Raw genomic sequence first — 144,179 nt, 5'->3', positions numbered from 1 at the left:
TCCATGCGGAACGGTCCTCTCAGCACATATAATTATTCAAAGGGAGGGTGGTGCTTGAACTAGCCTTTTCGCAACAGCGTGGTCCCAGAAATACGCTTAGCTTCTTCTCTTGAGCCCTTTTTTACCAACTCCCCTACCCCCGTTTTCCCTTTCCTTTGCCCAGGTGCTTGAGGTTGCCGTTTTTCATACGCTGTGAAAGGCCAGCGAACCACCTCCCAGCCGGATTTGTTCATGCAGCGCAGCTATAGATCCGTGGGCTGCATACGTTAGTCAAAATATCTTTAAATCTTAGTACATGCATTAAGCGTAGCGTCGGGCCCTACAAACGCTTCATTTAAAAATTTACTAAAAGAACGATGTTGGAAGAAAAGTCGAGTTTCATAACAGGTGACTTCAAATTCGTATCATTCCAGGTTTTTATTACATGATGGAGAGAATCCCCGTTTGTATAATGAACTATGCATTTGCACAGTATGTTTCTTTACATGCAACCGGTACCTGTAATGTGCGTACATTAAATTTTAAATAATTGTTTTTTTGGGGGGGCTGCTATTGCCACCGTGATTGCTTAGTTTGTTTGCGGGTGGAAAGTCTGCCTATTGATGAGTTGATTTGAGCGTGACCTCAATCTCCTCATTCATGGCAACGGCATTGTCACCACTACGTTACAATATGAATACGCGAGGCAAGAAAGCACTATGGTTCCCTCGTGCCTACTTTAAAAAAAGGGGCTCCGCTGGAAGATTTACTGAGGTGCCCTCAGTAAATGTTGGGGAAGCGCACATAAAAAATCAATGAAGTAAGGTAAAAGCCTCTAAGGCATTCTCACTGAGGTAAGAAGCCTTTCGAAATTTCGCCCCAAAGCGAGCGTGCGCACTCTCGCATGATATATTATCTAAGTTATGCACGTTATGGAAAGCAAATCTCAGCTGCTGATTACACGGTCTTGTTGTAAACCATATAAGTGAAAATCTCACAACTTTCACGTTCAGTTGTAGCGGACAAAGTGGCAAATGTGGGCGTGTTCTCACTGCGCATTGATGGCGGTAGCAGAAGCGGAACATCGACAAGTGAAGTTAGAAGGTAGTTAAATATAGGTATCCGAACCAAAGACATGTGTATTTCAATTGTATGCCTTTAAATTTACGTGTGTGACCGACAAGAATTGCGACAGATGCCCCGCGTTTCCTTTCACCGAAACCCAAACCAACTGAACACGTTTTACACTTTGTCGAATCGATGCCGTCCCTGAATGCGAATCCGCTAAGTCATTTTAAACCATAGCAAACCGTGAATTTGATTTCGTTTGTGGGGCTTAAGGTCCTAAAGCGACTCAGGCTATGAGCCACTCAGTGACGAATGACGCAGGAAACTTCGACCACCTAAAGTTCATTTAAGTACACTGACATCGCAAAGCCCACGGTCAAACATGACTTTGTATACTTAAATGAGTTTCAGCGTAGTTACAAACCTCAGACAATTATCTTTTTAAATGCCCAAACCTTACTAGCGCCATTCAAATAAAATCGGTCCGTCGTACGTTCTCAGTACTCCAAGATACCCACAAATACTATGCCGATTAGGGAGGCCAGAAAATAAAAGCGTTTTTTTTTAAACTCAAGTTTGCCATAAGGCATATTATAGAAACTCATAGAAATTATTTTCTGTAAAGAACCGGAGTAGGCTCCCACTCTTATTGTGGTCGGGTAGCCATTTAGAGAAAGCCTCTTCCCTTGTTGTGGTTAGTCCCACTTCGCGCAGAATCTGTGTCCTTGGTGCCCTTGTCCCTGTACAAGTCAACAGCAGGTGGCGAACATCCACTTCTGCAGCTGGTGTGGAACACTTCGGGCATATGGTTGGTCCGATGTCTGCTTGAGATTCCCATCGGCATATTATCGTCGGGGTAAGGGCCGCCCCAGCTCTTATCCTTCTAAGGGAAACCTCCTCCAATCTCGAGGTTAAATAAAATGCATTAGCTCACATTCGCATTTGAGCCCAGACATTTCGCGGCTTGGGTGTACAAGCAATGCCTAGGTCAGGTAGACCAGTTGGTTCATGCGTATTAAAGGAGCGCCTAGCGAACGCAGTGTGGTGAGTCGAAATTAAGGACGATCATTCTGCATGCGTACTGAATAATAATCGTCGAACCTAGAAGGGAAGCCTAGTGACTGTGCCTGCTCAGTGATTGATGAAGGCTTGTCTCGACACATTGAAGTATTGTTCGAAATAAACAAAGCAGAAGCCTGCTCTCTAGAGAAGTCCGCAAGTTTCGGAACCCATAGGCTGCACGTGTGGCCTCCTCCAGGACACTAAGTGAGGAGGACCAGGACAGCGTAGTATGATGTATATGAGTGGGCCAGCGTGCCTTTTCGCCCATGTGGTCGGCGGCGAGGGGAAGCAGCGTAGTGGCCGGGATTGTGCAATTGGATGCGCTTATTTCTGGTTGCTACTGGGCCTTTCTATCTGCGCCGCTTTCTCCGACGTGCGCGCCGTAACGTTTGAGAACATACCATTGTGGCCTTACACAGAAACCTCATACGCAGTTTGGCTACCTCTAGCTACAACACCATGCAAACTCGGAAACTGGCATCTATTTGTAGCAACAAGATGTAAAATCATAGAAGCGCTATTAGACGGCAAAACTGCTCGCACTGTCTATTAGTATATTTTTGGTTAAATTTTATTGCAGATGTAAAACGTTTTTGCCATCTAACCTGCCCTACTCTCCCCTTGTTTTTTTAGCGCATAGAGGAGTATGAATCGACATACATGTGTCTTCTTTATTTTACTGTAGAAATCTGTGTTAGATGACAGGCCTTGACAAGCATCCATACAGCGTGGAGACACTGGAGTGATTGTCCTTTGTGTGGAGCTGTGACTTATCCTCGGAGAACGGCTAGTTTATATGACTGGGCCAGAGACGCAGAGACTGTTTCCAAATCGAAAAAGAGAATAAAAACCGGCCATGTTCATACTTATAAATGAAATGCTCGTTAAAAACCAACGTTTACCATCGTTGAACGAACATTTCTTCAGACGTTCAATTTGATCACATGACCGGCCATTTTTTCTTTGAAGCGAAATTGGTTTCTGGCGTTATAGCTCTGTCAAGAAACCTCTACTCATATGAGGCTTCTTGCTTTTCAACGCAGCGTGTCGTCTAAATAAGCTGGGTAGAAACCATACTGAAATATACAATTTGTCAAAACTACTGCATTGAGTTTGCACATCGGCGATGAGAGAAACACATTGAACTCGATCTTGAAAAAGACAAATGTCAGGACTGAACAAGAGTGCCAGCTTAGAATATATAGAAGGTGCCGTATAGTCCCCTAAAAAATGTCGCCACTCTACCGCGCATCAGTGCTCTTTACGAGTGCTTCGTGCTTAGTGTCAGCTTCAACAACGCTTCGCCAAGACATAAAGTATTTAGCCACGTTTCTCATTGAAGCGTGTATATGTGTGAAATACATCATTCGGTTTAGCTAGCAGTTATTTAAAGGTGTGGTGTCTTGATATAGAATACTGGTCAGTTTTCAATAATGCAATACTTACTAATGTTGCAACCTTTATATACATGAGGGCCCTTAAATCTGTGGGCTGTATTATGGCTTCCTCTATTGATAACGTACTATTGATAACACACTAACATACTACCTACTATGCAATTGTATGGAATGTCATTTCGTTATAGTGGATGGTATACACGGTTCTTATGGTCGATATGGAATGGTATCGTATGGTACGGTATAGTATGGTATGATACGGTATGGTATGATATGGTAAGACGAGAGGCATGGTATGGTATTTTATGACATTATATGGCATAGTATATAACAATTATTATATTCGGCTATGATATTATTCATGGAGGAACGGCATTGTTTATCACCGTTTAATATCGCATATTATTGCACAGTAAAGTTATCATTTTAATGGCTCTGCTGTGTCATAAGATAAACTGTTTCGCACGCTGAGCTTCCATCTTTGATGCACAACTTTTACAGGTGACACCCATAAAATTTTCCGTCCTCACGATTTAACATTGCTTGTAATGCACCCCTTATTTTGCGTAGCCGGCGGAAGCTCGAAGCTACGCGATACAATAATAGATTTAGTCGAGAAAGTTGTTCTACTTGCGTCGTTTACCTTTTTAGTACAAAATACTTGTGTACATTGCCTAATCGCATGAACGACGTAAGAATAAGTATTACGTTTTCGATATTGCGGGCCTAATTAGGTAAATCGTAATAGGCTTCTTTTGGCTTCTACTCTTTTTTTCCTATTTCTTCATGGGTATTGATATTATTATTACTGTTATTAGTACGATTGGTATTATATGAAGCTTGCGTTTTAACGCAGTGGATTCATCGCGACATGGTTTTAATTATAATTGGGAGCAAATATCGGCAGATCATTGCTTATTTTCTGGTTTTGTTGTACACAGCAATGTTGTGTTACAAAATATTTGTGTACCTTGCCTAATCGCATGACCGACGTAAGAATAAGTATTACGTTTTCGATATTGCTAGGCCCAATTAGGTAAATCGTTATAGGCTTCTTTTGGCTTCTAGTCTTTTTTGTTTTCTTATTTCTTTATGGCTATTGGTAATAATATTACTGTTATTAGCATGATTGATATTCTACAAAGCTTGCGTTTTAAAACAGTGGATGCATCGCGACATAGATTTAATTATAATTTGGTGCGAATAATGGCAGATCATTGCTTACTTTCGGGTTCTGGTGTACACAGCAATGTTGTGTTATCTGGAAACACTTAGTCTTACGGGTGTTACTCAGTAGCAGGCGCGAAAATTCATCGGCACGAACACCCCGGAAATACGTAGCGTCTTCCTCGTTGTCATGTATACGCACGCAGAAAAACTTCTTCGTCATCCACAACAGTGAAGAATGCTTACAGAGATTCAGCTTCTCAAAAAAAAAAAAAAAAAAAACGCGTTAAAGCCCGGAAATTGACACCATTTAGGATAGACAGAGGTTGCATCTTCAATATCATTTTCTGCCTTTGTCATCACACTAAAGGTTTCAAAAATTTTAACATCTGAATTCAAACTTCTTAATGCGGCCTATTTTTGTATGCTGTGTTCGCCTTGAACATCCCTCATTATGTGCCTTATGAACAGTATCACCTCTCACAAAAACTCAACATATGTTTTATATGGCCGAATGTCGAAGGTATTAATATTTGGCTATAATTTAAACTGCTTTGTCAGGACTACGTCAGCTCTCATCGCGATTTCACCGGAATAATCGCATGTTTTGTTTTTCTTTTTCAAACCTTGGCAACAGCTTTATACGCCTTCCACGCACAACTGAGCGGATCAAAAAAAAAAAAAGAAAATAAGCGGTGCTTTAAGCAGAATATATTTCTCCGTAAGAGAGAGGATCTTTGGTTACTCCCACTGCTGTGGCTTTCTTTTGTTGTTCTTTTGAGTTAACCTAAACCGCCGTGTCTCAGTCCTTCAGGTTCATTCACGTAATTGTTTGGCAGTTTAATGAGGAGATTAAGGCTTCCATGTTTCCTATCTGTGCATTGATTCTAAAATAAACTAATAAAATTTCTGCCAATTAGCATTTACTATCTATATTTATTTATTTATTTATTTATTTATTTAGTTTAGTTGTTTGACAGCAGACATGCAATGCCTGAGGCAGGAACAGAAGATAACCGCGTTTTGTGCCTGACGGGGACTCTGTTCCTGTACAGTTCAGACTGATGCTACAGCATATATTTAAATAACAATATTTTCTTTAACAAAACCCCTTATATAACTGGATACTCTTCTACAATTAAAACATTTTAACAGGCACAATAGCAAAACCAACAAACCATACATTATATGGTAATAGCTTAATTTTGATCAATATTTAGGACAACTGTAGCTGCTCTGTAACAGCACAAACTGAGACGCATTGCATTTGTAGATTGTGAAAAAAATATGCAAATGAGGTAAAATGAACACAAAAACAAGATCACGAGACAAGATGCATAGTAAACTTACTGTGTTACACAAGAATCATTTTACAAAAGAAGGAAGGAAGTTCATGTCTGTGTATAATTTATACCAGAGGACAACATTGCATAAATAGTATAGAATATAAAGACACGTGCTGTACATTGAACATTTGACATTCCTTGAAGTTTATTTAGGGTGGCAGGTGTTTGATAGGTCATTGTTTTCTTCCCATAATTGGCTCTTACTTTTACTGTGCGGAATTTTCTATTCCTTAAAAGATATTAAACATTACCAAAGTCTTTATTTTCATGAAATTATTTCTGGTGTACTGTTTGCAATAGCTTTAAATAAGAGAATTGATCCGCCCTTAGCATACTGCATTCCTTGAACAGAAGAGCTGTTTTTCTATCCTGTACGCTTCTATGAAAAGAATCAAAGCATTGCAGTAGTGAGTTTAGTATATTTTTCTTGCATAGTTGTTCCCCAAAACAGTCAAGCCATATGTTAATTTGGAGTAGAAAAGGGCGTAATAAATATTCATTTTTCTAGCCAAAGATATCAAATGAGATATCGTGTGCAAACGTCGAACTGTACAGGCTAATTCTGTCCTTAAGCTTTTTATGTGAGTAGACCAGCTCAGATCCTCATGAAACCAATCGGCGAGAACCTTTTGCTTCGTTACTCGATTTAATAAAGATTTCTCAAATTTTACAGTCAATTTGTTAGGTAAATTGATATTGATAGGAAGAAATATTATATATTGTAGCAGTCCTGAAGAAGATGAAGCTTGTATCACAAGCCAAGGAGAAAAACGTTGGAAAAAGGCTGTCGCGCAGAACGCGCGGCAGTTGACCAGCTGAGCTCCCTGCCCTTTTGACGTGCTGTTCAGCGCTCCGACGTCAAACCCCCGTCGTAACAAATTCATGGTAAGTACTGGGTAGAACAACCCTCACGACGCATCCTCAACCACTGGAGCTTCGTCGAAGCCGTCGCCTCGCTGGTTTCCCGCCCATCTCAGAATGCAGCAGACTACCGAGCAGTCCCGAACATAAAAATGCGACCTTCTGCCCCAGTCTGACTATGTACCGCCGACCACCGCGAATGCGACGCTACCGTTTCGTGAGACTCGTTCCTTTGCCGGTCAAGCAAACTAAGATGATGATTGGCTCATTCATTGTGAGCGTGTGAGCCGCTATAGGCTCTGGGGTTCGGTAGCTAAACTAGCAATGTTGTCGCCTTCTTGACGCAAACCGGCTTGATGTGGTATGAGAACCACGAGGACTCCTTGACCCCTTGGGACAGTTTTGTCGAAGCAATCGGCCTTTTGCGTTTTCCTGTGCTGCCACCTAGTGCACAACGCCGCAAACTAACTGGCAGGATGCTGCGCCGCACGGACACACTCCTCCACACGCTAACCGCCGCTGCGGAGCACGTTTTCTTGCCGGACATAATTTTGGATCTGTCGACGACGGCGTGTCCTGGGATGCACCTGATACCTGGTGGGTATCTAGGGCTAAGCGATGGCTGGGTGTCATGCCCGAGGAATGCAGCGAAGCCCACTGACAAAGAAATTCAGCGGTACCTACAATCGTCCGGCATGCGATGCAATCGCCAGTTAAGCAAGGGCCGCCGTTTCAAAGATGAGGGCTACATACGAAACGTAATGTTTCATGAAATATCCCCAGTCAGTGAGGTCGGTGTTTACCGCTCGATATGCCTGCCATCAATGAAAGGTGGCTACTATTTGGTGCACGCAGTAGTGCAGAAAACGACTGGTCAAATCACCGAGGCACACTGCCATTGCCCGGCCGGGTAAGTGCACTTTCTTACTATTGTCGGATCAGTTCTGCGCCCGCGAATTAGCTTCTGCTTACCTGGCGTTTAGCAGTATATAGTCTTTCCTAACCTATTAGCGGTAGTGCTCGTCATGAAATCGTGCCGTGGTTTCGCGTGCTTTGCGTTATATGCCGATGTATCCGTCGTGATACACGTGAGAGCAGCGTCGTATGGGCTTGGTTCTGTGCAATGCTAGTTTGCTGTCTTGCTGTAGAAATGCATGAGACGGGTGCATTTTTGCCTCGCGTGTGCAGTAGTTTTTAGTCCAACTGCCCGCCCACCCGCACGTCTGGCCGCGCTACAAATTTTTTGAAGATGAGGTGAAATACGCTCGAATAAGTTTTTGTCCCACAGAAATCCGAGCCTAGGTCACTTGGGTGAGGAAATAACTGGAAGCGTGCGAGGCGTGCGAGACACATTGACTGTAGCGGATGCTGTAATGAAGAGCGTAGTAACATGTACAACTTTGAGTTATTTCACTTGCAGGTGACGTCGCACAGCACGCGAGCGTTTTTGTATTTTGCCTTTAGTATACGGTAGCCATGGGCGGCCACCAAGGCAGGCGAGCGTACGTTGGTCATGTGACGGAAAGAAAGCAGGATGCATCAACAGGGAATAGAGTCAGAGACTGATAATAGACAGGATGGATGGTGCATGAAAATCATGTATGCATGCCGACAGAATATTGTGAGCAGGCATAAATTCTTTCAGAGGGGTAGCCCGAGCATTGCACAGATTTAAGCATGATCAAAATATTTTCATTTCAACCAAGCAATATCAAGGCATTGAGAGTTGGAAGGCTATGCACTTGCCGTATGTTGTTACGTACATCTATAATTTTCATGCTTGTAATGAAATTTCTCGAACTCATACTGATTGATGCCTCCTGTTTCGCGGACACTTTCCATAGCATGTAAATGTCTCCTTTCTGCATCTGCACATTATAAAGCAAAATTATAAGCTGTTGTATTAGTGTATCCAGACAGTCAGAAATTGTGAGCATTACCAGTGGCTGATATTAGGTATAAATTATATATTAAAATGCTGCACAATTCTCCTCAAAACAGAGCAGCAAATAATGCAATCCCTTTTTTATTCGCAGGATAAGTGGCAACTGCCAACATGTGGTGGGGCTGCTGCTGGTCGTGGCCAGCACAGCTGCAGAGCCAGACCAGACGTGCACAGATTTGCCATGTGCTTGGACTGTGCCCTCTTCAGGTAATTCATAGTTTACCAGAATGTTATGAAAGTGTGCTTGCCATATGCTTTTATTTTAGCCAAAAAGGTGGAGGTGTCAAAACCATTGAAGGACAGCACTTTCAAGGTAGCTGACAACAACAGAAATGAAGCTTGCAAGCGCAAGCGGTCCTATGACCCTTGCCCCAATCGGCATCCATCTGACATAGGCACATTCAGGAGAGAGCTGCGAAATGCAACTCCCCGTGCACTGTGGCTTCGATATAACAAGGAAGATACAGAACAGGTTTGACTTTTCCAAGGTTTTTCTCAAAGACTTGTGCAAAGAATTATTAAAAGGTTTAACATGCAATATGGCCGATTATTTGTTGTTCTAATGCTAACATAGCTTAGAGCAGTTTGTTACTGAATCAACCATGAAGTTATATTTTCAGAGTTTGTGGAGTATGCCATTATATACATGACTGCTTGGTGTTTTTACTGCAACAAAATAAGAGTTTTTATTCACAGTTATATTAATGCGATACCGCTAAAGGGCCGATTGCTTGAAAATTTGCTGTTGGCGTCGGCGTTGTGAGCGAAAAATCACGAGCATGGCACTGGCAGGTGGCATAGCCGGACACACATTCTTCGATGGTTTGTGCGGCTTAAAGAGACCACATAATATTCGAAAGTTGGGAGGAGCTGCCAACACGGGTTGCTCCTTTGCAGTGGGAAGGTGTAATAAGGATCAGCCTTCCAGTGCTCTTGGATGCTGAGTCAGGTGCACTACACCTAGGCTATGTACGCACGCTGATACGACTTGGTTAAAGCAGGGTTTATATGTCGGGTGGTAGCCTACGCTATCGCGTCATACCCTTAAGTAACCAGCTTAAGTGTCCCTCTGTCTTTTTGTTTCAGCCGCCAGTTTCCTTCGAACCTGAAAATAGCAGCCGACTGGAGACGCCATATCAGGTGTGTTTATGTTTATATGTGTTGAGCCAGCAAACCAAGCATGTGAAAGGGACTGCAGGTAAACCATGGAAACAAAGTGTGGTGTCTAGACACTTGTTGTGACAGTTTTGTTTGCAGCCACATTCATCTACAATTATACCACTGCACTTTGATGATATCACTTTTTTATGCAGTACTACCTCGATCACCACCCCAAAACAATGAGGCCAATACATCCATCCAGATGCCTGAAGGTATGTTATAGATAGCTTGGCAGGAACCTATAATTATGGCCTCGTCTCTAATATCATCTTGTGATACATTAGCTATGTGTGAGTAACAGGTTCCAGTATATTTCTTTATGTGGCACTACCACAATCTCCACCTCCAAACAATAAAGCCAACAAGGTCAAGAGCCAAGCTATGCAGCTCGTATGTATTGCTAAGGTTCCGAATGGCTTGAAGCTGACAGAATTTTGTTGTCTCATTGCCAATAGTTTGGAGTTTCTGGGAAGCTTTGAGATTTTGATTGCATGATTAAAAAAACAATTTCCTTTCGGAAAAGGACTTATGCGTTTTATATGCATAAAATGTGCAGTTTTTGTTTTGCTGTTACAGCTTGCTCTTTGCCACAGCTTTTGTTTTTCCTACTTTTTCTGCAGCTCATCAGAGTGTCCCAGCCCTTATGGACCTTGTTAAAGCTCAGCACCACATGACAGGGACTGAATTTGTGACTTGGCGGAAGCAGGCTTACACTGATGAATACATTGCTGAAGTTCAGCAGAAAACGAAAGCGCAGTCACTCTCTTCACATTGGATGCACTACAGGCAAGGCATGGTCACTGCAAGTATTGCTCGTGCATGCCTGACTCGTACACATAACTTGGACAAGGAACCACGGCCACACAACCTGCGTGGAGTTGTGAACCTAGTCCTACATACAGCAACATTCAGAAGCTCTGCCATGAACGAGGGACTGCGCAAAGAAACGGAAGCCAAGGAGTTTCTACATTTCTTGCCTTCAAAAAAGTGGCCATGCTCCATTTTTAACAGAAGTGGGATGAACTATTTTCAGGGAAGTACCCATTGTTGGGGCTTCACCTGATGGCATTGTGACCTTCGAATTTGAATGCTGCAAAGGTACAGTTCGGGTGCTTGAAGTGAAGTGCCCCTTACAGCTGAAAAATTCATTCAAAGACTTGAGTAAAAAGTCACCAAAGCTATTGTACCAAACGCAGGTGAATGTCACAATGGGCGTCTTAAACATTCCAGAGTGTGACTTTGTTGTTTACTGCAGCCAAAATGAAGCAGTAACTGTCACCATAAAGTATGACTCTGCAGTATTCACTGAATTCTTGCAGGCCACAGAAAAACTGTTTACATTGTATTTGTATCCTGCATTGCAGAATGAATGCACGTAAAGAGTTTAAATGAATGTAAATGGTTTAGTTTTAGCTTTATGGTGTTTAACATCCCAAAGCGGCTCGGGCTATAAGAGACCCTATAGTAGGGGCCCCAGAAATTTCGACCGCCTTGGGTTCTTCAATGCGCACTGATATCGCACAGCACACGGGCGCATTGCTTTTTGCCTCCATTGAAAAGTGGCCGCTGCGGCCGAGATGGATGTAAATGAATGTAGATGGTTTATAGAGTTTAACGCTCAAAAGCAACTCAAGACTATGAGGTATGCCGTAGTAAAGGATTTGAAAATTTCGACCACCTGCTGGTCTTTAACGTGCACTGCTATCGGCACCTTGCTTGTCACCTCCATCGAAAAGCGACCGCAGCGGCCAGGATTCCATCCCGTGTTCTTGGGTTCAGCAATCGACCGGTATGGCTGTGTCGCTCAAGTCACACCCATAGTTGAGTAGTTCATAAACTTCATGTGTTTAATAGTCATACTGAAATTTGCATTGCAGTCATAGGTTCGTTTTCTTTCATTCACAGTATACCTGCTTCAACTCCTATTTCCCACCATAGGTGTTTCATCAGATGTTCTCAAGGGTCTGTTTAAGACTTCTTTCTGTACATTGACGACCTGCTCTTTAATGATTACTAAATTCGTTTAAATGCTGACAGCTGCATCCTCTACCTTACTACAAGCTGTATGTGTATATGTAGACTGAGTCAATGCATATGTATATATTTATATGAAATACCCCTAAAGGTCCTCACAACTCGGGGTATTGCATAGGAGAGGGATATAGTTAATAAAAGTAGAAAATAAACCCCAAAATCAATGAGGAAAGCAAACAAAAACACAGCATATAGTATTGGAAGAATATAACTAGTTATAATTCTTCAATGAAGTGTAAAGGAAAAACAAGAGAAACAGAAACTTCAACAGAGCAAGTGCAGGAATGCAGGTGAAACATTGGTACCTGCTATACAACTTCATGGAAACAGCAGCATTGAAATGAAACATGAATCAACGTTAATAAAAATGCAAGCCAAAAAGACAATGAATTGACAAGATAACAAACACAAGGAAGTTAAGCAGTAAATAGGCCAGACATCACGTAATATTTAGCAAGATCAGTGGCAGTAGCGACACGTAAAGACAGTGTTCCAGTTAGTTGTAGTGTTTGGTGTGAATAAATATGCATGGGTAAATGTACGACATGACAGGCATGTAACCTTAAAAGGATGGTCACGTCGGTCAGATATGAAAGGGCAAACTAATAAAGTCACTCTGAAGTGCTGAGTGATGAAGCAGTTTATGAAAAAGTGACAAATGTGCAAGTTTTCGGTCTGTACGGGACTGCAGAATGTACAAATAAATAAAAATGCCAAGTTGAAGTGACTGAACCATGCCATGCTTCTGTACATTATGTTACTGTATTAAACAATGACTTGACAACCCTTAGATGCACTGCTATGACTACTTCTTGATGCGTAAGCAGCAACAACATATGTGAGAAAAGAAAGTTCAGCAACTCTGCTGCAACCACATATCTGACAGTTTCTGAAACAGCCTCCTCGCTCTTCTCAGTCAGCATGTGACACTAAATGTCCATCAAATAATGCAACAACACCTGGAACCCATCAAGTTTCAAAGCATTACGAGCAAATGGTAATCAATCTCAATGTGGATAGTCCAATGGTACATGGAATTTTAATGAACACTCCCAAAGGCAACCAACTTGGTGATGCTAGGGAACAGCCATCACAGTCTCTACGGTCTGACTTTGAGAACAGTCTTGCAGCCACTCAAGTTTGTAAAAAAAAACAAGGAGACAACACTTGACGCCTAGAAACAAACTTCAAATAATGGCAGGATTACGAGCAAATGGTAATCAATCTCAATGTGGATAGTCCAATGTTACATGGAATTTTAATGAACACTCCCAAAGGCAACCAATTTGGTGATGCTAGGGAACAGCCATCACAATCTCTACGGTCTGACTTTGAGAACAGTCTTGCAGCCACTCAAGTTTGTAAAAAAAAAACAAGCAAGGAGACAACACTTGACGCCTAGAAACAAACTTCAAATAATGGCAGGTTGATGAGAGAAAAGTTTCTTCCATGTTTTTGTTTGAAGTGAAAGCTTTACTGCATTCTATAGATTTTCGCCGAGTGCACATTTGTCCCCACAAACATTGCTCTGGCAGGTGGTAGCTCGCCACTGGGATTCCAACTTCAGCTGCCAACTGGGGTTCATTTCAGGCGGGAAGGTAGAACGAGAATCAACCTTCCAGTGCACTTGGATGCCGAGACAGGCATAGGTCGTGCAGGTACGTTTATATGGCTTGGTTAAATCGAGGCTTTACAAGTCGGGTGGGCACCTACGCTCGGTACGTCTTGCTTGTGTGACTTTCAGGTCGCTTAGTCAAGTATAAGTATGCATAACCTTACGCTTTCACTTAGGTTTAGCCGGGGTAAACCTTTGCTTAATTTTGCCCCAAGCAAACAGTTAGTCATTACTGTATGCAGTAACCATGTTACGGTTGTCGAAGGGCCAGATGTGATAACAAATTGCTTACTGACGCACTTCCATAATGGGTGGCTGCAAGTTACACAAGAATGCACATACCCTGAACAGGCTGCTCGCTATGTCCAGCATGTTAATAGGGATGGGCTTATCAAAGAAATGAAATTCCTTAATGCGCCTTATCACCCTTTCCACATGGATGCGGGCACTTGCTACATTCTTTGTGGCCCTCACCTCTTCAGCTGAAAATTGTGGAGCTTTTTTGAAAGGTGGCATGTGGCAAGGTGGCTAATTGCCTTTCAGAGGGTAAGCATATCTCGTTTTCTAAACCATCTGCAACCAGGAGCCATCACGATCTTAATATCCAACCTTTTTTTGCCCGCACTAACGTTTTCAAATAAAGTTTTTTTCCGCGCACTGTGGAGTGTTGGAATTCTTTGGATGGCAACATTCGTGCACTATCAATCTCTGATTTTGCGTCGGCAATTGAGTCGTAGCATTGTATGTTGTTTTTCTAGCGTTTATATTTGTAATGCTTGTATGTACTTTTGTATGCGTGGAATTGTTCCACATTTTTGTACCCACTCCTGCTATAGCCCCTTGAGGGGCTGCAGTATTTTCAAATAAAAATAAAATAAAAATAAAGTTTGACTCCTTCAGGAAGATTGCTTTCTAAGCGAAAGCCTTTATCAGCCATTACCCCATCACCTGGCTGCAAGAGGTTAAGCAAACCACTTTTGACAACGCATTCCGTATCACTTATGTGGCCTCCCCAGAGGTCAGGCATGAATGAAACATAGCCATCTGGAGTAACTCCTATGAGAGTCTTAAATGTGTTGTAATGTTTGTACGGAGAAAACGTCTGCCTCTGAGCAGTGAGACGAGAAGGCTTCTGAATTCTCACTTCAGTGCAATCCAACACAACTCTGGTATCAGGAAACAGTCTGAACGCCTTTGGCATGTACTCTTTTATCTGTTGTAAAGGGGGAAAACTGTTCATCAAAGTGAGTTCTTTATCTAGAAAGTTCACCCATGTGCAGAAAGTCCTGCTCAACAAAGACTCCGAAACTCCAAAGTTCCTTGCGACCTCTTTTGCACATGTTCCTGTGCAGAGTCGGTATAGCACCATAAAAAGCTCTTCTCTTTTTGTGAGCTCCTTTTCTCCATTATCTCCAAGCTCACTTGCATCTCTGCTTTTTGCTGTGCAGTCCCAGTACTGCATTTTGCTTGCATTACCCACAACATGATTGTATAAGGCTTCAAACTGCTCTCTGCTTGCAAGCCCGGTATGAAACTTAAATGCGGGTGGCTCAATGTTATCAAGACAGAGTATCCGCCTTTTAAGTTTTTTACATTTCGCCTTCCACCTCTCTACTTCTTTTTTGAGAGCAACATTTTCTTGCAGCAGCTTTTCATTGTTTTCTCGGCACCATTCTTCTGAGGCCCTTCTGTCAGTCGTTTCACTTCTGTTTGCTGCTGTGCAACTCTGCAGAAGCAGTAAGCCATCCACAGCATCTTCATTGTGGTCTGCAAGCAACAATTCATCAGTATAGCTTAAAATATTTACACCTGCGACACCACTGCTCCTTTTGCCAATGAAAAACGACTAACCTGTGTTTGAAGTGCTGCCATGTACAGCATGATTAAAAGTCTGGTGGTGCCGAGTATCTATAAAAAAGGAAATCCTAATTCGTCAAAGCAGACAACCAAATGTTCATGCTTTTTATACGAAGTACCAACCATGCAAGTCTCCTGAACTGACACCATCGATGTCCATGTCATCTGCACAAATAAGAGGAAAAATACTGAACAGAGCCGCAAAACAACCTGGCAGAAATAAACTTACCTCCATTATCTTGCACCGCAGAAGCAAGGCTGCCAGACGATGTGTTACCTAAAGAACAAAATGAAGCTCTGGATCAACAATATGGCACTGCTGAGTGAGGGCACATAGTAAAAAAAATAAAAACGTCATGGAAGAAACATGCTGCTCTGGAGAAAGCATGCAGCAGATGCATCCCACCACTAAACTAGCGTTGTGATGACATATTCAATGCACGGATATAAACAACCATGTAGAAAACAATCTGCATACACATGTTCCTCCCCAAAACACCGCTTCATCGGGTAAACAAGCGCGTATCCTCTGTGCGTCCATATAAAGACAAGCGCTGGCGATGAACGCAGGAGGAGCCCATCTAGCCATGACGGCGATACAACACTCGCAGCTCTTGCATTTGATAGGAGTACACGTATAACGCACCTTCCTCTGGTTGCTTTTGTTTTGCTCTCCGGTTTGTCGCACGTTGAAAACGGCTCAGAGCATTCGCCCGCTTCGCCTCGTTGCCCGAAAAGGTGAACATCGTCGGGATGAAGTCAGGGTGCCGCGGTGACATGGAGGGATTTCCTGCTCATTAATAAACGGTTTCATTACAACTTGCACAAATATTTAACCTCATTACCTAGTTCTTACCTGTTACGAAGTGGTTCCCGCACAGCCTTGATGCGCTCGACGGCTCCCAAGGGCGCCCTTGATCGTCCTGCCGACGAACAGCTTTTATCCAAGCTTCGCGTCGAAGACGGTCTCGTGAAACGCTTGGAAAGCGAAAAAATCCGAGGCCGCTTCCCTTTAAACATTTTGTATTGCACCCAAACGCTACACAAGTAGTCGGCATCGTCAGGACCGTCGCACTATTCAACAACGACCACCAAAATAACCGCAGAAGTTCAGGCGCCGCGGGCAGCCGCCGATTTGTCCGTCCAACCAGTCAGCTTCACGACTATGCCGCTAGGGGTTGCGCGCATGCGCAATCGCATCCCGCAAAAGGCGGATTAAAGAATTTTTGGGGGACCTAGCTGCAGAGAAGAAATAGACCGAGCAGACACTTGCTCAGAAGGCCCAGGCAGCAGGGAAGACTTGAACTACTCACGTCGAGGCCATACTCAACTTGTGCAAGACCGTCCACTGCAGGAAGGCTGAGGAAGATAAAGTACACCACCTGCTCAAGGGCATTGAGAAAAACGTGTACCGCTTCCTTATTGCCAAGGACAGCCTAAGTTCTGTCTGTGACGTTATCTGACACTGCCGGGCATTTGAGACCATCAAGATACGCCGCACTACAACTAAGTTTGGACAGCTCGCAAATGTCACTACAGTGACTGGTATCGTTCAAATATTTAGGGGAATCCCCCAAGGTGGAGTAGATTTGTAATAAGGGAGTAATTACTCAGTAATTACTCCCTTATTAGTGACTGGTATCGAAGAATTGCCATCTCAAAGCCTCCTGTGCGCCATCCATGAGATGCTTCGCGATGAGATGTCACGACTTGAACAGCTTGTCTGGCCCAGTAACTTCTCAGATGACGTATGTGGTCTTCTACTCTATGATGGTGCGTGTCTACTGATGTCAGCGAATTTCACCAGTTTCGCCTGCCGCGGCGACACGTACACCCCACGAGCAACACCCGACTAGAGTTAAAACAATCCTCTTATCATCAGCGCAGAGATCCTTGCTCTTGCTCCAATAGCACATTGCGTCGACCGCCGGACAGGTACCCCATCCTGGAACCCCCATCTGGATATTCATCGCCTATCATGCAGGAAAAAGCTGGCACGCCCGTTTGATTGACCCATTCCGGTGTACTACCGGTGTGGTGTTGCAGGTCACATTTCCCACTACTGAAATTGGCGCACACCGCTCAGGAATCATCCGACGGCATCGAACCGACGCGCGGTCCAATCCTACACCTACACTTATCGGCCAAATCATCCTACCCGGAGGAGCCGTTTCCAAAGTGAAGGATTGCGAAGGCATTCTCCCGCGTGCGACAGTAGCGTCACACCACCTCCTTCGTTTCGTGGGCGCCGTTCCCCGTCACCATGGCGCCGATCTCCGCCACATTTCCAGGAAAACTAGCTAGCATGGCCGATGGAGGTGACAATGTGCTCTGCTACCTAGTATTCCTCCGTCTGTCTACATGCTAAAGAACACGGTAATGTGGCTGTTGACGGTTTGTGTACAATGCCGTTGGTAGACACTGGTGCTATTGTTTCAGTCATGAGTTTAGATTTTAAGAACCTTTTAGAGAACAAAGTTATGTTTATTTTAGACAACTCTCGTAATTTTTATGGAGTGGAGAGTTATTGCACACCGGTTGGGGTGTGCAGCTTTAAAGTTCTTTGAGGATCACAGTATTCCCAGCGGAGTTTGCAGAACTGCCTTGATCGACACACGACGTAATCTTGGGAATTGAGTTCCTGAATGTGCGGTGCTACAGGTTATTGCCGGACGGGAGACGGGAGTGGTTCTCTTCCTCGGGAACGCTTGAAAGAGTCGACAAATTATGAAGGCCTTTCTTATGCGTCTGACGAAGTCGTCATAGCACCGCCTTCTGCAGTTTTCGTCCAAGTGTCTTGCTCCCGTGTCATTATTGACTCATTTGAGCCTACTGCGGCGTCTATTCATTGACAGTGCATAACGAAAAACGTGTTAGTGCCGCATTATTTGCTTTGTGTGACAGAAGGCCGTACCGAACTGTGGCCTATAAGTTGCTCATTGTAATCGGTTGTTTTTCTAGTGGGCTTAAAACTAGCTTCATGCAGCGCAGCTATCCGGAATTATGTAGCTCTATAGTTACTCCTTCCTCGAAGACCTCGCTTTTCACTCGCCCACTGGCAAGAAGCTTGTTCCGATGAACAACAAATCTTTGAACTCCTCCCAACGCAAGATGTTGACAAACATATTGTCCCAGCACTTCTTTGATTTCGCGCAGTCCGATGACTTGCTACGTTTTCCTCTCTCTCGCGCACACCATAGGATTGACACGGGATCTGCCCATCCCATCCGTCAAAAGCCGTACCGTGTGTCGCCATCACAGCGTAAGATCGTCACCGAACAATTACAAAATATGTTAAACAAGGAAGTAATACAGGAATCATCCAGACCTTGGGCTGCTGCCGTAATAATGATAAAAAAGATGGAACATGGAGGTTCTGCATCGACTACCGTCGCCTCAACTCCATCACTAAAAAGGATGTGTATCCTCGCCCGCGCACAGAAGATGCCATCGATTGCCTTTTTTCCGCATCCTATCTCTCTTCTGTTAATTTGTGATCAGGGTATTGGCAGATTCCGATGGACCCTGCTGACAAAAAAAAATGCATTTGATACGCTGGATGGCCTATTTTAATTTAATGTGATGCCCTCCGGCCTACGTAATGCGCCGGGAACAAAGGAAGATTTATGGACACAATACTTCGTTGCCTCAAGTGGGAAATCTTCATGTTCTATTTAGACTACGTTGTTATTTTTGGTGGACTTTTGATGATGGCCTTCTCTACAAAACGGCTTACTCAAGCACCGACACAAATTTTCAACTTGTGGTTCCCGAGCTCCACCGATCGTGCATCCTGCGTGCCATGCACGACGACCCCACTTACGGTCCCCTGGGCTCTGCCCGCACGCTGCACACTGTGCCCGCGAACTGTTTTATTGGCCAAAGATGCGCCAGCCGACTGAGCGATATGTGGCGAGCTGCAATGAGTGCCAACGACACAAACGTCCTACGTCCATGTCACAGGGCCTGCTACATCCTGTGACTCCAACTCGATGCATTCTAAAAAGTCGGAATCGAACCTAGGGGTCCCTTCCTGAAATCTTCCAACGGAAATCGTTGAATCGTAGTTTGTGTCCACTATCTCACCCGCTACTGCGAAGCGGCCGCTCTTCCTTCAGCCACAGCTCACCACGTGTCGTGGTTCTTGCTCCGTTCTGTCATCCTCCGCCGCAGATCTCCGCGAGTGATTATCAATGATTGAGATCGCCAGTTTATTGCAGATGTTGTGGAAGAACCGCTCTGTTTGTGCACGTCGCACTTTCGACATTCTAAACCATATCATCCCCAAACCAACGTCTTGAATGAGCGCACAAGCCGCACACTCGTCAACATGCTGTCTGTGTACATCGCATCAGAAAACAAGCACTGGGATACCATACTGCCATTTATAACATTTGCATTGAACACTGCAACACTTGAGACGACAGGCTACAACTCGTTCTTTCTTTTATATGCTCCTCCTCCTCGGTATTTCTTAGACACCATTCTTTATTACTGAGTCCATGACGAACCATGCATCGCCGAAACTCTTTGAAAGCTCTCCCTTCTCGCCCGTTTGCGAATTCTCGCTTCGCAAGAGCATGCTAAGCTCGGTACGACCGCCGGCTTAACCATGTGTCTACGCCCCAGCAGACTTTTTGGCGTTGGCGATATCTCTGCAAGCGTGGTTTAGCCCAGAAAATGTTGGCTCATTACGGTGGTCTTACGTTGTGCTCGACCACGTCAGCGAATTGAACTGCCGAATAGCCTGTATGACAGCAAATTGTCGTCGCTCCGTCACAAGCGGTGTTGCCCATGTCGCCAGAATGAAGCTGTTTCACTACCATGGGAACAAATAACTACCTCGCCCGGGGGGCTTCGTCTGTCCTGGGGAAGAATGTAGCAGTCCTGAAGAAGGCGAAGCTTATAGATCAAGCGAAGAAGAAAGACGTTGGAAAAAGGCTATCATGCTGGGCGCGCGGCCGTTGACCAGCTCAGCTCCCTTCTCTTTCGACCTTTTGTTGAGCGCTCCGACGTCAAACCCCGTCGTAAAAATATGTTGTCTTAGAGGTATTTAGTCGCAGTCTACTGTTCCTTAACGACATTAATAGGTGCCCAAGGTAGGTGTTTAGAGAAGAATGTCAGAAAATATGAGAAGAAAATATTAGTGTCATCTGCATTCGTTACAACTTGAAAGGAACAACAATGTCGTTATTACAATTTAGAAACAATAATTTACCTAATATAGATCTTTGCGGTACTCATTGTTCTAGCTTCTCAAGCCTTGATACTGCGTCGCTTGTCTTGCCCACCTGATATTGATCGTTCACATATATAATTAGTAGAGCTAAGGCTGTATCTAGAACTCCATATCTGGGTAACTTCCCGAGTAATAAATTAGGAATCAAAAGGTTTTGGAATGTCTAATAACAAACCTAGTGCATATTTTGTACCTTCCACGTTTTCAGTTATTTTTTCTTTCATGCAAACTAGACCCTGTTCAATTGACCAGTGCTTATCTGTATCGATTTCGGAATTCCGAAATCCATACAGATATTTGTTTAATGACTTAATATTTTCAAAACATGAAGCTAATCGGCAATGAATAATACTTTCAAATATCTTACATATTGCAGAAAGTACTAAAATAGGTCTGTAGTTAAAGAGTTGCCATCTGCATCTTTGAATATTGCAGCAACTTCAGCGATTTTGCGCTGTTTACGAAGCACACCTGTTATAAAAGTGAGATGGATTATACAGCTAAGGACATCACTTATCAAAGGTAATATCAGCTTTAATTTATTTGAGCCCAGTTTGTCAATACCAGGAGCTGCGTTCTTTTCAAGTTTGCCAACTGTATTGGATATTTCATTTGGGTCAGTAGGTCGCAGAAAAAGAGACTGACTCAGCGATGCACCAAGAGTCATCGTGGCATCGCACATTTTGTACTAGGTGTTTGATATAGGAAGCAACAATCACGAAATGTGTGTTTATATTGCTACGCAGATGACGAAGCGGGCAGTGCCCGGGGCGGAGAACTCGCGCCAGGCCCGCTGGCCATTAAACCATATTTCATCGTCATGTCATCACGTCGTCCTGTTTCTGCTGTGTCGCCGTGTTTCAACGCTTGTCATGCCACCACGTAACATTTGATTGGGGGCGCGGTTCATCCCCACCCTCGCCTTGCCCCGTCGAAGCCAACCGTATGCCGGGTACATCGGCCGAGAGCCCGTGGAGATCGCCGCACAGCTTTACCCCAGCCCATTGTGCTCAGACCCGACCAGCCGCTCTCCCAGGCCCCATCCCCAGCTTTGACCACAACACATGACGACCAGGAAGAGCCCAAAGCCGACCCGACCGACCCTACGACGAAGCGACCTCACCAGCCCTCGAGCGAAGACAGCACCACCGCCCAAGCCGTTCGGCGTGTCCATGAGCCTTGGCCTTCGGCAAACGGTCAAGATTGGACCTGATGCTCCGGGGCAAGAATTCATCCCATCTTCGCATTCATTCTGATGTCCAGACTTTCATGTCCTAATCCTGTGTCTGTATTCATCGTCACTACATGCAATGGATTTCTAGCAATCGATAGGGACGATCGCTCGGTGGCCCCGGGTAGGGCTACGAAGATGACGAAGCGGGCAGTGGCGCGGGGCGGAGCACTCGCGCCAGGCTCGCTGGCCATTAAAGAATATGTCATCGTCATGTCATCATGTCGTTCTGTTTCTGTTGTGTCGCCGTGTTTCATCGCTTGTCATGCAACCACGTAACAATATATTAGCTAGCCTGTCCCCCGCAAGGGCTTCACCATTATCCACGAGTTGAGTAATTTTATTTTCTGCCTTCTCTCTTGAACTTAACGATTTTACAACGTCCCCAGTTTGACATTGATACGCCGCCATCATGATTCTAGGACTAACACCATTTTGCCTTCCTTAACTAGGTCGTTAAAGCATTTGTGCACTTCTTAAAATCTGTCAATATAGTTAGATCTAGAGAACGAATAAAGTCGTGGTATAACTGGATTTGTTTTGATACGCTGATAAAGGTGAGAATAGAATTAATCCATGGCTTCCTGTATTTATATCACGAGATCGCACGACGTAAAAGGTGTTGGTAAAGGAAATAAGGATCGGGTTGCTGAATTAATGGAAAATGGGGCGAATTAAATCGAGGAGAAAGGAATGATGTCGTCCCGACTTCAAGACACTGTTTCAGGGCGGGTTGTTAGGCAGAAGACCAGCTGCTGGCAGGTCGTGAATTAATGTTGGCTTAAGCACTAGGCAAATCTACAACAAACGGTGAACATCGGCTTCTGTGTATTGGTACTCGCGTCTTCAGTGTCATCTCCACTCGCGAAGTAGAGTAGCCATGCAAAGTAGATAAAGCATCTGAAGGATGGCCCGAAAAGCAAGAGGAAAACAGAGGCTTTATGTGAGAACGCATGGACATCACAGATCTAAAAAAATGTGTGTGACACTTTAGACCACTGAAGTGTGATGATCAGAATATCTTTGTTTGAAACTCCGCTGATTTCTCTCTTTCGCTCTTCGCTCTTTTTCGCTCTTGAATGCGTCATATTCTGCATGCTGTGTGGTGCTAAGATCGGACGCCCGGGAGTGTCAACATTGTATATGCGTGAATAATGTGGTTATCTCATTGGTCATGACCGGACGTGACATCACGACAGAATGTGCCGTTGTGATGAAGTCAATTCCGGTTATACGTGACCAGATGTGACGTCATGCTGACGTCATGGTCATGTCCGATAACATTACAATCTCGTGGTATCCCGCGGAGTCTCGCGAAAAAGCGCGACGGATGCATGAGCCTATTAAGCCGAAAACCTTAATAGTTTTGTCGGTGCCGAAATTGGACCATGAATTTTTTGAAGTCATTACGAGCAGTCAGATGAGAGAAAGTAACATTAATAACAAAGCAAATTATTTGCTTGCCAGATAAGCTGTTGACCTAGTGCATACTATAGTTCAATTAACCTTGTATGGTTTCCATTGTAGCGGCTGAGCCATTTAGGAAAAAATATGTACTGGTATATCGAAAGCCCCACGTACTGTTCCCCTTTTGGGACAAACTAGATCAAGGCAAGAAACTAGGAGAGTTATACACTTTTGTCCTTTTCCCAATCCATTGATTCACATCTGGAGAGTATTTTGTTACGATGAATGCTATTCATGAGCAAGAACATTTCTTTAATTCAAGTTCTATTCCTTCTACTTCATGGCAAGTCACCTCTTGAAAACGCCCCTATTCTTAATCTCGAAACAGTGAATTCAGTCCTTCAGAATTAGGTGCACTATGGCAAACCTCAAGCTTTGAATTTTGCGTAGTATGCGTCCATGCTGCAAATGTCTGCTGGACAATATCGAAGTGGTCGATTGAAGAATTTCACCTCGAATTCACTTGTGCCACTCACATTCATGTTGAAAAGGCCTTCAAGACAGAAAACTGGGCTAGTTGGTGTGTCAACATTAATTACAAAACTAGCGCTTGTAAAGCACACAGACAAAAAAGACAGGACGAGCGCTAAAATCAATTAAGGTTTTACTACGACAGAAAGGTACATAAAAAGAGCTCGGTGGCGCATGCGCCCACTGGGTTACCACAGTACAAACAGCAACTAATCAAAATTTGGCAAACTCTCCCCGAGGTTGGGAAAGGCAAGTGAAGGCCTGCTGACACAGTTATCACCTTCCCTGCTAATGAGGTAAGGCCTACATACCTCATGGCCTAGCCTTGTGCCTCCCCTACCAAGCGCACATTTGGCATCTAACGTCGGCAAGCACCCCCAACGCCGCCACCAATGAACCCACCAATGTACACTGCTCTAATAGCCGTTCGTTTAGGAAGTGTCCAGACTGCCCCACGTAGCATCTACCGCAGGAGAGGGTATGTGTATATGACGCCAGCAGTGCAAGGCACAAACTTGCGTTCCTGGTTTATGGTACATACCAGCTCGTTATGACGGCTTTGCATATGCGCACCGGCTTTTCGGGGGCAGTGAAGAAAACGTCCACACCGCACTTCTCCACAATTTTTGTCATCCGGTGGGATGGCTTGTGAACGTATGGTATGGCTGTACGCCTTAGCCTTTTGCAGCCTATATTGACTGCCATGACAGGGCGGCCCTCTTTTCTTTCATGAGGTTTTCCACCTGAGCTGTCACTGTATCATTAGAAAAACCGGCCTTCTGCAATCGGGGCATTGATGTATCCAGACTACCCTCAATTTTATGACCTCTGAAGGCCACCACGCAGGCAACGTTTTGCAATGTCCGGCTTAACTAATTTAGAATGAGCATAGAACGTATACGGCACGGGCCGATGGGGCACGGGGCACATCTTTTGGTCGTACCAGCCACGCAAAAAAGATACATTTTGGTATATAATTTGGGTCATTCCTAATTGATTATGCCGGGCATTGCAAAACGTTACCTGTGTGGTGTTCTTGAGAGGTCACGCCAGCCTAAAATTGAAGGGTAGTTTGCAGACGCAAGTGCACCGGTTGCAGAAAGCCAACATAACGTCATTACAAGCCGCGCTGTCATGACTAATCTTATAACTTTCATAATATGTCATGCGGAACAAGAATATTGGTGCCAATGGCTTATATCGCGAGCTAGAAATTCTATACAACCGCACACTAATTACCCGTTCTTAGGACTCACTCACAAAAAGGGCCATGTGATTCTAGACAGGATGTCTTGGAAAAACTGATAGCTCCACACCCGAGTGGCGAGACAACGAAGTGTGGCAGGGCTTGAATTCGTGTACACAAATTAGGATCACAATGAAATCACGGGGCAAACAAATGTCATTTCATGGCAAATGACTTGCGGAAGCGACAATGCACAGCGGAGTGACGTGACTCACGTGATTGAGGATGTCTTCGATGCCTCGACATCAGACTCACGTGGCGAAGTAATACCTGATTCGGAAAGGCTTGCCGAACAGTGATGGCATCAAACTAGAGTCACGAGACAAATAGTATCACGGGATTCATGATGATTTGAAATATGTGTTGATACAATATGAAATTTATAAGAGCGATTCGGTAGGATAGTTGGTTTTGCATGGTGATGGAACAGCGCAAGGAACGGGACGCAGAGAAACGAGGAAGCGCGTGTGTTAGTGCTTTCTCTTTTGCCTCTGTCCCGTCCCTTGCGCTGTTCCATCAGCGTCGTACGAAAGTGAAGTGGCAAAGTGTCGTTTGATATAGGGCGATTTGAAAAAGCAGTGACATCGCACGGGAGCCCCACGACAATGTCACATGATTCAGAGCGATTTGAAATATTGGTGACATAGCACGGGAGTCGCATGGAAAAATGTCACGTGAATCAGGATGATTTGAAAAAGTGGTGACATCATCTGCGTCGGCTGTGTCCGAATATAATAACATATTATGTAAATAATATTGTGTAAGCAAGCTATATGTTCTGATATAATGTTTATTTTTTATTTTTTATGGCTGCTCATACTCCAAACTGCAGTGTTCTTAGCTATCCCTTCGGCCAGCATACTAAATGAACACAATCATTGTAAAAGATAAACAGTAGGGCGTACTCAAATTATCGAGCGAAGCTTGCGAATGAAACATCTGTGTATATGCGCCTATGTACGAATGTTGAGTTAGGAATTGACAGTGTTCAAATTCTCACACACCTCGTTTTATGGTGAACAAGACACAGTAAAGCTTGGTAGTTGTCGTTAACAATCACAAAGTCCCCAAAACCTGTGCGGTTGCGGTAAGGCACTTTATAAAACAAGACATGCTCATATGATCAAAGTGTACTCTCCTATCATGGAAAACAATGAATCTCCTACCATAAAGTCTGAAGCCCATTAACAGAACTTCTATTTTTGAAGGCCATTCTGAACATTTACCATCCTTCCAGTATCCAGTAGTGATTAAGAATAATTTAAACATTAATCAGATTTTCCTGATTCATGTTTCAGTGAGCGCCAGGGTTCATTTTTTCTCGGCGGTCCAAAGTAATCATTATTAACATAACCACAATATAATTATTATAGCCAGAACTTAAACTGTTTGTATCCGGCAAGTTCTCATGATACTAACCCGCGCTCCAGAGTTTTGTCAACAATGGTCAGTGACCTCATACAAATATTTTGCTTCCTGGTGGTATCACGTCAAACGTTTGCATATCAGTTCCACTGGTACAGAATTTTCTCGTGACAGTTTGAGTAGTACAGTTTCGTAAAATATTTGAAGTGCTGATAATCCCAACGACGCATATGATTTATTCCTGACTTAGTAAGTAAATAGTATTCTGAGGCTGCCTACAAAAATCTTAACAAAATTCTAAATTTCAGAAAATCATTTGCTTCTGATAAAATATTACTGAGAATAAACATTCAAAAATAATTGTTCCATATGTTTATTAGGATCATAGATATCGGCCAGCATTTCCAATATTAAACAAAACTAAGACATAAGATAACTGGTGATTCAAAGAAATCCCACGGCTAGTATTATATGAAGTTTACTTTTGCATACTATTTAGTTTAAGATGCATCTGCCTTGTTAAACTCAGCTATCTACAGGAAAATTGACACCTTACAACATAAAACGAAAGGAAGAAGATGGTTTGCACAGTATAAAAAAGAACTGAACAAGGGTAAATAGGGTACGCCTCAGGTCGCAGATGAGCCAACCTTTCGACAAGTGGACTTGTCTTCGTCTGGGCATAGCGATCATCACTGGCAGGGGTTTAAATACGCGTTTGCTTCCGAAGAAGAAAAGCTGGGGAGGGGGAGTACCAGGAAAAAAAACTACAGTCACCACTAAAGACGGTTTATCTGCACCAAACCCGGTGTATCTGCACCAAACCCGCCTAAGTGGTGACTAATCATCTACCCGGTACTGCGATTTCTTCCTTTTTTTTTCCTGGTACTGCACCTTTTGCTTCTTTTGTAGGCCACAGGATCTCCGGTTCCAGGTTGAGATACATACTTAAGGTTATTATTTTCACTATGCGGTTATTAACTATGTACTCCCCGCCCCACCCCCTCCTTTTAAGAATTGTCCCCCTAGATATATGCCTTATCAGGGCCCTTTGCATAGCCTCCCTTTGTAAGGTGTATCTCCACCAAACCGTCTTTAATGGTGACTGATCACCTAACCGGCATTGTAGTTCTTTTTTTTTCCTGGTACTGCCGCTTTTACTTCTTTTGCAGGCTACATAATCCCTGGTTCCATGGCTGATAAGTACATACTCAAGATGTTTTTTTTTTCTTTTTCTTTTCTTTTCTTTCTTTTTTTTCTACTTCATGACCCACTTTCTTCTCACCCATCCTTTCCTCCCCAATCTTTCGCACCCACTGTCCCCTCCCCAGCTTTTCTTCTTCGGAAGCAAAAGCGTATTTTAACCCCTGCCAGTGATGATCGCTATGCCCAGACGAAGACAAGTCCACTTGTCGAAACGTTGGCTCATCTGCGACCTGAGGCGTACCCTATTTACCCTTGTTCAGTTCTTTTTTAGACCGTGCAAACCATCTTCTTCCTTTCGTTCTACCTGAATCCACAACAACGGAAGATGACGACGGAACAAGGTAAACAGCCTCTTCTTCTTGCACTGGCACATGTAGCGCTTATCGGTGACAGTCAGTACAAGTACATTCACACTCACTTCCCTCCGGGAGAACACGCACCTTACATTAGTTTTCAAAGCGGCGCCAAGACTGAACACATAAGAAAACTCAGAGCCGCAGCACCACGGTACATCACCCATTTCATCATTCACTGCGGTACTAACGACTTGAAACACAGCACCGGAGAACAGACGATTCAGGCCATGCAAACGCTCATACACGATGTTCATGCCAACAGACCAGACGCAAGACTCACACTGACGACCATCCTACCTAGGCTCACAAACAAGCACCAAATGTACATGTACCAGTCACGCATCCTAGCAGCACAAGCAGAGAACGCATCTAAAGTTAACCACTTCTTGCTTGACATGGAACTCAGTCATGAACACGTAGATGTCATCCACTACGCAGAAATCCACCATGAACCTGAGACACACCTGGCCAGAGATGGACTACACCCCAACTTTCTAGGCGTCCGACTAATGGCAAACATGATCAAATATAGAATCAGGAACTCATTTAAGTGGACGCAGCCATGTGAACCTATCACACGAACCCCTCTGGCCAGCACGGATCAACTGAACACACACAAAACTGACAACGAACCGGAACGCCCACGACCTCCCATTGTCAGTACCCGCGACATGTGCACTCAAACGGAGTTCGTGGAACCAACACCAGTGGAACAACATGCGCGCACAGACCCGAAGACATACCGCAGTTTCTTCACACAGACACCCACCCATTCTAGGAAAGACACCAGCTGCCAGGTGGGCACCGAAGTGGAGTTCACCACGAACACCAGCCCTAAGCCAGCTACCCCCAAACACGTAACGCCTGTCAGGAGGTCCACTCGGAACAACAACAAAAAGAAATGACTCGCTCCTAGAGCCGAAATCGTCCAGCACAAACGTCGCCCTTTTCTTGTTGCTAGGAAATTAGCCATCAAAACACAGTAACTACATATCGCATTTAAATACTTACAAACATTATTTAACGAAAGCAATGGTACTGAAAGGACTTAAGATAAATGTAAAGTGCGCTCTCGGCACACTTCGCCCTGAACTATTCATTCGCTGGAAAAATATTTTAGATGATGTGTCATTAGCTTTGACTGCCATTTTAAAACAACACTGTCAGGAAACAGTAGATCAACTTAACGATCAAATGGCCCAACTAGCACTAACCGCGGACGAGCATCAAGTACTAAAAGAATTCGTGAAAAGGAAAGAACAAAAGCTTCAGGTTAAAAAACAGCGTAAATTCAGAAGGGATCAGCAGTCGGTAGATAATGAACACATCTTGGCAGCGAAGAATACCTCCTGCAGTTTCACAACGACGGATATCACCTACGAGACAGGACACAGATGATAGCAATATCATTGACATTTCTGAATCTCTAAGCGATAATGATAAACAGATTCTAAGGCGAGGCCTGACCTTCTGTCCAACGAATAATAGCTTTAATGAATATGAACTTCACCGAGATATAACTGAATTCGCAAGAAGAATGCGTATTAAAGAATTCTTCGCTGAAAATTTAAACAATGTACCAGAAGCTTCCAACCTATTCAGAGCCCTCAGCACATGGTTTCCTGATGCAGAGCGCAGCAATTATTGAAAAAACAAAGCTAGCTCGAAAGCCCAAAAACCTCTCTATAACTGAAAGAGCAGCTCTTGACAACCTAGCTTCTAGAACTGACTTAGTTATCAAGCCTGCAGACAAAGGTGGTAGCATAGTGATTCTCCCTGTTGAAAATTACAAAAAAGAGGCATATAGACAGCTTAACAACTCTTTCCACTACGAAAAGTTGAATACCGACCCGACAGAACAGTTCAGTGAGGTCATCCTGAATAAAATAAGAGATCTATTAGCCAGAGAAATTATTACCGAGATGGACTATAAATTTCTTCAGCCATCAAACAAACAAGCAGGTCGATTTTACCTACTACCCAAGATCCATAAGGTTTCCGCAGAAGCATTGTTTACCACAGACATACCAGGAAGACCAATTGTTTCTAACAACAATACGCCCACAGAAAACCTCTCAATATTCCTAAATCACTACCTAGCAGACCTCCCGACTCAGCTTCCTTCGTTTGTACAGGACACACCTCACTTTCTCCGAATTATTGAGCGTAATAATAACACCACCAATCTTGCAGATGATTGTATACTTGTCACACTTGACGTCGCGGCACTCTACACTAATATTCCTATCAATGAAGGTATCGACGCCCTCTTCCAAGTACTAATCAACAACCACTATCCGCATGCCTCTGAAGTTTATCTCTCGCTCCTTAAACTAGTCCTAACTTTAAATTATTTCGAGTTCGATTCATTCTATTATTTGCAGATATTTGGAACCAGCATGGATACTCCTTTCGCGCCGACTTACGCGAATATATACATGGGAGTTCTAGAATCCAGTATACTAAATTCATTCCCGGATAAGCCACTTATATACCTTCGCTATATTGACGATATTTTAATGATATGGCAGCACGGATCAGAATCACTTCAGTCGTTCGTCTCGCATCTTAATAATCATCACACTAGCATTAAATTCACTTGCCAGTCGTCGCAATTAAAAGTGGACTTTCTCGACACCACGGTGTCAGTGGAAAATGGAAAACTTAAAACTTCTTTGTACAGAAAGCCAACGGATAAGCAACAATACCTATATTTTACGAGTCATCATCCGAGACATTGTAAACAAGGAATATTTGTAGGACAGGCGACACGGCTTAGAAGAATATGTAGCGATGATAGTGACTACCTAAACGAACTACATTCATTGAAAGCAACAGTAATCCAGAGGAACTATCCCGGTAACTCCCTTAATACGGCCCTCGAAAAAGCAAGCACTTTAAACCGCAACGATGTGCTCACGAAACGACCAAAGATCAACACCGAAAGACAGCCTTCTTTTGTAACTAAATACTCCAATGCCCTTCCAAACATAAACAATATTCTGCAGAAATACCATTCCATGCTAACGTGTAATGAACGCCTCAAGAAAATATTTCCGGAGGCACCAAGGGTGACATGCAAACGTAACGCGAACCTCAGAGATATTCTAGTACATTCTAAACTCGACAACAAGCATCCGACACAACCACACCCTTGCTCTCGACCTAGATGTAAGACATGCAGTCATATACAAAAAGACACCACGGTTAAAAGCAATGCAAGCGATTTCACTTTACACATAAAATCAGGCTTTAACCGCACATCTTTAAACGTTATCTACCTTCTAGAATATTCCTTTTGTCATAAACAGTACATCGGAGAGACAGGGCAACCAATGAACATGCGGCTTAATGGACATCGGGCAGACGTAGGCAAAAACCTCCCGAAAGCAGTTTCCCAGCATTTCAATCAGAAAGACCATAAGTTCGAGGAAATTAAATAATATATTCTCCAGTCAGGCTTTAAATCTGCAAGGGACAGAAAATATAGAGAGGCGTATCTAATTCATAAATTTAGAACTTTGGAACCAGCAGGAATAAATAAATCTAAGGGAACGTTAGAATCCCTCAGGTATATTCCCCCTCCATCATAACTATTCGGGAAAACAATCTAACATAGCCTTAATTGTACAGTTTATTCACAACTCATGTACACCCTTTTCCCTTCCGCAATAGCATAACCCTACACGTTCCTCTAAACACATTTCCTCCTTATCACTTGTTGCTTGAATTTGTCCTCAAACAATTCTTTATCATTTTTTTTTCTCATGTCAGTTGTGGTTCCCTGTGAGCTTATTATCCTGTGACTTTGTATTTCCCACCCCTTTGCAGAAAGTTTTAAGAATTGTCCCCCTTAGATATATGCCTTATCAGGGCCCTTCGCAAACCCTCCCTTTGTAAGGCGTATCTGCACCAAAACCGCCTAAGTGGTGACTAATCATCTACCGGGTACTGTGATTTCTTCCTTTTCTTTTTTTTCCTGGTACTGCCCCTTTTACTTCTTTTGTAGGCCACAGGATCTCCGGTACCAGGTTGAGATACATACTTAAGGTTATTATTTTCACTATGCGGATTAACTATGTACTCCCCGCCCTACCCCCACCTTTTAAGAATTGTCCCCCTAGATATATGCCTTATCAGGGCCCTTTGCATAGCCTCCCTTTGTAAGGTGTATCTCCACCAAACTACAGTGCTCTAGAATATTGGGCAGTGTGTCGTCCGCGCCGGGGAACAATAGAGGAGCGAGGTCGCCGCCGCGATGAAAGCGCGCGTGACACCCAGAGGGCGCTGCCAGTAACAGGTGTGCCAAGGGGTGCGGTGCACCGAGCCGAACTCCATTCGCTTGCATGCAAAGACGAGCACAGACCGTCTTCGCGCGTTGATTTGAGGAATTCGTGTTTCGTTGTTCTGCATGTTCTTCGCCGTTTGTCGCGCTTCCTTGGTGTGTTGTTGAAACCTCGTCTGTGCTCTCCACTTGGAACATGTAAGCAATGCGTGCACGACGACGGAAAGGTGACGCGGCACAAGGGACAGTGCCGGGCTGCAACAGCGGTTACAGCTTGTGCAAGGGAGTTCCTCTCTCTTCCGTGTATCCATCGACGCCGATCGCTGTGAGATTTGATCACAGAACATCAAGAAAGCAGACAGAGTGCTGAACGAAGCAAGCGTTGTGTGCGAGCGCTTTTTTGAACAAGTTTTCATTAAGCGCACGTATAAAACAGTCAACGGTGAACTAGAGTAGAGGCCGGTCACATACCGATGACGCCGTTCCGACCATCTTTCCGGACGCACCAACATATGTTTCAAACTCGCTGCCAAAGAAAATTAAAGTCGGGAACATCTGTGAACAGACAATTCATGCAGCGAAGAGGAGACGGTGTTTACAATCTAGCTTATAAAGATCAGCCGACAACTGACGGCGACAGTCCCGAGGAGCCCAACAGGCCAAGAAAAACGAATGTGCCGTCTTTGCTAAAAGTAACCAGGCTGCATGTTTTGCCTCTCACTTGTATTAAAAGCCAATGAGGATTTCCACTTTATCAACTAGTTAAGAAGTGGGGAAAGGTGCTCGCCTTTACATTTGAGATTTAGAGCTTCAGAAGTTTAGTACGAATCCACTACTACATGGCTGAAAAGCAGATCCTGCAGCCTGGTTACTAAAACACCCGAAATGTGGTCAAGGATCGCCTTGCCACGCTGAGAAAAAGCTTTCCACTACACCGAGTGCATGTGAGCTGGATGCTGCCGGAGACAGTAGCAAATTGGCCGTGAAAAAGCTGTCAAAATTGATACGTCGGCCTCAAAATCGGGTGAGCAGGCTCTTGTGGCGGAAGTTTCTATAAGAGAAAAAAAGCTGTTCGCAAGACATTTCAAACCCAGTATAGGCGGAGGCACTAATTGAACATGTTAGTGGGCTACAGTAGTGCCCTAGCTGGTGCAGGCATACAACCAGTTGCTGGTGAGTGCTCGTCGTTAAGCGAAAATTTCTTTTCCCAGAAGTGTATACGGTTGTGGTCAAGGACGGTACGGCCTACCAATTATTTGCATGTTGTGCCATGTTTGGAACCTGAATAAATGACTATCTGCAGGATGACGTTCTTTGTTTTTTTTTTTTGTTTCTTTTTTTTTTGTTTTTTTTCCACAACGCAAGAGCTCTAAAAACATTTTGCTCTTCAGTTTGCTTTCCGCGCGTTTCGAAACACCGCAGGCTTCGAATGAATTTCTTTCTGTGCACCATATTTATCCAAAAGTGTGCAAGAGACTCACATAGGTTCGGAAACAGGAGATGCACTCATAACACATGCGAAGTGCGACCTAAGCTGTATTTAGCTCGTGGCTTATAGCGCGCACCGCACCAACATTACAGTGAAATATTCTAGTTCTCTGTACCAATATCGTCGCTGGCATTACAGTGCTATACAGCCGCGCAGACCATGGAACAATGCATTATGGTTGAAATGTTAAAATTCTTAAGCAAATAGGTGATCACCAAGTATCGAATTGAGCGCACCACGCAGTGCAGATACGATGAGCCGACGCTCACGGCAGCGCAGCCAGCGGACGGCTCGCTGCTCACACCTGTTACACGAAACGCCCCCTGCCCGATGGCGCAGGAGTCATCGCAAAAAGAGTCCATGCTCCGCACTCGCACGAGACACTGCCCAATATTCTAGAGCACTGTAACCAATCCGTCTTTAGTGGTGACTAATCACCTAACCGGCATTGTAGTTTTTTTCCTGGTACTGCCGCTTTCACTTCTTTTGCAGGCTACATAATCCCTGGTTCCATGGCTGATAAGTACATACTCAAGATTTTTTTTTCTTCTTTTCCTTTTCTTTTCTTTTTTTTTCTACTTCATGACCCACTTTCTTCTCACCCATCCTCTCCTCCCCACTCTTTCGCACCCACTTTCCCCTCCCCAGCTTTTCTTCTTCGGAAGCAAAAGCGTATTTAAACCCCTGCCAGTGATGATCGCTATGCCCAGACGAAGACAAGTCCACTTGTCGAAACGTTGGCTCATCTGCGACCTGAGGCGTACCCTATTTACCCTTGTTCAGTTCTTTTTTTATACCTTACAACATAGTTAGTCATGGAAGGCGTAGTACAAGGCGGCGAATGATTACAGAAGCAGTTTATAGTCAGTTGCTTAGGCTTGGTGCATCTAGGTGTAGCTAGGCTATATGATATATAGACCTAAGTAATAGAAAAATCAGTTCTCTCTTTTGTCCGGAAGCACACCAGGAGAACGTGAAGCACGGATAACCCGCCGCGTTGTCTCTTTAGTTTGGCCGTTTGACTGTCGATCCTTAACACGCGGGTTTGATACCTGCCGCGGCTGCCGCGCTTCGATTATGTGAAATGCAAGCCAGCCGCGTATCGTAAAATCTCAGTGCACGTTCGAAGACTCCGCTGGTATAACGTACCCGAAACTTCCAGTACGGCGTACCTTATGTTAAACTCAGCAAACGAAACAGAACAGCGATAGGAAGCGCCAAATGTTTTTCTGTCCGTGGTTACAGTATTGCTGTCCATTGAAGGCTTCATAATTTGGGCACCTAATCCAAAGTTCTAAACGTCACCTGATCTTAGCGTACCGTGTTCTCTTCGAATACCGTACCCAGCGGTTCCTATACGAAACATAATATTCACGGAGAACCAAAACATCTTCTAAACAACTAAATTTCAAGCGTACAGACACTTGCCTAATCGTAGAGTTCTCTTTCAGACTCCGTCAACTTAAATCAAAATATCCCCCGAATAAATAGTACTCTTTTTTTCCGTGTCCGTTTCCATTCAAATGTTTTGTGCGTAGAGGTCGCACAATCGCCATGACACAAATAGTGAGAACATAAGCAGCCCGCCACTAAGAAATTACTTTTACATAGAGACGATTTGCAGGGCTTTCACAAAGCCGTAATCGTTTCTTGTCTTCTTCGGTTAGCCATCTTCACCAGAGAGTGCAGCGATCCTTCGGGTTCATCGTCGAATTTGATCGACAGCCGAAAATGGTGCTGAATGCTTCCATGTTTTCCATTGGTAAGTTGACTCTAAATTAAAGGAAAAAAATACGTTCTACCCTTAACATTTGATACATAGGGAGTTGTGCTCAGTATAGCGTTCCTGCTTTAATTTTTCATGGCGTTTTCCATTCCGAAATCATGTCGACAACAATGCAAATAAAAAAGAAGCTGTGCAAGACTGACAAAGCAGCAATAGCATTATCAAATTGTAAATCAAAACGAAAGCATTAGTTCTGGGATAGAAAGTACGGAGTTTACATTTTATATTTGCACCTGTACCAATATCGAACGAAGCATTCTTTCAAGTCACTTACGATGTTGGGTGATGAAGTAATAATGTTCACTTATTCAGACGGCATAACGGTGAATTAAATATTGCTTGATCCTTTACAGAAATATACCGGCAGGATCTCTTCCCCTGCCGCAATATATGTTCAGTATACCTTACTTTTGTGGATAGTATTGCCGTGAACGGAAAGGTTTAAGGAAACAGAATTTTCGCGCATGAATGCAGAACTGCAGCATTGATCATTGTCTACAGTGAAATGGGATCAATACACCGGAGCAGATGCAGTACTCGTTTCTGTTCATTTCTTAAACGAAATTAAGTGAGATAATTAAAAAGATATGTTTTCTTCTGCCTTATATAAAATAATGCGTGAGGAAATATGTATAGAAAAGGTCAGTATGGGGGCACATCGTGAAGAGCGTTAGACGAAGGGTGGACGGAAGGACGTACAGATAGAAAGAGTTGGAAAAACTGGGGTGGGATGACATGCTTTTTAACAACTAGTGACTACTTCTTTCTTTTTGGATTGCATAGCGTCTTGAATTTCGGCTGGGATCAGTAAACGAATCAGTACATGCTTTGTCAACAATTTTGGAGTTCACTGCGAAAAGCTTCTTAGCGGCTGCAGGGCCGACTGGTGACGCTGCCCTCACGCAACTGCGTCTGCTGCTAGGATATAGAGGGTGAGGGCAGCTGTTTCTTACCTTCGTGTGGTCGAGAGAGAGAGAGCCACGCTGGCTTCACATAAAATAGTGTTGCGTTCGTGCTGTCGCCATACAGTCGCTTTATTCGCAAGGGCTTCGCAGGACGGCGCTTGCACCTAGCCAAAGCGCAGTGTCATTCTCCGAGCACTCCGAAACCGGCCCGCGCTGCGCAAACATACCAAGCTGCTGCAGCCGCTGAAACGATAATCGTCAATTTTTTTCGCCTTTCAGTGGCTCAGCCATTAAGAACACAACAAGGTGCTCGCAACTCCGCAGACAAAAAATGCACAAGCCATAATATTCCCTCAATGCAACGCACGTTTTTATCCCGGATATTCATATGCGTTAGCTGGCTTCCAGATTTTAAGCGCTAGGAGCTTACCAGTTGTTTTTTCTTCGCTTCAAAGTTACGCGCCATAAATGTCGCTGCCTTTGCGACAGGTTTGGGCCCAACGGTGACTACAATGAAAGAAGCACTGTTGCATTGCAAGGTTGTGATAAATCATCACGCCTTTCTGCGGCTTTTCAAGTGAGAGCCTCTGAGCAGAAGCACTCCGCACAGCGAAAAGCGCGCAGTGATATCAGGCTGGGCATGTAATTTTTAAATATTTTAGCGATTGAAGTTTGAGCGGCAGCAGCAGCTTGGACTCTCTGCGCAGCACGCGTCGGTTTCGGGGTTCTCGGAGAATGGCGCTGCGCTTTGGCTAAATGCAAGCGCCCTCGTGCGAAGAACGTGCGAATGAAGCGACAGCGCGATTGCAGCACAATTGTTTCTGAATCCAGCGTCGCTCCCTTTTCCTCTCCCACCCGAAGGAAGGAGATACTATTGCTTTCACCCTCTATATCTCCCAGCAGGCGCAATTGTGTGAGGGAAGCGCCCCCACCCGTTCCCGCAGCCGCTGAGCAGCTCTTTGAAGTGGGCTCCAAAATTGCGGCAAAGGCTGTACATGAATAGATGAAGACCAAATTCTACCGTTTTTCTGTCTTGAATTCGGCCACCGCTGTAATGGTAAAAAGCAGTTTGATATGTCACTGAAATGGCTGCGTTTTGATGTCTAATGTCATTGCCTAGAGGAACAATTCGAAAAGATAGCCGGGAAACGCAAAATGGTGAGCCCAGCATGCCTCCCCGTGTATATTCGCCTTGAATATATTATTTCACTACCACTACAATTCCTGGAGAAACGAAACTATTGTGCAGCAATTGTGAACAAAAGTCATCTATGGAATTATTCGTGTCTAATTGCATCTGTTATAACTCTGAAATGAAGAGGAAAATGTCATATTTTAACTCTGGTATGTATCATCGACTGCTGCAGAAATATTTTTTTGCATCGGATAAGGGCGAGTAGCATGTGCTGTAAAAAGATTCTGTAGCAAAGTTTTAGATGTATCATCTCTAGGTCACCTTACTCACCTGTATTTTGAAATAGAATTGCCGAGCCTTACCTGTACTGGCTTGGGCTGTGAGTATCGTACTGGATCTGCTGTTTAACATACTCTGGGCGGCTGTTACTGCACCATACCTGCGCATACAGGGCAATTGATGTTATATGAGCCTCATTATTTCGGTAGAGAGATAATCAGTATACAGTCATTGTGTGAGAATAACGCTAGGAGAAATTGTGGCCAGAGAAACGATATGCACCATTGCGTTTCCAATGAAGAACAGCTGTTTCGCAGTTATGTTCTCCAGGCCCCATAGGCGGGTGTCGTTTTCATATTGCTCTTCCAGTAGCTTGTCTAAAGCCTGCAAAAACAAACAACCTCACATGACAAGTTTAGTGCTAGACTGTGACAATAATAATTCAAATCACGCATACTTGTGCATGCATATGCACGCTTACAGACACAACGCACTCCTCCACTAAGGCGTCTCTCATAGCCTGAGTTGCTTTGGGACGTTAAACCCACAAACCAACCAACCAACATACCTATACATACATACAATTCTCGACTCACGAGCGTTAGCTAAGAGAGCTCCAAGAAGCGCCATCTATTTCATAGATTTTCACTACAAATTACTGCAAATTACAGCCACCACGCCTAGATTTGTTATATTGATCTAAATATCAGTTATAAACATGTGCATAATAGCACGAGGGATTGTTTGACACTAACCGGAACCCCCCCCCCCCCCCCCCCCCCCCGACAAAGCTTTCTGTCGTAATGACCATCTGAATCACTTGCAAAGCACGGTGTGGGGGCGAGTCATCGGTGCGAATTCTGCCCATATCTTGGGCTCCATCTTAACTAATTATTTTACTCAACGGAGCATGCTGGGACATTTGACAAAAGCTTCGAACATTTTACATGCGAGGAGAACCCTTTCCAAAACACAAACAGCGCCGTCTATTGTGTGAATTGTTTAGTAATACTACGAATTGCGGACAGATTCGCTGTAATTGGGAAATTTATTCCTTATATAAGGTATTAAATGATATATATTTGTAAATCTCAACAAAACAAATTGTTTGACAATATCCACAACCTAAAGTGATAGTTTTGCCGTAGTAGCCGCCCAAAGGTCCGCGATATTCACGTTTTCGAGGCAGAAAGGCCGTCTTTGCGACTCACATCAACTTTAGACTTTCTTTCAATTAGTAGTTTTATCCTTTAAAAGGTAAAGACCGTTTGACAACTGGCGACCCTCAAATAGTATTGAAATGGTGGTTGGTGCAGGAACAAGTGAGAATTCGATAGAGCCAGCCTCTTCACGGGCCACTACTCAGCTATGGAGCCTCGCGCCTATACGGACTAGTCTGCTGGGCATTGTATCTGGGAGCCCCCATCCGAGAAAGCAGCCACGCCCTTAGGCAACCGGAATTGTCATATCAATCTCTGCCACAACGCAAGTCTTGTGTTCTGTTACACTGCGCGCCCTTTTTGCTTCTTGTTCTTACCCACGTGTTAACGGTAGCTTTTTCCGTTCCTATTCATGGCTGGCATTTATTCCATTTATTTCATCGTCTACATTGTGAAATGCTTTAGAGACGCGGCCAAGCAGCGAGAAGTGTTGCCCCTTACTTAATCAAGTTAGTGGGGACTCACGTTTTTCCTATGATGAAAATTCCGCGCTCCGGGAAGTGTTATTTTCGCAAGCGGTTAAAGTGGACGTTCTTTTCTTTCTTACCATCTCCGATCACGTTGCCTTGAGGTCGTGTTTATTACTAATGTGCGTACAACTAGTGTTCACTGTACGTTTAGCATCAATAGACGCGCTCTAATTATAAGTACTTTCCTAGAAAGTCGTAACACCTGTTTTATTAATGTCTATGCGCCTGTCAAACGCAGCCAAAGCAATAACGTCAATTTTACAGATGTTGGTGGTCACCTGTAACCAAATCGGCGGTGGGTACTTATTGGCGATTTCAACTTTTTACTTCATTCTTCGCGAGATGTTTGTGGTCCAGGACAAGCAGCTTCGGTCTGTCGCACCCGAGAACTCAGGTGCCCAGTAGAGCGGCTCAGGCTCACTGACGCGTAGGTCGATTTACATGATGACGCTTTTGTGGTAGGTGGAAGCAAGCAACATCTACCAGCCATTTTGAATGGGTTTATCTTCCCCCACCCTCACACCGTGCCTCCGTGTTTCCAATGTTCTTAGCCTATTTCCCGGGATTCAGCAAATCAGCGACCACGGGTCCATGTCGGTGCGCCAGAACGAATGCCTTGATTATAAACCGACCAGAGTAGGTGGAGAATAGATCATGTAATGCTGCTCGAAGATGTTGGCCTTGCCTCCACCTGCCAGGCACATTGCGACCACACTCCTGAAGGTCGAAGACCTGTGCCGGGCCGGATGCCAGGATTTGAAGGCGATACGCACTGGGATAACGGTTGGTTGGTTGGTTTGTGGGGTTTAACGTCCCAAAGCAACTCAGGCTATGAGAGACGCCGTAGTGGAGGACTCCGGAAATTTCGACCACCTGGGGTTCTTTAACGTGCACTGGGATAACGGTGTTACTCAGTACGTTATACCGTTATAACGAACCCGAAGCCCCAGGAAGTGTGACGCCTGGAGGACTACGAACAACAGATCACTATGCTTCCACTACGGTGAGGCGGGCCACAATGTACGCCACTGCCTGGAGAGACGCATCGGCCTGCGCGGCTTCGCCATCGACATCACATGGCCCCGTCCTGGTGAACGACCACAGCAAATCGACGAACGCCTACGCAGAGCAGAGCACACATCGTCAAGCCGCCTAATGTACTCTCCATCGCCGATGCTAACGCTAAGCGTCGCCAGAACGCAGTTCTCGCGAATAAAGGTCCCCTAGCCCCCATAAGGGGAAACTAAAACCCACCTTCCTCCCTTCCCTTACGGCGCGATTCAGGTGTCCACAAAGCAAGTGTGACATATACTGCGCCTTTCCCTTCCTGTGAACCAATTATTATTATTATTAAACATTTGGATGTGGTGTTTCTACATTGCGAATAAATCAAGATCATCCGCCACCGACAACGAGTGACAACGCTTTGATATTTACACCACCACCGCTATGCACGACGACAACTACTGTTCCCAAGGACGCGGGATCGAATCCCGGCCTCGGCGGCAGCTTTTCGGTGGAGGCGAGAAGCAAGGCGTCCGTGTGTTGTGCGATGTCAGCGCACGTTAAAGAACCCCAGGTGGTCGAAATTTCCGGAGTCCTCCACTACGGCGTCTCTCATAGCCTGAGTTGCTTTGGGACGTTAAACCTCACAAACCAAACCAAACCAAACCAAACCAAACATCGACGAACGCGAGCAGGCTTCACGCCGACACCGGAACGCAGCGAAATGACAACCGTGTTTCCTGGCCGCGACATCAGTATACATCAGTATACGACGGAGCCTTGTTCAGGCACCAGTACCCACGCACAATGCGAGGACGCGAACAAGAGACCTTGAAGTTGCTGCCCACGGTCCCACACTCACTGCCCTAGTAGACACTGGAGCTGACTATTCAGTTATCAGCGGACCGTTTGCTGCCCAGCTCAGGAAAGTGACGATCACTTCTGATGGCTGCTAACTCGCTCTGCTGAAGGTAACCTCACTCTTGGTAACCTCAATCTTCATAAAATTCATGTTCTGCAATAAAGGTTTTTGCGTGCTGATGCAAACGTTCCTGAGTGCTATCCCTTTAAATTCTATTTGCTGCGTATAGTCTATTACACGTTACAGAGAGATATAATTATCACCTGACCATACAATACAAAAAAGTAAATAATACCTGTTTCTTACGGCAACTAGCAAACCTAAAAACTCATTCCATAAATTAATAATAATAATAATAATAAATGCCTCACAGGAAGGGAAAGGCGCAGTATCTGTCACACTTGCAATGTAGACACCTGAACCGCGCCGTAAGGAAAGGGATTAAGGTGGGAGTGAAAGTGGAAAGAGAGAAAGGGGAGCCGTAGTGGAGGGCTACGGAGTAATTTCGACCACCTGGGGATCTTTAACGTGCGCTGACATAAAAAGGAAATTTGAGAAATGGCAAACAGACACATGCAAGACTATGTATGGTTTGCAAATTCTCAAAACCAGATTTCAAGATTGGTAAATGTGCACCTTAAGGAAAACACAGAACCTAAGAACATTGCATTCAAGCATCATCGTGATCACTTTAACAATTAAAAAAACACAAAATAACGATATCGCTAGTGCTCTTTTCTAATAGTTTCATTACATGCGGTGGGCAGGTGTCGGAATTTTATGCTCGCTTTTTCGATTGATGCATTTGTATAGGCCATCTCTCTAAATTTAACAACTTTTGTTGACTCTGATAAATATATACTCTTTCCCATGTATGGTGTGGGGGGGTGTCATCAATTTGTTTTTTCCTAGATGTGCTCAAATTAACGGGCGTGCTTTTCTATGTTCTATGTTTTGATGACTGCTGCGCGATGTTGCCAGTGCTGGAGCCTGCGGCCTTGTAAAGCTGCTTGAATTGCACTTGTAAAGATGCCATCTCCCACTTCGTCACCCATCAGATATCGAAAAGGTGAAACAGCTGATGAGCTGTGCTCACATTTCGCGAAGTAACGAAATCGTCGGCAACTTTTTTTTCTTTCTATCTTCTCTATTTCCTCCTCTGTTCGGACGAGGCACCGGATGTGGCTCAGCTACAGATCCATAGCAGAGCTGTGAATTTTCGTTTCCTTCTTAGAGTAGAAAAAAGAACGGCAACGGAAGACGGACCCATAGCTGTTCTGACTCTATCGAAGCGCAATCGCTGGCAGTCAGATTCAAAAACGGGTCCTCCGACACAGTAGTCGGGCATTATAAACAATACGCCATTGTGCCGTATTTATTCACCAAAATGCTAATATATATCAGTTCAGAGCAATTCTAAGTAATTATTGACTTAAAGTAAACAAATTAAATAATGCGTTTTCTATATGGGCAACCACAACAGTCGGAAATATTAGCAAACTCACTGTTTTGCAGAAAAGGGCTTTACGCCTCGCCTGTAAAGTTCCATATCGCTTCCACACAGCAGGCCTATTTAAGAAGTACCACATTATTCAAGTTACATCGATGAACGATCACAGACTATGATGCTTATGTAAACTCAGTTTAATAAAACATAATGATGCCATCTCTGCCCTAGCACTGCTAGAGAAAAACATCTCTGCTTATAATGTGCGCCATCCTGAGGTGTGGTATGCTCCAAATTGTATAACGAATTATAGAAATCAAATGCTAAAATTTAAATTGCCTGCACTTCTGAATCACATGATAAAGGATGCTAACATTGATATATCAGATATATCACCTAAAGAGCTGCGTTTATTGTTTGTATAACGTTGTCATATGATTCTTTCTTCTTCTTGCCTGTCTTATACTGACTTTTTTTTAACGATTTTGTCATATCCGATTGTGTTCTCTTGCCGCACGCTTCTGTCCTGCCCCGTGTGCTATGGGGTAGGGCTTTTCAAGCTGTTCACACAGCTTTTTCCTGTCCTCCTCGCAGCATCTTTTTGTTGTGGAATAAATATTTCAAATTTCAAAGGCGTAGTGTCTCTAATGCGTTTTTCTGTGGACGCCTCAACTGAGCCCCAAACCTTAATTAGGATACAAGCCAAAACTGAGATACTGTGGACACAGCCCGCTAAGGTGTCACAGTGGTTAAGATGCTCGACTGTTGTCCCGGAGTACCAGGCCTCAAACGATACTCTACGCCGGTTAGGCGGGGAGGCGTCCGTGTGCTATGAAATGTCAGGTGGTGGTAACAACTTTTATTGCCACAAAATGAAAGGAATTATTTCGGGCTGGGGCGAGTCTAGGGTGGCCTCCAGTCGGCAGCAACTTCTTGAGCTCGCGTGACGAGGGCCAGTTGCGTAGTTTTTCTTGGGCTGGCCAACAGCTTGTCCCATTCCTCCGCTGAGGGAGCTGGCAAGAGTGTCTTTGGAGGGGAATTGCTGGCGCATTACCACAGTATATGGTCTTGAGGGGCCTGTGTCCCGTCACCGCAGTGCCGGCATGCAGGGTTGAATTCTCCGTTCGTAATTAACGATAATCGGTAGGGGCTAAGAATGGCCTTTGTTTGTAGGCGTCTGAGTGTCGTGGCTTGCGCCCGGTCGAGGTCGGGGTGAGGGGCGGGGTACGTGCATCTTAGCTCGCGATAAAAGTTTGTTACCTCCGCGTATGTGCGCGGTGCCTCGACAGGCGCGTCCGTTCCCGATAGATATCCCGTCTCCCGGTTGGTTAAGCCTCGGGCTAGACGGTCGACCCCTTCGTTTCCGGAGTTACCCGCGTGAGCCGGAACCCATACGAGATTGATGTTGTGATTGAGAGATCGGTTGCGCAGAATTCGCGCCGCAAGGGCGCTTTCAGAATTTTTGGCAAAATTTTGAACGGCGCTTTTTGAGTCGCTTAGAATAGTTTTGGTGTGGGGATCCGCGATGGCCAGTGCGATAGCTACTTCCTCTGTCTCGCATATGGAGCTAGCATGAAACGTTATGGCGTTAATGAAGGTTGACTTTGGAGTGGCCACACATGCCACGTATGCTCCGTTTTTGATGTGTTTAATGCATCCACGTACACTGCTTGTGGATCGTCCTCGTAGTGTTTCTCAAGGGTCTGTGCCCTTGTCTTCCTGCAGGCATCATGTCTGCCTGGTAGCATGTTTTTGGCTATTGGTTTCACAACTAGTCTACTAATTATGTCAGCCGATAAATGGGATGTTGCGCACACCTCCTCAGTGGGGTGTATGTGGAGCTTGTCGAGAATTACGCGTCCCGCAAGGCTGCGTGACAAGCGGGTCACTTGTGCTGTCTTATGGGCTTCAATTAGTTCAGATAGCGTGTTAAAAATTCCCAACTGCAGTAGTCGATCTGAGTTAGCGTATACTGGCAAGCCAAGGGCCGCTTTGTATGCTGTTCTAATTATGCTATTAAGTGAATCTTCGTCCCTACGACGCAGATTATAGTACGGGCAAGCGTACATGATTCTGCTTATCATAAAGGCTTGGATGATCCTGCACAGGTCGGCTTCTCTCATACCCCTGCGACGTGTGGCAATGCGTCACACCAGCCCACCTATCTGGTGCGCCGTGACGCGTAGCCGGCGTATAGCTTCTGTGTTCTGCGTATTATTCTGAATCAACATTCCGAGAACTCTGATCGTGGCTACCGGGGGTATCGCATGGTTCTCAATGTGTAACTGGATAGGTTCTCGAGAATCTGGTTCTGCCTGTGAAGCTTGTTTTTTCCTTATAACTAATAGTTCTGGTTTAGCCGGTGAACAGGTAAGGCCGTTTTCCTGCACATAAGACTGTACCGTGTCGATAGCTCGTTGTAATGACTCAGTAATATCTCCATCGGAGCCAGAATTGGTCCATATGGTGATGTTGTCGGCGTATATGGAATGATGTATGTGTGGGATATCATCTAACAGACGCAGGAGGCCGCTCATAACGATGTTGAAGAGAAAAGGTGAAAGTACGGCGCCTTGCGGTGTTCCTCTCTTCCCTAGTGTAATTTTGTAGCTAGCTTTGTCAACGAAATGGAGCGTAGCCGTACGCGCATTCAGAAAGGCAGCGATGTAGTCGTATGTCCGTTTGGCTATGTCGTTTGAGTGAGGATGGAATCGTGTGACACATTGTCGAAGGCCTTACTCACATCGAGTCCCAGGATGGTTCGCGTGGCTCTTATGCGATTTGTATAGAATGTCATGTTGAATTTGCCACATAATGTCCTGAGTCAAAAGACCTGCTCGAAACCCAATCATGGACGGGGTAAACGTGCCTTCCGCATCGGTGTGCATAAGGAGCCTGTTTAAGACAACGTGTTCCATTACCTTCCCAAGACATGACGTTAGCAAGATTGGGCGGAGGTTCCCCATCTCGAGTTTTTTGCCCGGTTTAGGTATGAAAATAATTTTAGCATGCTTCCATTCCTCAGGGACGCTGCCCTCTGTCCAGTACCTGTTGAAGAGGTCTGTAAGAGCCTCTACTGACTGGTCTTCTAAATTGCGCAACATCTTATTGGTGATGCAATCTTCCGTTGGTGCCGAGGTGGTGTTATTTTGGTTAAGAGCAGCCCTAATCTCTGCTACGGTAAAGACGTAATCTATGCGAGGATTATCCAATCCTGAGTACCCATCTGGCGTGGGTATATCCTAGGAGGTGTTAATGTATTTATCTTTTAATGTGGTCATGAGCTCTTCGTCGGTACCTTGGAAAGATTGCGAGATCCTATGTAGGCTCTTGTGGGAATCGGCCTTAGTTCTCGTAGGATCCAGTAAATGTATAAGTAAAAACCCAAGTGTTCTTGTTGCCCAGTTGCCCATTAAGGCGGTCGCAAGTCTGATGCCTCTCGGCTAGGTTCCCACGAGTAAGCCTCGATTTCCTTTTCAAGCCAGGTTAGCCGAATTTTTAAACGTCGGTTGTCCTTATTTTCACGCCATCGAGCATGGATACTTCATTGTGCTTCAATCATGTGCACTAGCTTAGCGTCCGGGCTAGGACTGCTGTCCTCCAGGGTAAGTTTTTGAAGTGTTTGCGGCGTCTTGCAACAGACGCTCCATCCATTGTCCTAAATCTACTATACCTTCCGCTGGCCTTTGCGAGCGGACATATCTAAAGGCGTCCCAGTTCATGTGCTTCACTTCCTGGCGACGCATTTTGCAATGCGTGGCTCGGAAAGTGGTACATAGTACATAGTGGTCGCTTCCTATGTTTGTATTTAGGTTTTCCCATCTCGCATCGGGGATATTTCTGGCAAAGGTAAGGTCAGGGCACGTATCCCTGATTACACTATTACCAATGCGCGTAGGTTTATCAGGGTCGACGAGTAAGGTATGCCCTAGCGTCTGGGCTGTCTCCCATAATTTAGTTCCCTTTCTACTGTTAACTGAGTAGCCCCATTCTATGGGGTGCGTTAAAGTCTCCAACAGTCAGCAACATTCCATTATGAGCGGCTGCATGTGCCTTACGGAAGAGTGTGGCTATTTTCGTGCTTTTGTCTTTATGTGGACTATATACGTTTAGAATGTAAAGGGGAGATTGTGTTCATTTGTTAGGCAAGATTTTTATAAATGTATGAGAACCTCCGGTGTTTCCAAATCTAGTTGGTTTGCAGTTAGATTACGGTGTACAAGTGTAGCTGTGATCGGCCGGCACTCAGCCGACACTTTCTCATTGTATGCTGTATACCCTGCAAGCTTTACTTCTGTATTCGTCTCTTGAAGTGCTATGACTACCGGTCTGTTTGTTTGGGCCAAAAATGCATATTCCAGAGCCTTGCGCTTGGCTCGGAATCCCCTGCAGTTCCATTGCCACACTATAACAGGTGTACTAGCCATCGCGAAACGGGTAAGGTTACGCGTCAATGTCAGTGCACGCTAGAGTTCCCAGGCGGTCGAAATTATTCCGGTGCCACCCACTAGCGCATCTCGGTTTCGTTTTTCACTCCCAACTTCCTTGCTTTCATTACGGCGGGCTTAGGTGCCCAGGGAAACATCTGGCAGCTGTGCCTTTCCTTTCCTACAAACCAATTTGCTGATTTGGAGCCCCGCCGCGGTAGTGCAGTATTTAAGATGCCCGTTTACTATGCCAAAGCACACGGATTTGATCCCGTCCGCCATGCCGACGGACAGGAGAGGCATGGATGTGCTGTGAGATATCAGTGCATGTTAAAGACCCCCAGGTGGTCGAAATTACTCCGCAGCCCTCCACTATGGCGATCCGTTAGCTTTCCGTTTACACTCCCAACCTCCGCCCTTCTTACGGCGCGAATCTGGTGCCCGCAAAAAAAGTGTAGTGTGACAGATATTGCGCCTTTACTCTCCTGTAATGCGCCTCCGGGGTGCTGCAGTGATAAGCCCGACTACTGTGCCGGAGTACCGCGGCGGCTGCGTTGCGAAGAGGCGCCCGTGTGCTGTGCGATATTGTGTTGTTGTGGCTGTAGGAAGAAGGAAAAGAAAGTGCGCGGGCCTGCTACTGGCTCTGTGAGCCACTTCCGCTGCCTGATTGATTCATTTATAGGAAGGGAAAGGCGCGGTAACTGTCTCATTTGTTTTCAGTGGACGTGCGAACAGAAAAGAGAAACTAGACAAGGAAAAAGAAGAGGGAGAGAAAGACGCGCGCCGCAACAGCTATCGTCGACCACACAAGCGGTGCCGGGTGCAATGATGGCCTACAACAGATAAAAATCGGTGGGAGGCTAGCCACCGCCGCAAGCGGCGACGACCTAGCTGGCCCAGCGCGATCAGGACCAGGCCCAGTCACCCCCTGTGTGATGTCAGCACACGTTAAAGATGCCCAGATGGTCGAATTTACTCCGTAGCCCTCCACGATCTTTCTCCCTTTCCTAACTCCCACCTTCCTTCCTTCTCTTAAGGTGCGGTTCAGGTGTCCACACGAACAAGTGTGCCATATACTGCACCGTTCCCTTCCTGTGAACCAATTAATATTATTAATACTATTACTCTCCTGTAAACCAATTTTATCTGTTGTTAACTGCTTTTAAATCGAATGAGCTCCCTCCAGAAATACCTACTTGACTCCAGTGGGTTTCAAATGGACGACGTCTTTATTTCACCCACGTGAATTCCTCAGTCCATTGTGGTAGCGGCCGCACAACTATCTACACTTAGAGATATTTATTGCTTCATTTTACGTTTCCTTACCGTCGTGTGGGATCGCCGGCGCTGCTGCAGCGGACGCAGGATTATCACTTCGAAGAGTGCCTCGTGTGGATGATTTAGAAAGTGAAGTACGTTTGTTAAGGGCAGAAAATCAGAAACTGCTTGGACAGCTTCCTCAAATTGAAAAAAAAAAGGGGCCGACTTTATCCTTGTTGAGAGTTTGGCCAAAGTGGTGTAAATCGGCTGCCGACGCTTGCGGAGTTCAGCCTGCCCAGACCTCTCCGGACATATGTCATCACTGAGTGTCCTCGCGCACCGACGCGTGCAAGGTCACATAGTGATAACATACGCACACGCTCGTGGGTGCTCTGCTGCATTTTATGCCACATAAGCAACTACGACTATCATGCATCAGTGTGTGTGTGTGTGGGGGGGGGGGGGGGGGGGCTGCGCTCTGGGAACGTCGCCGCCTCCAGCTCATAGGTGGATGTTTACCATCGTTGGCTTGGCTGCACAATATAGCGTGGTGATAGACCGTTTGGTGGGACATTACAAGTAACAAACCCAAAAATTGACATTGTCGTCGCCTTTTATCTGTCCTCTCTTTTCTTCGGTTTTATTTCTTAATTTGGCATCTCAGGCAGCTACTAGCCACTATGGTTTGGTGGTGCGCGACATACGCTTTTCTAAGGCCTGCTTTCCCTCAGGGCTCTGACGATTTATTGGCGGTAGTCTGTTAGAGTTTGAAGAGATCTGCTTAAATACTGGCTCTGTGAACTTGTTTCTTTTCTCTCAAGGGGCTGCTTGTCTCGCTGTTCCTGGGAGAAACTCGATTAAAATGGTCAAATGACGCCTAATCCTTTGCCGGCACCTTCAGGCGGTTTTTGCTTTGCCCAGGGCCGCCAACGCAATGCTTTCCTTAGAAGTTGCAAGCCGCGCTACCTTTAGCCGTAGCAGCGGATATATAATCTCCTATATTACTACTAGTTGCAGATCCACCATGATCTGGTGGTGAGGGCAGCCCAGTACGAGAACCCTCTTATAGGCCTGTAATATCAAGGTTGTCTTAAGGTTTAGTGTTGTCGTGTCATAGAAATGAACTCTAATAAGAAAAATGTGAGCGCTGAAGACTGTACCACTTACCTTGAAGGCCAATCGAAGGCCGCCGTTATCGGCAATGTTCTCACCCACAGTGTTCAGGCCATTCAGCTGCACGGGTGACAATAGAAAAAAACTGAGCACTTACTTTAATTGACATTGGGCTAATATATGTCCCTATGAAATATATTTTATCCCTTAACAGATTATAATTTTAAGGCGAGAGCCGTTATTGCCTCATTGTTGTCGTCAGCAAAAGATCGAGACAGGATGACGTCATAGAGGTCTCGACCAATCACAAAGCACCACGACAGTATGCGCGAATGCATGCCTTATATGGCCATATGCTAATAAATAATCAATTAGTAATATAAGACAAATTAGTTATTAAATGACAGTCACCATCTAATTGATTACTACTCACTAATCAATTATTACTTATTAATATTTATAGAGTACTAATCGTTAGATACATACTCACAAATTACTAATTAATAATTACTAATTACTAATTTATTACTAACCACTAACTACTAATCTTGGTCAATTATCAATTGTTAATTAGTGACCGTTGCATAAATAAATAATTCATCACTAATTATTACCGCGCACCAGGTAAAATCAACCACACAACAGTAAACGTAGAACAACTGCGAAGATACAAGGAGGGCGATCTCGTCGCTGTCAAGCAGAATTCACTAAATAAAAGCAATCGCAGAATGGGAAAGAGTAGTCGCTCGCTTTACTCGTGCAGCATTCATCATCTACATGCGCAGCAGTCGCGTAGCAGGATGCAGCACTCAGGCTTTCGTCTTTCATCACTTTAGTCGCCAAAGGGTCCACGAACTTTTGCGGAATTATTTCACACAAGTTGTTTCGTTGCACCTATTTCCGCTCCATGCTCTGATACGAAATCTGACCCTTTATTAAAAATCCGTCTCCAGTTTCATATCGGGTTCCGTATACCGGTTTATTCTACAGTCTGAAGCAGTGTTAAACCGTGTGGAGCCGACTCCAGAATTTCCACTATGGTCACTGACCCTCGCTTCTCTTGAAAAATGGCGCTGGGCTTGAAAATCTTTGAGGAGCTATTACTATGAAAAGCTATGACTCGACTACATTTGAGAAATGAAAAAAGAATGAAAACCTGAAGAAAAAGCACTTTTGAGCACATGCGGTGTTTCCAACATTGGTCACCACGCACCGCAGCGCGGCACATTGATGCATTCCTTTAGCATGGTATACAACGCCCACGTTTATGTGCAAAAAAGAGCGATATTTGTGCAGGAAAGACTATATACACTATTTACAAATTCATCAGCTTGCAGCCGAACAAGTCCAATTTACATTTACAACTCAAACTAAACTAAAACACAACTAAAACAAGTCTTGAGCCGATCCCACATTGCCTAATGGCCAGCCAACATGACCATGAACCATTTGACATGGTATCCTTGGACTGCACAGCTTGTATAAAACGTGTATTTTAACCGGAACGCTAAGCCTCTCGCTTCTCCCGGTACTCATTTTGGCCAGATGATGCATCAGCTTAGAGGCACGAAAACTGTTACTGTTACTGCAAACTGTTACTGCATTAATGATGTGTTTTCTTTTGTTGCCGCCGATTTAGTGGCAATTTAACGCTATGGGCTGCGTAATATATGGAGAAGTAAACTCTAGGTGTGTTACGCCGATCTTGATGCAGGGCCAGTAGGAAATAAGAAAGCCATTATCAGGTATTGTGAAATTATCAAACTTTTGGATCCAACAACCTGACTGGCTACAGCACGTAGAAACATTCAAGAGATTGCAAGAATGTTCATAACGGTATTTATGTCAAAAATGGCTGAAGTTGGTTGTAAAAATATTGCATATTTCAGTGCACTACTCCACTTCCGCCTGTTAATACATTGGTTATATTTGTCCTTATGTAGCATAGTTTACTGTCTAGCACTATGCATATTTTTCTCAATGGCAGAAGTTGTACTCATGAACCACCGATCGCCCTTTAAACACGCTGAATCTTTTTCGCGGCTATCACGAGGGGTCCCCTATAATCCCGCGCCTTTAAATTCATCTTCTTTCTTGCAGAAAATCTCGCAATATTCTTTTGTACATAGAGATATCTCCGGCGCAAAATATCTTGTCCCAGGGCATGTTTAGGCTTCACATGCTGCCAGCGGAGCAACATCGCCATTGAATACAGTTCCTACTAATTGCTTTGCACGTGCAAACATTTAGGGAACCGTCGCCGGATGATCGGCTATCTGTGCATATTTTGATGGTCAGCGATGTGGTTTAGATATACTCTAACATATTGTTACTAGAAATATTCACAGTACTGCAGTTGTCTACACCACTGAGGATGATCCCAGCACAGCGCTCGCACAGTACAGCACTCGTCTGCGTCTTCTTCTTCTGGGAGTCTGTCGCACTTCTTTTTCGTCAGCACGGCCAGCGAATACCGCTCAGTAACACTACCCCCCTCGGGAAAAGCACAGTCCCGGTGCGTTCTACGTTTGTGAAACAGCACGTGCATAATAGGGCTTCAGGCGGGACACATGCACTATTTCAGAGGATGGCGCTTTGGACGAAGATTTTGGAGGCACAGATTCAACTTCGTCTGTGACGTCTGTCACGGGGCGCATAACTCGGTAAGGGCCTGTGTAACGGGGCAAAAGTTTTTCACATAAGCCTACGCGACGGCACGGGAGCCACAGCAAGACGAGTGACCCAGGAGTGAACCACTCAGTAACAATATATTTGTCGTCACAAGCAAAACGCTGCGTTCATCCTTGCATTCCCACTTTGAATTCTTTCCTTCAGTTGCACATATGAAGAGACTTCGCAAGAACAGATGAGCTGCCGCTGCCACTGCACGCGCAAAAGGAAATGCGATAGACGTATGTACTGGTTAGTGTACGCTTCTATGGTTTTCTATCTTCTTACTGTGTGTGAAAAAACGCATACATCATAAATACAACACTTTTATTGCTTCTTAGTGCGCTGGCATGCTCCAGCATGGTCATTTTGGTTAAGCGTCATTGGTCTGTCCGGCTTGATTTGAGAAGCGGAATTACCGTGTTCCGGTATCAGCTAGTCCTCTAAAAAACGGGTTCGTCCGGTTTGAGTTAGCCCGGACATGGTCTGTTCGGTATATGAGCTCAATACCACACTGGCTCATCCGGTTTGAGATGAAAACCGGGAATAGTCTGTCTATAATAGCTCCATAACGAATTGCCCGTCCAGATTACGATCCATACCGGACTGGTCTATCCAAATCCAGCGTTACACCGGTCCGGTGAAAAGCTATTCAAACTGCGTACAGGAGCAGAAACACCGCATTGGGATTTATACCGGATACTACAACGTCGGTAATAATCGGTTAGGGACGATAGGGATATTTTACTAGGAAAGGCAGCCAATGTTCTGATATGATTTATGCCCTTGTTAACCAGGCCGTACTTGAACAGCTCGCCTACGCGCATTCCAGGCAGGTAGAGTCAACCAAAGCAATATTTGTAATATTCTGTCTGGATGTTCGATAATATAAGTGGTAATGCAATGAACAATCCGAAACAGCCCTAGCTTGAATACAAACGTTGTTATTGTAGACGTCAAATGCAGCATTTACTCGTTCAGAATGTTGATATTGAACAAAGTTAGAACAGTTTATGTAGCTTGCTGTGCTATTTCTGAGCATATGTTCGCTTTAGTTGAGGCATCTACCGTCAATCAAAGCGCAGATCAGCTGATGTATTATTACTCATTGCTGAATAACTGCACTCACACACATTCACAAGCCTTAAGTGTGACACACAATACTGCAATGAAAAAAATATATATTCGCGAATGCTCACCGACATGTTGGCCACTGGGTCGGTTATGTTTCCATACTGGTCAATAAAACACTGAGCCTTCTTCTCAAAATGAACGCGTGTTTCGTTGGTCCACCATTGTTTCAGTGCCCCGTAGGCATCGAACTGGCTTCCTACAGGGGCAGAATAAAAACACCAGCCACAACTCATTACATTAAAGTTAATCAGTCACATTGATTCAAACATGTGCACTACGAAAGCACCAGATATATTTTTCTGCTTGCGTCTCTGAAGGACACGTAACAGCTGCATCTGACTACTCATTCGCCTTGCTGAAGCCGCTTATGGACATGCAAGGTGCAGCTTAAGTCGCCACAGGAAAGTATTTTCGGATTTGATATGGTTGGATGGGTAAAACGTTTATTCGGGGCCTGCAGTAGAACGCGCGCTCGCGCGCGCGCGCTCCGGACGGGGCCTACGTCGTCCTCTGGGCACCGGCCGCGCGGCCTGGGCCCCCGCTCGCCGTGGCCGGCTCGCTGGTTCCCTGCCGGGCCAGCGCCTTGATGACCTGCTGGACGGCCCAGAGTTGCTCCTCTTGATTGTCGCTCCCTGCGGCTGCTTCCAGTCGCGGCGGGATCCTGCCAGACCTAGCTTCTTCCTCGTACTTGGTACAATTCCACAGCATGTGTGCGAATTGCCGGCCGTCTCCGTTCGGCAGACTCTGCATTTGTCTGTCGGGTGCGTCTCGGGATACATTCTATGCATCAGCGACGGACTGGGGAGTGAGCCCGTCTGTAGCTGTCTGAATAAAACGGCTTGCTCTCGACTGAGTCCCGAGCAAGGGGGTGGAAGAATTCTGCGAGCTAGGCGGAACACCTTGGTTATTTCGTTGTAGTCGGTCATTCGGTCTTTGGTGCTGAACCACAGCGGCCAGTCGACCGAGGCGCGGTCCGTTAGCGTGCGTGCCTCGGCGTGTGCCGTCTCGTTGTGGTTGGCGTTGCGGTCTGACGCCTCGCCCGCGTGCGCCGGGAAGCACTTGATTCTCACTTGTCTGCTGCCATCGTCGTTTTTGGTTGCCTGTAGTATGCGCACAGCTTCTTTCGCTATCCTTCCTTTGGCGTAATTTCTCACCGCCTGCCTCGAGTCGCATAGCACTGTGTGGCAGTCGCGGTCGGCGATTGCCAGGGCGATGGCCACCTCATCCGCTTGCTCTGCCTTGGTGCATCTCGTGCTGGCGGTCGCGCGAACGGTGCCGGTCGCGTCGACGACGACCGTCGTGAACCCGTGTATCTTGGCATACTCAGCCGCGTCAACGTAGCGTGCGTGTGTGTCGGCCGCGTGCTGGTCTATCAGCGCCTTGGCTCTCGCTGCTCTCCTCCCTTTGTTATACTCCGGGTGCATGTTCTTCGGTACCGAGTCCACTCTGATGTGGCGCCTGATCTCATCGGGGACGGAGAGCTGCGTCTGCTCCCTGCCTTGATATCTAATTCCCAGGTTTTCCAGGATTTTCCGGCCGTCCTTGGTCGTAGACAGTCTTTAGAGCTGTGCGGCACGTTGGGCCTCCGCTATCTCCTCCAGCGTGTTGTGCACCCCTAGCTGCAGGAGGCGTTTGGTGCTCGTTGTTTCGAACAGTCCCAGTGCCGTCTTGTAGGCTCTGCGAATGAGTATATCTATCTTGTTTCTCTCGCTCTTGTTCCACTTGTGGTAGGCCGCCACGTACGCTACGTGACATATGACGAACGAGTGGATCAGTCTGATCAGGTTCTCTTTCTTCATTCCACTTTTCTTGTTCGTGACTCGTTTGAGTAGTCTCGTGGCGTTCGCCGCTTTCGCAATGAGCCGGGTGACGGTCTCGCCGTTTCTGCCGTGCGTCTCGATCGTCATCCCCAACACTCTGATCTTGTTGACTCTTGCGATCGCGTTTCCCTCTCTGGTCTTGACTTCGATTGCCTCGTACTCTCTCGGGCTGCTCTTAGGTTTGCGGTGCTTGACGGGCGGGTAGACGAGAAGCTCCGAATTGCTCGGCGAGCATCTGAGCCCCGTTCCGTAGAGTTGGTCTTCCATCGCAACAACGACCGCCTGTAGGGTGGATTCGATGTGGGCATCGCTGCCCCCTTCCACCCACAGCGTTATGTCGTCCGTGTATATCGTATGTCGGACTTCCTAATGTTCCTGAGCCTTTCGGATTTGGTATGAAACGCCTGAGCCTTTTCCTGCTAAGTAGACGCAAAGGAAAAAAGCAACTAGAATAGCAAACCTTATCTCTACGCAATGATCCACAAATCACTAAGAGATTCATAGCAGCCGTTTATATCCTTTTTACTACGAAATAAGACGTTATATGTTAAATGCCATTTTTGCCTACTCTGTCATTGCGCATTTCATCACGTAATAAAATGAAATTGAATTGCAACTGGAAAAACAGTAGCGAGCCCTTACTATCTATATATAAGCCGTTTTGAACTTTAAGCTGGCATCACATCTGTAGCGAGGTAAGATGCGGAGCAGTTTTTGAGAAAACTAGTGAAGCGCATGAGATACTTTTTAGCGGGCTTATCTGAAGGCCACTTACCCATATCGTCGAATCCGTGCGTCATTTCATGCCCGACAACCATGCCAATGGCTCCATAGTTCAGTGACCTGCCGATGAAATTGTTTTTCGTTTCTCATATGCGCTAGCACTCGCTTATATGCACCTCCTGATCGCCCAGTCTGATATTTAAGCAGCTTTGTTTCACCGAGTCTGGTTACGTACCAGACGTTTTCTAGAGCATCCGAGTTTCGTGCATCACAACACAGACGATGGCACATGTATGCAGTTTTACTATGCACCTTCCGATTTTATTACCTTAATGTTAACTACAGCAAAAGATGCCCAATGGCAGGTGGCGTTGCCGTTAATGCTGGCTTGTAAAGCCGCTACTTTTCGTGCACCCTTCTGGTACAGCAGGTGCATCTCCTTCCTAAAAGTGTTTCTCCCTCACTTCTGCTCTTCCCAAACTTTACTGTGCAAAGGCTGCCCCACCCCTATCCAACCTCCAGTAGGCTGCGCGCAGCTCAGGAAACACCCCTGCACCAAAACATATATGGCGAAAGCAAATTCAAGAAATGCGAATTGCTCCTCTATCAGATGTAGCTAGCTCACTACCAGAGGCGCAAATAGTTTGTGTGTGCGTTGACCGTCTGGAATGCCAACGTTGCTACGAAATACGAATCGCAGATAGCCCGCCGTATTTGCTTTTCAAAGCCAGTATAACAAGCCATTCGCAAATGTGGCAAAGGTGCTTGTCTGGTAACATTGCACACCAAAAAATGAGATAGCTCTCCAATACAGGTTCGCGGCGACACATTCACTTCGTGTTGCAGTGTGCTTCTATTTCTAAACTGTGGTGTGAAAGGCACCCCTCTTTATTAAATGCGACGAGATTGAACCGCCACAAACGTCCGCCTTATCAGCCTGTGTAACCACAACTCCGAAAACATCCCGCTGTGGATCTCTGTGCGAAGGGACGTCGGCATCGTAGCGGGAGTCGTGTTAGATAGCCTTCAAAATAAAATGCCTCTTCAGACAGACCAAAGTGTTGCGCAGCCAGTGTACAGGCATCACCGGATTTTCTGAAAGGTGCGAAACCAGGTGTGCTGCATTTATTTCACTGCCGCAGGCAAGCCGCTTCGGAATTTTCGTGGAACACCCTACGCACGTTTCCAATCGCGTCTTCTTAGCCGCCTATGCTGTGAAGGAAAGCAGTTCTCTACAGCCGGTGCTAGTTGCCTTTTTGAGCAGCATCAAGGTTTGAGGCCACTCTCAAAAGTCATTTTTTCCAAAAGTTCATTCTTGTTCTTTTGTAATATTTGAAGTATCGGCAAACATTCTAGTTGGTATGCGTTGAATAAACATTATTATCCTATCATGATTAGTTTATGAGTTATAGAAAGTTTTTGAATGCTTATTCTGGTAGTCTGACACCAAAAATAAATTACACCGGTTTCTGAAACCACTAATGTTTCCTATGTAAGATTAGTATTAGCTATATCCGCAACATTAACTGAGATTCTTAAATCTAGTTATGAATTTATTATACTTTTACAATCTTTGAAAGCTGCAAAAAGGGGGATGACAGACGTTCGAATAACGTTTATTGTTTACTTTTGTCTGCGCTATGTTTAGACACTGTTTAAGTGGCAACACCGTGCTTTGCAGCTTTAAGAGGAGCTGAGATGCAGCATTCAGAGAAATCAGACAGTACTTCGGCCAAATTCCGAGCGCAGAAAAAGCGGAAGCGCAAGTTTGCTGCGAATTGACAGACTACGCAGCATTCGTTTTAGACACCGGACGCGGGTGTTTCTGCGAGTGCGCAGAAGCTTGGAAGCATCGCAAAAACCTATGAAGCTCTGCTGTCGGATTCTACACTTAAATGCAGTAGGATCGCTGAAATTGATATTTGTTCTGTGTTTTGCTTTCTGGCATGCCCTAAATGTATGAACGGCCTTTTTATTTTATTTTTTATCTGTGAATATTTAAACGTTTTGTAATGGCAATCCTGCACACACCAAAATATTTTGTCCTGCAGTATATTTGAACTATGTTCTACCACTGTAGTGATGTGTGAAGTATGGCTTCGAGCATTCACTTGGCACAACGAAAAAGGTGGTGCGTGCGTATGAGAACAATGTTCGGCTGATATACGCAATGAACCAGTTAGGGAGAGGCAATGTAAGTATGTCAACATTCTGCAATGTGGTGAGTATATCTTCCCCTTCGCGACATTCCGCCTGCCACAGGATATCGTTTCGCCTGTCAGCAGTGGCTGAAAAGTAGTGTCGAAATCGATTATTAATGCTATTGGAGGTCTTGTCGTGTGGGGAACGAGGAGTGCGGTGTTTCACGCGATGAACATGGCAGCAGCGTGGACATTCTTCTTTGAATGGACCTGTGTCAGAGATATCTGTTGAAACAAGAAAGGTTAATGGCGTCGAGGCTCTTTTGAGCCCATGCAAGGCTTGCAAAACAAAAACCATGTTAAGCCCAAGAAGTGTTTTATTACAGGAGTGGAAGGCAAGTCACACTTCCTACCATGGAAACCATAAGCGTAGGGACTACAGTATACGGAAACGGTTGGTGTGTAGAGGATATTTGAAAGGTCCCAAGAAATAAAAGGCTTGAAGTAAATGGACTACTACAGTGTTGTCGATTCCAGAAGCTAGGCCCATGTAAAGGATATACATGTAAGAAAATGGCAGTCAATAAGCTTGAATGCATTGGACATGCCCAAGGCATGTTGACTGCAGCCTGAAAAAATTGAAGAAACCACTCTGTGAACTTTGTGACAAAGGGAAGTTAACCGATGCCCTTATTTACTGCCTGTAAGACTACCATAGAATGTCATAAGAGCTAATGTAGAAAACGTTTCGGCAATAAAACAAGCCGCCCTGGCCTGCCTCTTTATCTGCAATTCTACTGACAAGCAGCCAAGCTGTGGCCGCCTGGACCGAATAGGTGCTGCGGGTACAAACGGAGTGAAGCACTTGGACAAGGGAAGCATGTGGACAAAAGAGGGCTTCTAAAATATGTGCTGAACAGGGTGAAAGCTGTGTACAGTGATCTGTGTTGAGACGAGCTCCCAGTAAAGCGTCTACATGGGGAAATACAAAATGCAAACCAGTGTTTCAATTGACTGATATGGCAGCAGGATCCCAAAGGGATGTATTTTAGATTTTGTGCCATTTTGTTTGCCTTGTATCGTGGTGTAGCGCACTCCACTGATGGCTGTGGGATGCCCACCCTGAGCATACTGAGCAAGGGTGGTAGTGAACCAGGGCCGCAGTCGTGGCCGAGTTGTTTGGGTGCCCGTCTCGGCTGCGGGAGGTGGTCAGCTTGAAACCCGTCGCCGGACACCCACCGGTAAAAATGGGTACAACCGTCCCCCGGCCCGGCTCTAGAACGTATTCAGTTGTCAGTGCCAGCGAGCCTACAAATCAAAACCGTATGATCATAACAATATTATGGTGGTTTTAAAAACTTTACAGCGCTATTAGAACCTTAATGAGCCGTCAAGATGAAATTCTAACGCAAGAAAACCGTAGAGGTGACCTTCGTGAGTATTCGAGTTAACTTTATGAACTCCGTGCACATACTGTACTTTAAAAATAATTTTCGAAAAGCGGATCCGCTGGCAAATCACAGCTGATTAGGGCGATACCTCTTCGCACAATCTTTTCAAGGCAAGGGCACTCGTTGGACGCTCCCACCTGACACTGACGGGACAGTGCGCAGTGGGACGCCCTCGCGATAATTTTCTGAATTTCATCTTGCGTGCCGGTGAGCGCTGAGTTGAGGGGAATAGTTGGAGCATCATTTTCGATTGCAGATATGTTCAGTACTAATGGAGCTATCTTTAAAATTTTCAAGTTGCAGAGAGGATTGTTGGGATACTTATTGCTCGTTCTCGAATGCAAGTTTCATTAAACAGCTTTTCAGGGTTCCTCTAACGTGTAAACCTATGAAAGGATAAGAGCTCCTTGCTCCGTGTATAGCGCCCGACATCTGTTGCCTCTCAACGACAGCGGAAGTCCGGCCCATCAGCATTCGTTGTACTGTCGGATCTGAGCGGTACACCGCGAGCTGTCATTGCTCGAGGTCGGTGAGTTGTCAATCGGAAGAAGGGCTGGAACTTAGCAGGTGTTTGAAATATTGCGGAAACGCGCACGAGGTGCGTCGCAAAAGAAGCATCCCAGCGAGTCCAGTTATGGGTTGATTAGGCCAAGGTAGGTGTGATGGAGAGAAAACCGACGGAAGGCAGTATATACAAAGTCAGCTGCTGTAGCTTATTGAGAAGCTTGTGAGGGGGGGGGGGGGGAGAGGTGGGTTGTGGTGCCTTCGTTGACGGCAATGTCTAATCATTTCATCGTAAGAAACCAGGCGATCCCGGGCATCCTCCAAACATTCGGCTCGCCCTGCTTGGTAGATGAAACCTTGAGCTTTGTGTTCTGAGATTCCATTGCCAGGGTCGCCTTTACCATATGGTAGAGGCTTAGCAAGAAGACCTTGCTATACTTCGTAAATAAACCGTAGCATGGTCTGATTTGGAGGAGGGCTATCCAGCTGCGGTCACTTGGATCAAAGATCTTAATATGAGCGCTCGTACACTAAAAAAAGCGGCCTCAGACAATGGAGTCCCGGAATGAGGACATGACGAACCCGGCCGTTAACCCATAACCCATTTTCCCAAATACCTGTGTTATACTACTGCTACTAAAACGGCCCCGCCTCGTTGGCGTGAGCTTTTGGACGAGAGCTTTCGCAGCAGGCAAATAAGAATACGTATGTCAGATATCTATGATCGATCTAAAGTGCACATCTTTGCTCCGCGTGCACTGTCATGCCTTCCCCGGTATCGACTACAACTCTAGCATACCAAGGATTTAGGGATCTTCAGCTCGCTCTTCAGTTGTCCCTCTTCTACGCCTACACATTTTACCCAGCCGCGACCTCCTGAACAAACCTTTGATCTAATATTGCACGCCTAATGGACTTCGATCTGAACATGAACTTCATCTATATATATATATATATATATATATATATATATATATATATATATATATATATATATATATATATATATATATATATATATATATATATATATATATGCTTCTGTAGCTTCTTGCGCACATACATCGCAAAGAGTCCGTGTGCTCTGCGATGTAATGCACGTTAAAGAACCCCAGGTGATCGAAATTTCCGCAGCCCTCCGCTAATGCGTCTCTCATAGCCTGAGTCAATTTGGGACACTAAACCCCACAAGCCAACCAACCATCTTATTTATAGTGTCGTAGCTTCTTTTCTTTTTGCTTTGGCAGTGTATCTGGACTTCAATAACAGCGGAGGTAGAAAGAAGGGACGGGAGGACACAAGAGAATATAGCGCTCTATTCTCTTGTGTATTCTCGTCCCTTCTTTCTACCTGCGCTGTTATTGAAGTCATGATTAACCAGCTAGTCCAACGAGCATCAATCTTGGATTAGTGTATCTTTCCTTTGTTTTTTTTACCTTTTGTCTGGATGCTGGGCTCTGTAGCGCCACCCCATATGCTGGCGCGTGAAAAGCCGACGAGGTGCCAGGCACGCGCAAAAAAGAATGTACCGGACTTTTGCCTCAGGTGACGATGCGGCCCCCGCTCCTCAGCCTATTTAATATATGTGTACCTCGTCACCCCTACTAGGCCACCTTCACAACGGGATAGCTCATTGTGAAACGATATGTGTCAATGCTTCAAGGCACTCTGCGTGAATGGGAGAGTACTCTAGAACGATGTAAACAATATAAAGTGGGGATCAAACGCGCACTCTTTGCGAAACATTTCAGCGCAATATATATCCCAGTCGAAAAAAAACTACAAAACTGTGTCAAAAATACGACAAAATACCCTGTAGTTCTGTCGTAACCATCAGATTTTTTTGTAGTTCTGTAGTACTTTTCTGTCGTTCTGTAGTTTTTCTGTATATTTCTGTTGTTTGTAGTTCTGTAGCACTTTTCTTTTGTGACTACAGAACTTTCTGATGTTACTACAGAATGTTCCGTTGTCACAACAGGTTTCCCGTCAAAATTGCACAGAAATCCTGTCGTAACAACAGAAAATTTTCTGTAGTTTTTCCGGCTGGGATACGGCCGCCTTTTTGAAAATTTTCATTTCAGAATTATTCGTTCGGCGAACAGCGTTACCAAGGTTTGTTGTTTAAAAGTGAGTAATAAAAGCACTTTCGTGAAAGTATGTCTCCACTGCCGTATATCATTCGTTTGGCACCGAGAGGAGAGGGTTTAAGCAAGAGCACATTCGCATTAAGATAGAATGGGGAGAGCAGACAAGAAGTGAGGAGGATGTAAAAGAAAGAATTAACGAAGAAAATATTTATTGCTCAAATTATTTCAACCAATGGAGTTCGAGTAAAACATGTAATTAGCTTGAAACACTGTGGCAACTACTTTTATGAAATACATGCCTCCAGATTTCGCACACTGAGCGGACTATTATCGAATCTGCTTGAGATATAAGAGAATTGCTAGTTGAAACTTGTATTAGCCCTCGAATTGAAGTCAAACCATTGCACGCATCTGAAAAAGCAGGTCGACCAGTGCCCACATATGACAAGACGGCCATACTAAATTAAATGTGTGGATTGTGTTCGTCCACGTATTAGCGCGCGTAACGAGGTTCACTCCTTTCATGCGGTCCTACGTAATCAGAGATACGGAATAAAGCAGTTAAAAAATTATGTATAACGACCTAGGTAATTGCAATGAGCCACGGTAAAGAATTATTTGAATCGAGAGAGCACCTCCTGCGCTCCTCCTCGGCGGTTCAGTCGTGCCACAGTTAATGCCGTTGTCTGTTTACCGACATAAATTGTGTCATGAGCCAAAGAGATTTCGTCTTCTTCCGAGAAATTATTTTTAGCTGTTGAGAATAATAAAGTGCTTTGTAACTGCACATACATACGTACAAGAAACTTACTGATTCACTGCTTCAAAATGCCGCAAAACAGCTCTAAAAGCGGCTCTTAAATATAGAATTAGGCAAGATCTTAGTGGCCCACGGAATTTCTTCTTCCGTACCTGTCAGTGCGTCTTCAACATTCGAGATATCTACCGTACTTCTTTGTGCCAGAGGATGTGAACGAGAGAGCAGGTTGTTAAGGCAATTCATGTTCGGGGGCTGGCGCAGAAAGGACGAATATGTCGACATTCTACGAGGACTGCATGAAGACGCTCAATATTTTTGCCGGATAGAATTTCACAGGGGAATTCAAACCACGGCTTAAAGTGCGCTCTGCATTTTTACCATTTGTGAGTGAAATGTGCGTCACAATTTCAGATTTTCTATGAGAAACAAGTAAAATAATTTTGAGAATAGATATTAACCGACAACAAAGACAACTCGGTTTTGTACTTGTTTCGGGGAACAGCGGAAGCTATGGATATCTGGTGATTATAACCAAGTTTCACTAATATGCTTTGTTGCTTGCGTTTGGTGGGGACATGTTCTTACAACACTAATCAGTGCTGTAGTTCGCCACTGCGCTGCTATCGGCTATAAAACTTTTTACTCTGGGGCTATATATGTAAACACGAGTTGTTGTCATAAAGCATAGATAATAACCGACAACAAAGACAACTCGGTTTTGTACTTGTTTCGGGGAACAGCGGAAGCTATGGATATCTGGTGATTATAACCAAGTTTCACTAATATGCTTTGTTGCTTGCGTTTGGTGGGGACATGTTCTTACAACACTAATCAGTGGTGTAGTTCGCCACTGCGCTGCTATCGGCTATAAAACTTTTTACTCTGGGGCTATATATGTAAACACGAGTTGTTGTCATAAAGCATAGGCAACTGCAGAAGCCTACCACCACATCAAAGAAAGAGGTTCCTTACCGAGGAAGTCCATGTTCATAGAAGACCCCGTGAAGAATTCCAGAAGGGTACACTGCAAGGAAACAAACGTCACCATCTTATCTTCGGAGTGGTTTGTGTCCCCATGTGTATATTTCTATTCAGAACATATCGTACTGTTATCATTTATTATATGGAGCAACACAGAGCAGCAGACCATCAGTATGGTGAATAGTAGCAATCAAAGGAAGAGCACACGTCAGAGCGCACTAGCAATGCACATGACATAAATACCTTTTTTTGCTTACGTATAAAAAGTTGCCTCAGACAAATATGTCACAATTTGCTAGAAAGGTGACAGTGAAGTGACGATGCGCTAGTTAGTTAGCTTTTCGGTTTCAGTTTCTTCAAAATCATCTGAGCCGTCTGATTCGATATTTATGGAAGAATATATATTCCTTTAAATTGGCCCCAGCATCCACAGTTTTGAAAGTGTGCCATTAACTAAGCAGGCTTGAGACTCTTCTTTTATTATCTCCAATTCATGACCAGTCTAATAAACACAGAAAGGCATTTCATGTTTGGTAAATCATACAGTTAGAATCATAGCTATTTTGGAAAAACTGTGGTTTGAATACTTTGAAATTATAGATGGCAAATATTATTAAGCATACAAAAATGCAAGCGCTTAAAAGCAACCAAACGAAAAAGTTTACAGCCATTTGCTGCTTTTTTTACTAGCTTAAGTAATTACTGATGCTATTTAGCATTCTTGAAGAGAGTGTCCCATGTTTCATATGACAGCGTGAAGCAAATTCTCATTGACCAGCTGGAAGCCACGGCATTGCTTCATCGTGACTTGTTGGAAGGACGTGGCGAGGAGAAAGGTCGATGACGCCCTTCCGCTTCATTTTTCAGACGGCATAATCCCAAGACCAGTACTACTATAATGCCGCAGAATCTTCGAAATAGTTTAGGGTTAAAACCTGTTTACGTATACAGAGATAAGAAAAGTCGAAGGAATGTTTGGCATTTACCAAATAAAAAAAAAACGTTTTAGGAATATGCAACAATGCTGCAACACCCTACGGTGTACATGCAACTGCTCACCCATTTCATTGCTGCTTGGGTTATAAAAGGCGTTCACAACGGCAGGGCCGACGAACCAACTGGATTGAATGAGAAACGTAGAGTAGACAAATTAATCACAAAAAGAACCGAGCAGCTGAAGCATCGACAGCCTCGCTTGCCTCCGCCTCCTGAGTGAGTCAAGCTGTGTGGGTTTAGGCGAACATTGTTACCTTCAAAACACTCGAATTTCCAAAGAAATTTATGAATGTATCATTGGTGAAATACGTTTAACAGAGGTTTATAGAGAATTAAAAGCTCACATGACATTCGCTTCAGGAAACTAGTCCTCGATTGAGAAGGTTACTACGATCTCTTTCAACAATCACTTTCTGATTGACCTTCGCGCTTTCTGTGTGTAAGTGCGTGCGTTTTTTTAAATGTAAGAGAGAGAAAAATATCTACGGCTTACTCTTTGTCCTGGTCATACGGTTGTCGCAGCTTAAGCATTTCTTGCATCCACTTGTTCTTAGCTATCCAGTAAAGCACTTGCGCGAATGAGCAATTGCTACATATCTCTGGAACCTGTAGAAAAAGATTTTCTGCTATTAAACGCAAAATGAAAATGTAACGGCAGCTGCAAAATTGGCTACTTTTTTAAAGTCTAGATCTAGACCACTGGCAGCCTTTTTCTATGTAGTTTAGTAAATCGCGAATCATGTCTATCATTTTGTCCCCATTTGCGCCCACAAAAAAACACGGCAGGTGTCAGGCCATTTTTGTAACGACGTTTCTCTACGCAATGACTCACCGCAGAGTTTAATCTCTTGAAAAATAAGAGCTAACGAGAGAGAGAAAAAGACCGCGCTTCCTACCCATGAGACGACATCATGTTGTTTTCCATGACACGCAGTTTTCCCCTCTCATCCCGTGGGCAGCTTTTTTCATGGAAACCCCAACGTTTGATGATACATCGAAGGATATTGGCAGCATATTCTGCGGCTGTGTTTCTAAGGCTCCGTACACAGTGACTGCGAGCGAGCGACTCGGTGCCATCCGAAGCGCGTAGCTTTTCGCCTTCTTATAAACAGCCAAACGGCTCGTCTCGCTGTTTTCCTACTTGGACGGTGCTTCTTGGAACGGGCGTGGCATATAAAGAAAATTTGCGGTCTAATACTTGCTATGCCTAGCTAATTCTTGTACAGAAATGCATGTATATTGACCCATGTTCTGTTGCCACAAAGTACAAAATCTCAGGATATGTAGTGTTACTGATTCGTTCCCTCGTTGCTGTCGTGGGCAGGACAGCAAGTAACGGCATGTGGTAACTGAAGTAATGCACATACCTCTTGCTGGCTACATCGGCGTGTCCCGCAACGATGCAATCAATTCCAGATGCCTTTCTGGTTGTGGCTCGAATTGGGCTATTCCCAATTGTGACACAAACTAGTTCGTACACGAATATTGACAACCATCGTGATTTTTCGCGTCCACGTTATCTAAGGACGTCCACAATGATGTTGGGCGCGTTAGATGCCTTGCCAAGTGCTTTTGTGCAGACTCGCTTAGCTGCCTGTCGAGGGCTCTCGCCCGCACCATGCGAAGGCGTTCTCAATCTCGCTGACCATCGATATCAAAAGCGGTTAAGCTCTCAGTGCTCTTTAACGTTTAAAGATCTCACTTGACATTTTGATGGCGTTGTTGTCCTTTCTGCTCTTGTCCACAATGATTGCTTTGTCGCTAATGGAGGCAATCACGCCCCCCACAATCGACAGCAGCACTCATGAAAGGTTCCGCAGGAGAATAGCGGGTGGCAGATGAGTGCGATATCCAAAAGAGGACAATGGTCGTTCAAGCACGAGCTTAGTCTTCGGCCACATTTGGAGACATTGTGGCACATGGAGCCATTACCACTACCCAAACAAAAATTCGATGTGCTCTGCGTGCGCGAGATGACATCACTTGTCCACTAAGTTTACGACTCTGACGTTAGGCGTAGGCATAAGAATCTGTCCCAGACTAACAATATATGTGCCTTTAGAACGTGTTTGTTGCCTTTAGTAAACAAAAACAATAACATTCATCTAAAGAGTTCCTTCATCTGGTTTTATTTTGAAACCTCTTATTATGATATCAGACGAGCAATTCAAGAAAGTTTTGTGATACTCTCTATGAACTTCTTTATGCCGTTTTGCCTTGGTGGACAGAACCATGATGAAATATAGCAGGGGGGAAATGTAGCCGTTAAAGTAACTCTTACATTAAAGGGCGCTGTTTAACACAATGAACATTTTTTTTTTTTTGCCAGTGGCAGTGTCAGGCTACTGCATGCTTTCGGGCTTCAAAACACATCACCCATTATGTTTGTGAGGAAACCCCCCCCCCCCTTTAATCCATACACTTAAAAAGGGTCGTGCTAGTTGCTAAGGCAAACCTAGAAACTGCTCGTCATGTGTTGCTAGGTTCTTGGTAACTGCAGGTAGTAAGCTGAATGGTAGTAGCCGTTATTAGGTCTAAGAGCTAGCCCCTGCAACTAACCAATCCAGGGGACCATGGTAATAAGAACTAGCCTTTGACCTGTAACCACACAAGCAACGCAGAATGTAACCGAGAACATTGTCTCACTCGGTTTGTAATGTTGCAGATGTTTTGACAGAGCACGTATTTAGCACATTCAGACCGTGGATCAGGTCATATATATGTTTTGCAAGGAGCACTACTGGGAGGCACACCACCGCTCTGCGCGTGCACAGAAAAGGAACTTTCAGCGAGCTTATATCCCCTATATGATTTCACTCTATTTTTGGGCCACTATTTTGGGTCAGCTACTTTGGTTATCTGATGAGAAGAGAGGAGTCGCTTGAGAAAGATTTGATGATGGGAAAGGTTAAGGGTTACCGGAAAAGGGGTAGGCAGCGAACGCGATGGTTAGATGGCATCCTCGAGGCGCTGCAGATGAAGTTATGGGATGTTAGGAAGATAGTGAGAGACCGGAAAGCGTGGCGTGATATGGTCCATAGTGTCACGAAGAGTCGGACACGACTGAACGACTGGACTGAACTGAACTGAATTTCTCGCAAGCTCGCAGAAGATATTTCAATTATTTTTGCCTGTTTAAATGGCAAAAATGAAAAATACAAGAGTGCATGATAACGTCGCTAATAGTTTTTATTTCAAAAGTACGCTCAGTCGTCTTGATGCGAGCCTTGTCCACATTATTTTACAACTTTCTGTTCATCTTTTTAGTCCTAGTAACCGCTGCTAGTTAAGCTCTAGTAACTAGTAACCATTGTTGAATTAACTACATTGCTTAACAAAGACAGCAGTTACTACCTGCTCTGCGTTTTGGGGTAGTAAACAATTAGTAGCATGCCAGTAACAGCCGCAGAAAAGTGGTAACGACTGTGTTTTCCAAAATCCTTAGTAACCTGCACTATTTTGGTTTGAAGAGTGCAGGAAATCACCGTGTCCCTTCGCGTACATTCTTTACAGCTCGGGGCTGAATCTTGTTTGGGAACGAAAAGCACCTGCGGCAACAATTGAGGCAGCCGCTCTTTTGCTGCTTGCGGAACGCTCCACCTGTTGCTTGTGTGGGGAGGGGCACCCCGTGATTAGGAATTAACCTTGTCAATTTGAGGAGATTGTTCACGTGTCCCCTGCGTGGGAGACTGGGCTGACTATCTCTTTTTTAATGGCAAGAACAACTCAGTCGTGTTTAAGCCGTCTTGCGTTTCTAACTAGACGACGGTGGCGCCCCCTGAGCCGTTAGAGATCAACAAACTCCCGCCCTCCATACACACACATACGCCTTTAACAAATGATATACACGAAAACGACTTCAGTCGTGTTTAAGCCGTCTTGCGTTTCTAACTAGATGACGGTGGCGCCCCCTGAGCCGTTAGAGATCAACAAACTCCCGCCCTCCATACACACACATACGCCTTTAACAAATGATATACACGAAAACGGCTTCGGAAGGCCACTTTTTGTCAACGCATAACCGGTTTCCCTTCAGTTGTTGTGGGCCGGCGAGAACGACCGAGCAAATTTCAGGAATGTCCCGAATCACAGAACTGTAGAGCGGGTGACGGCCTGGTGGATGCAAGTGGAAAGGACGCCCCAGACGGTAGGGGCGCGGACACTCTCCCTGGAATGAGGGACATCCCATTTAATTTTGTGCCTTTCTTTTCTCAGCGAGGCCCTGGGTCGGAGATTGACCTTAACCAATGGGGCAGTGCCCGCCTTTGCATGGAATTCTTATTCGTTTACTGAGCCAGGTCCAGGCCACTGAAAATAACCGGCCTTATCTCTTGGCCAGCGAAACAATTAGAGGTGAAATTCAACGAAGAGAATTCAACCTAGATTGACGTATGTTTACAAGTGCTTGGCTATAACGAAACGCTCAGTCGATAAGTGCTGTAGAGTTTCTCTGTGCCAGATTGTTTTCTTTTTGTTGCAGTTATTGAATGTTGTGTGACTTCGCTTCTGTAACTTGAACTTTATAAACGTTTTTAAAAACGTCGAATATATCTCTTCATCTGCATCATCGCCTCCTGCTTCAAAATCACCGAATAACAACGTCTGCATAGCTCTCAACTCCTCCGAAGAAAAATTCCCGCCTAGAACATTATTAGCTCAGTGTGGCAGAAAGGCGCAGAATATAAGGATAATGAATTGCAACAAATAAAGGGAAATGCGATGTTTTTATTTAGCATACATGGTTCAAGACGATGCTGACATGCTTCTAGAAGACCGTATGTTACGACAGAGAAAAGATAAAGCACGAGCATAGATCCTGGAGTACGTACTTGTCTATTGGTGAGCGATTTGGCCGGAATTGAAAGTCTATCTTGTCTTTGTAATAAAAAGTTGTTTTCGATGCGGTAGATAGCGCTAGGGAATAACAGGCGCTTGGTGCTGAAGTTCGCGGGCAAGGTGATGCCCTGCCTCAATGACTGGTAAACCAGAGTGAACGGCAATCCACTTCAGCGTGACAGTGTGTAAACGTAATTTGGGGAGAGCTTCATGTACGTCATCACGTAGATCTGCAGGAATACGATCCGTGTGTATGACGCGTACAGCCTCTATTCATTCAGTGCAAGTGGTATATCTTGAATGATTAGAGGGTCCTAGAGAAATGCCTTGTAGACTGAAAGTTATTGGTGTCTAGGATGGCTGTACGAGGAGAATCAGAATAAGGGAGAAAGGTGTACATCACTACCTTGCCTCCGCTCTCCACTGAGCTAGCAACTTTTCCAACCTGAGTTCTTGGTGCGTCTGTATAAACGATCGTCGGATAAGTATTGTATGGACACAACTGCGGACGCAAGCAGAAAGTCTGCCCAGGTTACATCATCTGTAACTTTTTTAATTGGCGTTATCTATCAGAGGGAAATGAGTATTAATAAGCAGGTCGATAAGTTTCAATGTTCATTGCTGAAGCATCCAGGGCCCTTGTTTTATGCAACACGCGCCGTTCGCTTGCCTCGCTGTTGCCGTATGAGGTTCGCCAGGGCAAGAACAGCCCTGCAGTGTTTAGGCGCGCAGTGGGCCTCGTCTAGTCCTGCGTGCTTATGGACAATGTGATGCACTAGATGCGTAGGCTAATTACAAACTTCAACAGTTGTGGAAATATAGGCCTTATTAGTCTATCTATGGATTTGAACTCCGAGGATTCGGCAGGACGATAAGCGAAGTTTGATGCGACCCACCAAGATGAGAATAATTACATTGTTGTGTTGGCATTGATAGCGAGTTTTTGCAGTGGGTCTCAATTCGGATTTTTTTAGTTAAGGCAGATGGGTATACAGTGCCTTGTTAACTAGCGTCTACATCCATACCTTGCTCTAAAGTGTCTTCTACTATCTCTCGAAATCAAGAGATGCACCAAGGGTAAAGTCGCATAGAATGGCTATTTTAGGTTAGAAGTCGATGTTATAATACCAAATATTGGGGCCATTCTAAGGATGGAAAAGGTTGGTGATAGAATAGTATCGTGTGGAGTACAGTGCATGAAGGAAAAAGAACCGGAGACGGAATCGAATGAACATGACAGCGCGTTCGTGTAGTAATGCAGTGAAGTAACTATGCATCTTTGGACCAAGGACTCATTCATATCAACGGTAAAAATGGCTTAGATCTGGGAAGAGGGAGGAAGGCGAAACTCGTGCATTAGAAGGACAAAAAGTATAACGGAAATTTGCGTGAGTTGGTATGGAATTATTTGCTTACAGCGAACGCCGGCGGGACGAAATACGAAGGATGCACACAAATAATAGCTTATTTGTGTGCAACCTTAGTTTTTCGTCCCGTCCGGGTTCGTTATGAGCGAAATTAGATGCAAACTGAGGTCCTGAGTATGCACATTATAGGAAAGCAATTTGTTACGGAACAATATCCATGGACTCAGCATGGGTCTCCAGTGGGCTGACCGCCATCCGGTTCATGATCATTCTCGGGCATAAGGTTAGAATACTGGGCGGAGGCTTCGAAGGACAATTTTAAGGCGTAAGTTTTTATAGGCTCATGAGTCTCTTTGCGGAGAGGCTTCACACTCGGCGAGATTCCGTGAAATGCCCCGAGATTGTGACGTCCTCACCTAGAGACGTCAACGGCCATGACCGCACATGACATCATGACCGCATGTGACGTCGTCATGACGTCACGTCTAGTTAGGACCAAATACTTCACCAGGTGGCTCACGCAATATGATGCTGAACCCACCCGGCGTCTAATCGAGGCGTACGTGCTTAATTTTTCATTTCGCACTTCCTCGAACGGCGCAACACGACATGCAAAAACAGACGCAGTAAAAAATTCAGCGGCGTTTCAAACAAACACATTTCGCCTCATTGCACTTTAGCGGTCGAAAGTGCCCCCTAGAAGTATTTTTTACTGCCTTTCGTAGCAGGGCTACAAGGGATTGCTTTCAAGATTTCGGGAGGATGCACGTTACATCGTGGGAGTTAATAATACACATAAAAGAATTTGTCTTAGATGTTTAGAAAGGTGGATTAAGTAAGCTGGCCCTCGTCAGTGGCTACCTTTGGATATATAGCTATTCTAGCGCGCACTCGCGATCCCAGATACCAAAGGAAAACTGGCAAATTTAGTTCTGCACTGGAAGCGGCAGTGTAGGGATTATGAAGACTGTATATCATCATCATCATCATCATCAGCCTGATTATACCCACTGCAGGGCGAAGGCCTCTCCCATATTTCTCCACTTAACCCGGTTCTGTGCTAGCTGCATCCACTTGACCCCTGCGAACTTCTTAATCTCATCCGCCCACCTAACTTTCTGCCGCCCCCTGCTACGCTTTCCTTCCCTTGGAATCCAGTTTGTTACCCTCAGCGACCATCGGTTATCCTCTCTTCGCACTACATGTATGAAGACTGTATATAGAGAAGAAATACAGAGTTTCGGTAACCTGAGGCATTTGGGATTCTTGCGCTAAAATATTTCATTCCTAGCAGTAAATATAGTCCACCTTAAATTAGGTTCAGCGTACTTGTCGGCGGAATGAAGTCACGTGAGCCAATTAATCATAACAAATGTTTTTGCGGTATAGCTTCAGGGATGCGTTGTTCATCATACGATATTGCGATTTGTATTCCCGTTGGGACCTTTCCACCATCAGGGTGAACCAGCCATAAGGCGACAGGCCGTTGGAACAAAACAGACCAAAGACATGTCTTTGTGTTGATCCCGGTGTTTAAAATATGGCTGCACCAACCAGCTGAAAGCGAAGTTCTCTTTCGTGTCATTGTTTTGAATACCAGGTATTTCCTAACTGCAGCACTATCAAAAATAATGTTTGTTGAAACTTTTGCTTATTTAAAAGCTGCTGTAGTTCGCAGGAGGTCCAGGATTCAAGACGCAGTAGTGCAAGCACTAGCGTGAGTAGTGAGAAAGTAATTCTGGCATGATAGGCAGCCGGATTATAGGCCACCGAGGTTGTTGTTGTTTACCAATTTACAGAAATTATATATTGCGCATACCTACACAAGGGGATTGAACAAGATTTTGGCAGCAGAGAACGTTTTTGGTGTCATCTTACATGTCTAAAAAAAAAATCTCTGGAGAGGAACAAGCAAAGAAACGAAAAGTGAAGTAAACGAAATAAAGAAAAAAAACGTAAGGCACACTGGAGACTGACATTTCTAGAAGAAGTAATATTAGAAATATTTTGCAAGCCAAGCGATTTAGTTTCATTAAGAAATGTGCGTAGCGGTAAAAACAGGTTTGAGACTGCGGCCAGCGTTGGAGGCGCCAAATGATAATAATATCGATCTACGTAAACTGAGGCCGAGCTGTTGCAATGGGTTTTCAAACAACTGTCAGCTTAACATGGTCAAGCGGGCGCAAAACAAAACAAACTGACCTAATAATCCCTGTTCCCAGCAAAATACGCACGTGGGAGGAAGTGCCTAACCCTTGCTGTAGAGATAGAAATTAAGGGGGGGGAGGGGGGGAGATACGGCAACGCAGCCTTGTCAGAGGGACCTCAGGTTGCCTTGAATGGCCTAATTTCCTACTCCAAGAGTATTTTAAATGCGATGATCATCAGATATTTTAATGTTTACAGTATGCATGTTTAAGAAAATGCTTCTCATAAACCTTGCTGCTGAGATGTAGGCTGTAGGCGGGAGAGTAGGTAACATAGCGCCATTGAGAGAAGCTTTTGCCAAGCTATCCGCAAATTCATTTGAAGTCACATTTCTCAGACCTGGTACAGATATCATGTGTACAAGTCTCAAATGTTGAAGTAGCACTGAGAGGACGGTTTTTACACTTGCAGAATCTACGGATGAAGGGAGGAACAAGCGCAAGGATAGAGTGTCGGTAATGACAGCCACTGTACAAAAAGAAGAGTCTAGCTTTCGTAGAGCACGTACCACTACCAGAACCTCTGCTTAAAATATGAGGCTTTATCCGAAAGACGCGCAGAAAAAGAACAGTCTAGAGGCAGACAATATAGTATACCCGCGCCTGAGTTTACATTTTACTGAGCTGTGTCGTTTGCATTATTAAAGTACAAGGAAGGCTTCTTAAATGGTCTTATAATAATTCGTTTAGAATAACGGATGATGAATATTTACCATCATTACGGAGAATGTCGTCATACAGAAAATCAGCAGAATACATGCTGCCTTTCACCGGAAGAATGCTAGGAAGCCTAATAATTAAATGATCAAGCAAACGTTCGGGCTAGAATTACTAGCGGCGTGTGAAACCTAAGCCAATGGAGGCCAGCTGGCAGCAAAAAAACAAACCTAGATCGTTGAAAATCTGATATATATATATATATCTTGGATGTGTCTGAACATTAGAAATTTATAATCACAAAGGGGGAATTAGAGCTTCAAGGTAATGCACGTTGTTGGCCACAAATTTGGGAAGCCCACGGCACAAAGGAAACGCCTGCCGCTGCAAGAAAACAAGCAGGTGAACATTGCTTGCTGGCGAACCAGAAAACGACACTGACCCTAACACTAAAATTGGACGGACGTACATAACTTAAACCAATCAAAGTGCATCACTCTGCATTCTAGAATGATGAAGACAATCTGCGCAACATTCTCATTATTCGAGCCCCTTTCATGCTAATTGGACAATGTGCGACTTCAATGTAACATTATCGTCATAAATGACGCTTAGACGTTTTCAAGAGGTAACTCGAGTAATCATTTGTTGCTGATACAATAAATACATAATCACGTGATATTTTATATTGAAGACAAGGACGGCGCTTTGTTTACATTTACCGCGAGTCACAAGCCATGCTGCCAATTTCAAGATTTCAAGAGAGTTCAGGCATCATTGGAGGCGGAAATACAGAAATTCGATATTTGATGCATCTTTCAAAATGTGATATCATCGCATGTATGTAAGTGCGGACTTAATAATTAATTGCAGTTGAGCTCAGTAGTATGTTTAAAGGTGAAGGTAGAGGACTGCCTCTTGAAAAATGTCCCTGGCTTGCTTGTATCTGCCACAATATACGCCATTTAACGTACAAAAAGCTATCGGTTTTGAAGGAATGTAGATATCCACGCTACTAAATAATGGGTAAACAAGCATATGAAAGATTTTCAATAAAATGTTGTTTTCTACAATACCATAAGACTCCGCTAAAAAATGTCACTAAAGTTGTCGCTGTGCAAGGAGATCTTGACTCTCGAGGTCGACATGCTCATTCCAGATGGAAGAACACTTTAGACCGAGTCCAACTTGACAGGGGCTAAATATGTTTTCTTGGTTCACAAAGTCAGAAATCAGTATCAAGATGACCCTTCTTATTATATGAAAATGTTGAATATTAATGAAAAGGATGTAATATTGTCCAAAGAATAGGTACCGCCATAGTTTTAGGTAAATGAATCACTTTGGCAAGTTTCTATTCAGGAAGTATCCAAGAATGCTTGAGCGAATAATTTACTATCTCTAATAAAGATTTAAAAGATTCGTCGAAGCGGATTAATATTCTTTTTGAAGTAGACCCCATGAGGGCCAGGAGCAGCACGTGGCAATCTCATCACTATAGGAGAAAGCTCTGTAGGGATAATTTGAGGGTCATATTTAACTGGATCCATTGGCACTACTGACACCAAGCGTTGAGAAAGTACAGGCGAGAACCTATTCTCGTGTCCTTTAGCTATTGTTTCAGTTGTGTCTATTGCTACATGAGGAGCCAGATGAAGAGAAGGTAGGTTTTATGAGTCCGGAGTTTTTTCGCGACTGTAAATACCTGAAAACAGCACTTCGGTTGACGGATTTAGAACGCAAATCAAAATGTTTGGCTTGATACTCATATTTCGCTTCAGCAATCGTACGTTTAAAAGTAGTTACAATGAACTTATAATCATGCCAGGCGTTCGGGCACTGATTAGAGAGTACCTTCTTTCATGCAGCATGTCTAAATCGGTAATCCCGGTAACAATCAGTATTCCACCAAATAGCTGAAAAATTCTTCTTGAAGACTTCTTACGGCAGTCTTCAATCACCCAGCATAAGCGTTTCGATTTTTGTTCCTCATCCGTATTAATTACTGACCCAAGAGTATAGCGCAGTGTTACCTGGAAATTGTTATATTTTACAAATGACTTGAATTGAAAAGTCGCAAGAGTTAAGTGCCAAATAACATAAAAAACGATTGGTATGTCGTTACTAGAGGGGCCACAGTCAGCGACCGACCTAGCTATTGACAGAAAAGTAGGAATGGTAAATTTAAATTTTGCAGAGTTTAAATGTGTGTTCACTTGAACATCGACGAGCCCGAATTTTCGGAGGAAAAGTTATTATATGTAACTCAATCGCGAACACGCTTGTCGCAGATATCTGTCTAGAATCTCACGACACATGATACAATTTAAGTTCCCCTGCAAGCTGGCCTCACATCCGACAATTTTTAATAGAAGATTTAGAGGTCTAATATCTTGTAATTTAGAGGTCTAGTATCTTGTACCGCCGCAAGAAAAAAAAACATTCACTGAAGCAAACGGACAGCATCCTGGAATTTGAAAGGGTAGAAAAAATAACAAACAATCTGGAGAAGGTAACTGGAAAGAAATCTTAGCCGCGTGATAAAATTTTGCAGCAACGAATATAATTAACCATTCTCCTTTTGAGTGACGTTCAATTCAGAATGAGCGAAAATTTTGTAAATGGAAATGCTTATCAGCTTTTAACCAAGTTTATTGTAAAATAATAATGTCTGGATTATGTTGTGAAGTAATGTAAACTAAATTAGTTGAAGCTGATAAAATAGACCGACAGTTCCACTGCATAACTTTTTGCACTACTATGGTTGCAAAATCCGGGATGCCACAACAACCTGCCTCAAAATATTTTCCTTTTGCTTAGAGCCAATCCTGATTCGGTAATAGCTTGTTTCATTGTCATCGAGTGCTAATTCAGACACGGATGTACTTACTGTGTAAAAATGGGAGAAAGTACAAAAGCAAAGTAAATGTGAGTAAATGCGCCAAGCAATAACGTGACCGCTGATCAATGTTTGCTAGAGAACCTGTTTTCCCACATTAAGTTGTTTTCAATACGCTCTATTTCAGCTACGTTGTGAATAGGGGTAATACTTACAAATCGATAAAGGTCTTCTAGGTAAGTCGTGTTGTACAGCCAGTCCGGATATGCTATTTTTGTTCCCATTTTTAGCAGCTGAAAAATGACAGATATGATGCGTTCACACTCTATAACACGTATACGGTACTTCATCTGTTTTTCCTTACAAAACAATTAATTTAAAATAACAGCAATCGTCTCCTGAAATGTATTCAAAAGCTTGGTTTACCAAAATTGAACATTTTGCATGCACCACCAGGCATAGCGTTTTTCACATGTGCCGGTATGTACTACCACAAACCTTATAGAAAGGAGTGCATAGCGCCCCATAGTGCAATGCATAAAGAGGACAAGAAAAATGAAATAAACTGTATATTTGAAATTCCATGAAATGAAGCGGAAATGAGTGCCTCACCTTCTCTTCTGCAGTTGCTCTGGTTTTGTTGTCCATCCACTTTTCTTTCCGAAGCGATTCGTTGAAGGCCTCCATAAGCCTTTTGGCAAGGTCTTCGACCTGAAACAGATGAGTTGAAATGCCTGGAGTTCCTTATATCTTTATAATTGAGGGGTACAAGGACGACTTCGTAAGGCGTACGAGATTCTACGGGTATCTTAGGCGTGCTATGGGTTGTGATAATCAGAAAACTGAATTTGCAGACGAATGTATACGTGCTGTAGAAGTAGAAGAAAGTTAAGTATGTTTTGCATTTTATATTAGACAGTCAGGGGATACTCTTACGAGAATGATTACCACCTTCTCCGGTAAATAAGTCATAAACGTGGTCTACTACTAGGAACGTTCATTAGCTCTCTCCCCCCGTCTCAGCTCCCTGATCGTAAGACGAGGTTTTAAAAAAAGGGTAAGATTGCATCTAGTCCATTCTCTCGTTCTAGGGCCCAAATCACTTAACCCTCCATCTTGAGAAATTCGGGTAAGCCATATAATTGCTTTTTCTTCTTTACTGTAAATGACGAAAGGAACACGCGCTTCCTGAAGCTTTGTAATTACCTCTTTCTTGGCTTCTTCGCTAAACTTCTGCTGTACATAGAGAAGGCCAACAATTTCGGGCATCAAGTTGTTCACGGCGCCAACACACTTTTGCCACATTGGGCTGTCTGTGATGACTCCAGTCTTTGCTTTCGTGAGCTCTAATGAAGCATTTCGGAAACTTTCAGACACTTGATTTCCGATAGCAAGCATGACTTTCAAGCCAACGTAATTATACAGCGTGGCTCTGCAAAAAGAAAATGTTACAATAGTGTCACGTTATTAGGAAGGATTGAATAGCTCTTCCCTGAGGTCCAGAGATACAGTAAAGCGACATAGTGCAAGTTCGAAATGTTCCCTCGTGTGAAAGCATACAGCCGCGTAGTCGTAGAAGCATGGTAGGCAGGTGTTGAAACCTTTGACTGGTTTGGCATTTTCTCTAGCACGCTCTGGTTGTGGAGTGCTGCAGAACATCGTCTCATACGAGTGGTATGGAAACACTTTGCGGGACCGAAAAACTAATGCGTTTTAAAGAGCTTCTCGTCTCAGTCATTCGATTCTGTCAGAAAGAAACGCCGCTATACGATGTGCCTTAGAGAGACAAGAAATACCTGCAGCCTGAGCACCTTAGCATTGAATATTTCAGAATATGTACATGGTGTCCCAGTTTAGCCTCACCACAAACGTTTAAAAGGACGATCATCCTTAGCCCCTTAAAACCAACTAAGAGCTCTTGACAGCCACCCATCCTATATTTCAGTGAATGTTAACTCCAGCAATAATATTAATTAGTCATGAATGATTACTTAACGTTTAATTTATTTACTTAAAGAAAAAACAGCAGATGTAAGAGTTGTAGATCACCTCTTAAGACATCTAGTTACTCTTCTTTCAAAAAGCTACATTATATTTGCCATTATTTGTTAGCCTCTAAGGAAAGCAGTAATTAGACCAACTCGTACCTTAATCCGCTTTCCCTGAGTGCGCACAATGTTTGATCGGAGAGACTAGTATAGAGAAAAACAGATTTTGTTATGTGGGATGTGTCTCGGGGCGTTGAAGTGCAGCCGGTCTCACTAAGAAGCTTTTTTTTTTATTGCTCAAGTTAATGTTTTCGGCCACTAAACTTACAAGTTATTGGAAACGTTACCTTGATGGGAACAGCGCATCTTGCAGATTTTTGAGGTCTGAAGTTTTCACATTCGCACTCTAGTCTTAAGCAAATAATCTATCTCATTACAGTTTACTAATTATTAACTTTCGCAAATAAAAATGAGAATAGGATAAGCAACCCTGCACACCTCTTAATTGGTTTCACTGGGCTAGCGCTGGCTGTATTTTTCATAACCTTGGTTACATTGAGCAGGGACACCCCATATATACTGCTCTATTACGACTTTGATATGGGCCAATAAGTCATATGTATAAAGTACCAAATTATAGCAACCTATAAAGTGGTCATTGATAAACAATTTGTTTGAGATGGGAATTTTTACAGAGTAGCAAAGTAATCAACTATCGCTGTTATGTTTGTCAAATATACAAACCTTCAACTGTTGCTAAACGCTTTCTCCTTTGAGCTCCGAATACATTCCGCTGTTGCAAGTGAATGCAACCCATTAAAACGTTTGTATAATTGCTGATCACTTTTATGCTTCCCTGGGAAACCTAATGGACGCAAGGGCAGCATTTGTTTATGTAATGACCCTTGTCATGGCAGTCCTAAACTCACAGCTTATCGGTTGGAAAACGTCCCCGCGAACTTCACTTGCATATATTATGTTCTGCTCCTGTTTCATAGTTCGCGAGCAGAAACGTACGGTACACAAGCGCTAGGACAATATGCGAACAATGGCCGCCCGTCAGTGGTGTTGAGGTGCTCAGGAAACATGCTATAGCGGGAGGTTAGATTACTACACTGTACAGATCTGTACACAGCCCTGACCCAATCACGTCTCGATATTGTTTCGATCTGCGCTTTCGATCGTTTCGATTGGCACCCTTCCGGTCCTTTTCTCTCTGGTGCGCAAGATTCAAACAGAAACAGCCGCCGCCTGCAGCTTCATGTTCTCATTTTGTTAATAAACCACTACCATTCCCATCGAACATACCCGGAAACAACATACTTTGTATAGAGCCTAAATCTGCTGGCTAAAAGTTATTTTAAAGACTTACGGGTTGCAAGTACATAGAAGAAAATAGTCTAGTTTCTTGTAGTAATCCAAGGCGTACAATTCTACTGTCTCATTGTCACTTAGCGTAATATTTGCCTTAGCGAATTCTTTCTGTAGTAAATCGAGAAGTTGAACCTGCCGGAAAAGGAACAACAGAGAAATTATCAGATTTGACACATAAGAAACACTCCGCACCGCAGAGGACAGTGTCTTTTACGCTGCAAAATGTTCACCTCCAAATTCCCTAAATAACAAATACCTGAATTTAAATAAATACAGCCACTGCTTTTTCTGTACTTATGTCGGCAAAGCTTCTACCTCTCGTAGACCTGAATGACAGCATCGCACAATTTCCGAGGCGCCGCAAAAATTAAGTAAGAGCGCCTTCGAGACCTCCGGCTTCCGCTGTTGCTGGATGTCTGCCTAAGTGGGAATGCACGCGTCACGACTGGAGAACATCCCACAACCAGGAATAGTTGAAGCGCTGCGTTGGTCGCCTAATGGACAGGTCGCGGATTTTGAATTTCAAAGCAACTCGGCAGGCGCTGATTCCGAATGATACTGCGAATAAAAGCACACCGATGCATGGTCATAGTCACCTCCTTGGAGCAAGAGCCAGTGGGCGCAGGTGACAACAGAGAAAATACCGCGCGCACGCTATCGTAGTTAATTTCCGAAACCATGCACGAAAACAGTAAATAACCAGCGTTGGAGACCAACAGCTGCGGACAGCTGCGTTGCAGCAGGGCGTAGGTTTTCCCTTCTCTTTTCTCTCTCGTGCGCATTGACAGTTACGAACTTTAGGCCATTCCATTGCTTTTGTTTCCTTTTGATCTTTCATTAATGCATTTGTTTAATTTTTCGGCAAAGTACAAAAAAACTGAAGACCAGTAGTATGTGTTCTTCAAATGTTTTACTCGAAAATGTTGCTAGCCCCGTTCGCGAAGCTGTTTTTTGTTGTCAGCTCTCTTTGCATCCATAACAATCGTGGGAGTGAGAGTGTTGAAAAAAAAAGTAATTCAATAAAATAAAATGATCTGCATTGAGTATAGAAATCAGGCCCTCAGCGGACCAACCGGGCAACCAAGGTACGGGCCGTGAAGGGTAGATGGTCTAATCGATTTTAGCAAGGCACCTAGCGAATGTTTTCTTCTGCGTATAACTTATTTGTACACGTACGGATGTCAAATTAATGAAAGTGGTCGAATGCAACCGGTGAGTGCGGGGGCAAAGCCTACGGCCGTAATTGATGCTGACAAAAATTGAAGCGCTTAAGCATTGCCTGAAATCAACACAGGTGAATCCTGCATTGCAGTTAGACTACGTCTCGTCAGTTTCCAGCTAAATAAAATTGATATTGCAGGTTTGGTGCTCAGCAAAAGCGATTAACACAACTTTAGTGAATTTGTAAACATTTTCAGCGAAGCTGAGGCCACAGAAAGAGGGGTACTTTCAAATTGTCACACGTAAGCTGTCTTAAGTGTCTCACAAAATTTTATCTGTGTAAAGGCCGAGAGATATGAGAGGAGAGTTGGCTGGCGATGGTGTGGGGTCGGGGTGCGGGAGGAGAGGGGCAGATTTCTGAAGCCCTGAGCATCCGCGATGACGTATAGTGCTTACTGTACCAGCAGTGTGCGCCCAGTACAACATTATGCCATTGGGCAGAAAAGTGAAAAGTAACTCTTGCCGCGCAAATATTTGTTACCGCAAAATCAATTATTTGCAGTCGAAAATTGTTTTATGAGTGTTTTGTTTTCTTCGTAATGCTTAAACATTCCAGGAATAATAATAATATCTCCAGTCACAAGGAACGTGAATAACCAGAGCTTTACTCTAACAAAACCGATATGAATGAAAGCTATCTTAGTAATTCGGTTCTTGCATCTTTGTATACTGATGTGACAGCATGCGCCACCTATCATCCACGCTACGCCGTAAAGCAGAATTGAATGGTTCATAATATGTACCTACGCTCGTGAAATTTTCTTGCAGCTCCTTGATGGTGACTCTGTTGTAAATTTTTAGTATGTCTCTTCTCTCTTCGGGAGGTGCCGTCATCTGCACAAAAGGCGCCTTATTTGAAGTCTGTGAAGCAACAGAGTCCGTTGAATCCTTGAGCAGCGCACGTACAACTGGGGAGCTTTTGTTCTGACTTGCACTTTTGTGCGCGCATGTAAAATAGATTGCGGTCGATAACGGAGCATGCACAGAACCCCCAGGGTGAATAATCGCAGTGAAGGCCAATATTCCGAGAACGCCATCTGACGGCCTGCACGCTCACATTGGTATAATGTTTGGCATATACTGTATATCCCAACTACATTAAGCGAGGGCTCAAAAAACATTTGAGGTAGGTGAACACAACCGCCTGCATAGAGCTGCTAGGTGTCTTTCGCAGCAGAGATAGTTCCTTTCTGTAAATAAGAGATTTATTACTAAGCTAATGTTTTGAATTACTTAATATTGACTTTTGGGACATGAATGAATTATTCGTGATAAAAAGATTACATGCGCATTGTATTATCTTAACTCGAAATAAACCACCGCAAAATGCAAAAAAAAAAAAAAAATATCGTGTCACTAGCGAGTTCGGCCGACACGAATGTTGTACTCTCAACCGTGGTTTACTCTAACAATACCAGCTATGCCGGTCCTGTTTTTCCTTCTTCCTGCAGTCGCAAGAACAACAACAACAACAACAACAACAACAACCACAATACCTCAGCGGCACGCCAAAATATCGGCGACGGTTTATTAGCCAGTCGGCACACGTAACGGTACGAGCTGCATGCCGCTAGCGCGGCCAGCTCCCTACTACCATCGCCAACATATCGGCCTGCAGCTATAACGGGGCCGTCGATCGAGTCGCGGCTGCAGCTAAATGCGTTCGGTCAAACCACGGTTCAGAGCAGCACAAATTTCACGACGCTAATAAGCTATTCACGTGATATTTTGTAATTTGCGGGCTTTCCTTGGAGCTTGGCGAAAGATACACGGGAAATGCTCTTTACCGTTTATACTGAAACGGTATATCTGAAAGGTCTTTTTAATTTACAAATCCCATTTATTGTCCAAAGTCAATAGCTAGTTGTTTAGAAAAATTAACTTGTAAACACAGAATATGACAATTGCTGTAGTGTGCAAAATTGTTGGCAGTTACATGAAACAGGTGTCCTACCTCTGCTCAAAACATTTCTTTTTTTATCTCCTGCGAAAAGTTAGCTGGGACACCCGGTGTTAACAAATTATCTGAGCTTCTGTCCCCCGCTCGCTTACAAGCGGGATTCCGAGTACTATTATAGATTTCCGAGGAAGCACACCACCCACGTGCAAATGCCCCCCCCCCCCCCCCTAGCTTCTGCTAAATTCATATTCCCGCCCTATTTTCGGAATGTGCCCCCTTGTCTCCCGCGCCCTACCTCCCTGCTCTCTACCGTTGGCATGCACCTCACCCAGGCAGCAGCACGTACAGCCAGGGAATCCTGTAATGTGAATTCTCAAAAACGTCACAAACAAAAATCGAACCCGTATATTACCATCTCGCCCGGACGCGCACATGCCAGAAGGCTGATGGCCGTTTTCTAGGCGGGAGCTGGTGAATGACAATACACACGCTAACGTTTTTAAAGACTACTCAGAGAGAGCATGTCGGCCGTAGGCGCCGAGCAGTTTGCGTCGGTGGAGTTGGCTTAACGCTAATACACTGCTTAACAGCTCGCCAACGTCTCGGTGCAAATTTATCAGTCCGATCGCCCCGATCAGAGATCAATAAATTTTAAAATCCACGTGCACTGCGCTCTTTTTTTTTTCTTTTTTTTTTGTGGGAAGACCTGTCATCCCTTAATATTTCGGTCCCGTTCAGGTAACGCAACCCCTTCAAATTTTTCGGTAAATTAGGACTGTGAGGCGGACGGGGCTCTTTCTAGGAGCTTTAGGTGATACATAGTGATGAATGGCAGAGGTAGACAGGGCACAGTGAGTCTGTCCCGGCCGATACATCTTCACTATGTCACCCCCATTAGTCCAAAGTGCAACCTTAGTGCATTATGAGAGTTCAATTTGTAGGAACTGCGAATCAGGGTAACTGAATACATCCTGCAAATAAAATATGACATCTGTTGACCAAATTGCTTTTACCTACTTAAGTCGATAAATTAATTGTAGCGTGTTATTATGCCGAAACGCGTGAAGCATATAGCAGGAGTGAAAATTTATAGGAAGAAAAAACGCCATGCTGAGGAGACGAGCGGAGGGGCAATCTAAGAAGGAAAGTTATAACAAATTCGGGCATGTTTGAAGTAGTAATTTATCAGTTATTTGTTTTATTGGCTCTAATGTGCCAAAACACCTCAGGCTTTGACGGACAGCGTAGTGCAGAGCCCCGGGAAATGTAGACCTCGTGGGGCTCATTTTTCTGACATCGGGCAGTAACCGGAGCCGTGCTTTTCGCCTCCATCGAATTGCAGCCACCACTGCCGTGGTCAAATCCTCATCCTTGGGTTCAACTTTCAAGCCCCAAAACACTGAGACAACACCGCATGCGTAATCGGTAAGACAATTTATCTAGGCAGAGGAGTGGGCGCATATCCGGTACAAGCAATCGAAACCACTACGAAGAAAATAACGCGGAAGGCATTGTGGAAGCATCTTTTAGGTGACGATTAGCAAATAAGCTGGGAAATAACCATCGAGAGGAAAATCAAGTTTAGTTTCGTTCTCCGTGTCTTAAACGGCCTGAATCCGGACGCGGGGTAAAGGCTTGAATTTAAATTCATCCCAGATAATATAAATATAGATAGAAAAAGAACAGGTGTGACGTTTAAGAACAGCTATAGGGCACAGGTTGAGGTAGTGGAAACATACAGATTTATTGTATACTGCTTGTAATCAACAAGAGAATGCTTCGCCGATAGGGCGCTGAACTTGACCGAAAATTTTCCTATTTTTTTATCAAAATAAGCTCATTAAAAAACAAACCCATGCGCTTACGTACTTACGTTGGCCAACAGCCCTTCGAATTTCACAAGTTCTTCCGACAGTCGAGTCAGCTCCTCTTCAGTGATGTTGGGTCTCATGAACTGGAGTGCTGTTTTGATAAGATATTTGTAGGCTTGAATTATTCTTTTGTTTTCTTCTCTCTCGGGATGTATGAGCTGGTTTCGGCCCACTGTGCCGAACGATAGCTGATCGAGCTGAAAAAAGTCAAACCTGGTGTCGGTCGTTGCACTTCGAAGGCATGACGAATAACGAATATTTTTTTTTTGTTTCACGCGGTAGCGTTGAGATACCCAAGGAGGCTTAATACAAGTAACTCTGGACAGGAATAAACGAATATCTGACATATATAGAAAGCTCGAACCGTCTGCAAGAGCAAAACAGCCAAAAGATCGCGTGATAGTGGGGACTTTAATATAGGCCAAGGATTGCGAGACCCAAGAAGATAGTGCACCCCAGCTCAAAGTACGAGCCAATCGGCGAGTATTAGATCGAGGGTTTTCCCGCCGCAGCGGAGCCGGACTGGCATTCTATTTTAGTGCCTCCACGGTAAATCAGGAGAATTCATTTAAATATATAAAGTCTAAGAACGCTATTTTATTCACCGAATAGTATTAATATTCTACAAAACTAATTTAAAAGTACCAGTGAGATGACAGCTTTTTTCAGACAAGACAAAATAGGCCAATATTGGCCTCTCCAAGTTGAGCCGGGTAAGATTGTTCGAACCTTCTGCGCTTTCTCACGTCTGGTCTCCATGGAAACCAGGCCAACTCGTTAAGCCTAGCAGCTCGGAAAATCTAGCGACAGTCAGAAAATATGGTGTGTTTTAACTTTAAATTTTATAGTGCGGGCATCTTTGTACGCTTTTCGTTAACCGTGAACGCACGACACCATGTGGCGGTAACGATGAATCGTTGCTGAGGCGAGCGGCCTCCGCATCACCGGACGCCGCCTAATTGCCATAACCTAAGCGACCCAAGGCAACTCGGGACGAACGCTATGTCCTAAAGGTGAGGTCGGCACCATGTGCTACCCCAAGACCTCAAGCAAAACTAACGTTCTGCGAATCCGCACTGCGATGCCCCAAGCTTCTTGGGTCTCCTATTCTAAGCCTCCCTAATTAAGCATAGGGCTCTGAGGAGGCGGTATAACAGGCATGAGGTATTTAGAAGTATTTGGAAAAAACAACGATGTCATAGCTTATTTTTGGAATATTTTTGTTCTTGAAGGAAACGGTACAGTCGAGATTTCAAGTAAATGAGAGAGCTGTTGAACGATTAGCACTATGGACCAACGGCAAAACCGCAATCAGAGTGGTACAAGTAGACATTAGGTGGGAATGTTTTCAAGCAATGGAAGCACAGATCAATATAATATACGAAGAACGCCTGAAGAAATTGGCAATAACAGGTGGACAGCTAAAACATTTAGCCACCGACACCTAAACAACGTTCACTCAAAATGAATAAAAAACTATAAGGCTAACCAATAAGAATGCAGGGCACGAAAACGGAGACATAAATAGCATTAAATGGAAGAAAAAAAGCACAGAGGGTCAAAACTGGGTAAATTCAATGAAAAAGAAGCAGAGTGTAGGATTATATCTCAATTGTAAACGGCAGGTAAGGAATACTTTTTTCTTTAAAGCTGAAGAGTCGAACTCTTCGAGGCTACATCAAACTGCCCTAGAGCACGCATCTACAAATATATTTAACCAAGAAAATGGCACATATGCAGTGCGTGGTAAGTATGTAGAAACAATTGAATATCTTTAGTCCAATGTTATGGTACCCATCCGGATGCCGAAGCAGCCGCATTCACTCTCTCTGAGGTTTTATAGTTTAGTGTTAAAGGCCCACTGTCCATTCTCCGGTCGAAAATATTTTGTTCCCCGGTGACTGTGAGACTTCGCCCCTAGAACGCAAGGCCGCAAAATGTTTTTGAAAAGAGTGACTAATAACGCAGTTACAGCCACCGCAATCATCCGATTCTATCCTGCCTCTCTCCTTCCGTTCCCTCGCAAAGGTTTTTCACTCTCCTGCCCGAGGTCGTCTAGCCTCCGCAATACAAATTCCCCTTTTTCCTCCGCGTTTGGCGGGAGGTGGGGCGTGGTTCCGCGAGCGCGAAAAAAAAAAACGGTCGAGGGAGCGCGCGCCGCTGGATTCAGTCCGGCCGTTTCGAGGGAAAAGCGCGCTGCGAGCGGTAGACACCCATCCTTCTCCCGTCAGTCAGCGAGACGGACCAATGGACGTCGTTCGCGGTACGTACGTCATTATCGGGGCCCGTCGGGCCAGCGCAGGAAACGGTGAAGCTGGCTTCTCAAAGGAGAGCATGAGGGAGCTTTGAATTGTATTTTCGATGCTTTGCGGCGCGCGTGTCGCTGTAGAATTTTGCACAGACTATCTCCGGTACCTGATCGAAACACTGGGCTCCTTTTCTTAAAAGGGCCTTCCCTGGACAGTGGCCCTTTAACAGTGTTCAGGTGAATGAATCTGCGGTACAAGTTAGCAAAGAGGGATTGGAAGATTGGTGGCTGAAGAGCAGAAAGGTAGCAAAGGTTACAAATTTAGAGCATATATTTAGTAAATGCAATAAATTTCTTCGTCATCAACTCTAGCTTGTCTCTAATAACTTCTAGGAGATGTGATGGCGGACCGGTGAAATCCTCACTGGCAATACCTTCTTCAGCAAGTCTAACCTGTCTGTAGTTCTTTGGAAGCTGTAAAACTGAAGTGCTCCTAAACGCCGGCGACATGTATGGAAATTTGTGCACTGCAAGCTGAACTCGCCTGACGCAGAAATTTATCGTTCTACTTTTTACCTTTTGAATTAGCATAAAGAACGTACTAAAGATTTCCACGCTTTAAGAACAAGACGCCAGGTCACAAACTACCTCCTTCCTACGGCCCCGGCACAAAGTGGCCTCAGCTTCAAATTCTACAGGCAGTACGAGGAGGAAAAGATAGCCGCAGCACAAAGTGTGAGGTCTCTAACCGTGGCAAAGATAGGTGTTTTGCCAGTTGAAAGCTTACCATACGACCCCTATAACAGGTTTTTGAGTCAAATGTATATGTTCCAAATAACACTGCGCAGGTGTATGACACAGGTACTACCAGTCTGAGCTAGTGAGGGCCTCGGAGGCAAAAGTGCCCAGCCGGGCATTTTGAAAGCGCGCATCAACAACATTCGAGAACCTTAAATACAGCGGCGCCACGCGTAGAAGCATAAAACAGAGAAAACGCCCGAACTGCGAACGAAGTGTAAACATCCTTTAAACTTATAAAACCAAGTTTATGAGCCTTTATGTTCGATTGCTGTTTATATTTTTCAGCTCGGATTCCTATGTTGCAATATCAAATGACCTTGATTAGCAACCATTCGTTCGTTTTGCAACTTGTATGGGACCGTTTTGTACAATACATTATTACCATTATAACAGTTTGCATAAGAAGCACCCCTTAAATAATGGCACCACGGGAGGCGTTGAAGGTAACAAACTGAACTGAACTGACCAAGGAGGCAAGCAAAACCTTCTACTGCTCACGAGGAACACTTCCAATAGTTCAGTGATGCGAAAAATATTAGAATACCATTTAAGCAAACCATAGAAGACACTTGTTCAGTTTAATTTCAGAACTGCCACGTAATGCATACGAAATACACAGTGCGATGGCTGCCAAAGTTCGATGACTGTATCACATTAGTGCTACACCATCATACATGGCATTAAGTGAATTACAGTAATGAAATTACTGTAATTTAGTTACTTTTTCCAATAATGTTAATTGTAATGAATTACTTTTTCGGTTTGGTAATTCAGGAAATGTAATCAATTACTTTTTGCATTAATTTCGAGCAAAAGAAATTTATTCTTTTCGAAATTACTTTTACTTAAATGCAACATTGCTCCTTCAATAGACAACAAAGTAGAGTGCTGCGAAGGCAGGAACGACGTGCCACAAGCCGAAGCCAGCGTAACGGATCGGCAAAGCGAAACAAAATTGAGCAAAACAGTGCGTCTGAGACCTTCTAAGTAGCAGTTCACAGTGCTGCTATCCCATGGCCACCTTTCTCCAAGCAGCAGGAAACAAGGCGTCAAGGGAATGCCTAAGGGACAGATGGTGCAAGAAGGCCGGAGTTGGAAACTAGTTGGAAGCGCGGCGTGTTACGTCGGCTAGGGCCCAGTGGTGCCTGGTTACACTCGTCCCCACGGGGCGAGGGAGGGTTGAGGCGGGATAGACAGGCAGAAGGGTGCATGCCGTGAGCCGCCGTGGGGTGAGCATTACTGAGCGCAAGGTGCCGAAGACGATTCTTGGGACTACGGAAGCAATAAATAGCCTAGCTTCTTCGGGACCTTCCAATGGCGGAGACAGCTCTGGGCCAGCAAGGCGCAGGGTTCGCCGCTCATTTTACGATCGTTCAACCATGCTTCTGCTTTTGTTGTTATTTTTTTGCGGTTGTCTTATTTTTTCGACGCCTCAATGGGACGGAATTTCTCGGGAAGACGAAAGAATGTGCGTGCTTCGTGTCTGGAGAACAAGTTGTTGTTTTGTTTACTAGCTTTACTTATTTTCTGCATGGGTGAAAACTAGAAAGTAATTTAAAAGTAATTGAAATACTCAGTCGAAGTAATTGCAAAGTAATTTCATTACTTTTAGGAGCTGTAATGAGTAATGTAATTTAATTACTTTTCTGCGATTTTCAGCAAAATAGTTAGTAATGCAATTTAATTCCTTTTCAAAAGTAATTTTGCCATGTATGTACACCATACATCTGCCACTCTACTCCTCTCTGCTCTTGCTTATTTGACGAAACACGTTGCCGCGGCTGAAAAGGCGTTCCCGTGTGATAGGCAAGAAAGGCAAGAAAAATATTCCAGGTGACACATTAGCGCCAAGTTTAAGTGTACGACGCGACTGCGTGAAAATCTCCTATCCATGGTTTAACTCGCGCATCTTTATTTGAGTACATATGCTTTGGCACTCGCTTACTCCTAAATCCCTTATTGTCCTTAATTTATTATATAATTAATATGGTAAGAATTCTGTTTAACACTCAGCATAGAGCCATACCATATCTGAAAGACCACCCGACATGTATATATACACACAGGCTTAACCACGCCGGCTGAACATACGTTACCTGCGTGACCAGGGGTAGCGCTTCCAATTCGGAACGATAGAACCCTGGACGGTTCGGTTCTCCTCAGTCTCCTATCTTAATTTGGAAGAGTTGGCAACTCGTGCCGAATCGGCCAGGGCACTTAGCCGCTAAGCGTCGCAGAAAACTACGACTAAAATTAGTGCCAGGCCATGTCAGCCGCCATCTATGCATGGCAAGCCATAAATGCTGTGGCGTGAATAGGGTAACTAAATTTGGAAGAATCCAGAGCTGGCCTACAGGGCAATAAGAAATACAAATGAAGTGAGGTAAACTGATACCGAACAATATTTGCACTGCTATTTTTCCTGCACGATATTTATATGCAATCGTGGGTTTAAAGTTTCACGCGATTTCGCCCTTGAAATAATGTCATTTGCTTTGTTTTTCAGGCATACCGAAATGAAACAGTGTGTTTTTGGTGCTCTGCTTCACCATAGACGAGGAGGAAATTCGTTGGTTGAGTTAATTGTGTTGGTAACAGTCAGCTTACCCCAATAATGTTAGAATTTAGCATCTTGAGGTCTCTTCCCACATTGGCGGAAAGAACTGCGGAGATTCCAGTCTTGTGCAGCACTTTATAGCAATTCTCGAACACATCTTCAGTTTCGTTTGTTATTGGCCAGCAAACGACTCCAGACGCGTTCATTATTTCTAGCATCACATCTTGTCGGTCTGGCGATGTCGGAACCGCTGAAAAAAGAGGTGTGCGGGCCTCAGTACCCACAAATGCTACAGATATACTCGTCAGTTTATACATACATACATACATACATACATACATACATACATACATACATGCATGCATACATACATACATACATACATACATACATACATACATACATACATACATACATACATACATACATACATACATACATACATACATACATACATACATACGTACGTACGTACGTACGTACGTACGTACATACATACATACATACATACATACATACATACATACATACATACATACATACATACATACATACATACATACATACATACATACATACATACATACATACATACATACATACATACATACATACATACATACATACATACATACATACATACATACATACATACATACATACATACATACATACATACATACATACATACATACATACATACATACATACATACATACATACATACATACATACATACATACATACATACATACATACATACATACATAGGCGTCTCTCAGAGCCTGAGTTGGTTTGGGACGTTAAACCCTACAAAACAACAACAACGAAGACGTACACAGAAGGCAGGAATACGCTAGTGTTTCCTGCCACTTTCTGTGTACGTCTTCCTTTTGCGCTAGCCCCAATGCTCAAACTAGGCTCACCGCACACATTTCCTGCTTTAAAGGCGCTCTGCATGGCGTACATATTATTTGCATATCAAACAACTATAATGGATTTACTAAAAGAACTTTATAAGCAAATTATCTTTTGTTGGGCCCCCGAATGCATTCATTACATTACAAAAACTAGGACTCAGACGTCCATCACATTGCAAATTAGCAAATAGTTCTTAAACTACTGCAGTGTTATTGCGTAATTCAGTTACCGCTGTAACTGCCTGAGACCACAACCGTAAAGATGAAAGTCGAGCTCACAGCCTCTCACTTGTGGAACTCAAATAAAAAGGTGAATGACAGACATTGAGCGATTGCTGGTGTGTCGATTTTCATGTGCACTGGAAATTCCTTTCCTTCATAATAATTATGCGTGCATATCCTTCGTCTAGAGAAATGTGCTTAACTGTTTAGGTTATGGGCATGAGCTATGGTGAGCTATACTTCTTGGCTCTGCAAATGTCTTGAAACTAAGAGGAGCAATTTTCCACTCCCCTGCTAAAGTTAGTACTTCTGCTGATGCTGAAAATAGCTTTATTAGTATAGATAATCTAAGAAACGAATTTCCAAAGGCAGGACATGTCGTCTTGCTGAATTAAAATGGAAAGACTAGCGCTTTAAGCGGGAACACGGATGACGTCCTTTTCTTGTTTAAATATATGTGCTTAAAACAATTTGTAGGCCGTTCATAAACTGTGCCCTTGTTTGATTTTCCAATAACAAAGCCGAATCGAACAGAACGCTATTTGATAAGTCCCATCGGGAGGCGACAGCTTATGAATTACTTTTTTTTTATTTACAGTCATGCCTTTTTAGTGAACTTTAGGGTCGCAGGTTTTGCTCAGTACAGCACTGAGCATGCTAGAGTTTCCTATTTCCTTTACTGGAATTAGGTGTAGACAGGCGTCTCCACAATGCAGTGTCCAACGTGGCAGCATCCATCGTCCTCTTTATGTGAAGGTTTACACTGGGGACTTCATGCACTCCAAGCAGCTACAGCAGGTGTGCGGGTCATTGCAGATACCTGCTCTAATTTTCAGTTCATTCTTTTTTAAAGTTGCGTAATTTATTTCTAGGTGGTGTGGAAAGGTTGAAACATTCTAGTGGCGATTAGGGGCCCCAGTGCCTAGAATCGACTACTGTTGCTAGTGATCAATATTCTGGCTTGTTTTCCCATGCACAGTATTGTGCGTTTTTTAGAGTACGCAAAATGCGAAGACAGGACTAAAAGCTGCTATCTAAGAAGCTTGATGAAGGCCCTTGGCCTCTTTATTGGAGGCATACAGCGGTACCAACCATACAGTAGTGAAACGTTGTGAAGGAACATAGTTTAATACATATAATTGTAAAATGTAATCAATGTTCTTACTAATAATATGAAAGAAGCTCTATTTACAGATCATAAAATATCAATTTTTTGCTTACGTTGCTGCAATACAGTACAAAAATATAAGATACATCACATGCACATAACGCTCAAGCGTTTACCCACATCAGCACACACACACATATGTCCAAAAGCTTATGCACCATACAAAGAAAACGTATTCAACCTATGCATGCTTCAAAACTAAAACGGACAACTGCATCTAGATATAACTTTTTTTAAGGCATGTTGGAATGGCCATCCCTAATCTGTCACTTTATACTGTTAAACTTCTAAATTATCTACCGAGTGCAAGTTTTGTTGTGGTTCTTTTATTAGTATATTTATTGTTAAGTCTATTTAATATTACTGGCAAGCGATGTTCTAGTCTATTGAAACCGTTATTCTTAGGAGAGAAGGGGACCAGCCACGTATTTCTGTTTCTCATGTTGGTGGGAAACTTCCAAAATTTGTCTCAGAATGCGTAGTGAGAAAAAAAATGTACTTGATTTTATCTCGCAGTTTTTAGACCTGATAATTAGGTTAAATTCATATAAGTAAAGTACAGAGAGTATATTATATGTTGAAAAACGCTTAGTTGTATGGTCATCATGCTGTAAGCCTGCAATGTGCCGGATTGCCTACTTTGGATTACAATAGCCGGTGTATGTTGGTCTTTGAATTTTTTCCCCAAACAAGGATACAGTAATTGATGTATGGTGTATATAAGGCATTATATAACGCTAGCTTAATTCTAGGTGGGAGAATAAAGTGAAGTCTACAAAGAATGCCACAGGTCTTCGCCAAGTTACGAAGCACACGTGTTATATGCGCAATAAATAATATTTTAATGTTCTCCCTTCGTGTACTGTATCTAATACTCCATTGCTTAATTTTAAATTAAGACCGTAATCTATAAGTCTTTGCATACGCAAAAATAGAGCTGCCTTGGTTTTTCCTATATTTATTTCCAATGAATTTGGTTTGGTTTGTACGGTTTAACGTCCTAAAGCAACTCAGGCTATCAGAGACGCCGTAGTGGAGGAGTCCGGAAATTTCGACCACCTGGGGTTCTTTAACGTGCACTGACATCGCACATCGCCCAGCACACGGGCACCTTGCTTTTCGCCTCCATTGAAAAGCGGCCGCCGAGGCTGGGATTCGATCCCGCTTCCTTGGGCACAGTAGTCGAGCGCCTTAACTACTGCGTCACCCTGGCTGGCCTCCAATGAATTAACTATGCCCCAATCGAACAGTTTACTAAACATAATGTTACCTAAAGATGGCAATTGACAAACGTCCTCTGACTGAACTAAGAAATTCGTGTCATCGGCGTAGACTACAAAGACTGCTTTGTCGATTACTCTGACTGTGTCATCGATGTTAATTGTGAAAAGAATGGGTCCTAATGTACTGCCTTGAGGCACGCAACAAGATATATTGCGTATTGCTGATGATTCCGCTTTTATTGAAAAGTTTTGTTGTCTCGCGGACTGATATGATCTTAAAAGGGCAAGAGGTATGACACAGAAACCATAATGTTCTAGTTTAGAAAATATGGTAATATGGTTAATTCTGCCAAGCACCTTATAAAAATTTCTAAAGGCCCCTAGTGTTAGTTTTCGGTGTTTGAAATCTTTAGTAATAAATTCTTTTTGTGCGAGAAGGGCCAGTTCAGTTGACATACACTGTAGAAAACCAAACTGTTGGGGATATATTATAGTATGCTTATCGCAAACTGATACCACTCTTTTACAAATTACCTTTTCTAATCCTTTGGATATTACAGGAAGCACATCAATCGCTCTGTAACTTGAAAACGCCTTTTTGTCTCCCAATTTAAACAGGACGGTGACTCTGGCTATCTGCATCTTTTACTGGAAAACATCAGTTGCTAAACAGAGGCTGAGAATATGCGTAAGAGCAGGTACTAGGAGATCGAGCACAAACTCTATGGGATGAATCAGAAGGCAATCAGTATCGCGCTCTTTGCTCTTCATTAAAGACATAAAAATTGATTAAACTTTGCCTGCTCTGGATCAATGAAAGCAGTGCGGGCATTCGGTCAGCCCGAATACGAGGAAGCTTCATCATTGTAACTTGCTTACTATAAAGTCGTAAAATACTGATTAAGCTTATTTGCTAGCTCTCTTTTTTGAGAACTTGTATTATTCATTGTAATTTCGATGTCCACTTCCATGTGTACTTCTATTGAAGAGTTTATTCAGCTCACGTGAAAAGTGTCCCCCCGGGTGCCAACGCGACCAAAAAGCTTTTCAAAGTAAGCGTGTTTAGAGTTCCATAAAAACTTTGTTACACTGCTTCCGTATTTCTTAAATACAGAAAAATCGTCGGGGTCTCTTGTTTTAAAAAAACTGAAAATACATATCATTTTTCTTACTAACTATTTTAATGCACTCTTTAGTGAGCCATAGCTTACTGTTTTTTGTTTATGCTTCTTGATGGGTTTGTACCTAAAGCAATGCAACGTAGGCACGCTTAAACAAATTCATGAAAACGCCCTAGTCCTCCTCAGCAGTAGTACCCTCAAGCACAGATGTGAAGCCGATTTCCGCAGCAAGATTACTAAAATTTCCAAGCAACTTTTCGTTGATTTCTTGAACCAAGAATGGTTCACCAGGCATTAAACGGTTTTACATAGTCCACTGGTCTTGCAAAGCATAAAAATAAGGAAATGATCACCCAGAGCTGCCGTTATAACGCCAGCTCTGATGCAGCCTGTCGGATTATTTCTAACAAAATATCAAGAACACTTTCACAGTGATAGGTGATGTGATCCAGTTTGAACAGTGAAATGCATCAAGAAGCAAGTACTTATCTTTAGAGCTTGAAGTAAGCTGAAGCATGTTAATTTCGCAATCACTTCCGATGGAAATGACCCCGCCGGGGTGGCGCAGTGGTTACGGCGCTCGACTACTATTCCCAAGGACGCGGGATCGTATCCCGGCCTCGGCGGCAGCTTTTCGGTGGAGGCGAAAAGCAAGGCGCCCGTGTGCTGTACGATGTCAGTGCACGTTAAAGAACCCCAGGTGGTCGAAATTTCCGGAGTCCTCCACTACGGCGTCTCTCATAGCCTGAGTTGCTTTGGGACGTTAAACCCCACAAACCAAACCAAACCAAACTTCCGATGGTAATGCGTTGTTTATTCACACTCGCAAAGTTCAGGAGCTTTTCTAAGTAGACAAGAAATCCATCAGTATTCTCTATGGGGGGGTGTAAATAACGGCATATATTGACTCTTTCCATTGGGGCGTCCGCGTCTCGTAATCCGGAGTGATAGCCGCACTAAACATGGCGTCCGCTCAGATACCAACAACATTACTCCCCCACGACGCCTGTAGGGCCTGTTAAGGTCTTCCAAGCAGCTTTTTTTTTGCGTGTCTACATAACCAATAAATTAAGGTTAGAACAACCACCACTCTACAGTGCGTCATCGTTGCGTAGCCAAAGTGAACTTTTCTTTTGCACTGATCCTGAGGTTAGAGAAAATTTCCGAGAATCTGTTCCGTTTCATGAATATAGCCTGACTTATTAGTAGAGGGGCGGGTTGTTCGACGTTTTAAAATATTTGGCGAGCCAGCAGCAGCCTATTGAAAAAAAAAAACATAAGGAAGGCATTAAACTCCGCTTTCCACAGTATGACGTGGCAGCGAAAATGGACCCAGTTTTTCGGCTCCACTGAGGATCCTCGTTGGCGTTCATTTATTTCGTCAATCACGCACTCAGCACTTTTTCATTTTGCCTCTCTTATCATGCACCTACTGATTAGCATACAGTCGTAAAATACGGAATAATGGCAAAGACAACCCGACACCCACATTAAACTCCCTTTAGCCAATCCGTATACAAACGTGAATGTGTGGCTTATAGGCAGCGTGTCTTACACCGGCTTCAAGGATCCTGGAAGACTGAATTGCGCTTTAACCCACCGTGGTTCAAAGTGAAGCACGAGTGAGCAACGCATGCCACCTAAGCCATGTCTTCTGACGTCACGCAACAAAACGACCAACCAGTGCACGCGGAACGTCACCTGCTAGAGCCATGCCCACAATTTTTCGCCTACAACTGCGAAGCAGGAAAGTCTGGAGAAATGGGCCTCTAACACTGTCGCTTCAAAGAAACACTAAAAGCGTGCTGACATATCGGAACATAAATGGAACAATTAACTTATGGTAACAGCAAATTAAGGTGCCTTTTTGTCCAAATACAATGATTATTTATTAAACACAAAGCGATTGATAGACGCTGAGAAAGTGAAGCCTGCTTTCCCGTCTGTAGGCATGAAATTCCAAATGAGAGCTCTGTCAAACACTATGAATATTCTACTGCATGAATTTTTGGCAATCATTTAATGAAAACAATATGGTTCTTTGTCATAAATTGTTATTGCCTCTATCAGACTAGTAATACTTAATACATGAACCGAGTCAAACGGAAATGCGCGGATCAAACGAATGCTATTGTAGTATACGCATTGTGTTAATATTGTAACAAATATTTAGAATAGAGACAGCTCAGGTGACAGAGACAGCGTTGTGGTCAGCGCTTGTAGCTCTCAACTGCGCGAGCTCTCTCCTTTCTCTGGCAGCTGGTAAACCAGGTGGCATTATTTCCTCCCCTCCAAAAAAGAACAAAATCACAAAAGCGTGAGGCGTGGCAGTACAAGGTAATCAACGTACTGAATCACACCATGGCATCACACGTCTCCACATTGTCACGACATCGCATCACTCATCACTCGGTAAATTAAGGTTTTAGTCGGGCGATGTGCACAACATCGGAGCGAGGTTGGATAATACCGACGAGAACCACTTTAATTGTGACGTACCTTACACGGTGCAGTATTCTGTAGGAACCGAAGAATCAGCACATCAATTTTTCGACAGTCCCGGGTGTCCCGCAGGGGCCCAAACCCAAACTTGTTCCCCAGGTGCATAACTGACGTGCCGGTGTCGAACGTTGTACCGGCGCTCATCTACAGGCTGCTGATCTTGAAAGTTGAGGTGTGCTAGTTGGCGCGCTTCCTCAGCGCGTTGGGAGAATATCTCAGCATCCAGCGTCAACGGCCTGTCTTCAGAAGTGCGCGGTATGATGGCGTCCAACATCGTCTGGACGTATCTTCCGTAGATGAGACGAAACGGAGTTAATAGAGTCGTTTTTGCACGCCAGCGTTGTATGCGTATCTCTATAAGGAAAGATCGTACACCAGTTATTGTGTTGCGCGTCCACATTCATGCAGATTATATCGGCGATGGTCCTATTTAATCTTTCCGTCAGCCCATTCCTTCGCGGGCGGTATGCCGTAGTCTTGCGGTGGCTTCTGTGGCTGAGTTCGAACACGTCTCGAATAAGCTGTGCCGCGAATGCTTTGCCTCTGTAAGCAATCACATGCGATAAAGCTCCGCGCCTCAACGCGATTTGCTGCATGAAAAAAATGGGAAATCTCGAAAGAAGTGCCCCTTTCCTGGCTTCGTTTCCGCATACCACGTTAAAATGTCGGTCGCAAATATCACCCTTTGTTTAAGCTGCAGACATAGGGAAGGGGGCCAGAAGATCATTGCCGTCTTGCGCGAAGGAAGTAGCATGTGCTTTAACTGGCTGCAGCAAACCTGCAGGCTTGAACGGTGGTGACTTACAGCGTTGGCCCTAGCGGCAGCACGTGACGATTTGGTGAACAGTGGTGTCAAGTTTTGGCCAGTTCTAGGCTTGATGAACTCGAGCTAGCGTGCTGGAGAAACCGTAATGTGCGGCGGATGGTTCGCCGTGACAGGCGAGAAGGATGTCGTCACTTAGATCTGAACGAGCAACAACAAGATAGAGCCGAGCTCCAGTACTTGAGCTACGTTTGAACAGTACACCGTTGCACAAAAAAAAAACGGAGAGATCTGAAACGATGATGGGGCACGCCAGCAGTACGACCCTCAAGGTGGCCATTAACGGGTTGGAGTTCGTCGTCTGCTCGCTCTCTTGCCATCAATTGTGTGTCACTGACCACAGCAAGGAAACAACTTTCATCTGTCTCATCGCTCATCCCGTCATTATATTTCTCTATCGGGCCAGACGGCCAGATAGGTCTCGAAGACTGGCCAACCACCACAGCGAATGGTGATACGTTATCACCTTTCAACAGCGACTATAGAGGTAGGGCTGGAACTTCATAGTGTTCCACACAACGGCCAGACACCCTTTGTCAAATGTAGAGTAATATCGCTCAGCACGACAAAGAGTACGGCTTGTGTACGCTATTCCCCTTTCAATGTCTGATGTTGGACGAGTACAGCCCCGCGTCCAGCGCCACTGGTATGAGTGTGTACCTCGGTGTCAGCTGTCTCGTCGAAGTGCGTAAAATAGGAGGTGTTTATAGCCGTCTGCGCAACTCCTAGAAAGCTTCTTGTTGCTCGGAGGACTAGGCAAATGATGTATCGTCACGTATCAGGCGTGTCAGCGGATCAGAAATAGTGGAGAAGTCGGATATCAAGCGGCGGCAGTAGACGCAGACATCCAGGAAGCTTTTTACACTATTTGTCTATCATCATCATCATCATCATCATCATCATCAGCCTGACTATACCCACTGCAGGGAGAAGGCCTCTCCCATATTTCTCCACTTAACTCGGTTCTGTGCTAGCTGTATCCACTTGACCCCTGCGAACTTCTTAATCTCACCCGCCCACCTAAATTTCTGCCACCCCCTGCTACGCTTTTCTTCCCTTGGAATCCAGTTTGTTACCCTAAGCGACCATCGGTTATCCTCTCTTCGCACTGCATGTCCTGCCCATGTCCATTTCGTCTTCTTAATTTCCACTAGAATGTCGGTAACTTGAGTCATTTCTCTGACCCACTCTGCACGCTTCCTATCTCTTAATGTTACCCCTACCATTTTTCGCTCCATAGCCCTCTGGGTTGTCCTCAACTTAGGTAGAACTCTCTTGGTTAGCCTCCATGTTTCAGCCCCATAGGTGAGTACAGGTATGATGCAATTGTTGTATACTTTCCACTTGAGCGATACCGGTAAGCTGCTAGTCATAATCTGCGAGTTCTTGGCAAATGCGCTCCATCCCAATCTTATTCTTCTTGTTATTTCCTTTTCATGGTCCGGATCTGCGGTTACTACCTGTCCTAAGTAGACATATTCGCCTACTGCTTCCAGTACTTCGCTACCTAATGTAAACTAGTGTTCCTTCTCGAGGCTGTTGCACTTTACCTTAGTCTTCTGCATATTGATTTTCAAGCCTACCTTTCTACTTTTCCTTTCTAGGGTATCAATCATTATTTGCAATTCATCCCCCGAGTTGCTTAGCAAGGTAATGTCATCAGCAAATCGCAGATAACTCAGGTATTCTCCGTCTAGCCTTATCCCTAACTGCTCCCATTTCAAGTCTCTGAATGCTTCCTCTAAGCAAGCTGTGAATAGTACTGGAGAGATTGTGTCTCCTTGCATAACACATTTCTTTATGGGAATTTTGTTACTTTCTTTATGTAGAGCTATGGTTGCTGTGCAGCCACTATATATATATATATATATATATATATATATCTTCCACCACTTTCACGTACTGCTCATCTACCCCCTGATTTCGCAATGCCTGCATCACCGCCGAGGTTTCAACTGAGTCAAATGCTTTTTCGTAATCAATGAATGTTATGTATAGGGGCTGGTTATATTCCGAACATTTTTCTATCACCTGATTGATGGTATGGATATGATCGATAGTAGAGTACCGTTTCCGAAAACCTGCTTGATCCTTAGCTTGACTGCAGCCTAAGGTTGTCCTGATTCTATTATCGATTACCTTAGTAAATACCTTATACGTAACAGACAGTAAGCTGATTGGTCTGTAATTTTTAAGGTCCTTGAGTTGCCTTTCCTATCAATCAGGATAATGTTTGCATTCTTCTATGGTTCCAGTACCGTCGATGACACCAGGCACTGCGTATACAGGGTGGCCAATTTTTCTAGCACGATATCCTCCCGTCCTTCAGCAAATGTTGCCAGGGTCAGTTTCCAATGGCGGCCTGTCCAGCGGAGTCAGGAATTCTTAGCACCCCCTGCTGCGTCACAGTTCTGACCGCCGCCGTGGTCAGTTGTTCCGCAGCCGCTGGTGACTGAGGGCCGGGGTTTTGTGGAGCTTATCATAAGAGGTTGCGGCCAATTACTGCACCAGGGTGGTGCCTGGATAGGGGTGGCCAACTCCTGTTTTGGTGAGGGAGTGCGTTGCCGGAGCTGGTCACCGGCATCAGGGCCCGCTTGCACAAAACAATCTTAACACTGTCTTAGCTAAGTCCAGACTTAACTGGAGTCTAAATAATAGGCCACTAGCATGGCCGCTTAAGGCTGGAGTCAAGACTGGTCTTCAGTCCTGACTTGAATAAGTCGCTTGTATGATTACGACTCTAGTGCTGTCTTGGTTAAGACACAAGGACGCCAGGTGTCTAAGTAGAGAAATTAGGGAAATACAGGGATGCGCTGGCACTGTCCCTTCTGTAAGATGTACACATTCCGTCAATTTTGCGTTGTGTAAAATCCGTGCCATTGCTTTTTGCGGCTTAAGATTGTGCTACGAGGAAAAATGTCCTAAGTGGTTGCTGAGGCCGTTCTGGGGAGCCACTCTGGTGAACATGAACCCGAAGCGTTCGACGTTCGGAACACGAGCCGTCTTAAATAAGCTTGGTCTTTCTAAAGACACCATTTAAGTCTGGACTTAGCTCGGACTTTATCGTGCAAGCCGGCCCAGGTCGCACCCCAAACCTGTTTATGCATTTCCATCGACACGCGGATTTTTTTTAATCCGTTGAAGAATTGCGCGGCACCGGGATTTGAACCCCGGTCCTCTTGCATGCGAGGTGGATGTTCTACCACTACGCCACCGCTGCTTGTGTGTAGGAGCAGGGAATTGCGCTATGGTGACAATTGTATCGCTACCGGGCTTGACGCCGCCTGCACCAACCACATGGCCAAGGAACTTCAACTATGTGTAACCGAAATCACATTTCTCATGCTTGAGTATCAACTTAGCCAATCTAAGACGATCTAGCATAGTTCTCAGGCGTCCAAGGTGCTGTTCAAAAGTTTCGGAGAACACAATGACGTCATACAATTAAACTATGGTAATCTGCCACTTAAGGTTAGTGAGACCCGAGCCCATAAGGCTCTGAAAAATCGCCGGGGCGGAACATGGACCAAAAGGCAGAACTTTAAACTCGTAAAGACCATCTGGGTAACAAATGCCGTCTTCTCTTGGTCTCGTTCGTCAACTTCTATCTGCCAGTAACCGCTTTTGAAGTCGATGGATGAAAACTACTGAGCCCGCGGCGAAATCTGTCGAGGAAGTCGTCGATGCAGGGCAGAAGGTTGACATCTTTTTTGTGACGCTATTTGAGTTACAATAATCAACACAAAACCTCAGAGTTCCGTCTTTTTCTTCACTAGGACGACAGACGACGACCATCGGCTGTGAGATGGTTGAATGACTACGACTGTAAGCATTTCCTTGACTTGCGTTTGGATAGCCTCACGTTCCTTGGGCGAGATGCGGTAAGGTTGCTGCCGTATGGGTCGGGCATCGTCGGATGCAAACGCGGTGTTTGGTAACGGTCGTTTGCCGCACCTTGGATGAGGATGCAAAGCAGGATGCATACTCTTGCAGCAGAGCCCTTAAATTAAGATACTGATCTGCGGAGAGCTCCGAACGAATGTTGATGCAATCGAGGGGGCCGGGCGGAATGCTCATGGTGTCAGATGCAGAGCAGGCAGAAGGTTCTTCGAAGGGGCTATTAAAGGCGATTGCCGTAGCAAGAAATAGGTATCGGTGTTCATTCGAAATTTAGTGAGTACGACCTCTGAGTGTCATTGACGAAGGTGAATTAGGCTTTAGACTGCTAAGATAGCGTATGTAAATAAAAGTGAACGCTTTCCCTCGGCGAACACTGTCCCATCACGAGGATGTATCTAGGCGACACTCACAAAACCATTCGCCTGGTGGGAATCGTAACACTCCCCACGAAAATTCTCGGCGCCGAATAAGAATGTTGAGTCGCCGAGTCCCAACCTGTGTTCTCGATTGAACACATGACGGTGCGCAGCCGAAAGTCGATAACAGCTCCATTCTCCTGCAGAAAATCCACACCAGTATCAAGCCGCGCGAACACTAATGGAGCACAAGGCACCTAACAATAAACGAGGTTTTGCGAATTTGCAACCGAGCCATGCACTGTCCCATCGGAGTGACTACGTGTTCACCAGCGGTGCTAATTGGTGTGACGGACATTGGAATCATAACTTTTCGAAGAAGCATGGCCAGTTTGCCACACAGAATACAGACGTCCGCTGCGGTGTCACTAATGCACTTAACTTGCGTCCGTTCAAAACTACAGGTATTTCAAGTGGCGAGCGGTTATGCATTTCCGACGGTGTCGTCGTTTCCATAGGGCCCATTGCAGTTGACATCCATGACGTCGGGGAGACTTCATCGCGATGACTTCCAGTGACTCCGCCCATGGAGGTCACTATCTTAAGTTTCCTCGGCGGAGGCTAGAGGATCGTTCAGGGGCCCGATGTGAGAAAGTCTGGCATAATACGCAGATTCGGCGAGAAGGACGAAATCGTGACAGCCGCCGCTGAGAAGACCTGAGACGACTGACGCTGTTCAGACATACTCTTCAAATTTTCTGGGTCGCTGGTCGTAGGGTGGTCGTCGCGCGGTAGAGAAAAACCCTGCAGTCCTAGTTCACAATAGGGGCACTGCCGAAAAGCTCGCCACATTGAACACAGAGGGGCCTTCCATCGGGAGCACGCCAGAAGTCTGATATTCGCCGCGGCGGTCGTCGACTTGAAGTGTACTGGGCCGGCTGAATGCATGGCAAATGATCTTGCGATACAGGAAACATTGACGGCGGAGCTGGTTCAGTAGACAAAGGCAGCATTTGAGCTTGTCGTACAGGAACAAATTGCGCTGATGATGGAGCAGAATATCTGAAAACATGCCCCTATGTTAGAACTCTCCACTCTGTTGGGTAAGACTGTAGGCCATCACCCAGTGACTGAGGCCTGATGTTTCGACGTACCTTGTCGCGAACAATAACGACCTGCGGTTGAGGCACATGGCAAAGCTTTTGCAATTTGTATCGCACAACCTATTGAATGAGTGTACGGAAGGATCGAGTCATTATAAGCCGGAAATAGGGGATGCACTGAAATACGGTCTATTGTAAGCGCTGGCCCGCTGTTGAAGGACCTTCTCCATTGTCGATGTCTCTGACTAGAGATCCGCCGCTGTAGCCGCAAGACTAAGCACAAGGCCAGCAAACAGCTGTTCTTTTACGCCGCGCTATATGTGGCACAGTTTCTTGTCCTCCGACAATAACGGAATCAGCCCGGCGATACAGTCGCGTCACATCTTCGACATATATTGTGACGGTTTCATTTGGTATCTGAAGATCAGACTGAATTGCCCGCTCAGCTCATTCTCAGCGGTCGTGACTAATGTAGTCCTCGAGAACTCGACAGCGAAACACACCAGGAAGACAAAATTGCTTCGCGATTCTCGTACCACGTGTGAGCACCGTCTTCGGCGCTGAACAAGACATATCTAAGCTTCGCAGTGTCATTCCAGTGATTAAGAACAGAGACTCGCTCGAATTCGGAGAGCCAGTCTTCTACGTCTTACTCCGGTTTACCGTAGAATGACTTTGGTACTCGCGGAGTGTGAAGGGTGTAAAGAAGAATATCTTGCGAAGGTTTTGAGGGGCAGCTGCAGCGGCCTGCTCGGGTTGTTGCGGCTCCGTACCTTGAATGCCTGCTCGGATGGCAGGCCCTGTGATTGACTCCAAAGGTCTGTGTTCGGGTGTCAGGCTGATGTTCGTTTGGCTAACGCAGTGGATCGATGTCTTAACAAGTGCAGATGTAGAGTGCAGGTTGAGCAGAGGAGTGCAGAACATAAGTACTGAGCCACTCCCCAGTAAACCACCTCCAAATATGATATAAATATCTAAAATAGAAAACGCTCAGCTGACAGACTGCTCTGTAGTGAGCGCTTGTAGCTCCCAACTGCGCGAGATCTTTTTTCTGTTTCCGCCAACTGGTAAACCAGGTGGCAATACACAATATTTAACATTTAAAATGGCTAAATGAATTTCAAATGCATTTCACACACACACACGCACACACACACACACATATATATATATATATATATATATATATATATATATATATATATATATATATATATATATATATATATATGCGCTCGCATGTAACAGTGCAGTACACGGCATGACAATGTGAAATTGCGGAACAGCATATGCAATATCGATGTGCCGGAATGTTCAGTGGCAGGTGAAAACAATTAGTTAGCTTCGAACATGTCTTATACACATTGTCAGTTCACGTTCGAACGAAAAGTAACACCTGAACTTTTAAACGAGGTTACTCCCTGTGTCTGTGCAGTCTCTCAAAATATTTAAAGCTAACAAAATGCTGTTACCTTTTTTCAATTGAAAGGTCATGTATTTAGTTTTCCCAGTAATAATGTCTCATTGATATTTTTTTAAATGAGAATAACACATGTGTAGATAATTCTTGGTTTTAGCGCCAATTTCATTTATATGGCCCTCGATAAAGAATGATTCCTTCTGCGTGTACTGAAGCTACATAATATAATAAAAGGGATGAAAGAGACACAGACAATTAATTAGTGGAGTTTTAAAGGGATGCCAAATAGAGGGACATTGTGTTAGTGTGCCGAAAAGAGATTTTTCCCATAGCCAAATTAGTATAGAATTCCAACTTCTGCATTGGCAGCAGCAGTGGGGAAGACAGAACATTGCTCAATGATGTGCATGTACCTTGTGGTTACTGCTTCAACTACGTGTCTGCCACTCGTAATTTTTTCTTGACAACTTAGCAGCTATACTGCGGCTGCCACTTGTATATTTCCATCGCGCATTCTTCTTGCTAATGTACAGACTGAAATTCCACCCCTAAAGCAATGGCATTATTTCAGTCACCCCTGTAGAACTGGGTGGACATCTGCTAAATATTTACACTCACTGAGTTGTGGAAAGTGTTCGTCGAGCTCTTCCAAGAGTTGATGAGAAAGCTAGATCAACAATACAATGAATTAGAGGGAGGGTTAGCGCGATATCAAAAATGATATTGGGCATATAAAGAACAGCTTAATATTTATTAAAATGGATATGAAAAAATGCAAACATCTGTGAGCGCTGTAGAAAAAGAAAATGAAGACATCAAGAAAGGTCCAACTAGTCTGCGAAAAAAACGAGATTCCATGCACTTGCAGTTCAAGGAGCCCGAAGTTTAACCTATGCAAAACAAACAGCACTCAAGATGTTTTGATTGCCAAGGTGTCGGCTGCACCGCAAACCGACAAGGATAGTGTTCTGAGAATAACAAAATACTTTTGCATGGTCCTTGACATTCATCTTCCAGATTGTGACATTGAGGCTTCACAGTGGGGTGGAACAGTTGGCAATTCTGCCGCGTCAAACAATGTCGTACCACTTGTGCATATCTAAACGCGACCTTTTTATTCAAAAAGCTTAAAAGGGAATACTTGCATCAGAAACGTTAGAACTCAAGCCAGATATCTTGATCTGTGTAAATGAGTATTCTCCTGCGGCTGCGACAGGATTGTTTAGTGCAAAATATGCGAAAACCAAAAGGTTTGGCGCAAGTATGTGTGGAAACACCAAGACCTTTACGCCCGAAAAGCAAATGGTAGGCCTGACAGCTCTACTGAATACATAAATTGCAGGCCTAAGCTGGCTTAGATCACTTAGGATTAGACCGAGCTTTCAGGTTAACTGTTGTTCCGCGTTCTTCGAGCGGTTATCTTATTCTGTGAACATTAATCTACCGTAACAGAACAATATCCGCCATTACCCCTGTTCTTCCAATGTGTTTAGTGACTAGCCAATAAGCAAGAAGCGTTAACTCCCTTTTCTTGTATATTTAGCATGTCTTCCTCGGTAATGATGCTCATAGAACCATGGTATACCACGGATTCACACATATTCGCTTCGTTCCTATCAGGCTATTAGCATTTTGTCGAGTGGCGTGAATAGAAGCGTGATAAACAAAAAATAAATTTGCTAATAATTGTGCTCTGACTAGCAATTAATAATTACTCACTTTGCGGAACAAATGAGTGTCTACTACGTCGCATATCGGCCACCTTATGGCGATATTGACAATTACCTAATTATCTTGAGAATGCATTTGGATTCCTAACAGAAAATAGGATGGATACCTATTTAGGCCGAGGTACACGTTTTACCTTGTTATTGCGGGCCCAATTCCAACCACGGCCGGTCTCGAGGGAGAGCGAGCTTCTCTTCTCTTACGGCCTCTCCAATGGGGTCTGTTCCCACCGCCCGCCGCGCCTCGGTGGGGTCGCCACCGCCCCACTGCTGCTCCTCCGCTACAGCCGTTCACGCGCAAGGGAAACGCGCGCTCGCTTTTAGCTTCGCCCGCGTCAGTTGCAACCGGCAGGTCCTGACATTTCACCCCTTATGCTTTATACAGAGGCCGTAATCAGCATGAACATTGCTCGTGTATGAGGAATAAAATACAGCCAACAATCCGCTCACGCGCGCGCGCGCCTTCGTCAGTGCGGCCGTGCACGGTCGAATGAATCTTCGGGTACACTTCAACATTTTTTACCCCTACGTTTTGTAGAAAAATAAATTTACCAGGCTATGCAATGTGCCTTTGAATGTTTTAAGCAGGTGTAGCGCGACCTGACATGAGTGCATGGTGAACTGTTGGGTGGAGATTCTGTCAACCGCTACCGCTTTTGTTCAGAGCAAAAGAGGACCGGCGAAAATTCATGGCGCGTCTCAGATTCAGAGTAAGGAACAAAACTTTACGCATATAGTTAAAATTTCAGTTGTCTAGGGGAGTCCCCGGGCTGTTCTAGCTTCGTTCAAAATATACCGGTCGGTTGAAATTGGTCTCGAGATTGACGGACATGTATGACATATATTATGGTGAGGCTACCCAAAAGTAATAAAAAGTAATATGCCTCTGCCCATGCACACATGTATGAGAGACGTAGTTTGTTTAATACATAGATAAAAAATAACTTTTAATCAGGGAAATTGGCATAAAAAGTTATGCATAATTGAAAAGAGCGGCAAACACACACACAAAAAATATGGACCTTCAAAGTTACACATTGTACTGCTTATTCATCAATTCATCAAAATACGACTTGCGGCTAGAAAATTTGCAGTCTCAAAATCTTCCTGCATGGATTGTGCACATAAGGAATTGGCCTCTTGTTCCTGTCTGTCACTTTCTAGGCATAATTATTTGACAAGAAGGATTCTGAAAAATTTTTCAGATACTGGAAGCGGACCTTATAACATGGCTGTTGTCAATTCCTTCCGGGCAACTCAATGGTGAATTCTCAAGTGCTGATTGAATCAGGATTCTAAGACTTCGAGAACATTTGTGTGTAGTAGGTGCACGTCAGCTTTTTAAAAAAAATTGTCCAATAGGGCAACAATTAAGCTCTGGTTTCGAATAATGCCGTCCACTAGAATATTGTCCTCATAGAAGAGTCTACATGGGGCTGCTTTTTTCGCTAGTTTCAAGAAAAATAGCGCGAGCGTCACACTCGAAGTTGATTAATTTAACGATATATCTAGCGACGTAAGATAAACCGGAATATGTGACAGTGGATAATGGGATGGCAGGAGATGCCATCACTTCCTTCAGTTTCTCGGTTACTGATTGCGGCATGGCAGAAATTATTTTTTTGGCATTCACGCAAGGTGCCTTCCTTTTGCACTCAGATGAAATGCCCGTCTTGACAATGTAGTCAAGCGCCGCTAGCTGTTATGGCCCTCGCATTTAGCATGCCATTTCCTTCCGCACATTACCCTTACTTTCCCAAAGAGAGCCTCAATGGGGTGCTATAGGGCTTTAAATGTGTCTTCAGTGAGAGTGTCCTTCTGTAACGCTTTAGATGTTTCTTGCATACTTTCGATATAGCAGGTGAACTCATTTGTAAGCCACTGCATCAAGTATCACCTGCGTCATTTATTGGCCTCTTTTTACTACTTCCACCAGAAGTGGTGTCATGAATATCAAAGCATTTTTATTTTTTGCATAATAAGCTTAATATCATGTAAACATTTCATTAAAAGAACGTTTATTTGAACATAAAATAAAGTTTATATTACAACACATTTGCTAATATATGAATTATAATAACATTTAAAACTCAACCTTAGAACATTTACTTTGACTATATACTAACACTTTATATCATGCAAGCATTCTGCAATTTACATTACATTTTTTTATGAAATTATTTTCATCTTCGGTGCTATATGGATGGTTTCGCATCTAGCGCTGAAAGACGGTTTTTCTGTTGCAGACGAGTTGCTGTCATGTTAGCCTTGAAGAAGCTTCGATGTGATCACTGCTCATTCAGTTTTGTTTTGTTTTTTTTTAATTCCTATTCTTGTACAGGCTTGGGAAAAATTCGGCTTAAAAGGGACAAAAGTAGCTACCATGCCAAAATGTATGTCATATGCTTGTCGAACGTTTTCTGAGCGACAGTGTTTTTTATATAAAGACTCCTTTCACGTGTGTAGTACGTTGACGACATGCCGCTGCAGCATCTGCCTTTTGTGTTCTTTCATTTTGGGGCTGCACTCACCAAGGAACCCTCGAGCGACAGCGCGAAACCAGGCAAAAGCCACCCGCAGCCGCTGAAGCAGATGCGGAGCGAACAGTGAGTAGGTCGCGCCCCTTGCGGCGGCGGAGAGCGTGACTCAAGGAGAAATGTTCCCATTGTTCCCGCAGAGATTGAGAAGGCCGTAAGAAAGAGCGCGCGCTCTCCCTCGAGACCGGCCGTGTTTCAAACGAGGTTATGTGCACCATCTATGTAGATGATTTGGCACATCAAGACAGAACACTTCCGTGTATTTGCCGAAAGATTCGCATTATTAGACATTGACATCCATAATTTAAAACCTATTTAGTGCATGGAACCGCTGTGGTGATCCTTTTTGAACAGACATTTTGTCAGGAAATGCATCTAGTTGCTGCTAAATTGATGAAAACAAAATATATGGCAGAAACTCATTCTGGCGTCTACGTCATGCGTTTGGGAAGGAGGAATAGAACTCTGCTTACGAAAAGTGAAATCTCATATGGCACGTTCAGCGACCTGTTAAATGTTCTATATAAACAATATTATTTAGTGCTATTATAAAAGCAAATTAAATCTCAAAACCTTGGCTAACTAGACGCCTCCCGAACATGCATAAACATAAAAATGTCGTCAATGCAAAATTTGTGAATAAAGAAGAATATGCAATCAGTTCCCGGATCTAAGACACACTTAAAGAGGCTTAGAGTTAAGTTACTTAAAGTAAAGAATGTGCATTTTGCAAATACATTATTGAAATTCAGAGCTAAACATTCTGCATGCGTGTTGCCGAAAGAGAATCTTTTTACTACCTTGTCGCAATCTAGCAAGTATACCTGATACATTTATTCATGAAAGAGAACTAACCAGTTGCGAATTGGCTGACCTCTAAGAAAGGTTTTCCGTGCAGCAGAATGGCCACTTGGAGTTTTCTGGCAGCAAGAGTGCACACGCCATGGAATCGTACTAATCCAGCTCGTCAGCAGCAAAACGTTTTTTCTTTCTCAAATTGTTGTGCTGAGGGGTCATTTTTCATTAGGGCCGCAAGAATTAGCAAAGCCCAGGATGTATGCGGCCTTCGGCTACCTCCTGGGAAGTACGTACTTGATATTATTGCTCCCTCGCCACTTTTCTTTATTAATAAAATTTGTCTGAAGGAGAATTTGATAGGATCATGCATACTTTACGAGTGGTTCCAGTATATAATTCTGGAATCAAAACTGGTTTTGCCAACGCCGCCGAATATTAGTACCACCATTATTTTATAAACGCATGGGAAAATATGCATATTTAAATTAATTATTTTGTTTAAGAAACCTTTATCCTGAGCTACCAGCATGTATTTAGGAAGCATCAACCAAAAGAGCCTTGCTAAACTAAATAGAATTGACATTAGAATCCTTTAGTAAGAAACAGGTAGTTCTCGGCATCACTATCTATTTCTCAAAGGCGCTTTACCTGATGAACACATTCTTTCAATTTTATATAGATACTGCGTAAACCACAAAGACTACATAAATAAAAGGAAAACATATAGGGGTACTTTGAACCACTAAAGTGCGGTGAGGTAAAAGCCTCCGTAGCGCGGTGGTTGGCTCTTTTGGAAGATCTTTACAGAACTGGGGGGGACTGCTTACTGACTCCTTTACGCCTGATAAATAATCTGACAAAATCCGACATTAGAGGTTTATCTCATATTTGGAACATTTTATGCGAATGAACGCACGCACGGAGGTACACTTAAGCCTATAAAGGCTTTCGTCTTGGCATTCCTTGACGAGCATTCGTGGCGGTGCTCAGTCAAGTGTAGGATTGGACGTACGGCATCACTTCGATCGCGCGGCGTTCTCATAGACACGGGACATTCTGACACAAGCCGGAAGCGTCTTAGGAGGGTTGACGCGCACATCTTTCTGGGCTTCTTTTTTCATCGCGCCACCCCTCTCTCCCCACGACTCGTCGCTGCGCCGCCTTCTCCCATGACGTCACGTTGTTCCTAGGGTCCGCCATGAAGTCAGCGGCAGCTGTTCCCATGGAAACCGGAATGACATGACGCTAGGCAAGTACGTTTGTCAAGTGCCCGGCGTGGCTTAAAAACGGATACCGAAAGCCAGTACATGAACCAGGTGCTGTGCCGTATGATTTCATCATGCTGGTCTGTATGAACCATGTGTGGAAGACGAGGGTGGCAGTTCGTATTGAAGATGTGAATGGGAGGCCTGCTTGGCAGTATTTCGGCGAACATATTGTGTATATTTGTTATGCGTTGAAATCGCTGCGTCCCTGGACCGGCCATCGACGTTTGACCAGCTGGACTCCGTTAAACTGCTTTAATCCTAATTCATAAACTTTCGCGCAACATTGCTTTTATCTCTTATTACTAGTGCGTCTGTTAAGTTCTAAGACGGAAATATGTCTTGATTTCTTGTTCTGTACTGATGTGGCAAGTAATAAAGGAAAACCCGGCGTGGCTTTGTCTGTTAACGCGCTCGACTGTAATCGAAGGGGTGGGATTTGAATGCCGCCGGAGCACGATTTTTTTCGCAGAGGTTAAAGTATGCGGAGTTCGAGGCAGCGCCAAATGAAACGCCCAGCACGGATGCCTGGATAGAACTCCCGGCGGGGTCAGCTCTTTATATGCATGAATAGCCTATTGATTTCATCGGTCGTGACTAGACGTGACGTCATGAGCGGTTTTGACCTCATGATAAAGTCACGTCTGGTCATGGCCGATGACGTCAACAGGTGATGACATCACAATTTCGCGGTATCCTGATGAATTTCAAGAACACTTCTCGCGCACGGACAACCCGGAAAGTCATGAGACATTTTAAAAGCCTTTCAAAGCCTTAATAAGTAGGAATCAGCAGCACGAAATATTGTTGTTGTTGCAACTGGTAGGAAGAAGGAAAAGAAAAAGTACGGGCCTGCTACTGGCTCTGTAGCTCAGCCAACTCCGCTGCCTCGTGCGGACAGAAGAGAATGAAGTTTAACAATGCAGATATAGAAGTAAATCCTGTACGAGAACATTTCATACACAGTGTTGTGCGGTTCAGGGAAGTGCATATGACACTCCCCGAGCAGCCACAATGGATTCATGTGCTTGACAGTTTGGTAAAACTGAAGACGTTTTAAACCGCCGTGTCACGCGAAAGTGTGCTGGCACGTTTTATTGTTCATCGTCTTGTTTTGAATGTCCAAGTCGGCAGTAAAGAAAAAAAAGAGAAAATAGAGAATGGAGAAAAAGAAGAAGAGAAAGAGAGAAAGACGCGGGTCGGGGGGCCACAGCAGTCATCCGCCACCGAAGCAGGTAATCATTCACACCGGTGTGTTGCGAGGAATCATGCACCGACCGGCTTCATTTCCGGTTTCATTTCTTATTTATAATAAGTAGGAGGCTCATTGTACAACGAGCGTAATTTTTAACCTCCTCTATCCCGGAAGTGGACATTTAGGAACGTGAAAATAACGCGGAAATTGGTTTGGCTGTTTCAGTGAGCTTAAACTGCTCGAGCATGAACACAAGCAAACCAAAAACAGATCTTACTCAACCGAAGGGAAGGATGTGGCCAGATATTCATTTTGTAGTGTGGTAATCTTCATCGATATAACCACTGACATGCGTCGCGTGCTGCCGCTCTCAAGGACGAAGAAGTTGTTCGCTGCCTTGCTCTTTCGCCACGCCTGACGCTTCGCTGCGAGTCTCCCCTGAGCGGCTGGAATCATCTGGGTTCACCGAATAAACACACCCCTACAATTGGTGCAGGTGCTGCTGGGTACGTTCCCGTCCACCCTGGAACTAAGAAGCCGCACGTTACCCTCTGCTTCCAGCATGCCGGACGACACTGCCACGACATCGTCGCCCCTCCCAACCACCGTGCTGTGTTCTGGAGCTCTACGGCAGCGTGATCCGTGCTTCTTCAGTGGCACAGCCGACCAGGACGTCGACGATTGGTTGGCGGCATATGAGCGCGTCAGTAGCTACAACAGATGGGACGACGCTATCAAGCTAAGCAATGTAATCTTTTATCTGACTGACGTGGCGAACCTCTGGTTTCGCAACCATGAGGCAGACCTGCCATCTTGGTCTGCATTTAAAAAGAATTTTGCAGAAGTGTTCGGCCGCCCTGCAGTTCGCAAGCTCCGGGCAGAACAACGCTTGCGTGAGCGCACTCAGCAAGTCGATGAGTCGTTCACTAGTTATATAGAGGACATCGTGGACCTATGCAAGCGTGTCGATCCGCTAATGACTGAAGCGGATAAGATCGAGAACATCATGAAAGGCATCTCTGACGACGCGTGCCAAATGCTCTGGGTAAAAAATCCTGCCACGGTGAGTGACGTGATCAAGCTTTGCCAGAGCTACGACGTGCTTCGTAAGAAGCGCGCTTCTACCCGGCGGTCCGGTGTTAGAGACGACGCCATCTCTACACTTGCGCTGGGCGGTTCTACCCCATCAGAGGACAGCCCTTTACTTCAGCAAATCAAAGCCTTCGTTCGAGAAGAGGTCGCCCGCCAGCTATCGCTGGTCCCTCAGTTACAGGATAGTGGCCGCCTTGTTCCTGACATGGCTCCGTCTTTGGCCCCTACCATACGGCGTGCCGTTCAAGATCACATCGCTGACGTCCTTCCTCCCAGCTCCATGCTCCCGCCCAGCCCTGTGCTGCCGCCCAGCCCCGTGCCAGCGCAAGTAACGGCACCACTGACTTACGCCCAAGTTGCGGCCAAGCCGCTCATGCCATCAGCATCTCTTTCCTACCAGGCCGCTCCTTCCAACCTTCCTTCGCCTTTGCCTGGGTCTGCATTCCATGTCCCTATTCCAAGGGTACGCCAACGCCCTACGAACCCTTGGCGTACCGCGGACAACCGACCAATCTGCTACTCTTGCGGGCTGCCGGGCCATGTCGCACGCCTTTGCCGCCAACGCCTTCCACCTTCTCGACCTGAACTATGGAACTACTCCTACAATACAGACCAGCCCTCGCCGCGAAATCCGCCCAGTTCCGAATTTGTATCTCGTGACAATCAAACGTATACAACTCGCCGATCACCTTCCCCTCGTCGCCGTTCCCCGTCCCCACTCCGACGTTCTACCGGCACCGTTGAGGGAAACTAACAGTCGCAGTTCCCGGGGCAAGAACTGCGCTTGGTTCGAACTCTTCAAGTCCTCGGTGTTCTCCCACTAACGTAATTCAAGTGTTTGTCGACGGCGTCGCAGTACTCGCTCTAGTCGACACGGGCGCTGCCGTATCAGTCATCAGTGAAGCTCTTTGCCGTCGTCTTCGTAAGGTGACCACCGCACTTTCCGACTTTTCGCTTCGCACCGCCTCATCACAGCGCATTCATCCCTCAGCGGCGTGCACGGCCCGTGTTCTCATCGAAGACGTCTTATACACCATCGAGTTTATTGTACTGTCTCGCTGCTCACACGACATCATCCTGGGCTACGATTTCCTTTCCACTCATCATGCCGTTATTGACTGCGCCCGCGCGGAAGTTTCCTTTTTACCTCTTTGTGATACCGTCTTGTGTGACGTCCCTACCCGGCCTGCAAAACTCCTCGTCGCCAGTGACACAGACATTCCTCCATTTTCTGCTGCCCTCGTTCCACTCTCCTGTGAAAGCGTTATTAGTTCGACTGTCTTCTTCACACCTTCCGACGCCGCTTCACGCCATCCCTGCCTCCTGCTTCCATTTGCGGTCCTCAAGTTCGAAGATGGCCTTAGTGCAATGTACGTCTCAAATCCATTTTCGTGCCCGTCCGTCCTGCTACGCGGCGAGTGTCTCGGTCGTATTGAAGAACTTGATCCCGCGCTTGTAAATACTCTTCCTGCAACGCCTACTTCATTAGACGTTAATGTGCTCAGCTCTTGCGATACAGCGACCGCTTCGACACCACCCGATGTTCTTCAACAAGCTATTGACGCAGATCTCCCACCCGCACAACGCGATCAACTCGCTGCTCTTCTACAGAACTTCACTTCTGCCTTCGACCTTCCTCACACTGCTCTGGGTCGCACGTCTGTCGTTACGCACGCAATCGACACTGGTACAAACGCACCTTTACGACAGCGTCCTTATCGCGTGTCGGCCTCTGAGCGCCAAGTCATTGCTGACAACGTGGACGACATGCTTCGCCGGGGCGTCATACAGCCATCTAACAGTCCATGGGCTTCTCCGGTTGTTTTGGTCACCAAGAAAGATGGTTCCATCCGGTTTTGCGTCGATTACCGTAGGCTTAACAAAATCACGCGCAAAGATGTCTATCCTTTGCCGCGAATCGACGACGCCTTGGACTGTTTACAGGGAGCCGAGTATTTCTCCTCTTTGGATTTGCGCTCCGGCTACTGGCAGGTACCGATGGCTGATAATGACCGCTCGAAAACTGCCTTTATAACACCGGATGGATTATACGAGTTCAACGTTATGCCCTTTGGCCTCTGCAATGCCCCGGCTACTTTCGAGCGCCTGATGGACACTGTTCTTCGTGGACTCAAGTGGCAGACCTGTCTTTGTTATCTGGACGACATCGTAGTTTTTTCTGCCGACTTTTCTTCTCACCTTCTCCGCCTAAAGGATGTCCTCACGTGTCTCGCCGGCGCTGGGCTTCAGTTGAATTTGAAGAAGTGCCACTTTGCCGCTCGAAAACTCACAATTTTAGGCCACGTAGTTTCTAAGGACGGCATTCTTCCCGACCCCACCAAACTTCGCGCAGTTGCAGAGTTCCCGAAGCCAACCTCCCTGAAGCAGCTTCGGAGCTTTATCGGCCTCTGCTCCTACTTTCGACGTTTCATCTTGAACTTCGCCTCTATCATCGCTCCTCTGACCCAGCTCCTTGCCGGCAGCTCCGACCTTTCCGCCTGGACTCCAGCCTGCGATAAAGCCTTCGACACTTTACGCCGCCTTTTGGTTTCGCCGCCCATTCTACGCCACTTTGATCCGGCTGCGCCTACGGAGATCCACACTGATGCCAGCGGTATTGGGCTTGGTGCCGTCCTTACCCAACGTAAGCCTGGTTACAGCGAGTATGTTGTGGCATACGCCAGCCGAACATTGACAAAGGCAGAATCTAATTATTCAGTCACAGAAAGGGAATGTTTGGCCATTATTTGGGCTATCGGAAAATTTCGTCCTTATGTGTATGGTCGACCGTTTTACGTTGTGACCGATCACCACGCTTTGTGCTGGCTTGCCTCTCTGAAAGACCCATCCGGTCGCCTTGCTCGCTGGGCTCTTCGTCTCCAGGAGTTTGACATTCATGTCATTTATCGATCAGGCCTGAAGCATACGGACGCGGATGCTCTTTCCCGCTCGCCATTGCCTAGAGATAATTCGTCTGACCACGTCTGTGCCTACGATTTGTCGACTCTTACAACTATCGACATGGCTACCGAGCAGCGGAATGACCCCTGGATCAATGCACTTTTGAATTTTCTCTCAAGTCCTACTCCCGGTCATTCATCCAAAGCGCTCGTCCGCCAAGCCCACCACTTCTCCATTCGTGACGGTCTTCTCTATCGCCGCAATTATTTGCTTGATGGACGGAAGTGGCTTCTAGTCATCCCGCGTCATCTCCGCGCCGACATTTGTGCTGCGTACCATGGTGACCCACAATGTGCTCACGGTGGCGTATTGAAAACCTACACGCGCCTACGTCTGCGATTTTACTGGCGTGGAATGTACCGCTTCGTAAGACATTTCGTGCGCGCTTGCGAATCTTGTCAACGCCGAAAAACTCCTCAGAAGTCCTCTGTTTCGTTGCAGCCGTTACCCTGCCCTGCTCGTCCGTTTGACCGCGTTGGCATAGATCTCTATGGCCCTCTTCCGACTACTCCTGCTGGAAACCGGTGGATTATTGTGGCAGTAGACCATCTGACTCGCTACACTGAAACATCACCGTTACCCTCTGCCTCTGCAAGAGACGTTGCTTTGTTCATTCTCAACAACTTGATTCTTCGCCACGGGACTCCGAAGGAACTGCTCAGTGACCGCGGACGCGTTTTCTTGTGCGACGCTCTCGAGGCCCTACTGAAAGAATGTCGCATCATTCATCGCACCGCTACTTCTTACCACCCTCAGACGAATGGCCTGACAGAACGCTTCAACCGTACTCTGAGTGACATGCTGGCCATGTACGTCAACGACGCTCATTCCAACTGGGACCACGTTCTTCCCTTCGTAACCTACGCGTACAACACTGCGATACAGACCACCACTGGATTCTCTCCCTTTTTTCTTCTTTACGGGCGCGAGCCAACCTGCACAATGGACGCGCTTTTTCCCTACCGCCCTGATGTTTCTGAATCGACGCCACTCTCGGACGCCGCCCAGTATGCAGAAGAATGCCGTCAGCTCGCTCGTTCGCTCACAAAGGAAAGTCAGTGGCAACAAAAACACCATCGTGACACTGGTGAGGCGCCTTCATATGCGCCCAACTCCCTGGTGTGGCTCTGGGTTCCTGCCACAACCGCCGGCCTGTCAAAGAAGCTTCTTGCTCGGTATCACGGTCCATACCGAGTCCTTCAAAAAACATCTCCTGTGAACTACGTAGTTGAGCCCGTTACGCCATCTGCGGACTTGCGTCGCCGTGGACGCGAAATAGTTCATGTGGACCGAATCAAGCCCTACTACGATCCGTCTGTCCTTTCGGCACCATGAGTCGCCAGGATGGCTCCTTCTCTGCCCGGGGGGAAACTGTAGTGTGGTAATCTTCATCGATATAACCACTGACATGCGTCGCGTGCTGCCGCTCTCAAGGACGAAGAAGTTGTTCGCTGCCTTGCTCTTTCGCCACGCCTGACGCTTCGCTGCGAGTCTCCCCTGAGCGGCTGGAATCATCTGGGTTCACCGAATAAACACACCCCTACAATTTCTACACCTTTCGATAATATAATGCAATGCCCAGACCTCTAATCACTATCGATCATGATAGCTTTATCTAAATAGTGAAGGCAGCCTAACAGACTGGCGGAAAATATTCACATTTTGCATGGGTTGTTTTAGCTTTGCTGCATTTTTTAATTCATTTTACCTATTGTATTCCACACATTTCAGCATTTCATTTGCATATTTTGGTTTCATACCTATGATACTCACAATGGTATGTGTGTATTTCGATGTATTCCTTATGATGTTCTTGTCTTGCGCCGCCACATCCTTGCTGCATTCAGTTCATCGCTTCCTTTGATCCGATGCTGACCCCCCACCCCACTCTACGTAATGCCTACGCGAGCGTTTAAGGTGAATAAATAAAAAATAAAAAATCTTTACAGGCACTATCAACATACCACTAGCTATAGAGCAGGTTGAATTTGCAGATTATGTGAAAGTGTTCGGAGTTGTCCTATCGAGGCACTTGACTCTAATCGGCCCCATTGACTATATTCTATCTGAAGCACCGCTGACTATTGGCGCCTTCACTGAAATAAGACATCTCCTTGTTAAAATGAAGATCCAATTATATAATACTTATTCGTAACATTTTTTTCCAATACCGTAGTTTATTTTGGTTTACCACAGTTACGAACAATGCATCAAAAGTGCATTTATTAATGAAGAAAAAGTAGAACCATACTGAATATCGCTGGCATACTGCATTGTATCAAAGAACTGCATCAAAGGACTTTTCTTTTCATCTGATTTGTATTAGTTTCTATGGTTTAGCTACTTTTTAGAGATCAGTAACTTATAGATATAACGTTGAATTAATTACAGGATGTGCTGTGAAGTGCCGACATAAAAGCAAACTTTGAAAATAGACAAGAACAATATTCAAAATATCTGGTTCCTGTACCTAGGATATGCAATATACAGTCAGGCATTGTATTACACTAAACTGAAATTGTTCAAGAAGTTTATCGCGTAATTTGAGAGCGTGTGTGTACAAAATCGCAAAATCAGCCTTTATTTTACAGGAAAGTAATTAAGAATGTGAAACCGTTATTTCTGTACAATCAATTTTTGCTTCTTTGTGTGCTTGTTCGGTATCGGCAGTATTTTGCTCTTTTTTTCCTTGTTTTATTTGTGCTGTATTTCCTAGCGTTTCTTCTTGTACAGAAGAAGTAGTAATCACCATCTGTCTTTGAGTCACGTTTAGGCGTATTTAGCTGTTAAGAAACCTTTCAACTGATTTTGTCCGATTTCTGCTGTGTGAATTGTATAATCGGGCCATGACTCCGTCAAGCACAATCTTTAGCTTTCAATCCATAGCTTTCTTCTTTTGATACGAGGGAATGAATGTGACATTGAAACTGTTAAATGCGATGGGCTTTGCTTGGAGCGAAGTTTTCAGTTCCTGCTACAGCTGCCAATTGGCGAAAGCGTTCCATATCAGAGATTTTTATATTCAAGTAATACAGCAAAGCTCATTTCTGCCAACAGAATGCTCAAGCAATGCGATTCAAAACTGGAACCATAGGCTTCGGCAAATTAAAGAAATGCGACGTACAAAGAGAACCAATAGGAATACTTTCTATAACATCACACGCAATGTTGTAATATTTCCGTAGATTTTTTAATAGATTGCCGTATTAAAATTTGAAATGTAATAACCATCGCCATAAAAATCCTTGCACATTATTGCTTCGTCGCGACAGACCATGAAACCCCGTCATTGGTTGCAGTATAGAGCAGAGACGATTGAGGCTTCATTATGATTTGACTGGCTACTTTCTAGAAAGTACCTATAAATCTTCGCTCAATTATGGCATCCACAGGGCCTTCAAAGCAAGGTCAGTCATAGCGAAAGGCAGAAGCGCCAGCTGCTAGAGGTAAAAGTGGCTAAAATGTCCGTTGAGACGTCTTATGTCAGCCGTCTGAAGAAGGTTGCTGGCTGCTCTTGCTTGGCAGGACGCCATGATTTTATGCCCAATTACGCAAAACCCGCTGCGCTAACATCTGAAAACTGCGAAAGAATACTAACACTATTTCTTCACTAGCGTCCTATTTATGTACTCTTCAGACCCATTATACCGATATGTACGTAATCTCGCAAAGCCAGCTGCAGTGAAGCGGTCTATATAGTGAACATAGAATATGTATAATAACGAAATGATGTGGCACCTCTAAATCCACTGATTGAACTGAGAACTCGAACCAATTACTCGTTGCTGTAGAGACAGCTTTTACAAAGCAGATTAATTTTGCTTCTGAAACTGCAGTTGTGACGCAATATCGAGCCATCATCATCACCAGAAGTACTACAATCGCAGCATCGTGAAATCTTCTACCATATTTCTCCAATTAACATGGTGCTTTGTTAGCTTCATCCACTTGACACATGCAAACTTAACTGCATCCGTCCACCTGGCTGTGTACCTTCCTGCTACGCTTTCCTACTCTTGAAATCCAATTTTCTACCATCACTAATCAGCGGTATACTTGCCCTGCCCCATGCCAATTCCGCCTTCTTCAGTTCCACTAGAATTCATTCATTCATTCATTCATTTATTAATACTGTCAGCCTATGCAGGCTATTACAGGAGTGGAAATAAGCAAAATGCACAACAAAGGAGTACATTTCAACAGCTACAAAAGTTCGACGTAAAAATACAAGCAAATGCAGTGAACGTGAAGCGGAAAGTCAAACAATAGAGAAAAAAAGGACACAAATAATGCAGATGGACAACTTTTTATATAGGCACGATTTCTTCAAAGTATGTTTCCAGACGTTCAAGAAAGGCATCTAGAGTATTAATTTTTACAATGCAGTCAAGCAGCATGTTCCACCCTTTAATCACACGAGGAAAAAGCTGTATTTAAAACAACATTATGAGAAAGCGGCACAGGAATATACATACTATGGCGAAGTCTTGATGGCACATTGGGGTGTATTGCAAAATAGTGCGATGTGTTAATCTTAAAGTGACGATGGATTAGAAGAAAGGGATACTTCAGCCTTTCTATCTTAGTGCGGCATTCTAGTTTTTCGAGGTTGGCTGATTTGCACAATTTGGTAGATGAATTGGTTCTGCGGTATTTGTTGTAGGTGAAACGGGAAGCACGTCTTTGAACTTTTTCAATTTTTGTTTTGTTAGATGCGGCGTAGGGGTCCCACACAATTTTTCCATATTCAAGTCCCGGTCTTATTAGGGTCCTATAAGTGAGTATTTTTATATCGGGAGTGGCGCTGCGGATATTACGACCTAGCCCCCAAATTACCCTATATGCTTTAGAGCATACATTATTTATGTGCGTATTCCAGCGTAGGTCAGAACTGAAGGTCAAACCAAGATACTTGTGCTATTGTACCCTATTAACTTGTTTACCTCAATGTAGTAAGGAAATATCATAATATTTTTCTTCCAGGTAACAGACATGATTACAGATTTATCATGGTTCAGTACCATTTGCCATTTAGCGTACCAGCCATTTTAGCACATTTGCCGTTTAGAATTCTATCAACTCGAGTTATTTCCCTCGCCCACCCTGGCCCGCTTCCAACCTGTTAACGTTACACATACCATTTTCTGTTCAATAGCTCTCAGCATCGTCCCCAACTTAAGTAGAACTCTGTTGATTATCCGGCACGTTTCAATCCCATAGATTAGTACAGGTAAGATGCAACATTTATAGTTTTCTCTTAAGCGATACAGGAAAGCTGCCTGCTAGTTATAAACGGCTAGTACTTGCCAAATGCGCTTTATTCGAGTCTTATTATTATGGTAATATCTTTTTCATGGTCTGGATCTGCAGTCCCCACCTGTCCTAAGTAGACATATACGCCTGCCACTTTCAGTGTTTCGCTACCTATTGTAGACTGCTGTTTCTTCCCGAGGCTGCTGCACATTAGCTTAGTCGTCTGGATATTGATTTTTAGGCATACGTTTCTGGATTTCTTGTCTAGGACATCAATATTTTTATGCAATTCATCCAATGAGTTACTTCGCAAGGCAACGTCATGAGCTAATGATAGATTACTGAGGTATTAGTCATCAGCATTTCCCCATAACTGCTTCCAATAAACTATTAAGCTGCTCCAAGCAAGCTGTGATTAGTGCTGGAGAAATTGTGCCTACTTGCCTAACACCTTTCCCTGTTAGTATTGTTTAACCTAAATTATGGAGGACAACTGTGACTGTGCCCGCACATTAGATATCGTTCAGTATTTTTAGAATAGGGCTCATCTACACCACGATTTCGCAATGCCCGCATTACTGCTGTGGTTCCTAACATTTTCTCTTGCCAAGTACAATACTCTCTCGTGATCAATAATTGCTATGTACAGGAGCTGGTTAAGCATTTTTCTATTACTTGGTTTACAGTATAGATATGGATATGATGTATGATAGATTACTCTTTCCGCGGAAGCCTACTTGCATTATGGTTGATTGAAGTCTAAGGTAGCCCTGTCTTTATCAACGATTACCTTAGTAAGCACCTTCTACGTAATGAATTGTAAGCTGGCTGATCTGTAGTTTTTCAAGACCTTATCGTCTCCTATCTTTTAAATAGAAATATTGTTAGCGTTCTTTCATAGTTCCGGTACCGTCGATGTCTCAGTCATTGCATATACAGTCGGCCAGTCTTTCTAGCACGATTGGTCGGTTGGTTTGTGGGGTTTAACGTCCCAAAGCGACTCAGGCTATGAGAGACGCCGTAGTGGAGGACTCCGGAAATTTCGACTACCTCGGGTTCTTTAACGTGCACTGACATCGCACAGCACACGGGCACCTTGCTTTTCGTCTCCATCGAAAAGCGGCCGCCGAGGCCGGGATTCGTTCCCGCGTCCTTGGGAACAGTAGTCGAACGCAGAAACAACTGCGCCGCCCCGGCGGGGTGATATCCCCCAAGTCCCTCAAAACATCTGTAGTTACATGATCCTCCTCTGCTGCCTTGCTACTTTTTATAGTTTCTGAAGCTTTCTTAACCTCGTCCTTCGTTAAAAGCGCTACCTCTGATCTGACTGCCCTATACTGCTGACAATCTTATTATTTTCTGGACTCATTCGGCTACTGCAAAGGCCAGTATAGAAATCCTCCATTACTTTGAATATCTCGTCCATATTAGTGGCGACATTTTAGCCTTACACATTATAACATTAGCGTATACATTTGATTTTTGCTGGTGTGTAATTTCCTCTTTACCAGTTTAAGGCTACCACCTTTGTTTAAAGCATGCTCGATTTTCTCCATTATATGCTTTCTTATGTCGGAATTATAACATATAGTAGGTTGTTTTAAAGCACATTAAAGCGTTCGTAATATCAAAGAAGACAAAGTCAGTAATCTTATGTTTTTACTGGCACCTTTCGAGTTAATACCACTACTTCAATAAGTTCAGATGTGTAAGACCAGTAATCTTGCAAATAATCTTATGTATAGATGTCAACTAATACTTAAGGTGGGAGTTGCTCCATGGCAAAGAAAACCAGTTTCTAATGTTATATAAAAATACAAAGCTGACGTACCCATGCAGGCGTTGTAAGCAACAGCAGCCTTGTCTGTCACGTTTTGGCACTCATAAACCAGGGTCATGTTTCCCAGTATACCTAAATGGATGGAATAAATGAGTCAAGCATCTCAGAGGAATGGTCAAGTGAAACATCGATGTGCTTAGACCCAGACGATCATAGCACATGCAGCAGCATGAGCAACTGTCAGCGGGCTGACACTGGCTTCATAATAAACAAGGTTGTGAGAAACCTGGAAACTTTTCTCACGTAGGAAGTCCCACAATGTGGCTGTTCTGAATTCATGATGTCGGACTAAACTGAATAGCATCTGCTGCATGATAATGTTTCGGCCCAAGTGTTTGCAAGACATCCTTTGTGGAAGCCATCCTTTGTGGGACGTTTCACTCTTCTAGTCTGAGCGGTATTCAAATATACTGACCTTTATCAGGTCACATGACGCGGAGAAAGAGATAGCGAAGGCGCTCGCGTGCTGTGCGACGTCCGTGCACTTTAAAGAACCCCATGTGGTTGAAATGTCCGGAGCCCTCCTTTTCAGCTTCTCTCATAGCCTGAATCGCATTGAGACGTTAAACCCCATAAACCAAACAGGTAATAATTCCTGGGCGTAATTGTGTACCTACAAAAGACCATATTTTGACATGGCGTCCAACCAAGCAGTGCGACAGCAGCCGCCAAATATCGCTACCAAATATAACCGCTATATTTCCACACCACCGAAGCAAATCTAAACCTTCATGTAAAGAAACTTATTAAATTATTAAATCGTTTAAAGCTTTGCTATCATCTTGGGGAGACAACGAGTAAGCTGCATGTTTCGACTTGCCAGGCCCTCTTGGGCATAAAATGGAATTTTCCGTAAAAGCACATTTCTTAAATATAAACAGTACAGGTAACTGAATAAAACAGACACTTTGATGAGCTGGTAACCCGTGAGTGCAGAGACTGCAAAAAAAGACAGGGACGTAGAAAGGACACAAGCCAGCGCTAACTTTAAGCTGAAGCTTTATTGTTTTTCCCTTGAAAATATATACACCGAGCACAACCAATAGAAGAAAACATGGTGAGAATCACGTGAATAGAAACATGCTATTTAAAGCTGAGGTTGACAGCAGCGGCGTCATTACGTTGAGTACAATACATTGCAAGAGCGCTGTGGAATCTACACTACACAAATAGAAAAGGCGGATCTGGTTGCTGCACACTGTGCATCACGTTTCTCTCATTATCAATATCAAATAAATTCAACATAATTATCATTTCGCCTTCATCATTGTCATTTTCACTAATTTCAGCGTCGTTGTCATCGCAATTATCATCTTCACGATAGAGGAGGAGAATTATGATATGCGTTTCACGAATTGGTCTTGGCACAGTTGCTTAAAGAGCTCATCTGGGGATCCTAAGGATAGAGGTTAGACCCCCTGCAGAGATTGGAGTTTTATATTTCTTAACACGTCATTAAGACGGCGGAAAAGTCTCACATCAGCGCTCAGATCTGATGCACACATCCCGCGCACATCTCGCAGGCAACTCTCGTTCATGAGATTTCGTTTCATGAGCCTAGAAAGGCTTTCGCCTTAGAAAACAGACTTGGAATGTTTCGTGCATTCAATTCCGCTTCCGCGTGGCAAACAATATATCGGGCAAACAGGACGATGCCTGAGAGCACCTCAAAGTGCATCACGGGAAGGTTTACGAAGTAGCGAAAAGGCCACTGGCCATTCGCTGCAGGGAGAGTTATAAGTGCACGCCACACTTAGCCCAGAGGAGCGTGATAAAAAGACACCGTAATCAGCTAACCCAAGACGTTCTAGCAACCATTTTAATAGCGAGGTTAGATGAGACTTATGTTAGTAGTGCTTCGGTGGCATTAACCGCGAAGGAAATAAGGTTTTTGAACTCAAGGCAACGATATCGCTGCTATAGATAGCGCGAATCTATTCACGTGTTTTCTTCTTTTGGTTGTGCCCGGCGAGTATATTTTGCGGGCCCCGCACCCCCGTTTAGTGTTTCAAACTTCGCGCTCTTTTTCTCATTTGTATTGGGACTTGCCAGAGCAGCGCGGGTGCGCATGAGCGATCTGCCAGTTATGCGGGCGACAATCTTATCGGCGTGGAAACGAGGGTATATGAGCGCGTCAGAAGCAAGGCTAGAGGCTTTTTGCCAGGCGGGGGGCAAGCGATAGGAGTTGCGGGACCAGCGAGCGGCACGGGCAGACCGGATGTGCACTGACGACGAAATGAAGACCTGCCTGACGAAGTCGGAAGCAGTGCCTGCAGGAAAGACTTAGGCGTATTTGCATGAGTTGCTGCTACTAAAGTAGCAATGTTTCTCGTAACACCGTTATCACTTTGGCCCTATCACTATCCCTATTCCCGCCGCAATGTGTTTTGTCTTGTCGCGTCAAAGGCCTGACCTTCGTTCTGCTTTACGCTTGGTGCTCAATTGTCGCGCGTCACGACCGCATGTTTGCAGCGCTGTGACGCCCGATGTTTATTTTCTTGAATGCTTTTAAATTTATCCCGAACAAACAGGTGGTTTTAAAAGGGACTGTATTTGTCACTCGTCGGACGAGCCCGTGTCTCGCGGAATCGTTTTCTTGAAGGCGAGGCCTTCTGTTTTCACGAGACAAGCAATAAAGCTTCAATTGAAAGTCAGCGCACGATTGTGTCCTTCCTACGCCCCCATCTTTTTTTCGCTGTCTGCACTCACGCAAAGGGATAGTATTATGTAGGCATAGAGGAAGAAAACGAAAGCATAATGAACTCTTACTTCTCAGTGTCTCCTGCAGTTCTTCATGCAGCAGGTAGAAATTACCCGTGCTAGACTTGTCCGATGGTATCGGATGGTTCTTTATCCACTCACCACAGGCATAAGAGTAGAAGTCATCACATGGGTCAACGCAGGGGTCAATGGAAGCGTTGATAAGCTGGGCTGTACATGAAGTTAAATACGTAAATTGGACAATTATTCATCCCCACAGAAATCGTGATTATGCATGAGCCCATTATTACATTAAGGTCATTTATTCAATAAAAACAAGAAGTCCATCACTCAATAAATTCAAAATTCATCAGTCACTCAATATACCATTCTGAGACAAGTCTTTTTTTATTAACGATGTTTCCTACACAGGACCACATGTTAGTTCACTTCCTCTCCTTACAACTCATTTTGTTTAGTACGAAAGCCCTCCTACGGTCACCACCACCGTCTAAGAATCATGTCACGTCTTCTTTGTGCCGTCGCTTTGATTAGCTACGTTGTTTCGTCAGGTCACAATCGGGTCACAAGTCCGGTATAGCGGCTCCAACACGCGAGTCTACCCAAAGAGTCTTTCAAGCTCCGAGACAAAAGAGAAAGTGATGGAGCCCATACCTTAATAATAACTGACAAACACCTTTTGCAGTCCTTCAAACTAAGAAAACCAGCGAAGGAAACCTGTACTGGCCGTGTTTGAAAGCGGGTACTCATGCTCCGTATATGAGCGTATATGAGCCACCGCCATTTTATTGTTTGGTTGCCTTTATTTCAAAAACAATTCAGGCCGGCCAACGTTTCAAAATTCAGCCGCTTTAGAGACAATAACTCTGATTGTAAAAGTTCAAATTGATCACTTTTTCAAGAACATTGATAAACTGTGGTACACAAAACAATTTTCAAAAGATCAATTATCGGTTGGCGAGAATCCGCAAAATACTCTCATTTAGGTCTGATATGAAAACTGGCATTGCGAACAGCCATTCAGGGTTTCCACATGCTATTGAAGCCTACAGCACTATCTTATTATACGGAAAAGTCATCATTTTCTACAGCTAAAACCCGATTTTTATGTATGTTTAGAGGGAAATATTTGTGCAAAGTTTGCTTTAGGATATCCCAAAAGGTAACACTATCCCAACGAAGCAAGAAATAAAGAAGTAAAAGTCGTTTTTTTAAATAAAATTTTTTATTGCCTCAGGACATAAAAGATCATGTAAAAAGAAATTAGAAGGCGTATTGAATGAAAGAAAAAGGTTGGCTTTTCTAATAAAGTTAATGAGGGAAAGAAGATAAGGACCGTGCGCCCAAGGGATGTAAGAAGATGAGCTGTTCGGCGAAATTCCCACTGCTGTTAGATGCCGAATTCTAGTCGGCTTCAGTGCCGGGTAAACCCGAAACAAGTGGTGAATATCGAACTCATTATTTGTGAGCTGCAGATATGACAAACTGCATGCGAAAGTAAATATTGGTATTGAAGCTATGTTCGCGTTCCAGCAGGTGCGAGGGCAACAGAACAGGATCTTCCATAGCGTAGCCCCCTCTGCACGGGTAAGAGAGCTGGGGATGTTCACCGCACATGGAGCGACAAGAGCACATATGTGCGGCGCAGGATCTGCTTCTTTCTGGTGAGAAGGAGAGAGTCATCATCCACACTGAGGAAGCGTGGCATGATGAGGGTAGAATCGCCTGGCAGGTTTCAGAATCTGCATAGCTTTGCGAACTCTATAGGTCACGTGGGACCCACCCAATTCGAACGCTTTGCGGGATGCGAGCCGCCAGACAATGTATATTCTGACAAATTTCTGGGCTGCGACACACGCGCCGGAGCAGACGTGTTACTTTAAAGGCGTCGGTTTTGGTTGTAGACAGTAAGGTAATGTCGGATGTAGAGTGAAGTGCGTCTTGGACGGCAACCAGCTCAGTAGAGAAAGAAGGATATTCTGCGAATTGATATCAGGGTGTCTTGTTTTATGCCAGCGTACAAGGACATGAAGTATAGTTGTCGTTACACATCCGTCATAGCTGCCGACTGCATATAAATTATCTTAATGTCGAAGTTTCGTGAAATGGGATTCCAGATAGGTGGACAGCAGAATGTTCATTTGGGCAAGTTGGTAGATGTTCACAATTGAACAGATAGTTTGAGACAGATCGGCGTCGCAGCGAGTAGGTTACTCAGTGGAGATACTATTGAGCTACCGCTTGTTTTCTTCAATCCCAGCTTTATCATAAATACAGCACAGCCAGCCAAGAACACCAGGATGTACGGGACATACCTTTACAGCACTGAGCAACCGAATTCTATTTTTATTGCATGCTTGAAGAGAAATACAGTGCAGCCAGAAAATAACACAGGGACGTGCCAAACACCATTTTTTACAAAACACTAACATTTATTAAATCGAGCCAGTTTGTCAAACAGGCTCAGCCATTTGGGTGGCTCGGTATAAACTCTGTAAAAGTACCCCATGTATGTCACACTGTCAATAGATTTTCCACACCTAGAGTGGACATTCATGCCGGCGTTTTTGAGCTGCATTATCAACCTCCACAGGCAGAAGAGGCTCCGAACTATTATTGCATCGCATCGTACCTTTATATCAATTTCGATCAGTAAATAACGGTTATGCCATTGGACGTCAGAGAACCTTCCAAAAAGATTTACCTCTGAGCTACCGCGGGGGCGACTGTCGTTGTAACCAGGTTTAAGTAAGGTTCAAGCAAATGACTTTTCACACCACTGCTCCCAGGTTGCATAATAAACACGCGGCCTACGCGATCAAGTGCGCTGTTGCAGCGCAGCTGATATCAGAGGCTGAGGTTAAACCTCCGCCAATTGACACGGCGGCAACCAAACGGTGACAAGTGGGTTGCTGAAGCTGCAGCCTCACCTGCTTTCGGGCTATAATTGGTTTAACAAAGATAACCTAGGCCATTTTTTCTAGCAGCCCTATCATTTCTATAATCTTACACTCTCACCTTGAACTGTCTGAAATATAAAATAACGGGTTTTCATTCCAAGTACTTGAAAACGAAAGTGTTGTGCGCTGACGTTGGCAACTATATTGTGTTTCGCGCTGTAGTAAACGTTGGCAAATATAAATAGAGGTGTATGTTGTCTATGAAATGTTTAGAGGGATGAGTGAATTGTGCGAAGATGGGCCATGTATATACTGAGTGTTCCGTCTTGATAGTTATACATGATTTGTAGTACTTGTAAACATGGTCGTGCATAAAGATGCGCACGTGCTGCATGTCTCGATGCGCAATGTTTGGAGGAACTGTACGTAAATACGAGGTGGGTTGAAGGAGCTTGCTTATGCACGTTGGATTTTGTACAAACTGAATGCATTTGATTGGCACAGCTTGAACAGGGCGTGAATAGATATGCGCACGTTTTCGCATTGCGGAAAACGCATTTAAAACCGGGGTCTGTGGCGGGGTTCTCGTTTCGACAGCAATGAGGAACAAGCACAGGAAACCTGTATTGTGTACCTATCCCACTGTCTACATTAAAGTCGTAATTCACGCAGCAGGATAAACGCTATGCATTGAAAGCTACACTTCTTGGTAAGCTCACCTCACGAGCCCACGTTTCGAGAAGACGATCAGTATTCATTTTGGCGGGCAAGTTTTCTTCTCGAAACGTTGGCTGGCGACCTGAGGCGCCCTTTCCTAAACCCTTTTTCAGATTTCTTTGGCATTGCGTAGCCGTCTTTTTTATCTCGTTCTACTCTATTTCCTTTATAGATACGTGATACAGAAAATATTATCTGTGAGCGCCGAGGCCATAGTACGATAGGCGCAAAGCAAAACTGCCGAAGAAGTTAAAGGCGAGAATAGCCAGGAATACTTTACCTCGCTGCTTGCACACGTCGGTGTCACAGACTGTGTAGTTTCCTATAGAAGAGTGTTAAGGAAGGTGTCCACGTAAGAAAAAAACATATATACATATATATCAGACTAATAATAATTAGCAAATTTACTGCATATAGCTTTCCAACTAACAATTATTTCAGTGAAGCACTCACAATAACCTTCACAGAAGAAGAGTGAGTCAAGCTCTATTTCATCCTAAAGCGAAATTTTTTCAGGACATCAGTATAAAAAATTGGCGATCTTCCTTGCCCTAAATTCTAACAAAAAGAGGGTCATTATGACAATGATTAGAAGTCAGGTCTTTGGGTCATTTTCTCCAGAAAAGAACAATTGCTGTAGAGGATTATTTCCGGGCCGGATATAATATGACGTTTTTTCTCATTATTTTTATAAAGGGCAAAAATAAGTAAGTTACAATAAAACAGATTGCTTTCTCGTCGCATGTATTATTATTTTACGGTACAGCGATTCAACGTCCGTGCAGACACTATCATCCTTTGTTCGTAAACTGCTGAAGCATTCACTCAATGTCAAAGTGAAGATTTAACGGTCCTTGTTAAAACACTCATTCAGGTGAGTAGCGATTCTTACAACGATTCCGGTAAGAAGTATATCCAATGCCCATGATCATTTCTTTCCCTGCAGAGACATACTTTTGCACTCACCTGTTATTCTTCTTTGTGGTGAATGACAAGTATAACGAAAAGTTTATGAGTCAACAGTACACAAAAGCAAATGTACAGTGATAGAGGTGATTGAGGTGATGTTTAGGTTCCCTAGCCAGTGTTTCTACAAAGGGACTTGTATTGTCAGGCAAAGCGTAGCTATATTGGTGGAGGAGGACACAGAGTTCCTTACACTAACTAGAGGGAAAGCTGAGGGCGCTGCACTTCAGCCACCATGGGCGCGCTAAGAATCATGGGCCGGTGTGCTACTTGTTGCGGGACAGTCGGTTTTTCTCGGGTACGTGGAGTGGCGTTACTGCGATGTTTCTTTTTCGTCATCATCGTCATCTGGAGGTGCGCACATAGACCGCGAAAGCCATACTAGCGAAGGCGCACGACAAGCCGTCGCCAATAAATGGTTTTTGTTTCCTGAAATGCCACTAAAGACTTCCTTAAGTGATTGCACGACCATGAATATTTTCATTACGTTTTTTTGTTTCAAAGTTTGCCTATTAAGTGCAAAATATTGGTATTTGTGCTGCTCAAAACTAAGCCAATAGGAGAAAGAGCCATCGCTTATATTGTATAAATCTCACACTGACGTGCTGTTTCTCTCTCTTTTTGCAATTTAGAGCCACAATATTCAATTTTAGGACATAATTTACGGCAGAAAAACGTTTATCTTTGCATTAGTTCTGGCCAAAAGTTGTAGTTCTGCACTCGGTAGCTCTCCGGCCCATGATGCTTTGAGCGCCCATGGTGGCTGAACTGGCCGTCTGGAAACTATATGTAAACTCCCATAGACGGCAGCACAGCTTTCCCTCTAGGTAAGAGTAAGAAACTCTATGGAGGAGGAGGAAGTATGAGGCTTTCCTTTCATCATTTGGTTTTCTGTTTCCAAGAGTTTCATTCCCACCCTCGTTTTACTATTAATATAAGCTCCTTAATGGATGAGTTATTTCAAAACACCCCTCGACACGACAACAAGATATTCGGTAATTTCTGCGACGTGTTCGTGTGGTCAACTTAGTGCACTGTACAAATGTGTCAACGATCACTGGGGATTCCTATTCAGGTATAAATCGGCCTTGACCCCAAGGTTGAGGAATCTTGTCAGAATGGGAGGGTTAGACGAATTAAGCAAGAAAATAGTGCTAAGCATACGAAACTGGCTATAGTTGCTGTATTTGCCACCCCACAAGACGTCATTGCAAAATACATCTCATAAGCGAGTCTTAACACATAGCAGCGACTTTTGTAAACTATATGAAGTTTAAAGAAATTTGGATGCGGAGCTCATTAGTATTGCTGAATACTCCTTGATAGCCTAGAAATGTCCAGCCATCTTCGGCATTCAGCCATGCAAGCGAGACATTCTTAGCTACACCCTACTCAAAAGCAGAGTAAATGAGTGGAGATACACGAGAAGCTTGCCTTTCGGGCCTTCCACATCCGCCAGTACTGGAACTACCAAGGTGGCCCACGCTGTCAGGCAAGCTGTTATCACAAGATATGCGATCACCATAGCTTCTGTCTAGGACGTTAGAAAAAAAAAGCGCAGTTTGAATACAGAAATGAACTGCAGAAACACCAGCTTATATAGGCTATCTCATGAGCTTAAATGTCACACAAAAGATGTCCTACGTGACGTCTAACATGACATTTTGCTCAGAGAAAACGTAGATGGCCGCCCAGAATTTTCGATGACAGAGTAAACACTAGGTTTTAATCTTCACCAGTCTACACGAATACATATTCTGATTGCTCTTGACGTTTCTGCGTGCTTTGTACAGTGGCATAAAGACGTATATGTAGGGGCTGCAGGGAATTCTGAGGTGCCAGAAGAGTGCTTACTACTGTACATAAAGCCTGGACAATGATACGTTGAAAACAAAAAGCTGCAAATCACAACGTAAAACACTGTGGTTTAGCTTGGTACTCACTGCATATTTTCTTTCTTTGATTTCAACATGTACCGTCTTTGCCAAAAGTAACCAGGGTGCTCCGAAGGCTGGCGGAGCAAGCGTGCGGCCTTGTGGCGGCGTGGCGCTCGCTGTGGCTTATCGGTGCTCGTCAGCTCCGAGGGTAAAATAGCTGACGTAACTTCGCACCCTCACTCTCGCCCGTTGGATGATAAAAACTAGGCGCGTATGATGTGTGGGCTGCGGTTTCACGCGTGCGAAGCCTGGTTGTACCCAGCGAGGGCGCTCAATATAGCGACGGAGCTATTATCTCTTCTCGGCAACTGCAGAAAACTGAAAAGCAGGTGACAGTAGACACGGTGAGCTCTTTTTCGTTTCTAGGACGAGTTTGTGCTAGGTTTGCCAGACAATGCTCCTCTGAAATAAGGGTTCCGCGAACGAGAAAGCAGTCATGTGCATATAATTGCTAAGCGTGAGGTAGCTTTCATTATAGATTGTTACCTATAACAAAGCTTACCTACAAGCAAATGCAAGAATTTGTTAGAATCAAACATTTATCTTATTTATACACAGCCTCCCCAAGGGACTAGCACAATTTTGCAAGCCTAAAAGAGAGATAAGGTGGCTTGGAAGGGTTCACAAGCTTTCCCATAACTTTGTACCGGAGTTACGGTCCGTAAAATTGCAGTACGCAAGGCACCTCGGAGAAAGCATGTTGAAATTTCAAGGTGCGTTATCATTCTTTATGTACAGGCGCATCAAACACGCAGGAAAGCGCAATTCTGCTGATGTGTTTCAGTAGCGGATTGCAGAACACAAGCACGTATACTTATATAGCGAGAAACGCGACATCTGCTTCAGGGCAGTTGCCGAGAAGAGCGAATAGCCCCGTCGCTATACTGAGCGCCCTCGCTGGACATAACCGAGCTTCGCACACGTGAAACCGCAGCCCGCACATCATACGCGCCTAGTTTTTATCATCCAATGAGCGAGAGTGAGGGTGCGAAGTTACGTCAGCTGTTGTACCCTCGGAGCTGACGAGCACCGATAAGCCACAGGGAGCGCAACGCCGCCACACGGCCACGCACTTGCTCCGCCAGCCTTCGCAGCAGCCTGGTTACTTTTGGCAAAGGCGGTACATGCGCCTCCAACGTCCTCAAAAGTTAATGTACCGAAGACTCTCCTACGTAGTCAAATGCCATGCTAACCTGCACGACTAATTCATCCAACCTCTAAATGTGAAAAGGAATTAGAGTTGTGGGTTTAAACCGAACTAAAAATGATAAAAAAGCTCTGAATTCACTTATTGATATTCGGTTTAAAAAAGCAAAAACATTCCATACCCGTGGCATTACTGCCACGGCTATAGCTGGCTACCGGCCAGGAGATAAACTTGGTCAAAGGGGAAAATTAACTATGCACAGAAGCCTGGGGCATGGCAAGAAATCATTACCTTTTAAATAATGGAGCTTTGAGTTTTCATGTAATGTTCGGCATGCACGCTTCTGTAGGTTGGAAGGTTTGCCGAATGCTTGCGAAGCGCGGTTCGCTGTTATTGCCTGCTTTTAGGACATTTATATAGGTTGTGCTGCTTTCACAACTGCATGCAAGCACACAGACGTTGAAGCATGCGCAAGGGTAATGAGAAAGGGTCACGTTCTAGAAAAAGGACAGCCGTTACTAAGAGCCGGAAATGACGTAGAAATAGACACAATACCAGAATAGAGCGTTGCAGTTCTGGCACTTTCACAACCTGCTGCTTTTTTAGAAACCTCATCGAGTAATCACGTCTTACATGCATGCACTGTGGATAGAAACAATGCCGACAGAATCAGTTTAGAGCAAGGCGAACGAACGCGTGCCTACCTGAACTACTAATTCCTGTGTTGCTCGACGATTTCCACACTATGGAAATGTGTGCGACGCGCGCGCTTTCTTTTCAGTCGCGCCCATTTGTGTCCACCATGGCTACACGATGGTTTGGCACTGTAATCGCATCCGAAATCATAATTCAAATACTGTACCAAACCTTGGACAGTCAAGCAGCATTTCAGCCTCCGTCATTTAGTGCGCACCTTCCTTATTTTACTCACAGGGGAAATGGCTCAATGAGAACACACAATTACCCGTTTCTACGCCATACCCGGCGAGTTGTCCAGTCCAGTGACACCCTGCCTTTTGCATGCATCGTCTGCTACACAAGACTTGATACATTTGTATGAAAAGTGTTCTTTTAAGAAGCAATAAAATTTGTTGCCATTAAGTTCACGACGCAAAATCACATTGGTTAGCTTTGCAGCCAAAGAAAATTTCGTTCCAGATAGCGAAAGCCAAAGTACTCCTCACAATAATCAGTGACATCGACTTGATGTGTTTGAATACTATTCGTGAGTCTTGTATTGGTGTCTCGCTAGGACACACTGTGTGCATGCGTCATCATTCCTATCTCACCAGCGATTTATGATCTGCCCCCTTGTATTGCAAGCCTGAATAATGCACTTCTACAGCTCTTCAGTTTTTTAATAATTCAGCGCCATAGATATTGTTAAAGACGATGCTGGTGTAGAAAGTGCGACTAGTTCAATTGCGTGCCCTTAATTCCTACTGCTGAAGTAGTCGTCATTGCGCACGCTCTTCTGATTAATGTGGAGTAACCCGTGCTAACCATTGGATGCATCGAAGACACCAAGAGAATGGGATACCTAAGCATTTGCGATTAATTGTCTGTATCCGCTTTTTATAGTGCGCATGATACTGAAGAGAACACACATTGCGATAAACAGCTTAGCATGCCTATGGAATCTCTTGCGATTCCCACTTGCGAAAAAAAAGTAGATAGCCTTTGATATCGGCGCAATGATGTAGTTATAAGGGAGTGATTACACTTTAGCATACATCCAAGTGCAGCAATACAGCTACAAAGCAAAGCTATGGGGCTTTAACGAAAACCTAAAAGTTCGTCCTGATGGGCGATTCGAACTAGGAAACTAATGAGGGTAGTTGCTCTACCAACTTTGCTAATCCAGATGTCTTGTAGATCAGAAAGCACAACCAGGTCTAACGTATTGAGAAGTATAGGTGTGAATAAAACTGCTCAAAAGTTAAAGGAAATTCACAAACGGGAAGAACACTTAAAAAAAAGTATTTGCTTAGCAATTATTACAACAAACACTATGGAAATGCTACATACCCAAGCATTCAGAGAGTACCGTCGTGCTCGCAACTTTGCCAGTTTGTACCAATTCAAAGCCATAAACAAGCAGCAGGTGGTAAACAAAAATAATCTTAACACAGCCATAAAGAATGCTTCGAACAAAGAAATTCAAGCGCACTTTGCTTTCTCCATCAGCATGACGGATGAGCATGCTCGTTCACTCTTCTACGGATTCCCGATCTGCCTTGTTTCGACGCTGCTGCATCGGCCTAAGTCGAGGCTCGCGTGGCATTAAAGGCTTTCAGCTGAGCGGAGACGTACACAGGCGGGCAATAAGCCACGGAGTAGGCTTCTCCCATCTAGTTTTTATCCCCCTTCAGCAACAGATATACGAAAACAGTATTTGTCCAAGTGAAAGCGCGCTAGCATCCACCAACAGCGCGCCCATACCATGGCTGCCAGTTTCAAGAAGCAACATGAGAAAACTTGCAATACCGGAATAACTAGATCTCTGTATTACTGTCATCAGTGGTACTACAGCAATCATAAAACAGTTTACCGCCCGCGCAGTGGCAACCATTGCTCCACCCTTGCCACTGCGCCTTCGATGTAGGGGCCGGCAAAATCTGTATATGTCCCTGCTATAATAAAGGTCGCAATAATAAAACAAAATTCCGAAAGGCTGTACGATCTGCGCGCACATACGTTGCGGTAGCTTCGTCGGTGCATCTTTAGAACTTTGTTAATCATCGAAGGACACAATGCTGGCCTAATTACGGTTGCCGCGAAAATCTCAATCGCTATCGGGTTACTGCCTCCGTACCGCGGCCAATGCGCACGCAGGCCAGCAGAACATTACAGGCCTGAAAAACTAGCGAAGTAATGTGAAAAGGTTTCTGTGAAGAGGCAAATGCACCCAACAAACCTTTTTTAGCTGAAATGTAGGCTGTGTTGTGTTTGCCAGGTCTGATAAGGCAAGTGAACTTACTATGAACTTCGCGCGGGAGCATCAGGTTCGTTTTAAGTAGGCTAGCCTGCATTCTGTGAAATGCGCACTTTCTTTGATCTGCAGTTGTTATCTTTTTAGTTTTCTTCTTTCAATGCCAACGAGCATAACGAAGACGCAGCCTTCGGTGTTTGGCGCTGGGAATCCAGAGCTGCGGCACTAATTTAGCACTTAAGTACCCTGAATTTACCTATTTATTTTTTACTCTTTTGAACATATTGCTACCTTTACTATCGAAATTCCTTTCATCAACTGTGGGTCCTTTTCAGTGGTGTCTATGGACGATCACCTCTAGAGCTGCAAGTGCAGTTATTTTTCTAAGTCAAAACATGTTTCTACGTAATCTCTAGGCCGACAGAGATCGCTCAAAATAAAAAAACAATTTAAGGCAGATGGGTGTGCAAGCGCTCTGTTTCAGATTTAACTGTGTGCTGAACAGAAGGAAAACTTGAAAAACAAACATATTTTTCTTCTGCTTATTTGCAATATTTTTCGCTCACTCATTTTCTGATACAGCGACTACCCTTGCAAAGCAGCAAGTTAAGCTTGACATTTTTATAGTTCTCAAGATGATATTGTATAAGGTTCAAAAATGTCAACGAAGCTCCGACAATATCTCCTTTCGTGAGACGGCACTAATCATCTGTGAAACACTTTGCCAGTGTAATCACTGCACGAGTATCGTCAGAACTTTTCTGTGTGAGTAATATGTTACAGATTACTGGTGTCCGAATACTGAAGGAAGTATTTCGTTTTGTCCTTAACATTATTCCTTAAAAATAATACATGTGTTAAAAAATTCGAAAGGAGACAATTTATTACCGGTACTTGATTTATTTCTTGTAGCGCGTTGCTTGAAAGTGTGCTGCACACCTGGCACTGAGACGTTTCTCCCAATCATCACTATGCGTCAATAACTTCTAGCAGTTGAGTAATATAATAATAATGGCACAAATATTTGTTTATCAGAACGATGAAAAGGGCTGAGGCACAAATCTTGAGCTGCCTGAGGAGCCCTCGATCACTACATTCACAGAGGTACCAGGGTAACATTTATACATATTAGTTATTGATGTTAAAATAACAAAAATACAAAGATATTTGCAAAAAATTGTAATGTACACATTTTAGCAAAAGCAAAAAAAGGGGCAATAATATGCAACCAGGCTATTCTTTAAACATAGGAAATGCCTACGACGATCACGGATCAGTGCATTAACTGTATCAATATTTTTAAGTTTTAAAGTGTTTTTGTGTTTCGATAGCATGGAAGCAATCAATTTGTAACCCAGTCTCTTCTTGGAGAAGAAGTGCTTTCTCGTTCGCTGTGGAGACAGGCACTAGCGTCGAACGCCTGTACAAGATGGCTGTAGTCAGCGCGACCCACGTCTCTGCGAGAGGATCGACATCCAAGACATGCGGTTCAAATGCCAGTCTCCGGGATAGAACCCTCTAAGCTAGTTTTCACAATATTCTCTCTCACAAAAGGGTAATAAAAACTGCGACACTCAGCAAAGATAGACGAGAAGGGTTGGCAGCAACGATAAAAACAGCAAACAACCGATCCGTTAGAAACTATAGGGCGGACTAAATGGCAAACAGCAGATGTGCAAAGCTAATAGGATGAGCGAAACAAACTGTGAGAACAGCTGTTCCTTTAGTTAGATATAATAGAGGAACGGAACGTAGCGGTGTAATGAACTTCAAGGTATACCCCTCCAACTATGCCACGACGTCGACATATTATTACCACATCATGGTCAACAACTACATGGCATCTAGGATAGGAGCCCACGTAACTGGCGTATACAGGACGATTTAACATGGTGCCTTTGGTCCAGCCGTACGCTCCTCACATGCTACGTCTTGTAAGAAGACCAAGACTGTATCTAATGAAGTACTAAAAGCAGCATGTATACCTGGTCACGTTTTCTAGCACCGAAAAGAAAAACAGAGGGGCGTCATGGCACAGTAAGCATCGAAAACGGTTGGGGATTCCCGGAGACCGCTGTCGAGTAGGAAATAAATTAAGTCACTCATGAAAGCAGGTTCTCCAGCAGCGTAATCAGTAAAAGCGACCACACACAATTGCCGGTTATTTTTTCGATCTTCGCTATCAGCGCGGAAGGGATAAGAGATTTTCAACTTGACCTATACTCTCTCCGCTGCCACTAGGGACGCAACGACCACGGTTCGCTCCCGCCTGCTTCTGTGATGATCAGCTCTGGTTTCTATAGTTTCGCACGGTTGCCGGTGACTGTCGTCAACAGTGGACCAACGCAATGAAAGAAAACTTCGGGTAGTTTTTTTAACATTGTTTCCAGCATTCTCCACGCGTGAATGAAGTCTTTGGAAAGCAATTTGACCGTGGGGCCAGGAGAGAGACATCACTCTTGTTCGTCAAATGCACAACGCGCATGTCACCGGTAATACGGTCTATAGGTGAGGTATCATCTACGTATGACCTAATCCTTGCCCAGACGAAGGCAAGTCCACTTCTTGGAACGTTAGCTCGGCTTGCAAACTGGGGCTCCCTCTTATTCAATGCTTGCTTATAAAATGTACCCATCGTATTTTTCTCGTTCTACCCTATCCTTTGCAAATGTTTTTCATTCCATATCAGTCGTACAAGTGCTAGAAGCAAGCTTGAAAGTTGAGAAGTTGGCATGGTTGGTGTGCCCACTTTTGTTGAACGTTCCGAAGTGTTGTGTCTTGCGCATAGACGCGCAGACGGGGGAACAATGAGCCACTCGTGTGTTGTGTTCGCAAGGATTGCGCGTGTGAACGAAGGACCAATGACCCGGGTCATTGGTCCTTACCGTCCTTAACGGAAACGTCGAGAGGCCTCTCGACGTTCCTTTCCTGCTTTTTCCCCAGCTCTCTCCTGTCTGCAACGGCCCGCCGTGTCTAGGGTACATGACTTCGGACCGCGCCGATGAGCGGCCACCAGCGCGCACCGCTCAAGATGAGTTTTAATAAGTAGATTTTTTGTGTTCGCAAACGCTTCGGTTATTAAAATCAACTACCGACATAACAGCGGCGATGATGAAGCAGATCCGAGCCCAGTCTTAAGCTACACCGTAAGCAATCATGGCTACGCTCGTGCTTCCTGGAAGGATACCGCAGTTTAACTTTTTCTCATGGACATCGTGGTTTGGACGCCGTCAGGTCCTCTTTGAGGCAAACAACATCGCGGAGAATATCCAGAACAGGGCCCACCTGCTTACGCTGTGTGAGGAGGAGACTATACGACACCGTTTGCGCTCTAGTCTAACGAAGCAATCCAGCTACCGTGGCCTACGACGACATCGTAGCAGTACTGCAGAAGCGCTTCGACCCACGGCCATCCGAATTTTACAGCCGGGCTCACTTCCAAAGATGTGACCATTTGGAGGGAGAAACTGCAAGTGCCTACGTTGCGGCACTAAAGGAACTAGCTGCCAACTGCAACTTTGGGATACTGCCTCGAAGCTCAGCCACGACCGAAGAGTCAGCCGGAGCAACGTCTTCCCTGTCCCTAGCTAACTGCACAATTATCGACTTGGATATTATGCTGAGTGATCGATTCGTGTGTGGACTGCGTGACGAGTCCTTCCAAACGCGCCTGTTCGCGGAAAAGGGCCTGACGTTCACAAAAGCATATGGGATCGTCTTGCGAACGGAAAGTGCGGGGAGGAGTAGCGACAAATTCGGCGATCTATCGAGCCAGGGCACCAGACAAGCCGTTTGAACAACCAGAGCCACGACATGAAGGCAAGTTCGAAAAAATTTCTAAAGGTCCAACGCTGTTGGCGATGTGGCAAACCGCATAATCCGCAGACGTGCTGCTTCCATGCAACTACATGCAACGTTTGCCAAGAAGCGTGGGTACATTGAGATAGCTTGTATAACGAAACATAAGCAGGGTAAATAAGCCCAGTCACACAATCATAACGTACACGCTTCTGAAGCCGCGGCACAAGTTGAGAAGCAAGGGCGTCAATCACCTCTGTCAGCGATGTACGACCTAAACACCGTTGCCGACATCGGCATACGTCTGAAAATAATGGCTTGCTTGACCATCCACAATAAGCTGATCCCGTTCAAAGTCGACTCCAGAGCTGCACGCACCCTTATCTGCAACCAACGCGGCCGGACCACGCGGGCACGCTAAAATACGACGGCACGCACCTTAGGACGTGGTCAGGACAGAGCCTGCCGCTACTTGGTAGCGCCGACGTCGACGTTGTGTACAACGGAAAGAAATGCAAGCTGCTGATCTTGAATGTCACAAAGCAGTAGATCCAACCTCCTGGAAAGGAACAGGTTTGACACACATGGGATCACCATCGGCGGCGTGTCCACCAGACTGAAACGAAGTCAGTGGTGGAATACCTTCAAGAGAAGCATAAGACAGTTCTCCGGTGACATTCCAGGACACGAGGGACCTCCTGTCGACCTAGAGTTTCTCAACAATGTCAGCCCTAAATGTTTCAAAGCAACGCCATTACTTTTTGCCTTAAGATCGGCAGTAGAAGCGGAACTTGATAAATTGCAAGAACAAGGTGTGATTATACCAGCACAACACTTCGAATTGGCAACACCACTCATCGTAGTTCGGAAGAAAAATGGCACACTAAGACTATGCGGAGACTACCGGAGCACAGTGGGCAGGTTTACCAAGTCGTTCACCTTTCCAGTTGCCAATACCAGAAGAGGTCTTCAGCATACTTTGCGGAGGAAAAATTTTCACCATCGTGGACCTTACACAAGCGTACCAGTAGTTGAAAGTGAGTGAATCAACATCTCAATTGCTTACTATGAATACACTGAACGGCCTCTAAAAAGTCAAACGACTGCCACTTGGCGTAGTGGTAGCCCCAGCAATCTTCCAGAAGTATATGGATACAATGCTTCAAGGCATTCCTGGAGCATGCGTTTATCTCGATGATGTAATCGTCAGAGGAGCATCAGACGAGGAGCATGCTGAAAGTTTACAACAAGTGTTCGAAAAGCTCGCCAACGCAAACTTCCGTATAAACAAGGCAAAATGCTGTTTTGCCGTACCCAAGAGGAAATTACTTTGTCACGTAATTGACGCTGAAGGCATCAATCCAACTAATGACAAGGTGCGAGCAATAACAAAGGCACGAGCACCACCTATCAAGCAGGAACTGCAATCCTTCCTTGGATTCTATGCATTGTATGACCGATCCCTAGAACAGCGAGCAACTGTGGCCAACGACCTGTAATAACTGTTGCAAATGAGGTCTCATGGAGCTTGTCGCTAAGCCATCAGGAATCATTCGTGACCCTAAAACGGTTTCTTTTACATTGCACAGCCCTCAAACATTACGATGAAAGCAAGCCCATGATCATAGCCTGCGACGCAGCACCCCACAGCGTAGGTGCTGTTCTTTCACAAGATAACATTCAAGGAAGAGAGGCACCAATTGACTTTCCGTCACGCACTCTGTCAGCAGCAGAGCGTAACTGCTCTCAGCTCGATCGCGAGGGGCTTGCTGCGGTCTCCGCGGCCGAACGCTTTCGCCAGTACATCGCTGGGCGAGAAGTAACGTTCATAACAGATCACTGGCCACTGCTGGGCAATTTCGGGCCCCATACGTTATTACGGCAGATGTTATCACCACGAATAACACGCCGGTGCATCAAAATTTCAGCGTATGACTACGAACTTACACACCGATCGAGGAAGAGGCATCTTGAGCCGCCTACCACTGAGCACGACCCACGAAGAAACGCCTAACCCGAAAGACGTGTTGATGTTCGAGGCCCTGCCAGAGCCGCCGCTAACAGCAGATACAGCGGCTGCGGTGACGCAAGAAGACCCATCCCTGTCGGAGCTTTTTAACGCTGTTCAAAAAGGCAACGTCAGCCGATTAAATTTAGAAAACTTCCGCGCCTACCGCAAGAGAACTACGGAGTTAAGTACACACCGCAGTTGCATCATCTATGGGTCACGAGTTGTTATCCAACCAGCATTACGTGCGCAAGCTATGTCACTGCTCCATGCAGGTCATCGAACATTGTTGCTATGAAGAAGTGCGCCCGATGATTTATGTGTTGGCCTGGAATCAATAGCGTCATCGACGCAAGTGCTCAGAATTGCCAGATATGCCAAAACAACCAAAAAGCACCCCCAAAGGCCCCGGCCCCACAGTGGGCGAAGGCAAGTGAGGCCTGGTACACTATTCATATCAATTTTGCAGGACCGGATGAGGGTAGCACGTTCTAGTTATTTTCGACGCCTACACTAAAAGGGTTGCGGTGACCAAAGTAACCTTAGCTGCGGTCATTGATGCGTGGAGAACATTGTTTGCCACGTTCGGATTGCCAAGAAAAATCGTCTCTGATAACGACAACGCCTTCTTGTCAAAGGAGATCAGGCATTTTTTCAAACACAACGGTATCGTAGCCGTCCCATCGGGTCCCTACCATCCGACTATAAACGGCCAGGTTGAACGATGCGGGGCAGATC

At 44.6% G+C, this 144,179-nt stretch overlaps 2 protein-coding genes across 2 annotated transcripts; both read right to left on the bottom strand.

Moving 5' to 3' along the window:
* Positions 1 to 13,923: 13,923 nt before the first annotated feature.
* LOC146176785 (uncharacterized) lies at positions 13,924 to 16,271 on the bottom strand. Its single transcript, XM_084580738.1, has 5 exons — positions 16,139 to 16,271; positions 15,722 to 15,769; positions 15,616 to 15,657; positions 14,528 to 15,402; positions 13,924 to 14,163 (listed from the first exon to the last, which is right to left on the bottom strand). Exons 1-5 carry the CDS (start codon positions 16,269 to 16,271, stop codon positions 13,924 to 13,926), a joined length of 1,338 nt encoding a protein of 445 aa, XP_084436864.1.
* A 17,442-nt stretch (positions 16,272 to 33,713) lies between these two features.
* LOC146176784 (neprilysin-1-like) lies at positions 33,714 to 133,170 on the bottom strand. The gene is made up of 20 exons (XM_084582959.1): positions 133,049 to 133,170; positions 130,934 to 130,970; positions 127,085 to 127,246; positions 124,307 to 124,387; positions 90,940 to 91,139; positions 85,286 to 85,480; positions 82,260 to 82,346; positions 80,290 to 80,423; positions 78,136 to 78,361; positions 77,542 to 77,640; positions 77,145 to 77,222; positions 65,517 to 65,629; positions 65,087 to 65,145; positions 64,019 to 64,070; positions 56,156 to 56,223; positions 53,626 to 53,756; positions 49,811 to 49,876; positions 38,235 to 38,336; positions 38,036 to 38,112; positions 33,714 to 35,620 (listed from the first exon to the last, which is right to left on the bottom strand). The coding sequence occupies exons 1-20, from the start codon at positions 133,142 to 133,144 to the stop codon at positions 35,521 to 35,523; spliced, it is 2,163 nt and encodes a 720-aa protein (XP_084439085.1). The 5' UTR covers positions 133,145 to 133,170; the 3' UTR covers positions 33,714 to 35,520.
* Positions 133,171 to 144,179: the final 11,009 nt, after the last annotated feature.

Source organism: Amblyomma maculatum, chromosome 10 (assembly GCF_055883805.1).
Source record: "Amblyomma maculatum isolate TAMU_Amacu chromosome 10, ASM5588380v1, whole genome shotgun sequence".
In the NCBI taxonomy this organism is placed as follows: domain Eukaryota; kingdom Metazoa; phylum Arthropoda; class Arachnida; order Ixodida; family Ixodidae; genus Amblyomma; species Amblyomma maculatum.
Note: the sequence above shows the minus strand (reverse complement) of the source record. Positions and strands in the feature narration are given on the sequence as shown.

Bases quoted from the DNA above. Each gene is read 5' to 3' on its own strand.
- LOC146176785 (XM_084580738.1), bottom strand. From the start codon at position 16,271: ATGTCACCGCGGCACCCTGACTTCATCCCGACGATGTTCACCTTTTCG. The intron at 15,770-16,138 runs GTGCGTTATACG...TTTGTTCTTTAG, and splicing joins ACAAAAGCAACCAGAGGAAG to GTAACACATCGTCTGGCAGC. The intron at 14,164-14,527 runs GTCAAACTTTAT...AAAGGCAATTAG, and splicing joins AAAGCAATCTTCCTGAAGGA to CCACCTTGCCACATGCCACC.
- LOC146176784 (XM_084582959.1), bottom strand. From the start codon at position 133,144: ATGGTGATCGCATATCTTGTGATAACAGCTTGCCTGACAGCGTGGGCC. The intron at 127,247-130,933 runs GTAAAGTATTCC...CTTCATGTACAG, and splicing joins CGACGTGTGCAAGCAGCGAG to CCCAGCTTATCAACGCTTCC. The intron at 49,877-53,625 runs GTGAGCATTCGC...TCACCCGTGCAG, and splicing joins ACCCAGTGGCCAACATGTCG to CTGAATGGCCTGAACACTGT.